The following is a 124,460-nucleotide window of genomic DNA, read 5'->3' as shown; positions in this document are numbered from 1 at the left end:
AAAAAAAGAAAAAAAAAAAGAAAAAGAAAAAAAAGACCACAAGACCAACAAAAGAAGACACTGTATGACAGAATCGTTTTCATCCATTATGGTAACAATTAATTCAAAAGATCTGTTTGTTATCAGCTGTATACTGACACCAAAAATAAACGAACAACAAAAAACATTGGGGGCATGGGGCATTGTTTTTTTTATTTTTCGTTTTATTTAAAACACGACACCCAGTCACTGGAGCAGTAGAAGGTAGTAACACGCGGCTACCCCCCCCTTGCACCCCCAGCAGATTTTGCTGTTCTGGTGTGTATTAGAATTTGTGCCGCTTTATCGCAGCTGCCCGACGCAAACATAACTTTACATCAACCAGTAATCGTATTTACAACTCATTGTGTCACCGCTTTAATGAATGCAAGCCTAACGAAATACTCACCCAGGCACGCCTGGGCCGCTATGAACTGACCTTTTTTAATAATCCAAATTTGACCTTTCAGCATTGTTCTACAATAAATTCATCTGCCTTTTTGACAGAGCCACCTGAGCCTTGCACAGAGCCACCCCACAATTGTGAGATGGCCAATGACTTATGCAGAACTATTTGCCTTAACTAGAGCCTGCATATTAGCAACGGACAAACAAAAAAACATCTATACTGATTCCTGATACGCCTTCAGCATTGCTCATGACTTTGGCGCTCTTTGGCAACACAGAAGATTCCTGACCTCGGCAGGAACACCCATTAAGAATGCCCTTTTTGTGCGTAATTTGCTTACGGCATTGATGCTACCAGAACAGCTGGCCATTATTAAATGTACTGCACACACTGGTGCTGGGAACCCTATACCAAAAGGTAATGAATTTGCCGATAGTGTATCCAAGCAAGCAGCCTGTACATCCAAATGCGTGGTGGTATCTGGTAAACAAATATTAGCAAATAGAACGGTCCTGCCAGATATGAGGGAGGTATGTGCATTACAGAGGGACGCCTCTGATAACCAAAAACAACTATGGAAACAAGAGGGCTGTGCCATTGACTCCACCACAGGTCTTTGGCTCACCCCGCTTGGGCAAGTTTGTGTATCTGATGCATTTTTACCTGTTTTACTAACATATATTCACTCCCTTACCCATGCTGGTAAGGAGGGAATGATAAAGATGACAAAGGAGACGTGGTGGCACCCGAATATTTGGCAAGAGGCACTGAAGCAGGCCCCTGAATGTAAAATTTGCCAACGAAGTAATCCAGGCAAACCAATTAGGATACCCTCAGGGGTGACGCCAATGCCATCACGACCGTTTGAATGCATACAGATTGATTTTATTGAAATGCCAAGGGCCCAGTGTTATAAATATTGCTTAGTGATTTTAGATTTATTTAGCAGGTGGATTGAAGCTCTACCAACCACTAATAATACTGCTGAAACTACGGTAACATTGTTGTTAAGAGAAGTTATTCCCAGGTTTGGCCTACCTACTGTCATAAGCTCGGACAATGGTCCCCATTTTATTGCCACTATTAATAAGGAAATATGTGCACATTTTAATATCCGACAGCAATTTCACTGTGTACACCACCCACAGGCATCCGGGATGGTGGAAAGAGCCAATGGGGCATTAAAAAACAAAATTACCAAGCTGATGGGAGAAATGGGACAGACATGGATTAAAGTATTACCCTTAGCATTATTTGAATTGAGGGTAACTCCCCACAGTGTTACAAAGCTATCCCCAGCAGAAATTATCTACGGTAAACCTCTACGAACCCCCTGGGGAGCAAGCATTACTCATGAAGGAACCTTAGATTTACACGCATTAAACAATGAAATAATTGCCTATGTTCAACGACTCACCCATATTCTGTCAGCATTGCATTTACAGGTAAAGGAGTCCCAGAGGCCGTTACCTGATGCTGACCAGTGCAAAATAGTCCAACCAGGGGACTACGTACTTATCAGAAATTGGAACCGCAAGAAACTCGGCCCCCGTTGGAACGGACCATACCAGGTGCTGCTGACTACACCAACAGCAGTGAAGGTTGAAAACCATCCACGTTGGATACATCTCTCCGACTGCAAAAAGATTGGATACAAGGATGGCACGAGTGATGTTCGCTCTACTGACGATCCTAACAATGGCCAGGGTAACATGGACTAATACCTATCTGGCTATGAGCCATAAGTTTGCCGTACGGGCACATGGGACTGAATGTTGGGTATGCACCGGTGTTCCGACTAGCAGTAAGGAAGGAATTCCCCTGGTCCCCATTCCATTAAACCTTTACCGAGAGACTAGCGATGAGGTGCTTTTGTAACTCCGCTAAAAAAACGTCATGTCTAAAAATCATACGGATAACAAATACCAAAAACGAAACAATAAACATCACCTATGGAGGCCCGAAATACAATAATTTTGAAGGATGGTACACCCCTCCCTTTAAAGGAGATTGGAAATTGAACGTGACAAATGCAGCAGATATACCCCGACTACCAGATAGTAAAAAGATCCGCACAGGCCAGTTAATACTACCTGTTTTTGCCACCACCAAGGCACAGGTGTATTCTTGGGAAACAGTACTTGTATGTCAACTCAGGCAGCCACCATTATCGGCCCACCCCGACCAGTTAATGGCACATATTTTGTATGTGGATCCTGGGCCTACCCATGGTTACCAGGAATGCCACCGGCAGACGGGGCAACTTGGGAACGACTAAAAGGGCCCCATCACTGGACAGGGTGTTGTTATGTTGCATATGTGGTCCCACGTATGAGAAGCATGAGCCAGTTGCACCAGCACATCGGGATTTCCAAGCGAAGCCTAGCGAAGGCTGAGCAATTTTTTATGATACTCTTCCCGTCCTTTGGTAGTATAATAGTGTCACGGGAACTAATTAATATGGCCTCCTTTAGAGACACTTGCTAATGCCACTGCCATCTCCTTGAGTGCAACCTAGGAGGAGGTAGAAGTGATAACAGCTGAGATGGTAGCCATAAGGACTGTAGTATTACAAAACAGAATGGCCTTAGATTTTATCCTAGCAGAAAAAGGAGGAACATGTGCAATAATAGATCGAGAATGTTGCACTTTTATTCCCGATGCTTCCCCCAACATTACCAACTTGGCTGCCTATATCAGAATGGAAGTAGCTAAAATAAGGAAGGTAGGAGCTGAATTCCATGGTTATAGCTCCGGGGTAGGTTGGTGGCCATTTAATATGTTTGGAAGGACTTGGGGAACGATTGTCCACTATGGATTGATTGTATTACTAGTTGTACTAGTAATTTGTCTGATGAGATGCTTGAGTTACCAGGGACTAACTACTGAACATTTTTCCTTCCATTATTTATTATGTAAAAGAATATTGTGTTATGATTGTATTTATAGTTTGTTGGTTGTTTGGTTGTTTGTCTTTTGCACAAAGTCCGCGAGCATTGCCACTTTCATTTCACTGCACATCTCGTATGTGTATGTGACAACTAAACTTGACTTGACTTGACTTGATCCTTCGTATGTACTCGGCAAGGACTGTAGTTATCAAAATTTTGATAAAAGGATGGAATGATGAAGCCGAATTAAGTTACAAAAATAAGAAGATATTAAAATTGGTTTCTGGGCTAGCTTACAGCTTATATTTAGTGTCAAATTAGGCTTGCCTCAGGTTGCGGTGTGTGTGAGATAATAAATACTATAACATTGTCTCCCAAGTGATGAGGTGACAAGAGAGGAACCAGAGAAGTTGCTAGATCTCTTTGCTCTTTGATATATGTGAAAAGTAAAATGCCGCAAAGCAAGTGTCCTATGTTTATGAGGGACGAGGTGACAAGAGAGGAAGCAGAGAAAGAGCTAGCTAGATCTCTTTGATGTGTTGGAAAAGTAAGATGTCGTAATCCAAGTGTCCTTGTTTATGAGGGAGGAGGTGACAAGAGAGAAGCTAGATCGATCTAAGGGATTGTGAGAAAATGCCTTTGATGTGATGCATTCTGTAGAAACTTATATTTTTCCGTACCTCTGACCATGACTAATGTCTGTGGAATGTGCTAAGGTGACCAAAAAACACTATATAATGCAATATAATTCTGTTGTTCAGAGAAGTGGACTGAGGACAGTGAAGTGTCTACATTGGTCACTTGACTGGTGTTCTTCCACCCTTCCATCGGCCGATAATAAGTTTTGAACTGGTCTACCAAACAGTTTGTGTGTTGTCTGTTTATTAAGAAGCGAACCTGTTTAGTTGTTATAAAAAGTAACTTTTGCACTGCCTTCTCATGGCATCCTCCTCACAGTTCATACTGCCATCCAGCTTTGCGTCATCTGCAAATTTGCAAATGTTACTTTGAATCTTTTCATCCAAATCATTGATGTATATTGTAAATAGCTGAGGTCCCAGCAAAGAGCCTTGCGGCATTCTGAAAGGGACCCGTTAATCCCTACTCTTAGTTTCCTGTCTGCCAAACACTTCTCTATCCATGTCAGCACTCTACACCCAATACCTGTACCATGTGCCCTAATGTTGCCCACTAATCTCATATGTGGGACCTTATCAAATGCTTTCTGAAAGTCCAGGTACACTACATCCACTGGCTCTCCCTTGTCCATTTAACTAGTTACATCTTCAAAAAATTTCAGAAGATTAGTCAAGCATGATTTCCCCTTCGTAAATCCATGCCGACTCGGACCGATCCTGTTATTGCTATCCAAATGTTCGGCTATCTCATCTTTTATAATTGACTCCAGAATCCACCCCATCACCGATGTCAGGATAACTGGTCTATAATTCCCTGCTTTCTCTCTCCCGCCTTTCTTAAAAAGTGGGATAACATTAGCTACCCTCCAATACACAGGAACTGATCCTGAGTCTACAGAATATTGGAAAATTATCACCAATGCATCCACGATTTCTAGAGCCACTTCCTTAAGTACCCTGGTATGCAGACCATCAGGCCCTGTGGATTTATCAGCCTTCAGTCCCATCAGTCTATCCAACACTATTAGTATTATACAAGAACGATCAAATGTGCTATGAAACTAATTTAATGATGGTAAACACATCGTTCCACGAATATAATTTCTACCGGAGCCTAATTACAAAGGAATGTATTAATATTTTATAAAAATATATTGCAACATGTCACATTTCCAAATGTCTTCTACAGTCAACAGTCAGAAGCTTCTTTCCAGAATGAAAATGTCAAAGAATAGAAGACATTGCTTTAAAGTAAGTGGGGCAAAGTTTAAATGAGATGTGCAAGACATGTTTTTTTTAACAAAGTTGCTTTGGTCAACGGAATACGGGGTTGGAAGATTAATTCCTCGTGGAACCCCCCTCGTGGCCATCTTCCGGCTTTAGAACTTTTCATCCACAACTACCGTCGCGACATCAACCGCCTCAACTTCTCCACTCCCCTGTCTCACTCCAATTTCTCCCCCCATGAATGTTCTGCCATCGACTCACTCCGCAACAACCCAGATTGGGTTATCAAACCCGCCGACAAGGGAGGTGCCGTGATAGTCTGGCGCGCCGATCTCTACAAAGCTGAGGCCACGCGCCAACTCTTGGACACCTCCTCCTACCTACCCCTGGACCATGACCCCACTGGCGAGCACCAGGCCACCATCTCCAGCACCATCACTGACTTCATCACCTCCCACGCCCTGCCCAACCGAGCCTCCAACATCATCGTTCCCCAGCCCCGCACGGCCCGATTTTACCTTCTCCCCAAAATCCACAAACCTGACTGTCCCGGTAGACCCATTGTCTCTGCCTGTTCGTGCCCCACCAAACTCATTTCCAAATACCTTGATTCCATCCTATCCCCCTTGGTTAAATCCCTCCCTACCTATGTTCAAGACACCTTAGATACTCTCCGTCGTCTCCGCGCATTCTATTCTCTAGGCCCTCACCCCCTCATCTTCACCATGGACGTCCAGTCACTCTACACCTCCATCCCCCACCAGGATGGTCTCAAAGCCCTCCGGTTCTTCCTCAACCAGAAAAGCAACCTATACCCGGCCACTGACACTCTCCTCCACCTAGCGGAGCTGGTCCTTACCCTAAATAACTTCACGTTTGACTCCTCCCATTTCCTCCAAACACAAGGTGTAGCTATGGGCACACGCATGGGCCCCAGCTGTGCCTGCCTCTTTGTCGGTTACATTGAGCAATCCTTGTTCAATACTTACCAGGGCCCCATCCCCGACCTCTACCTCCGCTACATTGATGACTGCTTTGGTGCCACTTCCTGCACCCGCACACAACTGACTGACTTCTTTCACTTCACCACTAACTTCCATCCGGCACTCAAATACACCTGGACCATTTCCGACACTTCCCTACCATTCCTTGACCTCACTATCTCCATCGCAGGTGATAGACTTCTGACCGACATCCACTATAAACCTACTGACTCACATGGTTTTCTGGACTACACTTCTTCCCACCCTACTTCCTGTAAGGACTCCATCCCCTACTCCCAATTCCTCCGTCTACGCCGCATCTGCTCCCAGGATGAGGTATTCCACACCAGGGCATCTGAAATGTCCTAATTCTTTAGGGAACGGGGGTTCCCATCCTCCACCATAGATGAGGCTCGCACCAGGGTCTCTTCCATACCCCGCAACACGGCTCTCTCTACCCATCCCCCCACTAACAACAAGGGCAGAGTCCCCCTAGTCCTCACCTTTCACCCCACCAGCCGTCACATACAAGTAATCCTACGTCAGTTTCACCACCTCCAACGTGACCCCACCACTCGCCACATCTTCCCATCCGCCTTCCGCAAAGACTGCTCCCTCCATAACACCCTTGTCAATTCTTCCCTTCCCTCCCGTGCTACCACCCACTCCGGGCACTTCCCTTGCAACCGCAAGAAATGCAACACTTGCAGACTCCATTCAAGTTAGCAGTCGTTACAGGTGCGACAGAGGTTTACCTGCATCTCCTCCAACCTCATCTATTGCATCCGCTGCTCTAGATGTCAGCAGATCTATATCGGTGAGACCAAGCGGAGGTTGGGCGATCGTTTCGCCGAACACCTCCGCTCGGTCCGCAATAACCAACCTGACCTCCCGGTGGCTCAACACTTCAACTCCCCCTCCCACTCCATATCCGACCTCTCTGTCCTGGGTCTCCTCCATGGCCAGAGCGAGCAACACCGGAAATTGGAGGAACAGCACCTCATATTCTGCCTGGGGAGTCTGCATCCTGGGGGCTTGAACATTGAATTCTCCAAATGTTGTTAGTCCTTGCTGTCTCCTCCCCTTCCTCAGCCCTCCTGCTGTCTCCACCCACCCCTAAGCCTTCGAGCTCCTCCTCCTTTTTCCTTTCTTCTCCCCGCCCCCCATCCCCACCTCCGATCAGTCTGAAGAAGGGTTTAAGCCCGAAACGTTACCTTTTTCCTTCGCTCCATAGATGCTGCTGCACCCGCTGAGTTTCTCCAGCTTTTTTTTTGTGTATCTTGTAAGATTAATGTTCGAAGAAGATGAAAGAGGCAGGGTGACTGTGCGGGAGTGTGGGAGATACTGTGATGGGCTGAGGAAGAACGGGCAAGAGGACAGTCTTAGGGAGTCTTGCTTGAAATTTGAGAATTCATTGTTCATATCAATGGGCTGTAAGCTACCCAAGCAGAGTTATAGGCGCTGCTCCTCAAATTTGCGTGTGCGTTAGTGTACGGGGTGTTTGCTCTGTCCTTGTGAACTCGGTGGGTCGAATGGCCGGTTTTTGCGTTGTATCTCTAAACTAAGCAAAAGTGGTGATTTCCCGGGGCTGTCACCCCTGTTTACGAAGCGGTTCCAAATCAGGTGACATCTGGGGACGTTGGTTAAACGGGGGATGTGACATTGCTAACTGGTAATGATTTGGTGAGTCACGGGCAGCGCTGCAGACAACGTGACTCTGGCATCACCGCGGCGTCGCCTTGTTCTCAATATCCTGCCATTCGACTTTTAGCAGCATTTACATAAATTGACTGTGCTGTGGGAATCATGAGCTCGACGTTACTGGTATTCAGCAGTAACAAGCTATGCTCCAAAGCGGATGCTCGGAGCAATATTTTACCACTTCTACTTGAGATTTTTTTGCCATTGTAGAAGGCGAAACTGCACTGACAGCATTGGTCGGGTTTGTAACAGCTGTTGTTCGTGAATATCCTGAACCTATAGTATTGTCTGCATTTGTTACATTCGATGCCTTGATCTGAATCATTGAGGGTGCAGCGCACTTGACGCGGCTCTAATATGAACTATGGGAGATGAAGTTTGAGCAGTGGACACTGCCCGTGGTGATATGTGACTGTGACTGTGTGGTCCAAAATCGTTAGTGGAGACTTGGCCATTGTTTATACCCTTCCAAAACCGCGGTTCTGGTTATTCGCCTGTCATTACTATTACTAGATTCGAGCAAACATTTCGAACATTGACGGGCCAGCACCATTAAACAATCTACTCTGCACACGCAGCTTGAAACGGCGATCAATCCTCATCAAACATACAAGTTGCAGTTCGGTGCGGACTCGTGGGCCGAAGGTCAGATTCTGCCCTATGTGACTGTAATATCGTGAATGCCGTTCTGGTGCCAAGCAGCGAAGTATCCATCTTCCATCTATCCATCACCGTGACTAAATCATGTCTTGATTTACACAGTACTCTAACCCACCCTGGAGATTCATTTCATTCGGTTTATTCTAACCCAACCCATTTTAATGCTAAAATGATGGACTTCGCCCTGATTATTATTCGCACTGTTCGCTGCCGAACTGCGTGAACTGTGAGCATTGCCCGCGCGTCCAGTCTCCATCTGAACCATCGTCCACGACTCTCTCCACGACCTTCGTCCCTAACGGCGCTTTGCATGAATGAACGTATCTATTATAAACGCAGACTACACGGCCGCACCCTAAAATCACCAGCCTTTGTTTAACTGACAATTGACGATTACCAGTTTTACGTCCAGCAGAAACCAGAACGGATGTCAGGATTGAGAAATACAAATAAATGTACGTCCGACTGAGTTCTTCCAAATCATTGTGAAATAATATAACGTTAACCATGAACGTAATTAATTTATTAGAGTATTGGTGGTACAACACATAACGTGAGATGTGTAGGGTTCGCATTCAGTCGATATACTCTATTGGTTGTTCAATAATTATGAGAAAATGTAACACTGATCCACTAATGAAAGTCCTAAATTGTGCAAAATTAACTTTGATGGCATTACAGGAGCTTGCAATATTTGATTGTGAGGCTGATTTGATAAGGGGAACTTTGGTATATGGGTTTCAAAGTGCGATACGGATACGTTATGGACTCAGTTTACTGGTAGGGCGAATGGTCTGCTCACAAAACCCTGATGGGCGAGGGATATTGAGATTCTGGATATAGAAAACGTGTCAGGTATAAGTCGCTGCTTTCAATCCAATTCATTGAAGAGTACAAAAAAGGATGCATGCCCTTGGTAATGAAATTGGGAGGGTAACGGGGTAATGTGATATCCCTGACAGTTAAGACAAAAGAGAATCCTAACATGAGCAAATTTGCAGATGACACAAAGCAGTGGGTGGGTGGCAGTGTGAACTGTAAGGAGGATGCTATGAAAATGCAGGGTGACTTGGACAGGTTGGGTGAGTGGGCAGGTGCATGGCAGATGCAATTTAATGTGGATACATGTAAGGTTATCCACTTTGGTAGCAAAAACAGGAAAGAAGAGTATTACCTAACTGGTCTCGTTGGAAAAAGGGAAAGTACAACGGGATTGGGGGGTGGTCCTTGTTCATCAGTCAATGAAAGTAAGCATGCAGGTAGAGCAGGCAGTGAAGAAACCGAATGGCATGTTGGCCTTCATAACAAGAGGAGTTGAGTCTAGGAGCAAAGAGGTTTTGCAGGCCCTAGTGAGACCACACCTGGAGTATTGTGCGCAGTTTTGGTCTCTAATTTTGAGGAAGGACAGTCTTGCTATTGAGGGAGCGCAATGTAGGTTCACAAGTTTAACTCCCGCGATAGCGAGCCTGTCATATGCTGAGAGAATGAAACGGCTGGGTTTGTATACTCTGGAATTTAGAAGGATGAGAGGGTATCTTATTGAAAAATATTAGATTGTTAAGGGTTTCTTCACGCCAGAGGTAGGAAACGTGTTCCCGATGTTGGGGGAGTCCAGAACCAGAGGCCACTGTTTGAGAAAGGGGGTAAGCCATCCAGAGCGGAAATGAGGAAACACTTTTTCACACTGAGACTTGTGAGTCTGTGGAACTCTCTGCCTCAGAGGCGGTGGAGGCCGGTTCTCTGGGTACTTTCAAGAGAGAGCTAGATAGGGCTCTTGAAGATAGCGGAGTCAGAGGATACGGGGAGAAGGCAGGGGCGGGGTACTGATTGTGGATGATCAGCCATGATCACATTGAATGGCGGTGCTGGCCTGAAGGGCTGAATGGATTCTATGAATATATTTGAAGCAAACATTAACGTGGGAAAAGGGGGATCGAAGTGATCAACTTTGTGTGGAGCTTGAATCTATTAAGGAGCAGAATTTTCCTGAGCCATCGAGACATTGGGAAGGAAGAGACGTTACCGCTCTTACCGAAGTTGATGAATTGCCGGGCATGAGTGGATGCAAGCTCTGACGTCGTAGAAGGCAAGGGGAATAATTGTTGTGGCCCTGGTAGAGAATTGGAAGTGCCGGGGTCGGGTAACATTCGAACAATTGACATCTAGACAGTTACATGGATAGTAAACATTCTGAAGGGCATGGGGCAAACGAGGACAAGTGGGGTCACCTTATCTCACACATTGCTCAACGTGGGTGAGTTGGACCGAGGGGACAGTTTCTGTGCTGAGTAGATCTGTGACTGTGACCTTATTAGGACCAAAGGTGATATATCTTCCCCAGCATTCCACACACACCACTTCCCCCAATAACCCCAGCTACTGATCCCACACCTTCCCACCTGCTCGCACTTACCACACAGCTTCCTATCAGACCCCTTCCCCTCCAATCACACGCATCCTCACCAGCCCTCATTAAAGCCTCATTTCTGCACGAGCGCCCACTAACTTCACATCTCCCCAGCAGTCCCTCCTGATCCAATAGTTACCCCACGGGGCCGCTCTCACTGATCCCACACTTACTCCACCCGCTCCTACTGATTCCCACTCCCCACACCGGCTCCCACACTTCCCGCAACTGATCCCATACTGTCCCCACTAAACACACGACTTCTCATCCATTCCGATTCTTCACACATTACTCCACCTGCTCCCACTCACACTGTCGTTTTATTACTATCGTCTACTGCTCTAACCCCGCAAGAAACTCCATCGATCACATATCTCCTCCACATGAGCCCACTGGCGTCGCGGCTTTCCCACCGCTTGGACTAAGTCAATCTTTTCGTCTACAGCCCCTTCCTTCCAACCCCGTCCCTACCACAACTCCCTCTGTCTTACACCTCTCCCACCAAGTCGTGCTAACTTACCCTTCTCCGACCACAAGCCCCATTTGTACGTCCACACTTGCCAACGCTGCAGCGCAAGCATCTACAACTGAACCCACAGTGTCCATGAACAGAGCCCATTGTCTCCGAACCCTAGGCCAGACGTATGTTTCTTCCGTGTTCGTCTCTCCGCCTCACTGAGTTCTCTTCAATCTCTCCCTTCGACACCAAAAGTGGACGGTGAGTGGATGGGCGAAGGCCAACGTCACCAGGACGAGAAACCCTAAGTTAAGCTGTCAGATAGAAACATAACAAGGTAGAGATTGGTTGGCAGCCGGAGTTGTCCATTCGGACCTTTTAGACTTCATCAGGGTTAGCGTCATTTTCTTCACTTGTCCGACAAAACTGTATTTCAGATGTTTCCGGGGGTTCTAACAGTACTTCGCTCTTTGAGTGAACATATTTCTGCTCACCTCAGCCTCAGATGCCCATTGGGCCGCTAGTTATTATGTTTCCTACGTTCCCATCAGTCGGTGAAAACATAATCGGCATATCTAAACTACGTTCAAAATCCCTACACGTAATACCTGGAACCAAGTATATCCTAGAATTTAAAAAAAAACTTTTGCAGATTCTGGAAAATGGTGGAATCACTGAAGATCCGGCAACGCCATGGGCAGATAAACGGAATTATGTCATTTGGATTTAAATTGTGGAATGGGCGGTGCGAGATAGCTATGACAAGCGAAACCTGGCTGTGAGGATAAGGCCGAGGGTTACTAAGCCGTCTGATTACTCGGCTCATGAGGGGGAAAAACAAATGGATCGCACAGGAAACTGAGAAAAATCAGAGAATCTTGGAAACGTACAGCGTCAGACAGTGTATCGGAGAGAGAAACAGTGGTCGTTATGGGTCCAGGACACTTCATCGGAAACGCCGAAACATCATCCATTCCTTCTATCCAGAGATGCTGCCTGTCCCGCTGAGTTACTCCAGCAATTTGTGCCTATCTTTGGTGTAAACCTGCATCTGCAGTTCCTTCATATGTTCATCGAAACTGAGAATACAGCTGAAAGAAGTTAGGTTCCAATAGTTTAGTTTAGTTTATTTTAGTTTAATTAGTTTAGTTTCGTTTAGTTTAGAAACAAACCTATTTCAACCGTTTTGATGAAGTGGCCTGGAAAGAACCTGGGAATACAGTTGAAACAAGTTAGTTTCCAACAGTGGGGGCGAGGGGTGAAGTGAGGGAGGAGTATGTTGGGTCGAACAAAGGAAATTTTAGTGAAATTTTAGAGTGCAGGAGTAGGCCATTCGGCCCTTCGAGCCAGCACCGCCATTCACTGTGATCATGGCTGATTATCCACAATCAGAACCCCATTCCTGCCTTCCACCCATATCCCTTGACTTTGCTATCTTTAAGAGTTCCATCTATATCTCTCTTGAAACCATCCAGAAAATTGGCCTCTACTGCCTTCGGCAGAGAATTCCACAGTTTTACAGCTCTCTGGGTGAAAACATTTTTCCTCATCTCCGTTCTAAATGACCTACCTCTTATTATTAAACTGTGGCCCCTGGTTCTGGACCCTCTCAACATCGGGAACATATTTCCTGCCTCTAGCGTGACCAATCTCTTAATAATCTTTTATGTTTCAATAAGATACCCTGTCATCCTTCTAAATGCCAGTGTATACAAGCCCAGTCGCTCCATTCTTTCAACATATTACAGTCCCGGGAATTAAACTGGTGAACCTACACTGCACTCCGTCAATAGCAAGAACGTCCTTCCTCAAATTTGAAGACCAAAACTGCACACTGCACTTCAGGTGTGGTCTCACTAGGGCCCTGTACAACTGTAGAAGGATCTCTTTGCTCATATACTCAACTCCTCTTGTTATGAAGGCCAACATGCCATTAGCTTTCTTCACTGCCTGCTAGACCTCATGCTTATTTGTGTGCGAACGTGGCGAAGACGGACGAGAGGCCGAAGCAAAGAAGTCAAAGCCAAAGAACGGAATGGAAATGAGGCCGAAACGACAATAAACTGAAAGAGTCCGAAGACGAAACGCCTATTAACCGAAAGGATGGGACGCCTAAATGCAAACTAACTGAAAGGGCGGGACACCTGTCGAAAAACCCGAAAGGAACCGACAAAGCTGCGTCGCTCCTAAAAGCAAACTTACCGAGTGATGGACCCCCGCTCTGTCGAAATGTCCAAACCTCCGCTACCCGACCCTCAGCCGAGGGGCCGTGGGAGCGTGGGGGCTGTTCCGAGGGATAGAAACATAGAAAATAGGTGCACTAGTAGGCCATTCGGCCCTTCGAGCCATTCAATATGATCATGGCTGATCATCCCGAACCTGCCTTCTCTCCATACCCCCTGATCCCTTTAGCCACAAGGGCCACATCTAACTCCCTCTGAAATATAGCCAATCAACTGGCCTCAACAACCTTCTGTGGCAGAGAGTTCGGAGATTCTCCTTCTCGGTCCTAAAGAATTTCCCCTCTATCCTTAAGCTGTGATCCCTTGTCCTGGACTTCCCCAATATCGGGAACAATCTTTCCTGCATCTAGCCTGTCCAATCCCTTAAGAATTGTGTAAGTTTCTATAAGAACCCCCCTCAATCTCCTAGATTCTAGCGAGTACAAGCCGAGTCTATCCAGTCTTTCTTCATATGAAAGTCCTGACATTCCAGGAATCAGTCTGGTGATTCTGCACTTCTCTGCACTCCCTCTATGGCAATAATGTCCTTCCTCAGATTTGGAGACCAAAACTGTACGCAGTACTCCAGGTGTGGTCTCACCAAGACCCTGTACGATTGCAGTAGAACCCCCCTGCTCCTATACTCAAATCCTTTTGCTTTGAGCTATCCGCTTTCAACTTGGTGCTTAGGTTCAGATTGCCCAGTCACGCTCCCGTCTCCCCCTTCTCTCTCTCCCCATCCTCTCCCCACCCTCCTCTCCCCCCCCCTCCTCTCCCTCCCCCTCTCCTCCCCCCCTGTCTCCCCCCCCCCTTCTCTTCCCCCCCCTCTCTCCTTCTCCCTCTCCCCCCTTCTCTCTCTCCCCTCTTCTCCCTCTCCCCTCTTCTCTCCTCCTCTCTCTCCACTCTTCTTCTCTCCCCCCCCCCCTTCTCTCTCGGACGCTCCCGCGGGTGGAGACGGAGGAGGGAGAGGGGGAGAGAGAGAAAGGAGAGGGGGTGGTGGGGTGGGAGAGAAGAGGGGAGAGAGAGGAGAGGGGGGAGAGAGAAGAGGGGAGAGAGAGTAGAGGGGAGAGAGAAGGGGGAGACGGGAGCGTGGGGTTCCCACACAAGCCATAGGTGACTGGGGAATCTGAACCCAAGCACCAAGTTGAAAGTGGCTAAAGGTGTGCATTGCTCGGGACAGCAATTTTCAGTGAGCAAACGCGATAATTCCCGATATTTTGGACCTTTAAATCTCCACGGCAAATGTCCGCTGTTCACTTCCGCTGGATTGGCACCTTCAGCTCCCTCTTTAATTTACCTTAGTTTCTATCTTTTGTTTTGACTGTAAATCTAGGAAGCTGTGTCTCACGGTCACCCCGACTGGCACAATAAATTGCAGATCAAAACCTGGCCGTTTTCTATGTTGTTAACGGGTGGGAAAGTGCGTGTTTTCCCATCCACTAACATGTACCGGATGTCTAGCATGTCCTCCACTTGAGATTTTCGGTCACGTGGGTGCGGATCTACGCTCCAGTGACCTTTCGTGAAATCACCCTATATCTATATATCTATCTATCTTTAAAACTGTGGCTGTGTGTGTGTTTCTGCCTGGCTGTCTTGTGGGCCTTTGATTCCACGCTACGCCAGCGTCATTTTTTCCATGTCGCTAGCTCATTAATTTTACATCTGATTTTGCACTCCTACAAACCATTTTTTAATTTTTATCTACCCTTTTTAAAAATAAAATCATACATCCCCCCCCCCCCCCCCCCCCCCCCCCGCCCGCACTCATCTTGTCGCCTCCTGTTGACCAGCGACCATAACGGCTGCTGGCGCCCGCCTCTCGCTTCAAAGACGACATTTAAAAACAGCCAAAAGAATCCGCCCCACGACCGCCAACTGTCTCCCCCTTCTCTCTGTCTCTGCCCTCTCTCCCTCTCCCTCTCCGGAGACTGCCGCCGCGGGCAAAGCCCGGTTCCACGACCGCCCGCCCGCCACCTCGCTCGCCATCCTCAGGACTATCCCCGCCCGTGGCCCCCCTCCAGTCCATGCTGCTGCCTGGGCTCGACCAGAGCCTGGAGCTGGAGTGAGCACCAACTCCAACACCCCCCCCCCCCCCGCCCTCCTTCACCTCTCTCCCCATCCTCTCCTTCCTCTTCACCTCCACTCGCCCTCTCCCCGCAGACACAGCAGAACGCCGGCTGTTGCCAGAACGGCTACAATAGGCGCTGCTGGACTCCAGCCTGTACACTCCAACCACCTCCCCCCAACCCCCATTCTCAAAAAATGCTCTGCAGATCGGGAGGTCACAGCCGGTCACCGGCTTGAACATGGCGGCGGCAGCAGTTAATGTCGTGCGGGGCATTACTCCCTCTGGGAAACCTGTAATTCCTCCGTTGATCGCAGGCCCCGTCGAACCCGCCTGCTCACCGAGTTCAGGTCCGCCCTATCAGGTCCACCCCTATACCTCTCTCTCTCCCTCTCTCTCTCTCTCCCCCTCTCCCTCCCCTTTCTCTCTCTGCCCTCACTCCCCCCCCCCCCCCCCCCTCCCCCCCCTCTCTAGACGCGCCTGCGAGTTGGGGGTTATGCGTCAGTAGATAGGGCGATTATGGGGTAAAAGGAGCAAATTAATAATATTAATATATTAACAAGGGGGGTAGTTACCGTGTGTGCGGTGGGGTAGTTGGTGTGTGTGGGTGGTTAATGTGTGTGACGCCCAATGTTACCCACCCCCCCCCCCCCCTCAACTGCACGTTGGGGGAACAGATCTGCACTTGGTCTAGTGTGTGTGTGTATGTGCATATTTCGATGATATTTCAACTATATATATATCTATATTACTAAAACGCCGATCGTGACCGCTTTTGGCCCACTGTGCTGCGATTTCCGACAGAACACCGCGACCTACGGCCGTCATTTTTGGCCACCTCGCTCAGAGTCCCCCTCCACCTTACGGGTGCGGAGGACGTTTCCCATCGATGCCAAATCAGAGAGATATTAATGTTTTTTTAAAAAAATCACCATTCTCTCTGCTGCCCCTGCTGGAGGGAGGTGGAGGGACTATAAAACCAGGAAGTGGTGTGCCTCACTCAGTCTCTGCAAGATGGATGAAGTCAACGGTCACACCTCTCTGAGCTCTGAATAACACTGAACAAATGTCAACACAACCGTGAGTACCCTTAATGTGGTTTGAAAATGAAAATATGGTTTGTTTGAAGTAAAAAGGCACTGCCTGCAAATGGTTGTTTGGGTGCTTTGGCTTGAAGTTGAAATGCACTACCTACTGCAAAAGGTGGCTTGAGTGCTTTGGCTTGAAGTTGAAAGGCACTACTTACTGCAAATGGTGGCATGTAGTTGAAAGGCACTACTTACTGCAAATGGTGGCTTGGGTGTTTTGCTTGAAGTTGAAAGGCACTACTTAGATATAATATATATAAGCATCAGGATAAACAGGGTCTGATTAGGAACAGTCAACATGGATTTGTGCCTGGAAGGTCATGTTTGACTAATCTTCTTGAATGTTTTGAAGAGGTTACTTGGGAAATTGATGAGGGTAAAGCAGTGGATGTTGTATATATGGACTTCAGTAAGGCCTTTGACAAGGTTCCTCACGGAAGGTTGGTTAAGAAGGTTCAATTGTTGGGTATTAATGGTGGAGTAGCAAGATGGATTCAAGAGTGGCTGAATGGGAGATGCCAGAGAGTAATGGTGGATGGTTGTTTGTCAGGTTGGAGATCAGTGACTAGTGGGGTGCCACAGGGATCTGTGTTGGGTCCACTGTTGTTTGTCATGTACATCAATGATCTGGATGATGGTGTGGTAAATTGGATTAGTAAGTATGCAGATGATACTAAGATAGGTGGGGTTGTGGATAATGAAGTAGATTTTCAAAGTCTACAGAGATTTATGCCAGTTGGAAGAGTGGGCTGAAAGATGGCAGATGGAGTTTAATGCTGATAAGTGTGAGGTGCTACATCTTGGCAGGACAAATCAAAATAGGACATACATGGTAAATGGTAGGGAATTGAAGAATGCAGGTGAACCGAGGGATCTGGGAATAACTGTGCACAGTTCCCTGAAAGTGGAATCTCATGTAGATAGGGTGTAAAGAAAGCTTTTGGTGTGCTGGCCTTTATAAATCAGAGCATAGAGTATAGAAGTTGGGATGTAATGTGAAAATTGTACAAGGCATTGGTGAGGCCAATTCTGGAGTGTGATGTACAATTTTGGTCGCCTAATTATAGGAAGGATGTCAACAAAATAGAGAGAGTACAGAGGAGATTTACGAGAATGTTGCCTGGGTTTCAGCAACTAAGTTACAGAGAAAGGTTGAACAAGTTATGGCTTTATTCTTTGGAGCGCAGAAGGTTAAGGGGGGACTTGATAGAGGTCTTTAAAATGATGAGAGGGATAGACAGAGTTGACGTGGATAAGCTTTTCCCACTGAGAGTAGGGAAGATTCAAACAAGAGGACATGTTCGATTTTATCATTTAAAAATAAATTGGATAGTTATATGGACGGGAAAGGAATGGAGGGTCATGGTCTGAACGCAGGTATATGGGACTAGGGGAGAATACGTGTTCGGCACGGACTAGAAGGGTCGAGATGGCCTGTTTCTGTGCTGTAATTGTTATATGGTTATATGTTTACTGCAAATGGTGGCTTGGGCTTTGGCTTGAAGTTGAAAGGCGCTACAGGTACTTACTACAAATGGTAGCTTGGGTGCTTTGGCTTGAAGTTGAAAGGCACTACTTACTGCAAATGGTGGCTTGGGCGCTTTGGCTTTAAGTTGAAAGGCACTACATACTGCAAATGGTGGCTTGGGTGCTTTGGCTTGAAGTGGAAAGGCACTACTTACTGCAAATTGTGGCTTGCATTTGAAATACACTACTTACTGCAAATGGTGGCTTGGGTGCTTTGGCTTGAAGTTGAAAGGCACTTCTTACTGCAAATGGTGGCTTGGGTGCTTAGGCTTTAAGTTGAAAGGCACTACTTATTGCAAAGGGTGGCTTGGGTGCTTTGGCTTGAAGTTGAAATGCAAATGGTGGCTTGGGAGCTTTGGTTTAAAGTTGAAATGCACTATTTACTGCAAATGGTGGCTTGGGAGCTTTGGCTTGAAGTTTAAAAAAAAAAATCACCATTCTCTCTGCTGCCCCTGCTGGAGGGAGGGGGAGAGACTATAACACCAGGAAATGGTGTGCCTCACCCAGTCTCTCCAAAATGAATGAAACCAAGGGTCATGTATCTCTGAGCTCTGAATAACACTGAACAAATGTCTACACAACTGTGAGTACCCTTAATGTGGTTTGAAAATGAAAATATGGTTTGTTTGGAGTAAAAAGGGACTGCCTGCAAATGGTTGTTTGGGTGCTTTGGCTTGAAGTTGAAAGGCACTACTTACTGCAAATGGTGGCTTGGGTGCTTTGGCTTGAGGTTGAAAGGCACTACTTACTGCAAATGGTGGCTTGGGTGCTTTGGCTTGAGGTTGAAAGGCACTACTTACTGCAAATGGTGGCTTTGGTGCTTCGGCTTGAAGTTGAAAGGCACTGCAAATGATGGCTTGGGTGCTCTGGCTTGAAGTTGAAAGGTACTGCTTGCGGCAAATGGTGGTTTGGGTGTTTTGGCTTGAAGTTGAAAGTTACCACTTCAAATGATGGCTTGGGTGCTTTGGCTTGATGTTGGAAGTCAACTTACTTCCTGTTTGCAAATGGTGGCTTGAGTGATTTGGCTTGAAGTTGAAGGGCACTACTTACTGCAAATGGTGGCTTGGGTGCTTTGGCTTGAAGTTTTAAAAAAATCACCATTCTCTCTGCTGCACCTGCGTGGAGGGAATATAAAACCCGGAAGTGTGGGTGTGGCGCAGTCTCTGCATGATGGGGGAGGGGGAGGTCATAACTCTGTCTGAGCTGTGAATCAACTGAAGGCACACTGAATGTCTACTACTGCAAAGTTTGGTGTGCTGGTGTGCTTCGGTGCTTTGGCTTGAAGCTAAAAGGCACTACTGCAAATGCACTTACTTCCTGTTTGCACTGTATATTGATTTTAGATAAAACTCTACCACTTACGGCTGTGATTTTTGGCCATCTTACTCAGTCCCCCCTCCGTTGAGCAGGTGCAGAGAATTCTTCCCATCAATGAAAAATAAAAGTGTTATTAGTGTTTAAAAAATGTTGAGAATCTCTCTCCTGTCAATCACTCCCTGAAAGCCACACCTTTTACGGGAGGGTAGGGGGAGGGGTTATAAAACCCGGAAGTGTGGGTGTGGCTCAGTCTCTGCATGATGGGGGAGGGGGAGGTCATAACTCTGTCTGAGCTGTGAATCAACTGAACACACTGAATGTCTACTGAACCGAGTTTGGTGTTTTGTGTGGTTTTATGGTGGTTTCACCCTGCATGAAATGGTATGAAGCTGCATTTGAATTTGGTGGCCTTGGACCCTGCTTGAAGTGGAATGAAACTGCACTCGAATTTGGCAACCTTGCATCCTGCTTGAAGTGGTATGAAACTGCACTGACTCTGGTGGCCTTGCACCCTGCTGAAAGTGGTATGAAACTGCACTTGAATTCGGTGGCCTTGCAACCTGTTTGAAGTGGTTGGAAACTGCACTTGAATTCGGTGGCCTTGCACCCTGCTTGAAATGGAATTTCAAGGAATAGTCATGAGTCAACTGCCAGCCCACCAGCCGTGAGTGAGCTGCCAGCAGATCAGGCTTGAGGGACTGAGCTGCCACCCCAAAAACCCATACCAGCACTCCAGAAAGCCCCCCACACTGGCCACTATATTGGAATCGGTGGAGAGGTGGAATATTGCGTTGGGGGACCAGCCCTCCCATGTGAACATGGGACCCAATGGGTCACACTTAGTCTCATTTTTGGCCACCTCGTTCAGAGCCCCCCTCCGCCGTATATGTGCCGAGGATTTTTCCCGTCGATGAAGAATGACGATGAAGATGAAGAATTCCCCATTCTCTCTGCTGCCCCCACTGGCGGCAGGGGGAGGGACTATAAAACCAGGAAGTGGTGTGCCCCAATCAGTCTCTACAACATGGAGGTCTGAGCTCTGAATGACTGAACAAATGTCTACACAGCTGTGAGTAAGTACCCTTAATTTGGTTTGAAAATGAAAATATGGTTATGGTTAGTTTGAGGAAAAAAGCACTGCCTGCAAATGGTTGTTTGGGGGGTTTGGGTTGAGTAAAAAGGCATTCTCTCTCTGTCTCTCTCTCTCCCTATCCCTCTTTCTGTCTCTCTCTCTCCTCCCTCCTGCCTCCCTCTTCCTCCCCTCCCTCTCCTCTCCTTTCTTCCTCCCCCTCCCTCTCCCCTCTCTCCTCTCCTCTCCCCCCACCCCTCTCTCTCTGCCCTCTTTTTCTCCCCCTCCTCCCCTCCCCCACCGTCCCTCCCCTAAACCCCACTCTCCTCCACACACCCCTACCCCCTTCCATCCCCCTCCCCTGCTCCCCCCTCTCACTCCCCCCCTGCTCCCCCCTCTCTCACTCCCCCCCCCCCTCTCCCACCCCCCCCCCCCCTCTCTCTCCCCCTTCTCTCTCTCTCCCCTGCTCTCCTCCATCCTCTCCCCCGTTCCCCTCCATCCCCCTCCATACCCCCTACCCTCTTCCCTCCCCCTCCCTGCTCCCCATCTCTCCCCCTCATCCCCCTCTCAGCACCCCTCTCTCCCCTCCCATCTCTCTCTGTCTCTGCCCCTTCGCTCTGCCCTCAGTCTCTACCCTCCCCCCCCCCCCCAGATGTGACTGCAAGTTGGGGGCTATGCGTCAGTAGATAGGGTCGTTATGGAGTAAAAGCAGCAAATTAATAATATTAATATAATATCAAGGGGGGTAATTAGCGTGTGCGGGGGGGAGGGATAGTAAGTGTGTGTGACGCTGCATGCCGCCCCCCCACCCCCACAACCACACGTTGGGGAACAGACCACTTGGTCTAGTGTATATGTATATTATATATATATATATGTGTGTGTGTGGGAGGGGGGGTTGAAATATCATTACCAATCCAAAGATAAAACAGAACAATTAGAGAAATAATGGTTATGGGACTACAATTGGAGGACACAGTATAAAATGCTGAAGACTGCAATATGCCACACGCAGGATGTTGGTGGGAAGAAAAGAAGCACTGCTTCTTAAAACATAAAAACTTAAAACATGGAAGTACAACAGATCAACAGGTCCATCGACCCATGATGTTACTTGAAACTAATCCTATCTTCCCATACGTAGTCCATAACCCTCTATTCCCGTCTTCACTACGTGTCTGTCATCCCTGGTTTATCAGATCGCAACTCGATGTTCAATTCTTAATCCATGCCAAATCATCGCCAGCAGCAACCCCCCGCCGCAGCATGTCCAAGCACCGTATACTCGTTTGGGAGAATTAATCGGAAGTGTTTTGAATATGTAACTTCGATTGCCTCCACTGACTATTTTCATTCCGTCAGAGGGCGGTACAGTGGCTCAGATAATTGCGCCGTTGACTGACAGCGCCAGAGACCTGGGCTTGAATTTGAGCTCCAGCTCTGTCTGTGACGATTGCACGTTCTATCGTGGGTTTTCCCCACATGCCCCCGTTTCCTCCCAGACACCAACATCATGACTTTCTCACCGCCAGGCCCCAGGTAGTCAAGATGGGAGGGAATACATCGAAGTCCCTCACCCTGAGCACAGGATCGCCCCAGGGTTGCGTCCTCAGCCCCCTATTGTACTCCCTGTACACACATGACTGTGTGGCTAGGTTCAGCTCCAATTCAATAATTAAGTTTGCTGATGACACTGTGGTGGTGGGCCTGATCTCAGACAATGATGAGAGGGCCTACCGGGAGGAGGTGGCTGATCTAGCACTCTGGTGCCAGGAGAACAGCCTCCTCTTGAACATCAAAAAAACGAAGGAGCTGATCATGGACTTTAGGAGGGCACATCATCCGAGGACGTACACTCCACTGAGTATAAATGGGGATCCTGTGGATAGGGTGAACTGTTTTAAATATCTGGGAGTCCACATCTCTGAGGATATGACATGGTCATCACACGCCTCAGCACTGGTGAGTAAGGCAAGGCAGCGCCTTTACCACCTCAGGCAATTGAGGAAATTCAGAGTGTCTCCGAGGATCCTACAGTGCTTCTACGCAGCGGCGGTGGAAAGCATCTTGTCCGGGAACATTACCATCTGGTTCGGGAATTGCTCTGCCAAGGACAAGAAGGCTCTGCAGAGAGTAGTGCGTTCGGCCGAACAAACGCACTATGGGAACTTCACTCACCCCCCTGCAGGAACTATACAACAGGAGGTGCAACTCCAGAGCAAACAAAATCATGAGAGACCTCTTCCACCCCTGCAACGGACTGTTCCAGCCGCTACGGTCAGGCAAACGCCTCCGTTGCCATGCAGTGAGAACGGAGAGGTTGAGAAGGAGTTTCTTCCCAGAGGCAATTCGGACTGTGAACGCCTTTCTCACCAGGGACTAACTCTACAGAACGTTTTTCCTTCTATTATTTATTATGTAAAATAATATGTGTGTTATGATTGTGTTTATAATTGGTTGTTTTGTTGTTCCGCGAGCATTGCCATTTTCATTTCACTGCACATCTCGTATGTGTATGTGACAAATAAACTTGACTTGACTTGACTTGCAAAATGTGTGTTTGGGAGAATCTATGATGGAATCTGAGGAAGATTGATACTCGTTTAGTGTAAATGTTTGTTTGATGGTCGGCACTGACTTGTGGGTTAGTCGGGATCTATCAAATATAGCATGCTAGATTGTCCAAGGTGTATCAATGATGGGATAACGTGACATCACTCGCGTTTTTTTGATTATGGGATTTGGGATAGAGGGTTGCTGGGCACAGAGCTGTCTGGGGAACATTTCTAAGTCCGTTTCTCTACAGATTGCGTAATGTGGATTTTCCGATACTTACGTACAATGGGTCACCCCGCAAGGGTCCGCTGACGAGGATGGCGCACGGATACTGGAGAAGGGAGACGACTCCGGCCAGAGCTTGCGTTACTCCGTAAAGCTTCCCGAAGTGGCACGCGGGAAATCTGATGTGAGAGGAGGAGGGTGAGCAGGGGACAGCGATTAGCCCTCATTGTATCTCTAAACTAAACTGTCTCTAAACTAAAGTAAACTAAGATGATCCGCAGCCCAACATTTCAAAAAAGTCCATTGTTCGTCAACTACCTCAACTGCTCCTCATGCTCCCTTTAAGATATTTGGAGCCCCATTACCCGCGCTCCTTATAAACTCATCATGCCTGCATTTCCTGGTTCCCTTTGAAATCAACTGGGCATTTGAAATGTTAAATAAAGTGTTTCGTACGTAAATTAGCATTATATCCACAAGCTGTGAGCAAATTCAGGCCCCATATCTGAGGAAGGATGTGCTGGCTCTGGAGTGTATACAGAGGAGGTTTACAAGAATTATTCCAGTCAATGAGTGGGTTAGCATATGATGAGCACATGACAGCACTGGGCCTTTACTCGCTGGAGTTTAGAAGGTTGAGGGGGGACCTCATTGAAACTTACAGAATAATGAAAGACATAGAGTGGATATGGAAAGTATGATTCACTTGGGAGAGTCTAGGTCCAGTGGTCATAGCCACAGAATGAAAGGGCGCTTTTAGAAAGTAGGTGAGGAGGAACTTCTTTAGTCAGCGGGTAGTTAATCTATGGAACTCATTGCCACAGTGAACTGTGGAGGCCAAGTCTGTGAATATATTTAAGGCAGAGATAGACAAATTCTTGATTAGAATGGGTGTCAAGGGTTATGGGGGAAGGCAGGAAAATTAGATTAGGAGGTAGAGATCAGGCATGATTGAATTGTGGAGTAGGTTCAATGGGCCAAATGGCCTAATTCTACACCTCTAAGGTGAGACTTGTGAAGCTTGGAAGAATGAGAGGTTTGAGGGGCGGGGTTCCTCCTCTTGTTCCTCTTTTAGTTTTAGATTTATTTTTAGGGATACAGCACAGAAACAGGCCCTTCGGTCCACTGAGTCCGCACCGACCAGCGATCCCCGCACATTAACACACACTAGAGACCATTTACACTTACACCAAGCCAATTAACCTACAAACCTGTAAATCTTTGTAGTGCGGGAGGAAACTGAAGATCTCTGGGAAACCCACGCAGGTTTCGGGGAGAACGTACAAACTCCATATAGACAGCGGCCGTAGTCGGAATCAAAGCCAGGTCTCGGGCGCTGCAAGGTTGCAACTCTACCGCTACTCTAGAACTGTGCCTTAAACTTAAGTTACCAAACTTCTTGGAAGGGCAAGAGTGGCGCTGTAGAAAGAGCCATTGTATCGTAGCTCCAGAGAATCGGTTCGATGCTGACGTCGGAAGCTGGGTCTCTGAGGCTTCTACCTTCTCCGTGTGAATGCGTGGAAATCCCCGAGGGCCCTGGTTTCCTCTCACGTTCTCACATACACACACGAGTAGGTCGTCGAACATGTTATTTTAAATTTCTCCTGGTGGGGTGAGTAGTTCATGTATGACATTAGCGCACGTGCATACGTCTTTAAGTTGCCATGAAATAGATAAGCATGTCCATGACGAAATAAATATGAAATGTCGTCACAAATGAAATGTCCAGCAAAGAAATAGAGTCAACAATATTTGATAGGAACGTGGTAAATAACGAAGTTAGTTTACAGAGTTTACAAAATTTATACAGCACGGTTCTATGCCGACCAATGTGTACTCCTATGTTAATCCTAATGGTCTCCATTTTGCCCCTATCCACTTCCTGATCATGTACTTGTCCAAATGTCTTTTAACGGTTGTAATTGTAAAGGCTTCTACCAATTCATCTCAGTCATAGAGTTATCGAGTGATACAGTGTGGAAACAGGCCCTTCGGCCCAACTCGCCCACAATGTCAACAATGTCCCAGCTACACTAATCCCACTTGCCTGTGCTTGGTCCATATCCCTCCAACCTGTCTTATCCATGTCGCAGTCTAACTGTTTCTTAAATGATGGGATAGTCCCAGCCTCAACTATCTCTTGGCAGCTTGTTCCATACACCCACCACCCTTGGTGTGAAAAGCTTACCCCTCGAATTCCTATTAAATATTATCCCCTTCACCTTGAACCAATGTCCTCTGGACCTCGATTCCCCTTCTCTGTGACTCGGGCAAATGACTCAGTGCATCTTCCCGATCTATTCCTCATAATTTTCCACGCCTCTATAAGATCACCCCTCATCCTCCTGTGCTCCATGCAATAGCGACCCAGCCTACTCAACCTCTCCCTATAGCTCACACCTTCTATTCCTGGCAACATCCTCGTGAATCTCTTCTAAACTCTTTCAAGTTAGACAATATCTTTCCTTTAACATGGTGCCAAGAACTAAACACAATATTCTAAATGTGGTCTCACCAACGTCTTATACAATTGCAACATGACCACCCAACTTCTATACTCAATACTCAGACTGATGAAGGCCAACGTGCCAAAAGCCTTTTTGACCTACCTGCGACTCGACCTTCAAGGAACCATGCACCTGTACTCCTAGATCCCTCTGCTCCACAACACTACCCAGAGGCAGAGCATTCACTGTGTAGGTCCTGCCCTTTGTTCAAAATGCAACCTCACACTTCTCTGTGAACTGTCCATGAACCATTCCTCCGCCCACCTGGCCAATCGATCAAGATTCTGCTGCAATCTTTCACAACCATCTTCAGTATCTGCAGTACCACTAACTTTTGTATCATCAGCAAACTTGCTAATCTTGCCCTGTATGTTCTCATCCAAATCATTGATGTAGATGACAAACAGTAACAGGCCCAGCACCGAACCCCGAGGCAAATCACTAGTCACAGGTCTCCATTTCGAGCAGTAACATTCCACCATCACCCTCTGCTTCCTTTCATGAAGCCAATTTCCTATCCATTCAGCTATCTCTCCTTGGATCCCATACGATCCAACCTTCCAGAGCAGCCTAACATGTGGAACCTTGGGTAGAAGGGTAGTCGGGGGTGTCAGTGTTGCAGTTGAATAAAGGGGACTATGGAACCATGAGGGAGGAGCTGGCCAAAGTTGACTGGAAAGATACACTAGCAGGGATGACAGTGGAATTCAGTCCCTTGCGAGGGAAGACATAGCGACTGACGAGGTAGAGTCACTGTGGATTGAGTTGAGGAATTGTAAAGGCAAGAAGACACTAATTGGCCAAATGGCCTACTCCTGCACCTATTCTCTATGTTTCTATGTTTAATTGGTGTTATTTACAGACCCCCAAATAGTAGCCCGGATGTACGGTGTAAGTTGTAGCAGGAGTTAAAACTGGCATGTAACAAAGGTAATGCCACTGTGGTGATGGGGGATTTCAATATTCAGGTAGACTGGGAAAATCAGGTTGGTTCAGGACCCCAAGAAAGAGAGTTTGTAGAATGCCTCCGAGATGGATTCTTAGAGCAGCTTGTAATGGAGCCGACCAGAGAAAAGGCAATTCTGGATCAAGACATGATATATAGACTTTAAACTAGAATGGTTTGGGGAAGGTACTCAAATAGGGAAAGCTAGCAGTCAGTGTGTGGGGCAGGAGGCAGAGAAGGGTAGAACTCTGACCCAAAATGTTGGGGAGAAAGAAGAAAAATACAATAAACAGAGAATAAGAGGGGGTGGGTTTCTTAAATGTGTATATTTTAATGCTAGGAGCATTGTAAGAAAAGTGGATGAACTTAAAGCCTGGATTGACACCTGGAAGTATGATGTTGTGGCGATCAGTGAAACATGGTTGCAGGAGGGCTGTGATTGGAAACTAAATATTCCAGGATTTCGTTGCTTCAGGTGTGATAGATTTGGAGGGGCAAGAGGTGGAGGTGTTGCATTGCTTGTCAGGGAAGATATTACAGCAGTGCTTTGGCAGGATATATTAGAGGGCTCATCTAGGGAGGCTATTTGGGTGGAACTGAGAAATGGGAAAGGGGTAGCAACACTTATAGGGGTGTATTATAGACCGCCAAATGGGGAGCGAGAATTGGAAGAGCAAATAATTAAGGAGATCGCAGATGTTAGTAGTAAGCACAGGATAGTGATTGTGGGAGATTGCAATTTTCCACACATAGACTGGGAAACACATTCTGTAAATGGGCTGGATGGTTTGGAGTTTGTAAACTGTGTGCAGGATAGTTTTTTGCAGCAATACATAGAGGTACCTACTAGAGAAGGGGCGGTGCTGGACCTCCTGTTAGGGAATGAGACAGGTCAGGTGGCAGAGGTAAGCGTTGGGGAACAGTTCGGGTCCAGTGATCACATTACCATTAGTTTCAATATAATTGTGGAGAGGGTCAGAACTGAACCTAGGGTTGAGATTTTTGATTGGAGAAAGGCTAACTTTGAGGAGATGCGAAAGGATTTAAAAGGAATGAATTGGGACATTTTGTTTTATGGGAAAGATGTGGAAGAAAAATGGAGGACATTTAAAGGTGAAATTTTAAGAGTACAGAATCTTTATGTCCCTGTTAGGTTGAAAGGAAATAGTAAAAATTGGAAAGAGCCATGGTTTTCAAGAGAAATAGGACACTTGGTTCGGAAAAAGAGAGATCTACAATAATTATAGGCAGCATGGAGTAAATGAGGTGCTTGAGGAGTATAAAGAATGTGAAAAGAATTTTAAGAAAGAAATTAGAAAAGCTAAAAGAAGATATGAGGTTGCTTTGGCAAGTAAGGTGAAAGTAAATCCAAAGTGTTTCTACAGCTATATTAATAGCAAAAGGATAACGAGGGATAAAATTGGTCCATTAGAGAGTCAGAGTGGACCGCTATCTGCAGAGCCAAAAGAGATGGGGGAGATATTGAACAATTTCTTTTCTTCGGTATTCACCAAGGAGAAGGATATTGAATTATGTGAGGTAAGGGAAACAAGTAGAGTAGCTATGGAAACTATGCGATTCAAAGAAGAGGAAGTACTGACACTTTTGAAAAATATAAAAGAGGATAAGTCTCCAGGTCCGGACAATATATTCCCTAGGACATTGAGGGAAGTTAGTGTAGAAATAGCAGGGGCTATGACAGAAATATTTCAAATGTCATTAGAAACGGGAATAGTACCGGAGGATTGGCGTACTGCGCATGTTGTTCCATTGTTTGAAAAGGGTTCTAAGAGTAAACATTGCAATTATAGACCAGTTAGTTTGATGTCAGTGGTGGGCAAATTAATGGAAAGGATACTTAGAGATAATATATATAAGCATCTGGATAAACAGGGTCTGATTAGGAACAGTCAACATGGATTTGTGCTTGGAAGGTCATGTTTGACTAATCTTCTTGAATTTTTTGAAGAGGTTACTCGGGTAATTGATGAGGGTAAAGCAGTGGATGTTGTACATATGGACTTCAGTAAGGTCTTTGACAAGGTTCCTCATGGAAGGTTGGTTAAGAAGGTTCAATTGTTGGGTATTAATGCTGGAGTAGCAAGATGGATTCAACAGTGGCTGAATGGGAGATGCCAGAGAGTAATGGTGGATGGCTGTTTGTCAGGTTGGAGGCCAGTGACTAGTGGGGTGGCACAGGGATCTGTGTTGGGTCCACTGTTGTTTGTCATGTACATCAATGATCTGGATGATGGTGTGGTAAATTGGATTAGTAAGTATGCAGATGATACTAAGATTTGTGATGTTGTGGATAATTAAGTAGATTTTCAAAGTCTACAAGAGAGATTTATGCCAGTAGGAAGAGTGGGCTGAAAGATGGCAGATGGAGTTTAATGCTGATAAGTGTGAGGTGCTACATCTTGGCAGGACAAATCAAAATAGGACGTACATGGTAAATGGAAGCAAATTGAGGAATGCAGTTGAACAGAGGGATCCAGATATAACTGTGCACAGCTCCCTGAAGGTGGAATCTCATGTAGATAGGGTGGTAAAGAAAGCTTTTGGTGTGCTGGCCTTTATAAATCAGAGCATTGAGTATAGAAGTTGGGATGTAATGTTAAAATTGTACAAGGCATTGGTGAGGCCAATTTTGGAGTATGGTGTACAATTTTGGTTGCCTAGTTATAGGAAGGATGTCAACAAAATAGAGAGAGTACACAGGAGATTTACTAGAATGTTGCCTGGGTTTCAGCAACTAAGTTACAGAGAAAGGTTGAACAAGTTAGGGCTTTATTCTTTGGAGCGCAGAAGTATATAGCTGTGTGGAATGAGCTTCCAGTGAAGGTGGTGGAGGCAGGTTCGTTTTTATCATTTAAAAATAAATTGGATAGTTATATGGACGGGAAAGGTATGGAGGGTTATGGTCTGAACGCAGGTGTATGGGACTAGGGGAGAATACGTGTTCGGCACGGACTAGAAGGGTCGAGATGGCCTGTTTCCGTGCTGTAATTGTTATATGGTTATATGGTTAATGTTTCACGTGTTCAAAATGTAATTAATCCATCTTTATGGATTAAAACAAATATCATTGGGAATTAAAACATATTTGATTGCATTCCGTTATCAAACATAGTCAATGTTAGCTCTGAAGACATTCCAGCACAACAGGGTCGGGAGGGGGGGGAGAGGGGGGGGGTGGTGTATGAATCAGTGCAGGATGGATAGATGGTGATGGGCGGGACGGGGGGGATTGAGAAGGCAATCAGTGTGGATTGGATGGATTGAGGCAGGGGAATTAGTGAGTGTTGGTTGGAGTAGGTAAAATTATGAGGGGAGAGCGCGGGAGATGTCAGTGGGGTTGAATGGGGGAGGGATCTGTGCAGGGTGGATGAGGGAGCAGTGCAGGATGAAGGGGTGAGCAGTGCAGGATGGATGGGAAGGGGGGTCAGTACAGGATGAATTGGGGGACCAGTGTAGGATTGATGGGGAGTGGCAGGAGAATCAATGCGAGGTGGCTAGGGAGATCAGTGCAGGATGAATAGATGGGGGAGGGGGGAAGAGGCGGAAGGGGGGAGGGGGGAGAGAGGGAGGGGGAGAGAGGGATGGGGGGGGGGAGGGGGGAGGGGGGGGGGGGAGGGGGGGGGGGGGGGGGGGGGGAGGGAGGGGGAGGGGGGGAGAGGGGGGGGGGGAGAGAGGGAGGGGGGGGAGGGAGGGGGGGAGGGAGGGGGGGGGGGAGGGAGGGGGGGAGGGAGAGGGGGAGGGGGAGGGGGGGGGGGGGGGGGAAGAGGGGGGAGGCACAGGGGGGGGGGGAGTGGGGGGGAGGGGGAGGGAGGGGGAGAGGGGGGCGGGGGGGAAGGGAAGTGGGGAGCACAAGGGATGTCAGTGAGGACTGAATAGAGACAGGAATGGCGATCAGTGCGGGATGGAGAAGAGGGGTATCAGAATAAGGGAAGTGGGGGGGGGAAAAGAGAGAGAGAGAGAGAGAGGATTTCTTGGCCGCCGCGCATGCATGTGCACAGACACACGCGCGAGGCTTCGGACGCTTCTGTGAATGGTCATTTCAGCTCACCCCAGCGCTAAATGCAGCTGAACTGCCTGTCTCGCCTACAGCCCGGTCTCAGTTTTTTGTGTATCTTCGTTATAAACCAAGTTGCCAAGCCGGGCAAAATGACTCACCTTTTAGGCAGATGAAGTTTAATGCGGATAAATGTGAGATTATCCACTTTGGTAACAAAAACAGGAAGGCAGATTACTATCTAAATGGCGTCAAATTGGGAAAAGGGGAAGTACAACGGGATCTGGGGGCCCTTGTACATCAGTCTAAGAAAGGAAGCATGCAGGTACAGCAGGCAGTGAAGAAAGCGAATGGCATGTTGGCCTTTATAACAAGAGGAATCGAATATAGGAGCAAAGAAGTCCTTCTGCAGTAGTACAGAGCTCTAGTGAGACCATACCTGGAGTATTGTGTGCAGTTTTGGTCCCCTAATTTGAGGAAGGACATTCTTGCTATTGAGGGTGTGCAGCGTAGGTTTACAAGGTTAATTCCCGGGATGGCGGGACTGTCATATGCTGAGAGAATGGAGCAGTTGGGTTTGTACACTCTGGAGTTTAGAAGGATGAGAGGATATCTCGTTGAAACATAAGATTGTTAAAGGGTTTGGACACACTAGACGCATGAAACGTGTTCCCGATGTTGGCAAAGTACAGAACCAGGGGATATTTCAAATGTCCTTGGGGCTCTTAAAAAAAGCAGAGTCAGGGGATATGGGGAGAAGGCAGGAACAGGGCACTGATTGGGGATGATCAGCCATGATCACATTGAATGGTGGTGCTGGCCCGAAGAGCTGAATGGCCTACTCCTGCACCTATTGCGTATTGTCGAATGCCTTACTGAAGTCCATGTACACAACATCGACAGCTCTGGCCTCATCAACCTTTTTGGTCACATCTTCAAAAAAAACCCCAATCAGATTTGTGAGACACGACCTCCCACGTACAAAACCATGCTGACTATCCCGTATCAGCCCTTGCCCATCCAAATGCCTGTATATCCTATCCCTCAGAATACTCTCCAGTAATTTACTAGAATGTTGCCTGGGTTTCAGCAACTAAGTTACAGAGAAAGGTTGAACAAGTTAGGGCTTTATTCTTTGGAGCGCAGAAGGTTAAGGGGGGGACTTGATAGAGGTTTTTAAAATGATGAGAGGGATAGACAGAGTTGACGTGGAAAAGCTTTTCCCACTGAGAGTAGGGAAGATTCAAACAAGGGGACATGACTTGAGAATTAAGGGACAGACGTTTAGGGGTAACATGAGGGGGAACTTCTTTACTCAGAGAGTGGTAGCTGTGTGGAATGAGCTTCCAGTGAAGGTGGTGGAGGCAGGTTCGTTTTTATCATTTAAAAATAAATTGGATAGTTATATGGACGGGAAGGGAATGGAGGGTTATGGTCTGAGCGCAGGTATATGGGACTAGGGGAGATTATGTGTTCGGCACGGACTAGAAGGGTCGAGATGGCCTGTTTCCGTGCTGTAATTGTTATATGGTTATATGGTTATCAATTACAGATGTTAAACTCACCGGCCTACAGTTCCCAGCATTTTCTCTGCAGCCCTTCTTGAAAAGAGGCACAACATTTGCCACCCTCCAGTCTTCCGGCACCTCTCCTGTATTTATGGATGACTCGTAGGTTTCAACTAGGGCTCCCGCAATTTCCTCTCTACTTTTCCTCAATGTCCTTCGATATATCAGATTAGGCCCTGGAGATTTGTCTAGCTTCAAACACAACAGTACCTACAGTACTTCTTCGACAGTAACCCTGACTGCTCTCAAGACACTTCCAGTGATTGCTCCAATTTCTTGTCCTACTGTCTTTCTCCTCAGTAAATGCAGAGGAGAAATAATAATTTTGGACCTTGACCATCTCCACGCAGAGGTGACCGCTTTGTTTTCTGAGACGTCACACTCTCTCTCTAAGGGCTGTCGCAATCTATCTGATCTTTTAGACTCGAGATTTCATCATCATGATGCTATTCCCCTCAACTTCCTTTATTCTGGGGAGAACCCGTCCCATCTTTCCAGATTCCTTATAACCAAAGCCATTCAGTCCCGGCAACATCCTTATGAATCGTTTCTGCACCATCTAATTTGTGTAAATGCACACTTGATGCACAGATTCAATCAGCAGTAGGGCCCACCTCTGTGCTGTGTGGCTGCACATGGACTTACGCGATGGCGAGAAATGCTGCGTCACTTCCGTACAGGAAAGTTGCATTGGTCACCAGTAGGACGAATGTCACGTACTGCACTTTCAGCACGGGAATGGCGGCGAAGATACTGAAGAGCGTGGAAAGCGTGACGGTAATGGCGAGAGAGAGCACCGATGACTGAATGTCTTCCAGCCTCTGGACTGCAGCCCAGTCTGAAACGGAAGAATACACAAGCAATCTGTTAGTCGGGGCTCCAGCAAAACGCTGTCTACACAGAGGGGCCATCATAGCCACACGATGAAATGTTGGGAACACTCAACTGGTCGGGCAGCATCCGCCGGGAGAGAAACAGCCTGTATTTCACCCTTCATCTGGTCAAAACAAATGAACAAGCCAAATTTTACAAAGGGGAAGGGTAGATAGGGCCTCCTCTATATTAGGATGCCAGCAGCTTTATTTATGGGACTGTACCACTTAGGCGACTGCAGGAGACTTTGCGGTTGCCACATGTTCACCATATGTTGCCAGGGAGTCGTCTTCATGGTTGTGAGGTGTTCCCACATTTTGGGAACAAGCATCTGGATGAACAGGGTCTGATTAGGAACATGGATTTGTGCCTGGAAAGTCATGTTTGACTAATCCTCTTGAATTTTTTGAAGAGGTTACTAGGGAAATTGATTAGGGTAAACATAGAAAATAGGTGCAGGAGTAGGCCATTCGGCCCTTCGAGCCTGCACTGCCATTCGATATGATCATGGCTGATCATCCAACTCAGTATCCCATCCCTGCCTTCTCTCCATACCCCCTGATCCCTTTAGCCACAAGGGCCACATCTAACTCCCTCTTAAATATAGCCAATTAACTGGCTTCAACTACCTTCTGTGGCAGAGAATTCCAGAGATTCACCACTCTCTGTGTGAATTTTTTTTTTCTCATCTTGGTCCTAAAAGATTTCCCCCTTATCCTTAAACTGTGACCCCTTGTTCTGGACTTCCCCAACATCGGGAACAATCTTCCTGCATCTAGCCCGTCCAACCCCTTAAGAATTTTGTAAGTTTCCATAAGATCCCCCCTCAATCTTCTAAATTCTAGCGTGTACCAGCCGAGTCTATCCAGTCTTTCTTCATATGAAAGTCCTGCCATCCCAGGAATCAGTCTGGTGAACCTTCTCTGTACTCCCTCTATGGCAAGAATGTCTTTCGTCAGATTAGGAGACCAAAACTGTACGCAATACTCCAGGTGTGGTCTCACCAAGACTCTGTACAACTGCAGTAGAACCTCCCTGCTCTTATACTCAAATCCTTTTGCTATGAATGCTAACATACCATTTGCTTTCTTCACTGCCTGCTGCACCAGCATTCCTACTTTCAATGACTGGTGTACCATGAAACCCACGTCTCGTTGCATCTCCCCTTTTCCTAATCGGCCACCATTCAGATAACAGTCTACTTTCCTGTTTTTGCCATCAAAGTGGATAACCTCACATTTATCCACATTATACTGCATCTGCCATGCATTTGCCCACTCACCCAACCTATCCAAGTCACCTTGCAGCCTCCTAGCATCTTCCTCACAGCTAACACTGCCCCCCAGCTTCGTGTCATCCGCTAACTTGGAGATGTTGCATTCAATTCCCTCATCCAGATCATTAATATATATTGTAAATAGCTGGGGTCCCAGTACTGAGCCTTGCGGTACCCCACTCGTCACTGCCTGCCATTCTGAAAAGGACCCCATTAGTAGTAAGCACAAGGTAGTGATTGTGGGAGATTTCAATTTTCCACACATAGACTGGGAAACACATTCTGTAAATGGGCTGGATGGTTTGGAGTTTGTAAAATGTGTGCAGGATAATTTTTTGCAGCAATACATGGAGGTACCTACTAGAGAAGGGGCAGTGCTGGACCTCCTGTTAGGAAACGAGACAGGTCGGGTGGCGGAGGTATGCGTTGCGAAGCACTTCGGGTCCAGTGATCACAATACCATTAGTTTCAATATAATTATGGAGAGGGTCAGAACTGGACCTAGGGTTGAGATTTTTGATTGGAGAAAGGCTAACTTTGATGAGATGCGAGATGATTTAAAAGGAGTGAACTGGGACTTTTTTTTATGGGAAAGATGTGGAAGAGAAATGGAGGACATTTAAAGGTGAAATTTTAAGAGTACAGAATCTTTATGTCCCTGTTCGGTTGAAATGAAATAGTAAAAATTGGAAAGAGCCATGGTTTTCCAGGGAAATTGGACACGGTTCGGAAAAAGAGAGAGCTCTACAATACTTATAGGCAGCATGAAGTAAATGAGGTGCTTGAGGAGTATAAAGAATGTAAAAAGAATCCTAAGAAAGAAATTAGAAAAGCTAAAAGATATGAGGTTGCTTTGGCAAGTAAGGTGAAAGTAAATCCAAAGTGTTTCTACAGCTACATTAATAGCAAAAGGATAACGAGGGATAAAATTGGTCCATTAGAGAGACAGAGTGGACAGCTATCTGCAGAGCCAAAAGAGATGGGGGAGATATTGAACAATTTCTTTTCTTTGGTATTCAACAAGGAGAAGGATATTGAATTGCGTGAGGTAAGGGAACCAAGTAGAGTAGCTATGGATACTATGAGATTTTAAAAAAAAGTACTGACACTTTTGAAAAATATAAAAATGGATAAGTCTCCAGGTCCAGGATATTCCCTAGGACATTGAGGGAAGTTAGTGTAGAAATAGCAGGGGCTATGACAGAAATATTTCAAATGTCATTAGAAACGGGAATAGTGCCCGAAGATTGGCATACTGCGCATGTGGTTCCATTGTTTAAAAAGGGTTCTAAGAGTAAATCTAGCAATTATACACCTGTTAGTTTGACTTCAGTGGTGGGCAAATTAATGGAAAAGATACTTAGATATAATATATATAAGCATCTGGATAAACAGGGTCTGATTAGGAATAGTCAACATGGATTTGTGGCTGGAAGGTCATGTTTGACTAATCTTCTTGAATTTTTTGAAGAAGTTACTCGGGAAATTGATGAGGGTAAAGCAGTGGATGTTGTCTATATGGACTTTAGTAAGGCCTTTGACAAGTTTCCTCATGGAAGGTTGGTTAAGAAGGTTCAATTGTTGGGTATAAATGCAGGAGTAGCAAGATGGATTCAACAGTGGCTGAATGGGAGACGCCAGAGAGTAATGGTGGATGGCTGTTTGTCAAGTTGGAGGCAGGCGATTAGTGGGGTGCCTCAGGGATCTGTGTTGGGTCCACTGTTGTTTGTCATGTACATCAATGATCTGGATGATGGTGTGGTAAATTGGATTAGTAAGTATACAGATAATGAAGTAGATTTCTTATGAAGTGGATAATGAAGTAGATTTACAAAGTCTACAGAGAGATTTAGGCCATTTGGAAGAATGGGCTGAAAGATGGCAGATGGAAGTTTTTATGTTCCCTGCCAGTTTTCTTTCATAATCTATTTTCCTTTTCCTAATTAAGCCCTTTGTCCTCCTCTGCTGGACTCTGAATTTCTCCCAGTCCTCTGGTAGGCTGCTTTTTCTGGCTAATGTGTACGCTTCATCTTTTGTTTTGATACTATCCCTGATTTCCCTTGTTATCCACGGATGCATTACCTTCCCTGATTTATTATTTTGCCAAACTGGGATGAACAATTGTTGTAGTTCATCCATGCAGTTTTTAAATGCGTTCCATTGCGTATCCACCGTCAACCCTTTAAGAATCATTTGCCAGTCTATCTTGGCCAATTCAAGTATCATACCCTCAAAGTCACCTTTCTTTAAGTTCAGGACCCTTGTTTCTGAATTAACAATGTCACTCTCCATCCTAATGAAGAACTCAACCATATTATGGTCACTCTTGCCCTAGGGGCCACGCACAACAAGACTGCTAACTAACCCTTCCTCATTACTCAATACCCAGTCTAGAATAGCCTGATCTCTCGTTGGTTCCTCTACATGTTGGTTTAGAAAACTATCCCGCATACATTCCAAGAAATCCTCTTCCTCAGCACCCCTGCCAATTTGATTCACCCAATCTATATGTAGATTGAAGTCGCCCATTATAATTGTTTTACTTTTGTTGCATGCATTTCTAATTTCCTGTTTGATGCCATCCCCAACTCCACTACTACTGTTAGGTGGTCTATACATAACTCCCACTAGCGTTTTCTGCCCCTTAGTGTTTCGCAGCTCTACCCATATCGATTCCACATCCTTCAAGCTAATGTCCTTCTTTTCTATTGCGTTAATCTCCTCTCTAACCAGCAACGCTCCTATGAATGCTCCTTCCATTAAGATACAAAGCCTTCAGGATTGTTTTCACAACACTCTTACCCCTTATACAATTATGTTGAAAAGTGGCCCTTTTTGATTTTTGCCCTGGTTTTTCTGCCTGCCATTTTTCACGCTTCTACTCTCATTTTACACCCCTCTGCCTCTCTGCTCTTGCACCCATCCCCCTGCCACATTAGTTTAAATCCTCCCCGACAGCACTAGCAAACACTCCCCCAAGGACATTGGTTCCATTCCAACCCAGGTGTTTGTACAGGTCCCACATCCCCCAGAATTGGTTCCACTGCACTAGAAATTTGAATCCCTCCACCTTGCACCATTTGTCAAGCCACGTATTCATCTGCAATATCCTCCTATTTCTACTCTGACTAGCCCGTGGCACTGGTAGTAATCCAGAGATTATTATCTTTGAGGTCCTACTTTTAAGTTTATCTCCTAGCTCCCTAAATTCACCTTGGAGGACCTCATCCCTTTTTTTTAACCTATATAGTTGATGCCAATGTGCACGACAACAGGCTGTTCACCCTCCCCCTCCAGAATGTTCTGAAGCCGTAAAGCTGCGGATGTTGTCTATATGGACTTCAGTAAGGCCTTTGACAAGGTTCCACATGGAAGGTTGGTTAAGAAGGTTCAATTGTTGGGTATTAATGGTGGAGTAGCAAGAAGGATTCAACAGTGGCTGAATGTGAGATGCCAGAGAGTAATGGTGGATGGCTGTTTGTCAGGTTGGAGGCCGGCGACTAGTGGGGTGCCTCAAGGATCTGTGTTGGGTCCACTGTTGCTTGTCATATACATCAATGATCTGGATGATGGTGTAGTAAATTGGATTAGTGAGTATGCAGATGATATTAAGATAGGTGGTGTTGTGGTGTTGTGGATAATGAAGTAGATTTTCAAAGTCTACAGAGAGATTTAGGTCATTTGGAAAAGTGGGCTGAAAGATGGCAGATGGAATTTAAAGCTGATAAGTGTGAGGTGCTACATCTTGGCAGGACAAATCAAAATAGGACGTACATGGTAAATGGTAGCAAATTGAGGAATGCAGTTGAACAGAATAACTGTGCATAGTTCCCTGAAGGCGGAATCTCATGTAGATAGGGTGGTAAAGAAAACTTTTCGTGTGCTGGCCTTTATAAATCAGAGCATTGAATATCAAAGTTGGGATGTAATGTTAAAATTGTACAAGGCATTGGTGAGGCCAATTCTGGAGTATGGTGTACAATTTTGGTCGCCAAATTATAGGAAAGATGTCAACAAAATAGAGAGAGTACAGGGGAGATTTACTAGAATGTTGCCTGGGTTTCAGCAACTCAGTTACAGAGAAATGTTGAACAGGTTAGGTCAATATTCTTTGGAGCGCAGAAGGTTAAGGGGAGACTTGATAGAGGTCTTTAAAATTATGAGAGGGATAGACAGAGTTGACGTGGATAAGCTTTTTCCATTGAGAGTAGGGAAGATTCAAACAAGAGGACATGATTTGAGAATTAAGGGACTGAAGTTTAGGGGTAACATGAGGGGGAACGTCTTTACTCAGAGTGTGGTAGCTGTGTGGAATGAGCTTCCAGTGGAAGTGGTGGAGGGAGGTTCGATTTTATCATTTAAAAATAAATTGGATAGGTATATGGACGGGAAAGGAATGGAGGGTTATGGTCTGAGGCAATAGGGGAGAATAAGTGTTCGGCATGGAGTAGAAGGGCCGAGGTGGCCTGTTTCCGTGCTGTAATTGTCATATGGTTATAAGTTGCGGCCTCATTATGGTCGCCAAGAATTTTTCAACATGTTGAAAAATTAGCGGCGAATAAAATGAAGTCGCCATGGAAATTAGCGAGAATTGTCGAGCCGTCGGTGGGTCGCAATGAGGTCCTAGTGGGTTGCCAGGAAGCTGAAGGTTCTCAGAGGCTCTCGTAGGTTGGAGCCGATGCTGACCAATGAATTTCACTGGCTCATTGGGGGAAAAAAAGGTAAGTAGTTTTCTGAACCAAGGAACCAACCGGTCTTCGAAATGTCCGCCGAACTTCACAGCCGTGTATCTCTGCCTTCTTAAAAGTTATTTCTACTCCTTCTCCCCCCTCTTTTAAAGGACTTACCATACACTGTGCTTAAGGGCCTGTCCCACCAGCATGCGATTGCATGCGTCTAGCGCGACCAAATGGAAGTGGAGTTCGGTATGCGCAAAGTTCGTGCGTGACGTAATTTATGTCAGACTCCCCAATCAGCTGGGCAGGAGGCGGGCCGACTGAATTTGGACGTCGCACGGCATTGGACGTTGACGTCATCACGTCACTGTGCAACGCCACGCCCTAGGCGTACGACATGAAGAAGCTGCATACACCGTCAAGATGCTGCGTACGCCCTCAATGCGCCTGCGGGTCGACAGGCCGTTGGCACGCGGAATTTTTGGACAGTGCAAGATTTTTGGAGCCCCACGCGATGTTGGGACCAGCCCCGCACAACTCTATACGCCTCCGCCGATCGAAGTGGGACCGGCCCCGCGAGTCAGCACCGGCTCCAACCTACGAGAGCCTCTGAGAACCTTCAGCTTCCTGGCAACCCACTAGGACCTCATTGCGACCCACGGTTGGTCGCGCTAGACGAGACGCATGCAATTGCATGCTGGTGGGACAGGCCCTTTAATTATAGCGCCAACCTTCCTGTTCATTGCGGTGTGTGTCTGTATCACTTTGGCTTTGCACCGTGGGAATTTTTTAGACAAAGCTCCCCCGCTTGCCCAGGCACCCGCCTTTGCGATGTGTTTGTGTATGTTCCACTCTGTTCCAGTTCCCGGTTTTTTCAAGCGACTGCCGACAACTTGACAGTCGCCGGCAGTCCGCTCAAAAGTCGCCTAAGTGGGACAGGCCCATGAGACAAATGAGCGTCAGACTCATATATTTCTCTCTTTTCAGCGCAGTTAAAGCATTCTCGGTCAAACAATTTGGTGCACTGTTAAAACTTCTTGCAATGACTGCACAGATTTTCCAAGGAAACTCTGCTGCTGTCCTCACCCTCGCACCCAAGGAGTAATTGGCCAGTACAATTTGTGGGTGAGTAGTAGGACGTTGGTGTGAATGTGTATTCAGTAAAATGTGAGTAGTGTAGGTTTTGTCCGGAAAGTTAGTTCACAGGCGGTAAAAGGCTTGAATCACCACACAGTAAAAGCTGTCTGGTGAGATTAACCAGTCATAGTGGATGCTTGTTTTGTTTCTGATTCGAGGCTGTGGTCAGATATCCTTGCTGGGTCCATTGTTGTCTGTTGTATGTGTAAACGATTTGGATGTGATCTCAGTTGGCATCTTTAGTAAATCAATTGCGGTGGGGGAGGGGGGTGGGGGGGCGTGTTGATACTAGATACACCAAAACATACCAAATTGGATGCGACTTTGCGTGTGAAATGTTAATTGTGGTTTGCTGTGATTAGGGAGAATGGTACGATTGTATTTTGTTTTGAGTTTCTGTGAGGGTTGGGGTGCTGGAATAGGTGGAGACTGTAATACAGGTCGGGGTGAAATTCGGATAAATGTGAGGTTATCCACTTTGGTAGCAGAAACTAGAAGGCAGATTATTATCAAAATGGTCTCAAGTCGCGAAAAGGGGAAGTACAATGGGAACTGGGGGTCCTTGTTCATCAGTCAATGAAAGTAAGCATGCAGGTACAGTAAGCAGTGAAGAAAGCGAATGGCATGTTGGCCGTCATAACAAGAAGAGTTGAGTATACGAGCAAAGAGGTCCTTCTGCAGTTGTACAGAGCCCGTGTGAGACCACACCTGGAGTATAGTGTGCAGTTTTGGTCTCCAAGTTTGAGGAAGGACATTCTTGCTATTGAGGGGTGCAGCGCAGGTTCACAAGGTTAATTCCTGGGATGGCAGGACTGTCATATGCTGAGAGGATGGAGCGGCTGGGCTTGAATGCTCTGGAATTTAGAAGGATGAGAGGGGATCTTATTGAAACATGTGAGATTATTAAAGGTTACGACACGCTAGAGGCAGGAAACATGTTCCCGATGTTGGGGGAGTCCTGAACCAGGGGCCACAGTTTAAAAATAATGGGTAAGCCATTTCGAACGGAGATAAGGGAACACTTTTTCTCCCAGAGAGTTGTGAGTGTGGAATTCTCTGCCTCGGTGGAGGCCGGTTCTTTGGAAACTTTCAAGAGAGAACTAGTTAGGGCTCTTAAAGATAGCAGAGTCAGGGGAGAAAGCAGGAACGGGGTACTGATTGTGGATGATCATCCATGATCACATTGAATGGTGATGCTGGCTCGAAGGGCCGAATGGCCTACTATTGTCTATTGGTATGTGTGCCTAGTGAGGAAAGGGAGACCGGAACGGGTGAGGGCTGGTCCACAGGTCTGGGTGAACTTTGGGGTACGGATCCAGCTGATGACGAGGTTGCGAATGTGGATGAGTATTAAGGTCAGATTCTGAATTAGAGAGGAAAGGGAAAAATTAAGAAGTGGGTGAAGGCGGGTGAATACACAAGCAGAAAGGAAGAACATAGGTAGAAAGAGAGCAAGCAGAAAGGGAGGTGACTAGGAAAAACAGGGAATAAATAGTAGGGGAAGAAAAGGGGAGGGAGGGGAAAGGATAGAGGGTGTGGGATGAGTGAAGATAGAGAGTGGAAAAGGGAGAAAGAGTGAGAAAGAGAGGGATAGAGAGGGGAATACAGGGAAGAGGCACAGAGCGATTGAGTGAAAGAAGAGCAATGAACGAGGTGAAAAAGGGAGAGAAATAGTGAGACTGGAGATGGTATTCCGATCTGAGCAGTCATTGCAAAATCTAGAAGGAAAGGCGGTGGGTGCAGTGGGTGCCAGATATCAGTATGAATCTGAGGAGACCATCGGCACTCCATGGATTACCTGTGCCTGATTCTAACGGCCGAGCTCTCAGTTTGTGTCGGTCCAGGATCAGCCCGTTCCATGGGGCGCTCAAAATGGAGCACAACTGGGTGATGGCAAAAGCATTCGTAAATTTGCTCACTGTCAGAGAGTAAATTAGATGTGGAGATAGTTAACCAGACAGACAGACATTGGGTAGCACTGAGAATTTAAACACAGGGAAGGGAGACGGGAAGAGACAAAAATCACAACTATATTAATCATAATCATAATAATCATAATCATACTTTATCAGCCATATATGTTTTGCAACATACGAGGAATTTGATTTGCCATACTGTCTTAACAATAAAAAGTAACAAAACACACAAAATACAGGCTCCGACAGTAAGTCCACGGCCCCGCGGTGGGGCTCAAAGTCAGTCTCGAGGCTGCCATCACCATGATGTTAGGCCGCAGAGTGACCAGAGATATGATCCGGAAAAAATCGTATCTTCCGCAAGGAAAGAAATTAATAAAACAAACCAGAGAACATTAACACATACTTTTTAAAAACACACTAAAAATAACAAAGAAGATGAAAAGACAGACAGACCGTTGGCGAGGATGCCATCGCTGACGGTGCCACCCGGTGGAACAAGATACAATAGAATACGTCGAATTGAACACTACTGTTAGGTATGGGATAATTAGCATAGGTAATTAGTGTCTTGTGATGTCTTGTGCAAGTACGCATGTGCACGGGGAGACTCAAGGTGGCGTCCTGCAGTAAAGAAGCTTGTAAGATTACTCCCGTGTCCGAGCCTTATTCAAGTCTGTTCCAAGCATCCAAATACACAACAATTGGCGACGAGGATAAAAGAACAAAGATAAGAACAAGGCCAGCAAGAAGAATCGAAAACAAGTTTAAAAATAGTAGTATTTGGAAACAAAGTGGAACAGCACCAAGCCAAATGGTTTTGAATTGGCACCAAAAAGAAAAAAGGTAGGAATGGTAAGCAATAGCTCAGGGAAGAGCTAGGAAAACAAGCAGGGCAGTAAGGGTCACCGAGCACAGTGTCAGCTTACCTGTAATGTATCCAGGGCTGTGCAGCCCACAGCCAAGCCCAAGCAGCAGCCACAGACGTCGGGTGAGGGCCTAGTACCGTGAAGGCCACGGACAGATCTGGAAAAGCCACCGACAAAAGAGGACTGTGTAGACCACGGCCAGCCCCAGTAGCAGCCACCAACGTTGGGTGAGGGCCTTGTACCGTGTGGGCCACGGACAGGTCCAGAGAGCCACCGACAGAGGCTGAGTCTTCAGCCTAACAGTCAGCCCGGTGGGGGGGAGAAAGTAAAGAAAGCCCGGTCGGGAACACAGTCAGCCCGACCGTGAGCACAAAAGCGGACAGGCGAGAAAAGCGGAGAGAAGCCGAGAGCTGTGAAAGCCCGGTCGCAAGGGACGGCCGAGGGTCGAGAAAGCTGAGAGGCACAGTCCCGACGCTTGGAGCAGCGTGGACCAGCAGTAGAAACAAGCAGCGACTCACCTTCACCTTCCGCAGGGTGGCCACGGGAGCCAGCAACGAGCCATGCAGCAGGTCCATTAGCAGCCAGGTGGGCTGTGAAGACAGCGGGCAGGCAAGTCGGCGGAGCAGTGGTGGAGAGGAAGGTCAGCAGGCAAGCAGGCCAGCAAAGCAGCAACAGCCAGCCGGTGGAGTCAGCGAGAGCCAGCGGAGGCAACAGCAACAGCTGAGCCAGCAGCAGTATCGGAGGTCCGGAGTGGCCAGCGGTGTTTAAGGGAAGCCCGGGGGGGAGCCAGCTAAAGCAGCAGTGGAGGTCGAGGATGCAACAGAGTCCACAGGCTGCAAGCAGTGAAATCCTTCACAATAAAATCTCTCTGTGAATGTAATGCATTGTCACAGTAGAAGCAGGACTGTTGGATGTGTAATGCATTGGACTATTATGAATAGTAAATGTGTGCATAGGAAGAATAGGTTCAAAATGTTCTAGTTGCTATTAACAGTAAATGTGGGTTAATAGTATAAATCTATTATTATAAGATTAAGTAATAGACAGTGAGCTAGATAATATCTTAGAATGTAAAAGGATTAAGTCCAGGGCAGAAATCAGTGTTTTGGCTGTACAGGAGATATGTGTTTTATTATCTTGAGGTAATCGGTGTTCTGTCTGTACAGGAGCACCTGAATAGTGCACCTTATTAGCAAGAGGTAGCATGGCTTTTCAAAGGATAGGAAACTGGCCCCAGTTAGAATCTGGGTACAATTTTGAGAAATGGACTGAAGTCTTGGAGGCTTTGTTCATTTCTAATGATATCACAACAGAGGAGAAGAAGAGAGCATAGTTCATATTAGGCTTAGGAAGAGAGAATTATCACACCTTCCGTACGTTACTGCTGCCAGCAGCGCCCATGGATAAAATGTACGAGGAGTGTAAGGAGGTATTAATCGCTCATTTTCTCGCCAAAACCTCCAAGGGCATCCAGAGGCAAGGAGCCTGAACTAAAGATGGCAGGGGTTCCCTCAAAGGACAAAGGTCAAGTGCAAAAGGACCCAGGTCAAGTGCAAAAGGACCAAGGTCAAGTGCAAAAGGACCAAGGTCAAGTGCAAAGGGATACAAGTCAAGTGCCAAGTGACGAAGGTCAAGTGCAGAGGGAAAAGGTCGAAGGGAAAAGGCAAAGGAAAAGGAGTCAAAGGCAAAGGGAAATTGCCATCCAAAGAGCAACCCTAGCTATTCAAGCTGCATTCAGGGGTATGAAGGTACGGAAAAAGATCCAGAACAAACTGAAGGCAGCAACGGTAATACAAGCAGCATTTAGAATGCATAGAGTATACCGTCAATACAAGGCAATGAGAAGGGCAGCTATAATAGTGCAAACCCATTATAGGGCACACCTTCAAATGGTAAGTGATCGCAAAACTTACATGAAGGTACGCAGCAGTGTTGTACAACTTCAGGCAGCCTACCGAGGAATGCTTGTTCGAAAGCAATTGCGGTGCATGCACAAATCTGCCAAGGTCATAGACTTATAATCAGATGCATAAACAGCGTCAGTATTTTAAGAAACTACGCTGGTCTGCCATTGCGGTACAGCAACGATACAGAGCTTGCCAGATAAGAAATGTCCAAGTGAGACATTATAATAGTTTGAGAAAAGCAGTAGTTTGTATTCAGGCCTTATACCGCGGGATCAAAGCCAGAGTATTGGTTGAGAAAATCAAGGCAGCACGCTGTATTAAGTCATTCATAAGAATGTGCATTACAAGAAAGCATTTCTTGATGCAAAAGGTGGCTGTAGTCACTCTGCACGCAGCATACCGTGGTTACCGATTACGGGTACACTACAAAGCTGTGCGTCAAGCTGTCATTTCGATCCAGAGATGGTACAAAGCATGCAAAATAGGGCATTCCAAGCTTGTGCAATATCAGTCAATGAGGGATGCAACTATTACCATTCAGACTGCCTACAAGAGTATGGTGGTTAGGCAGTGGGTTAAGCAAAAGAGAGCTACTGTAAAAGTGCAGTAAGTACGCCGTAGGAGTTGGTATAGGAAAGACTTAAAAAGACAAATAAAGGCACAACAGAAAAGGCTGAAATGATACAAAAGGCTTAAACGATATAGGAAAGACTTCCTCAAATGGAAAGATACAACAATTGTAGTGCAGTCTCACTACCGTGCTTATGAAGCAAGAAAACTAAGCAGAGCACAAATCAAAGCCAGTGTTGTAGTGAAAAAACAATACAGATCTTACTTGATGAAGAACCAGAGATGTGACTTAAGTGGACTAGATGAACTACAGAAAAAGCTTAAACTATACAAAAAGCTTAAACGATATAGGAAAGCCAGTGTTGCATTGCAAAGACAATATAGATCCTACTTCTTGATAAAGAACCAGAAAGGTGACTTAAGAAGACGAGTAGATGAACAACAGAAAGGCTTGAACGATGCAAGGAAAGATTGAATAAATGTGTGACAATGAGTAGAAAGCTGCTAATAGAAAAGTCTAAAGAAGAGAGGCTGGTCGGTCAAGAAAAAAGTATGCAGGACCGATTACAATTAGGACACTTCAGTATAGTCCAGCATGGAGCCTCCTTCACTGAGCAATGGACAAAGGATTATGCATTGCAGAATCTCATGAAACAACAAGAGCAGTTAAATAATCAGAGAAGGGAAACTGAACAGCAGAGGAAGCTGCTAGAAAATGGAAACTTGCAGCCATGATCCCACCTACAAAGAGGAAAACAAAACAAATACATGAACCAGAAAATGATAACTCATAAAGCAAGGGTTAATGTATTTGGTTTAAGTATAATACCATTGTGCAACAGTGTTATTTAATGATGGGTAGGAAAAGAGCATATACCGTACAGGTAAAATGGACTTAAAAGGGGAGGAGTGCGGTGTATGTAATAGAAATGGTATTACCTGCCTCCAAGTTAAAGGGGGAGGAGTGTTAGGTATGGGATAATTAGCATAGGTAATTAGTGTCTTGTGCTGTCTTGTGCAAGTACGCATGTGCACGGGGAGACTCAAGGTGGGGTCCTGCAGTAAAGAAGCTTGTAAGATTACTCCTGTGTCCCAGCCTTATTCAAGTCTGTTCCAAGCATCCAAGTACATAACAACTACTTTGAGAGTGTGAATTACAAAATATATCTTGCGCTGATTAGGAATAGGTGCCTGGTCATATTTCCTTATGTGTTAGTGTGAGTTTTGCGATGCTGGTTTAGGGGAAGATTTTGATGCCTGTCTGGGAGAAGATTGATATGCGTGTCTAGGGAGGAATGGCACGCGGGTGTGGGTGAGGACTGGGCCACAGGCTTGTTTGAGGATTGTGGTGAGGTTTGGGATAAGAGTCGGTGTTTGGATTGTAACACGAGTCTGATTGAGGATTGGTGTACGGGTCAGGGTGAATATTGGTGTACGGGTTGGGTGAAGATTAGCATATAGGTTGGAAACTGATTGAGATATGGGTGTGATTTCTGATTGTGAAACTGAAGTGATTGTGGATTTGAATGGGCACCTGTATATGAAATAGATGCTAGACCGGTCAAAGATTGCGGGTCAGAGCGCAATGTTGTCTGCATTTCTTTGCTGAATACGGGTGGCGGCAGATTACTGAGTGATGCACAGAGAGTTTTCGAATTGGAATTGCTCTGAACTTTCAACCGTGAAGCACTAATGGGAAGACTGGATAGACTCGGCTTGTACTCGCTAGAATTAGGAGATTGAGGGGGGATCTTATAGAAACTTACAAAATTCTTAAGGGGTTGGACAGGCTAGATGCAGGAAGATTATTCCCGATGTTGGGGAAGTCCAGGACAAGGGGTCACAGCTTAAGGATAGAGGGGAAATCCTTTAGGACCGAGATGAGAAAAAAAAATTTCACACAGAGAGTGGTGAATCTCTGGAACTCTCTGCCACAGAAGGTAGTTGAGGCCAGTTCATTGGCTATATTTAAGAGGAAGTTAGATGTGGCCCTTGTAGCTAAAGGGATCAGGGGGTATGGAGAGAAGGCAGGTACAGGATACTGAGTTGGATGATCAGCCATGATCATATTGCATGGCGGTGGAGGCTCGAAGGGCCGAATGGCCTACTCCTGCACCTATGTTCTATGTTTCTATGTAAGAGCCTGGAGCGGGAACCTTGCATAAGGCTTATTCACTGTCCCAGTGACAGGAAGGGTCAATCATCGACGTGATGCCCCAGTAATGTAAGCAGCGGTTCTATCTCGAGCACCAAATGTTGCCGACTCAACCTTCAGAGGTCCCAGGCTGAGCTGGTACTGAAGTAAGAGTCTTGGGATGTTATTTGGTAAGGAATCACAACAGAAGTACATGGCCAGAAGACAGTAGAGACTGGTATAAAACCCCGGTCACTGCAGTCCATATTGACTTCTAGTCTCTGTGTGTTTAAAACCAAATGACAGGACTTCCGGTGGCACCATGAAGTGGTGAAGGCGCAGCATTGAGCTCAGCTCACGCTAAAATCACCAAAATCGCGTAAAAAGCCGTTTTTAAAGTCAGGACCGATTTTAAAAACACTCAACGGGGCTGCTTGGGGTCGCGGGAGTGACGTCATCAGAAAGCGTTGAGAAAATCTGAGTTTTAACAAGACCTTTGGATGAGAAAAGGAAAACACTTACGGGGACCCAATAAATCTACTATCAGACTCCAGCTTGAAGAAGACTTGGAAGCTCTTCAAATAACAACTGAAAGCTCAGAAGAAGAGTTTGATCCTCAACAAGCAATATCTGAAATGGCTACAAGAGAGACAAAAGAAAAGGAGAAAGAGATGAAGCAGTGGGAACAAATTGTAAGGTCTAATCTTACTAGAGATCTTACCAAAGATCTCACTAAGGAATTCTCCAAAATGCTTGCTAGTATGAATACTACGCTGGCGAACAATCTCTCCAAACTGGAGGTTAGCTTGTCTAAGAAAATTGATACTGCTTGTGATGAATTAAAGGAACTGTATGCCTCTTTGAAGCAGCAATTCATAGACTTGGACCAGAGGACAACACAAGAATTTGCGAGATTGGAAAATGATTATAATAAGAAATTTGATGAGCTGATTGAAGAGATGAAACATTCTGACAAGTTGACAGAAGAGATGATGGTTGAAATGCGTGAGATGGCTCAGGAAATATCGATCTTGAAAAAAGAACAAGGTGATAATCGGGAGCAATTGAATAAATTGACTGATAAATGTCAAAATTTGGAAGCTAGATCAAGGAGACAGAATTTAAGGATTATAGGAGTAAAGGAGGGACAAGAGTATGGGATTCAAATGACCGAGCTTGTCACTAAAATACTCAAAGATGTCTAAGCTGAAGGAAAACCCGAGGATTGATGTGGCACATCAGGTAGGTCGCTTCCGAAGAGAAACAAATGCTCCCCCAAGGCGCGAAATTCTTAAGACATTTCAACCCTGGAAAAACTCCTGAAGATGATACCGCACGGTGAGAGGCTGACATTCGATGGAGAGACTGTTAGATTCTACAGGGACTACCCACGCAAAATATTGGAGAAAAGGAATCAGTTTAAAAGAGCAAGTAATATCCTGCAAGGGCAACCCAATGTGAGATACGGGGTAGTTTATCCAGCGAAGATGAAGATTACATACAACTCTACTCAACGCTCCTTCACGGATCCTGATCGGGCATTTAATCACGCACAAGATATTGTAAAGAAAATAGAGAAAAGAAAAGAGAAGGACGATGATTAAACTTTTCAATGGAAGGCTGTGCTGTAATTAAGATGGCGGAACTGCTCTAGACACTTAACCAGACAGGCTTATCTGTCAGGAATGTGTTTTCAACGACAGAGCCCTGGTTTCACCTTGAACAGAAAAGTTGAAGAGAAACAAATGGGTAAAGCAGACATGTTGAAGTAAAGAGATAAGATTCGAAAAAAACTCAAAGGAAACTATGGACTTAAGAAAAGTTTTAATTAATACAGTATATACTTAACGTAAAGAATTAACTAACCACATAAACTTTATACAGGTACTACTAATCGTCGTTTAGGCTATTATACTAATATGACTAACTAACGTTATGGAGTTTGGGGATAAGGGGCCTATAGAGGGTCAGATGGTTATTACTAACAGTTAAATAATTTTAATATAGCTGAAAGGAAACAAAATATAATTGAGGATGTATACCAATACATAACAATTAATGAAAATGGGTATAAGAATATTATATAAGCCTGTGGGAAAGAATGAGGCATTAATGATTTGGAAAAGTTCCAGAGGTTTGGGCTGGAAGATGGTTGTACATAAGATAAAGAAATTTAACCCTTGAAACAGGCTGGTAATTAAGGAAAAGATGAACAACCCTGGGTACAAGGACAAGGCCTGTTCCTATGTTTTATGATTCCATGGCTCTATGATACTGAGTAAGCATTATAGAAGGTTTAAAGCCTGGGTACATAAGAGAATATTTGAAATAGTACAGAGGCTGATAACTCTCTAGTGATGAAACTTCTTTTGTTCTATTCGGCCTGACTGTATAATTTTTTTTAAATTTGTTTTTAATGATTTTTTTGATATATTAAGAGGAAACGGTATGTAGTCGTCTATGACATCTTATCTAGGGGGCTGAGCCCAATGTATAACTCCAACTACGGAGGTCAATCAATTTTTGGCCATCATAGATGGCATCTCGAATTTAAGGTATCACCTTTTTGATACCTTAAAGTCACTTTTTTTTAAATTCACTTTTATGTGGTTCACTCAATAATTTTTCTTTTTTTCTTCTCTATCTTTCAATACACTTTTCTTTTTTTCTCATCGAGGTTCAATAGACGGAGATGTAAAATAACGTCAGAAACATGGGACGATCTCCCCACACCCAAAATCCTGAGGTATTTAACTGCACCACATGAATCAAAATCACCAAAACCAATTAAAAATGCAAAACAATAGGAAAAAAATGAATGGAGGAATCATATTCTGTAGTTGAAATATTAGGGGTGCGAATGACCCAATTAAGAGGGACAAGATTCTGGCCCAGTTAAAATCTTTAAATGTGGACATAGCTTTTCTGCAAGAAACTCGTATGAAACCACAAACACAGATGAGACTGAGGGCAAACTGGATAGGTCAAACTTATCACTCGTCATTTACTTCTAAAGCTAGAGGAACGGCTATTATTATTTGGAAAGGTATACCATTTATATTAAAGAATATTATATCTGATAAAGAAGGAAGGTACACTATAGTGGTGGGACAAATCTACTCTACACCATTGACTCTGATAAATATCTATACTCCAAATTTTGATAACCCCCAATTTTTAAAGAAAATTACGGATATAATAGATGAGTATAATTACCAAAATGCAATATTAGGGGGGGACTTTAACTGTGTTATAAATTCGTATTTAGACAAATCAATAAAACTAAGGAAGGGCAGCGTCAAATCCAAGACTAGTGAATTTTTAAACACATATATAAAAATCACTAATATAACAGATGTATGGAGAATAGTTCATCCAAATGGAAGGGAATACTCGTTCTACTCATCGGTACACAAAACCTACTCAAGAATTTATTAATTTTTAGTGGATACAAAATTAATCCCATACACGATTAATCCTAAATATCATAGTAGTATTATTTCTGATCACATTTGTTAACATTTACTTTAAAACTTGAGGGAATGCCAGGTATAAAATCTTTTTGGAGATTTAATACACAAATAGCTAATAACCCACAAGGTTACGAGTATTTAAAACAACAAATTAATTTTTTTTTAGACAAACGAGACACCAGGTATTTCACCATCTTTATTATGGGAAACTTTCAAGGCATTCATCCGTGGAGTTATAATTTCATATCAAAGTTTTCAAAATAAAAATAATACGACAGAACAATGGACGTTAGAAAAGGAAATTAAACTATTAGAATTAGATAATGCAAAAGACCCAACTATAGATAAACATAATAAGATTATATTATTGAAATTTAAACTTAATCGAATACTATCGGCAAGAGTAATAAGATTATTTCAGATTACAAAAGTCAGTTTGATTTTGGCGATAAACCACATAAACATCTAGCGCGACAATTGAAGACGCAAGAAAAGGAAAATACTATTATTAAAATCAAATCAGAGAATGGGGAACTATTAACTCTACCCAAGGACATTAATAAAAGGTTCACTCAATTCTATCAATTCAGTCCTTTTTAATCTATATATTGATGATCTGTCTAAACAATTGAAAGCCTGTAACACTGGGTGCGTGATTGGTAATATTTTAGTGAACCATATTATGTATGCAGATGATCTTGTGGTCTTTAGTCCATCTAGCGCTGGTCTCCAGCAGCTCCTTACTATATGTTCTGTGTATGGTGTGGAACATGACATTAAATATAATGCTAGTAAGAGTGCTGTTATGATCTGTAGAACCAAAGAGGATAAATGCCTAAAATATCCTGATTTTAAATTGTCTGACAACAATCTTAGTGTCTGTAATAAGATAAACTATCTAGGGCATATTATTACAGAACAAATGACAGATGATGAGGATATTTATAGGCAACGATGCATGCTGTATGTACAGGCGAATATCCTCTTGCGTAAATTTGGTGCATGTGCAGATGTGGTGAAGATGTCGCTATTTAGAGCATACTGCACACCACTCTACACTGTGCACCTGTGGTCGAACTATTTAAAGACAAGTATGCAGAGACTAAAGGTGGCATATAACGATGCCATGAGAACACTGCTAAGGCAACCTAGATGGTGTAGTGCCAGTAATATGTTTGTGGCTGCAGGAGTCAGTACTTTACAAGCTATCCTAAGACACCACATGTATAAATTCATTTGCAGGATAAATTACTCTAAAAATGTGCTTATTGTGGCCTTGACAAACATAAGGTTTAGCACTACACGCTACCAATCCCAGCTGTGGAGACACTGGTATCGTTGTAGGACATTGATCATCTTTTAATCTGGATTTTTAACAAGTATTGTGTTTAAAAAATATATAAATTATGATGTTTTTATGAGTGATATACCAAGATTTTATATGTATTTATGATATTTGATATGCAATGCTTTTTTAATGTAATGTTGCCCCTTGTCTGGACCTTGAGTCCGTAATAAAGTTTATTATATTATATGATTATATTATTATTATTATATTATATTATTATATCAAAACTTATATACATCTAATACTAAAATAGAAGACAATAAAATTATAAATGTTTTATATAATTGTAATCTGCCAAAATTGGATAGTTTAGGACAAGAGGAATTAGGAGCTCAGATTACACGTGAAGAAATAAGAGAAACAATAAAATAAGTGAAAAATGGGAAGACGCCAGGACCAGACGGTTTTAATAATGAATTTTATAAAAGATTTCAGGAGTTAATGGTCCCACGATTACATTAAATTATACACGTATGCCTTTACCGAAAATAAATTACCAGAAACACTAGCAGAATCTACAATCACGCTTATACTAAAAAAAGATAAAGATTTAGAAGATCCGGGCTCATATAGAGCCATATCACTTTTAAATACAGATCAGAAATTTTTAGCAAAGACTTTAGCATGAAGATTGAGTAAATATATAAATAAATTGATAAACCCAGATCAAACTGGGTTTATACCTAAAAGACAATCATCTAATCATCTGAGACGACTTAATATAATGTATTCACATAAAACTGAATAGGAAGATTTATCAGTTATATCTTTGGATGCAGAGAAAGCATTTGATCAGGTAGAGTGGCAGTATTTATACTATAGTACTCAAAAAATTTAATATGGGAGATAATTTTATTAGATGGGTAAAATTACTATATGATAAACCAATGGCAAGAATATGCAAATGATATACTTTTATATATTACAAATTATTTTTCTGGATATGGAATAAACTGGAACAAAAGTGAAATTATGTCACTAAAGCCGCAGAAAGCGAATCACCTATTAAAATTTCCATTTAAAATTGCAACGGAAAAATTAAAGTATCTGTGTATTCAAGTTAGTAGACGATATAAATCATTATTTAACGCTAATTTTACTCTATTATTAAATAAATTGAATGCTCCGATTAAACTTTGGAAAATGCTCCCATTATCATTAATTGGCAGAATAAACGCTATAAAAATGATAGTTCTACCACAAATAATAGTAAGATTAAACAAGAACTTACCAGTTTGAAGTTTGATCTTTATTTTATGAGGCGTAACGTTGAGGGATTACGTGAAGACCCCGTCCAGTACGCTTGCGTGTCAATCTACAAAGCAGCGGTGTGAAATCACAGAAAGCAGTTGTTGAACTGAACATAGTAAGATAAGAGAACCATAATACCTGTTGAACTTTATGATAGAGGGCTGGGAGCGGAGGGCACGTAAACCCTCAACGTTACTCCTCATAAAATAAAGATCAAACTTCAAACTGGTAAGCTCGTTTAATCTTACTATTTTACTTCGGAGTCATGTGAGTGACTACGTGAAGATTTTAAAGCTCTGTGATTTCATGCCGTGGAATCGAGTCCAGGCGTCATACACTGCATCAGTAGGCCAATGATGAGTGAACATTAAGAATGCATTCAGACATGACATAGATATAGACATGTTGATGCTATTAATGTATAATAGTGGCAATAGTAACCTCCCTCAACCTGGAGGAAGTATGAACCATACCTAACATAGAGTTGGCAAATACCCTTTATCTGGCAATAGGTTTATTCTGAATATTTGGACAGATCAATAGTTTGACCAACCTGCAACCGCTAGGATGTGGTCCATCCCTGCTGCTGAGATATAGCGGTCCTGGTGGAGTGAGACTCAATGTCAATGTACACTCCTGTATATGCCAGAACCATATAACCATCTGGAGAAGGTTCGTAGTGATTCCTTCTAACAAGATTTTATGTAACTAATAATATTGCTGTCAGTCTATAAAGCTCTTAGGAACCTTGACAAACTGGTGTAAATGCGTGATCACATGCAACCCAAGGTCCATGGGATATGCAACTCTAGTTTGGTCTTGTGTCCCTCTCTAATCTGCTTGATTAATAGAAACATAGAAATTAGGTGCAGGAGTAGGCCATTCGGCCCTTCGAGCCTGCACCGCCATTCAATATGGTCATGGCTGATCATCCAACTCAGTATCCCGTACCTGCCTTCTCTCCATACCCCCTCATCCCCTTAGCCACAAGGGCCACATCTAACTCCCTCTTAAATATAGCCAATGAACTGGCCTCAACTACCCTCTGTGGCAGAGAGTTCCAGAGATTCACCACTCTGTTTCCTTCGCTCCATAGATGCTGCTGCACCCGCTGAGTTTTTCCAGCTTTTTTGTGTACCACCGGATACTTTGATTTGATTGTACCTTTGTGATTAACATATACCTCCACCAAAGTGTATCACCTTGGACTTATGCATGCCGTATATGCATATCTACACAATCTTTAATGCCCAGAATGCACCTGGTGCCCATTGGTAGTTGATACCATGACTGAACACTTGATAACTCATGCTAATCCCATCTGCCTCCGTAACTAGAGATGGTATTAGTAAATTACCCATCTTTGGGCAATAGCATCAGTTTGGAAATGACAGAAGATTTACGGATAAGAGGTTTTAGTGGAGCAAAGCTGTCCATCATTGTAACATTGATTGTTTCAGCTAAAAATAGCAGAGGTCTAATTGTTTGTCTCAGAGCTGATCCCAGACCAATAAATGGATGATTGTATCCCAACAATCAATAGTTTCAGTTGGTATCAACAATTTAAATTTAACTGGACGGTCGAGAACCAATTCCTCAAATATAGCTATGTGGCTGATAAGGCTAATTTAGTAAAATACAGCATGTTCAATATCATCCAGATTGGCCATGCTACTTATTTGTTAGCTCTGTGCAGCCGAAGCACTGTTAGTAGTGATTTGGTAAATAATCTGGAAATTGGAGTCAGCCTATTGTAACGCTACTGAGTGAATCGTTACCTCATCCAGTTAAATTTCAAATATCTTCAACCCTGTGAGCGGAAATGATCACATGGAAGTTATTCAGAAACGTCTATACTGCACATGTGGGTTGAGGCTGTTGACAATGATCAGTCCACATCCCATTCTTGTGAGCCTTGTCATGAAAGGCAACTCCAACCATACCTGTGTGCAGTATAAACTAATCTAGTGTTATCCCAAACCAGTGTAAATATCCAAACCAGTTTAATACCAACTTGTATCCATGACTGGAGACATCATCGATGAGGTTCCATACCTTTAACATGCCTCAAACATGTCTCAAACATGTGTGCATGATTTTACATCTGCTCCTGGAGGTAGAGGAGCTCGCGTACGAGGTTGGCGCATCTTCCAGAAAGGCCGTTCTGGGCTGTGGCCTAAAAAAGACCTTTGTCCTGGTTGTACGGCCTTCAAGCTTTCACCAGCTTCAGTTCATCGTGGTTTGCTGGTGGGTGCGTAGGGGTGCTGCCGTCGAAGATGCGAGGTCTTGCGTGATGATGTGGCCTTCCTGAACCCGACAGCCATTCGTCGAGCTCCTGCTGCTGGTAGTGTTGTTCCTGCACCCCCTGCACACTTGTGGTTTCTTCAGCCAAACCCCTGTCTTCAGAGTCAGCCCAGAAGTGACTACTAATGCACCCCTCTGTCGAGGGAGATGCAATATGCAGCCCTCAATAAGGCTGCTATGGGCGTCCCAGGACCCCGTGGTGACTAGGCTCCATATTCCGGAGCATGTCACATTGGAGCTTCTGATCCATCAACCGCTCTATGCGGGATATGCGATCACAGTTGCTCCCGCCGGCGTCCATTCCTGTAACATATTCTCACAAAATAGCACACAACGACCTTTGAGTTTATCCTGCTTGGGGGGGGGGGGGTGGGGGGGTGGTATATGAAGCCGCTGGTTTAACTGCTAGTGGCACAGTACTTACTGCCGTCAGCTCCTCGCATCCCGCAGTCTACGGAGCGGGTTCGCAAGTCGCTCCCCGTATTCCACGGTCTCCGGAGCGGCTGCCCCGGTGTCCCTGGCACTAATATGAAGCCGCTGGCACCATTGCCAGCGGCTCGAAGGTGAATCCATCGCTATCCGCTCCCCGTTTCTCGCGGTCTCCGGAGCGGCTGTCCAGGTGCCCCCGGCACCAATATGAAGCCGCTGGCTCCACAGCCAGCTGCTCGAGGTCGAATGAGCCGCCGTCCGCTCCCCGTTTCCCGCGGTCTCCGGAGCGGCTGTCCAGGTGCCCCCGGCACCAATATTAAGCTGCTGGCTCCACAGCCAGCGGGTCGAAGGCGAATCCGCCGCCGTCCGCTCCCCGGATTCCATGGTCTCCCGAGCGGGTTCTCCACCAATATGAAGCCGCTGGTTTTACTGCCAGTGGCTCAAAGGTGAATTTACCGCCGCGCGCTACCCGCATTCCGCGGTTCCGAGCGCTTAGGTCCGTGGGCAGGATTCCCCATGACCGGGGTTTCCCCTCCGTCCCGACTTAGCCCAGGACTTTTAGCAGGGCCTCTAAGTAGAGCTTCCTGCAAGAACATTTTAAAAACCTGAAAGTATTTAAAAAAACTTACCTCAGGTCTGTTGTTGGCAGGAGAATAACGTTCACCCTGCCAGTTGTCACGCAATGCGATAGATGATATGGCACGCATGCGTACTGGACGGGGTCTTCACGTAGTCACTCACGTGACTCCGAAGTAAAATATACATTTCAATCCATACCAATATATATATATACACACCAAAACATTTTTTTTTCAATTAGACTAATATTACCAATTTTATCTGGGACTATAAAGCACATAGAATCAAAAGAAACCACTTGTGCAAACCTAAAGAGGTAGGGGGACTTGCACTGCCTAATTTTTTATATTATTATTGGACAGTGCATATTAAGAATATAATTTATTGGTTGGATAGTCCTTCTCAACAGATGGAATGGATAAGAATGGAGAAAGAGGATTGTTCTCCTTATGATGTAGGAGCGATCCTCTTCTCCCGATAAAATTGAATAACACATTATATAAGAAGAATCCAATTATACATAATATAATACAAATTTGGAAACAAATAAAAAAAACTTTAAAATTAAGAAACCTATTACAGGTAGTACTAACACCAATAGTGAATAACCCGGTATTTAAACCATCTCTTACGGATAAAACATATAGACAATGGGAAAGATTGGGAATTAAAAAGGTAGGTGACATGTATGTAATGGGAAATTTATTATCATTTCAACAATTAAAATTAAAATTAAACTGAATAACAACCAATACTTTAAATATTTACGGATAAGCGACTTTATGAAGAAATATATACCAAGATTTCAGAGTATAATGATAGACCCACTGGAAGAAGCAATGAATATTAAGGCGGACTCACAAAAATTAATATCATATCTATATAATAGTATTCTAAGCAGATAATTACCATCAACAGAGGCAATTAGAGAAGACTGGGAAAAAGAATTGATTATAAAAATGTCAAAAGAAACATGGGAAAAGTATTTGCTATATATACATAAATGTTCGATTAATGCTAGACACAATTTAATTCAATTTAAAATATTACATAGATTATATTATTCAAAAACTAGGTTGAATAAATTCTATCCAAATATTTCTCCCATCTGTGACAAAATCTTTCTCAAAATGCCAATATCACACACTCTTTTGTTTCGTGCACAAAACTTCATAAATTTTGGTGTGATTTATTTGATATATTCACTAATCTATTTAAGATAAATATGGAACCTAATCCTGAAATGATTATATTTGGAATAATGGGGGACGGGAACAAATTAAATACACCCCAAAATTCATTTTTTAATTATGGTTTAATAACAGCAAAAAAACATACTTAAATTTTGGAAAAATGCTACTATACCAACATTTAAAATGTGGACCAGTAATATGTTGGACACAGCCCATTTGGAAGAAATGAGACTCCTCCTAATAGACAAACAAGACCAATTCTTAACGACTTGGTCTCCATTTATGATTTCTCGGATTCATGTGTTGCAACAGTATCGTAAAAATTTAGTTTCAGGTATGGGTGAAAGATGGTCAAGAATATAAAAAAGCATCTCCTTGTGGCGATTGGATAACCTCCCTCCTGTTTCACTTTCTAACTTATTTATTTTCTTTACTATTTCCTTTTCTCTTTTTTTCCCACACACACTAGACTTTCCTCCATTCTTTACTATTTCTTTCTTATCTCTCTCTCTTAAAAAAAAAAGGAAGTTGTACAGAGAATGTATTATGTTAACATAATTTTGGGAACCTGTAAAAAGGTACCACTGTATTGTACTTACTTCTAATAAATAAAATATTAAAAGAACCCAAAAAAATGACAGATTGTTCTCAGTAATATACCGACATGCGCCTCCCCTTTTTTCTCTCCACCCCCTCTCCCAGACACCTCTTATCCCTCTCTTACTCCCATTAGTCTTTCACCACCTCCACCCTTTCCCTTTTCGATATTATCTCACCATTCACAAATTATCTCCCCAACCAAAGAATCTGTCTCTCCCTCCATCCCTCGACAACCATCTTTAACCTCCATTACCTCTATTCTTCCCTATATAGAATTCCTTGCTTCTCCTATTTCTCCCCCTCTCCCCTTGACTTTGTTATCCTACCCCTCTCCATACACTCTGTCATCCCTTTACGCAGAATATCTTCCTCCTATCGCCTCCCTGTTTCACATCTCCATTCACTTTATTCCCTCTGACACTCTCCTAGTTCATCCGCTTTCTCACAATCAGCTCTTTGCTCTTTATCTATAATTTTTCCTCCTCTCTCAAATGACTGCTCTCCCCTGATCCACATTCTCTCTATATCCACGTCCTCCCTACCTGTTTCCCATCACCTTGCCTCGTTCCTTATTTTGTCTTTGCTCATTTTATTCTCATTCCCGTCTCATTTCCTCACTGTCCACATCTAATTTTCAACCTCTCCAAGCATACCATCTCCATTGTGGCTCAAATACTTTCCCATTACCGCCACCCCCCCACCCCCACCATTTTCTACCAACGTTGCTTATTCCTTCATCTCTCCCTCTTTTGCCCAATCCTTCTCTGCACCCTTTTTACTCAAACTCTGCTTCTCCTACAGCTCCTCGTCTTCTGTCGACTGCTCTTCTTATCGAGTCATAGAGTGATAGAGTAAGTTTTGAAATCTTCTCGGATGTGGCAGAAATCGCGAACAATGCGACATAACTCCAACATTAGAGGTGGTCATATAAAACAGGAACGTTGCATTCTTTTTACTGAGGGGAAAGAATGTCATAATGCTCTGTCCCCGACGGGACAGTGGTCAGAACATTGGATGTATTCAACATAAACTAAGACATTTTAGAAATATTTACTAATTAAGGGTCATTGGGGATCCTGCAGAGAAAGTTATGGCCAGCGAAAATCATCTGAGATCAGACTGAATGGCGTGGCAGGCCTGAAGGGCACGATGCCCACCACCTGCTCCTATGTTCTGGTGATCTTGCATGTGAATGAGCCCATGCACCTAACTCGTGCTACCTTTCCACCATCTACAAAGCACGTCAGCAGTGTAATGCAACACTCTCCACTTTCCTAAAGCGATGCAGATTCGGCAACTCTCAAGATCGACAATTCCAAGGACAAAGCAGTCAATTTGATTGGCTACCTATCCACAGCCCAAACCAATCCTTCCTTCCACTTCTGAGTCTGAGTATGTATTAACTACGCAGCGCATGACATTTACTGGCCCAGGCTACTCCGACACTTCCTCCGTCCAAAGGAATAATGACATTGGCAAATGGTGCGCCACCACTTGTAGATTGCCCTTTACCGTTGTGGCTGCGAAGATACATTGCCAGTTTCTGTGCTGGCTGTGGCTTTAAATCCTCGGCAGCCTCCTGTGTAACTGGAGCAACAGAAGGACCACAGCAATTAGAGAAGGCGGGACATCTTCACTTTCTTGAGGGGCAGAAGATAAATGCTGACCGCTTTTTGGAAGACGAATCAGTGGAAAGAAACGTGTCAGCCTCTCCCCGTCCGCTTAGCTTGCCGTCTCTCCGTGAACCAGTCACGCTATATGTTATTTCCTTACTTCGTCACTGCCTCGCCGTCTGACTGAGAAATAAGTTTTCCTTCCCAACATCCCCCCACTCTCCCTGCTCATTCTCTCTCCAATCTCCTCCTCTCTCTTCCAAGCTCTTTATCCCATCTGATGCATGATTTGTTTATTAATCCTCGTCCCACCTTATCTGCTGTAGACCAATTTTCCGCTAGGTGCACAGTCTCTTGCCAGAGTAGGTGAATCGAGGACCAGAGGACGTAGGTTTAAGTTGAAGGGGATAAATAGCGTTTTATCGTATCGTTTCTTTCCCACTCCTTTTCCGTATTGTCTCCCTCCTTTCGAACATTCCCCACATCATTCTTATTGCTTCTCCTTCCCACTGTCGCTCCTTTTCAGTGTTCTCCCTTATTATCGCCCTTCTCATTCTCTTGCTTTACCTTTATTTCGCTATTTTCTCTCTCTCTTCCTCAGGCACTATAACCATATAACAAATACAGCACGGAAACAGGTCATCTCGGCCCTACAAGTCCGTGACGAACAACTTTTTACCCTTAGTCCCACCTGCCTGCACTCATACCATAACCCTCCATTCCCCTCTCATCCATATGCCTATTCAATTTATTTTTAAATGATACCAACAAACCTGCCTCCACCACTTCCACTGGAAGCTCATTCCACACCGCTACCACTCTCTGAGTAAAGGTTCCCCCTCATGTTACCCCTAAACTTCTGTCCCTTAATTCTCAAGTCATGTCCTCTTGTTTGAATCTTCCCTATTCTCAAAGGGAAAAGCTTGTCCACATCAACTCTGTCTATTCCTCTCATCATTTTAAAGTCCTCTATCAAGTTCCCCCCTTAACCTTCTGCGCTCCAGAGAATAAAGACCTAACTTATTCAACCTTTCTCTGTAACTTGGTTGTTTAAACCCAGGCAACATTCTAGTAGTCACTATGTCTCTCTCCGTCTCTCACCACTTGTGTATCGGTCTATCTTGGTCCCAATCTCTTTGCCTCTCACACCTTCTGTCCTTCCACTCTCGTTATCACTTTCTGCCTGCCCATCACCTTGGTGAAGTCTACATGCTTCTCCCGATCACTCACACCTTTCCTGTTTATCTGTGTCTATCTCCCTTCTCCCCAAAGGCCTCCTCGTTCTCTCTCATCCCATCTTTCTTTCTCTCTCAGTATTTTCCTCTCATTATCCCCATCATCGTTTTTCTCTCTCTCTCTCCCCCTACCAAATGTCCAACCTTCCCCCCTCCTCCCCTCTCTCTACTTTTCTATATTTTTGCCTCCTTCCCTGGCATCAACCGCGGCTGCTCTCTCTTACCTTTCCGGAGATCTCCATCAGCCAAGAGGTGCAGCATCTGGTTCAAGGTCCCTACAAACAGCAAATGCCGCAGTTGGATAATCGAAACCCAGAGCACGTGTGCGAAAAAGAGCCGGGAGAGAAGGCACTTCTTGAACGATAGAAGCTGTCCCTGGTTATCTCTGGCCACCAAGTCTGCAGCGAGAAACAGAACATATTTGAGACAGCCGGATTTTGATATGGTTTTTTCATGCCATATTTATCGAGACACTTATGCTTGATGCGGTGTAGCATGCCGATAGTTGACCTTGCGGGTATCCCTGCCCTGGGACACATTGTATTCACCGAGGAGAATAACTTGGAGAACAGCGTGATCAGTATGGGGAATACAAATATGCTGGATCAGTTTGAGATCAAGAAAGATATGGTGATAATGCTCGTGAAGAGCATTATGGTTGATAGTCCCCAGTGCCTCACTGCACTTATACCAGGTTATTGGGGAGGCAAGACAGGAGATTGCGGGGCCCTTGACGAGGATTTTGGTTTCTTCGCCAGCAAGAGGTGCTGTCCCAGAAGAGTGGAAAATGGTCAATATACAGCTTTGTTTAAAAAGTGGAGTGGAAAGAATCTAAGGAACTACAGGGTGGTGAGCCTCGTGTCAGTGCTATGGAAGCTATTCAAAATAGGATTTAATTGGTTTGTAAAGTAGGCTAATTGGGGATAGGTCCCGCATGCGAGGTTGATCTAGTAGATGCACTGGATTGATTGTATGGATTCAGAACTGGCATATTCATACGAGACGCATCATATCAGAGCCGGCATAGGTTGTGATGGAAGATAGATATTCTGGTTAGATGTCTGTGATCACTGGAGTTCGACAAGGGGCTTTACTGGGACCTCTGCAGTTCTCCCAGCTGATATTTATAAATAAACTAGACCAAGTGCAGACCCCTTGGGTATGCTCCTCCAACGCACCCGTTCCCTACCCGTAGTCCCCACAGGAAGAGTGGTACTACAACTCAAGCCATTCCCGAACATAAGATTCCAGCACTCCCCTTGCCTTTCTCAGCAGTGATCGCTTAAAAAAATTCCAATTACACTTGTCCTGCATGTTGCAATAGCAATTCGCCCTCTCCCTACTAGTCGAAGCTGGTCCGATTACAATTCAAAGTATTTTGATGTTTTTAAACTTTAATCGGTAATAAGTCGAGAAATAAAGCATAACGTGTTCAGTGAAAGTGATCTCTGCCTTGAGGGGGAAAATATGAATCAGAATATGTAACAATCTTGTGAAGGTTGTCATTTTTAAAGCTTTAATCACGAATAACGTGTCAAATATAGGATGGCATCGTCATTGAGGCTGGTCTCTGCTAGCTGAGCCATTGTGATGTCATCAATTGAAGCTGGTGGTTTTAATTTCAAAGTCTTTTGACTTTTTTAGACTTTTAATCAGTAATGTCGAGAATAAGCCAAGAAATAAAGCATAAAATGTCACCGGAATATATTAAAATGTTATCGTTACCGCATAGTGTTTTTGTGAAGATGTATAGTCAACCACATATACACACTAACAAGATCAGACTTTTAATAAGTACTAGACCAAGTGCAGACCCGTTGGGTCTGTTCCTGCAACGAGCAAGGGTAGGGGGCGGACAGACGTCATCGCGCAACACCACACGCTAGGCGTATGCCGTCAAGACACTGCGTACAACGTCAAGACGCTGCGTACGCCCGTCGAGGCGCTGTGTACGCCCGCTAAGACGCTGTGTACACCCTCAATGCGCCTGCGGGCCCACAGGCCGTTGACGTGCGGGATTTTCGGAGAGTGCAAGCCAGCGAGGACGGCGAAAAGCAGCGGGGGGAGCAGGCGATGTTTGGCTTCGGCCAGCGTGACAGAGCCGGGGCGGGGGGGGAGGGGAAGGGAGTGGAGGAAGTAAAATCGCTAGCGAAATGGGAAAAATGTCGGTTGTTAGCGAAATGGGAAAAATCTCAGCGTTTTTGGAGGAGAGCCGGGTGGCAGCAGCCATTATGGTCGCTGGCCAGCAGGAGACGAAAAAATTTGTGAGTGAGGGAAGGGGGGGGGGGGGGGAGAATGGATTTTATAATTAATGTGTACAGAAAAATGACTAAATTTAATGAGGAGTGGATGAGCGAATGTAAAAGTGAAATGGTAAAAATCTCGGCATGTTAGCGTCTGGTTTTGGCGGAGTAACGAATCAAAGGCCAAAAAGACGACATACACACACAGACACACAGAGTTTTAAAAGTATATAGATACTACACCGTGGGACCCGTTGGGTCCAATGTTCACACGGGAGGGCTGGTCCCCAACGCGATATTCCACCTCCCCACCAATTCCAATATTGGTGGCCAGTGGGAGGGGGGGCTTTCTGGAGCGCAAGTATAGGTGTTGTGGGTTGAAGGGAATGGTTTCCAGAGAGCTAGTATGGACATTGTGGGCAGAATGGACTCTTGGGCTAGCAGCTCAGTCACTGGCGTGCTGACAGCTCACTCACTCACAGCTGGTGGGCTGGCAGTTGACTCATGGCTATTCCTTGAAATTCCATTTCAAGCAGGGTGCAAGGCCACCAAATTCAAATGCAGTTTCATACCATTTCAAGCATGCAACCATATTCAAGTGCAGTTTCATACCATTTAAAGCAGGGTGCAAGACCACCAAATTCAAGTGCAGTTATATACCATTTCAAGCAGGGCGCAAGGCCACCAAATTCAAATGCAGTTTCATATAATTTCAAGCAGGGTGCATGGTCACCAAAGTCAAGTACAGTTTCATCCCATTTCATGCAGGGTGCAAGGCAACCAAATTCAAATGCAGTTTCTTACCATTTCAAGCAGGATGAAACCACCACAAAACCACATAAAACACCACATAAAAACCACACTCACAGTTCAATCGGAATTCAGTATGTCAGTTGGTTCACAGCTCAGACAGAGAGTTGAGACCTCTCTCTTTGCCATCTTGCAGAGACTGAACCACGCCCACATTTCTGGGTTTCATAGTCCCTCCCACCGAAATGGGCATGGCTTTCATGGCATGATTGACAGGATGGAGGATCTCAATTTTTTTTTTAACACGAATAATAATTTTATTTTTCATCGAAGGAAAAAGTCCTCTGCACCTGATGAGCGGAGGGGGACTCTGTAAGTTGGCCAAAAATCACAGCCATAAGTGGTAGCGTTTTTTTCTAAAATCAATATATAGTGCAAAGAGGGTGTGGTCAAGTTTAGACTTAATTATAAACTTTTTCAAACCAACGAACCACCACCACATATGCTTTGCTTTTTCAAACCAACCAACCACTACCATCACATTTGCTTAGCTTTTTTTCAAACCAACCGCCACATTTGCTTCGCTTTTTCAAACCAACCACCCCCACATTTCCTTAGGTTTTTCAAACTAACCACCACCACCACCACCTCATTTCTTCTGCAGTTGTTTTTGGCTCTGGTGAGACCGCATCTGGAGAATTGTGTACAATTTTGGTTTCCTAATTTGAGGAAGGACATCCTTGTGATTGAAGCAAGTTCACGAAATTGATCCCTGGGATGGCGGGACTGTCATACGAGGAAAGATTGAAAAGACTAGGCTTGTATTCACTGGAGTTTAGAAGGATAATGGGGATCTTATAGAAACATATAAAATTATAAAAGGACTGGACAAGCTAGATACAGGAAAAATGTTCCCAATGTTCGGCGAGTCCAGAACCAGGGGCTACAGTCTTATAATAACTTTTTCAAACCAACCATCACCACATTTGCTTAGCTCTTTCAAACCAACCACCACCACCACATGTGCTTAGCTTTTTCAAACCAACCACCACCACACCATATTTCTTCTGCTGTTGTATATGGCTCTGGTGAGACCACATCTGGAGTATTGTGTACAGTTTTGGTTTCCTAATTTGAGGATGGACATCCTTGTGATTGAAGCAGTGCAGCGTAGGTTCACGAGATTGATCCCTGGGATGGCGGGACTGTCTTATGAGGAAAGATTGAAAAGACTAGGCTTGTATTCACTGGAGTTTAGAAGGATGATGGGGTTCTTATAGAAACATATAAAATTATAAAAAGACTGGACAAGCTAGATACAGGAAAAATGTTCCCAATGTTGGGCGAGTCCAGAACCAGGGGCTACAGTCTTAAAATAAAGGGCAGGTCATTTAAGACTGACGTGAACAAAACACTTTTTCACCCAGAGAGTTGTGAATTTATGGAATTCCCTGCCACAGAGGGCAGTGGAGGCCAAGTCACTGGATGGAATTAAGAGAGAGTTAGATAGAGCTCTAGGGGCTAGTGGAGTCAAGGGATATGGGGAGAAGGCAGGCACTGGTTATTGATAGGCGACGATCAGACATGATCACAATGAATGGCAGTGCTGGCTGGAAGGGCCGAATGGCCTCCTCCTGCACCTATTTTCTATGTTTCCATGTTTCTTTAGCATTTTCAAACCAACCACCACCACCGCCACCACATTTGCTTAGTATTTTCAAACCAACCACCACCACATTTACTTAGGTTTTTCAAAGCAACCACCACAACATTTCTTCCGCAGTTGTATTTGGCTCTGGTGAGACCACATCTGGAGTATTGTGTACAGTTTTGGTCTCCTAATTTGGGGAAGGACATCCTTGTGATTGAAGCAATGCAGTGCCGGTTCACGAGATTGATCCCTTGGATGGCGGGACTGTCATATGAGGAAAGATTGAAAAGACTAGGCTTGTATTCACTGGAGTTTAGAAAGGATCTTATAGAAACATATAAAATTATAAAAGGACTGGACAAGCTAGATACAGGAAAAATGATCCGAATGTTGGGCGAATCCAGAACCAGGGGCTACAGTCTTAGAATAAAGGGGAGGTCATTTAAGACTGAGGTGAGAAAAAACTTTTTCACCCAGAGAGTTGTTGATTTATGGAATTCCCAGCCACAGAGGGCAGTGGAGGCCAAGTCACTGGATGGATTTAAGAGAGAGTTAGATAGAGCTCGAGGGGCTAGTGGAGTCAAGTAATATGGGGAGAAGGCAGGCACGGGTTATTGATAGGGGACGATCAGCCATGATCACAATGAATGGCAGTTCTGGCTCAATGGGCCGAATGGCCTCCTTCTGCACCTATTTTCTATGTTTCTATGTTTCTTTAGCTTTTTCAAACCAACTACCACCACATTTACTTTGCTTTTTCAAACAAACCACCACCACCACATTTGCTTAGTATTTTCAAACCAACCACCACCACCACCACATTTGCTTAGCTTTTCCAAACCAACCACTACCACTACCACCACCACATTTGCTTAATATTTTCAAACCAACAACCACATTTGCTTAGCTTTTTCAAACTAACCACTACCACCACCACCACCACATGTGCTTAGCTTTTTCAAACCAACCACCACCACCACTACCACATTTGCTTAGGTTTTTCAAACCAACCACCACCACCACCACATTTCTTCTGCAGTTGTATATGGCTCTGGTGAGACCACATCTGGAGTATTGTGTATAGTTTTGGTTTCCTAATTTGAGGAAGGACATCCTTGCGATTGAAGCAGTGCAGCGTAGGTTCACGAGATTGATCCCTGGGATGGCGGGACTGTCATACGAGGACAGATTGAAAAGACTAGGCTTGTATTCACTGGAGTTTAGAAGGATGAGGGGGATCTTATGGAAACATATCTATATTACTAAAAGTCTTATCTTCACCGCTTTTGGCCCACTGTGGCACGATTTCCGAGAGAACGCCGCCACCTACGGCCGTCATTTTTGGCCACCTCGCTCAGAGCCCCCTCTGCCTTCCGGGAACAGAGGCTTTTTCCCATCGATGAAAAATGAGAGAGATATTAATGTTTTTACAAAATTCCCCATTCTCTCCGCTGCCCCTCCTGGTGGCAGGGTGGGGGCCATAAAACCCGGAAGTGTCGTGCCTCACTCAATCTCTGCCAGACCCAGGAAGCGACACGGTCATGGCTCTCTGAACTGTGAATAACATTGAATGCACGTCTACTCCACGGTGAGTCCCCTCGATGCAGCTGTAAAGTGTATGCAGCCCAATTGTTTGCCTCGCCTTTTTAACAAGTTTGTGTTCTCAAAATTAATTTTGGTTGTTGGGTGGCTGCAGCCCAATTGTTTGCCTCGCCTTTTTTAACAAGTCTGTGTTCACAAAATGAATATTGATAGTCAGGTGGCTGCAGCCCAATTGTTTGCCTCACCTTTTTAAAGTGTTCGGGCCGCAACACCCATACTAGCGCAACGGACAGCCCCCCTACTGGCGAGCAATATTGGAATTGGTGCAGAGGTGGAATATTGCGTTGGTGACCAGCCCTCCCTTGTGATGCTGCAACCCAACGGGTCCCACTTAGTGAAATTATAAAAGGACTGGACAAGCTAGATACAGGAAAAATGTTCACAATGTTGGGCGAGTCTAGAACCAGGGGCTACAGTCTTAAAATAAAGGGGAGGTCATTCAAGACTGAGGTGAGAAAAAAAATTTCACCCAGAGAGTTGTGAATTTATGGAATTCCCTGCCACAGAGGGCAATGGAGGCCAAGACACGGGGTGGATTTAAGAGAGAGTTAGATAGAGCTCTAGGGGCTAGTGGAGTCAAGGGATATGGGGAGAAAGCAGGCACGGGTTATTGATAGGGGACGATCAGCCATGATCACAATGAATGGCAGTGCTGGCTCGTAGGGCCGAATGGCCTCCTCCTGCACCTATTTTCTATGTTTCTATGTATTCTTAGCTTTTTTTAAACCAACCACCACCACCACATTTGCTTAGCTTTTTCAAACAAACCACCACCACCACATGTGCTTAGCTTTTCCAAACCAACCACCACCAGCACATTTGCTCAGCTTTTTCAAATCAACCACCGCCACTTTAACCGTATAACCATATAACAATTACAGCATGGAAACAGGTCATCTCGGCCCTTCTAGTCCGTGCCAAACACGTATTCTCCCCTAGTCCCATCTACCTACACTCAGCCCATAACCCTCCATTCCTTTCCCGTCCATACAACTATCCAATTTATTTTTAAATGATAAAATCGAACCTGCCTCCACCACCTTCACTGGAAGCTCATTCCACACGGCTACCACTCACTGAGTAAAGAAGTTCCCCCTCATGTTACCCCTAAACTTCTGTCCCTTAATTCTCAAGTCATGTCCTCTTGTTTGAATCTTCCCTACTCAGTGGGAAAAGCTTATCCACGTCAACTCCGTCTATCCCTCTCATCATTTTAAAGACCTCTATCAAGTCCCCCCTTAACCTTCTGCGCACCTAACTTGTTCAACCTTTCTCTGTAACTTAGTTGCTGAAATCCAGGCAACATTCTAGTAAATCTCCTCTGTACTCTCTCTATTTTGTTTACATCCTTCCTATAATTAGGCGACCAAAATTGTACAACATACTCGAGAATTGGCCTCACAAATGCCTTATACAATTTTAACATTACATCCCAACTTCTATACTCAATGCTCTGATTTATAAAGGCCAGCACACCAAAAGCTTTCTTTAACACCCTATCTACATGAGATTCAACCTTCAGGGAACTATGCACAGTTATTCCCAGATCCCTCTGTTCAACTGCATTCCTCAATTCGCTACCATTTACCATGTACGTCCTATTTTGATTTGTCCTGCCAAGATGTAGCACCTCACACTTATCAGCATTAAACTCCATCTGCCATCTTTCAGCCCACTCATCCAACTGGCATAAATCTCTCTGTAGACTTTGAAAACCTACTTCATTATCCACAACCCCACCTATCTTAGTATTATCTGCATACTTACTAATCCAATTTACCACACCGTCATCCAGATCATTGATGTACATGACAAACAACAGTGGACCTAACACAGATCCCTGAGGCACCCCACTAGTCACTGGCCTCCGACCTGACAAACAACCATCCACCATTACTCTCTGGCATCTCCCATTCAGCCACTGTTGAATCCATCTTGCTATACCCAACCATTGAACCTTCTTAACTAACCTTCCATGTGGAACCTTGTCAAAGGCCTTACTGAAGTCCATATATATACAATATCCATTGCTTTACCTTCATCAATTTCCCGAGTAACCGCTTCAAAAAATTCAAGGTGATTAGTCAAACATGACCTTCCAGGCACAAATCCATGTTGACTGTTCCTAATCAGACTCTGTTTATCCAGATGCTTATATATATATTATCTCTAAGTATCCTTTCCATTAATTTACCCACCACTTACGGCAAACTAACAGGTGTATAATTGAAAGGTTTACTCTTAGAACCCTTTTTAAACATGGAACAACATGCGCAGTATGCCAATCCTCTGGCACCATTCCCGTTTCTAAAGACTTTTGAAATATTTCTGTCATAGCCAGAAGTCTACACTAACTTCCCTCAATGTCCTAGGGAATATCCTGTCTGGACCTGGAGACTTATCCACTTTTATATTTTTCAAAAGTGTCAGTACTTCCTCTTCTTTGAATCCCATAGTTTCCATAGCTACTCTACTTGTTTCCCTTACCTCACATAATTCAATATCCTTCTCCTTGGTGAATACCGAAGAAAAGAAATTGTTCAATATCTCCCCCATCTCTTTTTGCTCTGCACATAGCTGTCCACTCTGACTCTCTAATGGACCAATTTGATCCCTAGTTATCCTTTTGCTATTAATACAGCTGCAGAAACACTTTGGATTTATTTTCACCTTACTTGCCAAAGCAACCTCATATCTTCTTTTAGCTTTTCTAATTTCTTTCTTAAGATTCTTTTTGCATTCTTTATACTCCTCAAGCACCTAATTTACTCCACGCTACCTATAATTATTGTAGATCTCTCTTTTTCTGAACCGTGTCCAATTTCTCTTTAAAACCATGGCTCTTTCCAATTATTACTCTTTCCTTTCAATCGAACAAGGTCATAAAGATTCTGTACTCTTAAAATTTCACCTTTAAATGTCCTACATCCTTCCCATAAAACAAAATGTCCCAATTCACTCCTTTTAAATCCTTTTGCATCTCCTCAAAGTTAGCCCTTCCCCAATCAAAAATCTCAACCTTTGGTCCATTTCTGACCTTCTCCATAATTATATTGAAACTAATGGTATTGTGATCACTGGACCCGAAGTGCTCCCCAACACATACCTCCGCCACCTGACCTGTCTCATTTCCTAACAGGAGGTCCAGCACTAGCTATCACTAGTAAGTACCTCTATGTATTGCTGCAAAAAACTATCCTGCACACACTTTTACAAACTCCAAACCATCCAGCCCTTTTACAGAATGTGTTTCCTAGTCTATGTGTGGAAAATTGAAATCTCCCACAATCACTACCTTGTGCTTCCTACTAATATCCGCTATCTCCTTACATCTTTGCTCTTCCAATTCTCGCTCCCCATTAGGCGCTCTATAATACACCACTATAAGTGTTGCTACACCTTTCCCATTTCTCAGTTCCACCCAAATAGCCTCCCTCGACAAGCCCTCTAATCTATTCTGCCATAGCACTGCTGTAATATCTTCCCTGATAAGCAATGCAACACCTTCACCTCTTGCCCCTCCAATTCTATCACACCTGAAGCAACGAAATCCTGAAATATATAGTTTCCAATCACAGCCATCCTGCAACCATGTTTCACTAATCGCCACAACATCATACTTCCTGGTTTCAATCCAGGCTCTAAGCTCATACACCTTTCTTACAAAGCTCCTAGCATTAAAATATACACATTTAAGAAACCCACCACCTCTTATTCTCTACTATCTTTTTCTTCTTTCTCCCCTACATGTTGGGTTTGAGTGCTTCCCTTCTCTGCCTCCTGCCTCACACACTGTCTACTAGCTTTCTCTATTTGAGTCCCTCCCCACAACCATTCTAGTTTAAAGTCTCCCCAGTAGCCTTTGCAAACCTCCCCACCAGGATATTGGTCCCCCTCGGGTTCAAGTGCAACCCGTCCTTTTTGTGCAGGTCATACCTTCCCCAAAAGAGGTCCCAATGATCCAGAAACTTGAATCCCTGCCCTCTGCACCAGTCCCTCAGCCACACATTTATCCTCCACCTCACTCCATTCCTACTCTCACTATAACGTGGCACAGGCAATAATCCTGAGATTGTTACTTTTGCGGTCCTTCTCATTAACTCTCTTCCTAACTCCCTAAATTCTCCTTTCAGGACCTCTTCTCTTTTCATTGGTACCTATGGGTACCACAACCTCAGGCTCCTCTCCCTCCCATTTCAGGATATCTTGAACACGTTCAGACACATCCCAGACCCAGGCACCAGGGAGGCAAACTACCATCCGGGTCTCCTGACTGCGTCCACAGAATCGCCTATCTGACCCCCTAACAATAGAGTCCCCTATTACTATTACCCTCCTCTTCTTTTCCCTCCCCTTTTGAGCAACAGGGCCGTTCTCTGTGCCGGAGACCCAGCCGCTGTCGCTACACCCAGGTAGGCTGTCCTCCGCAACAGTACTCAAACAGGAGTACTTATTTCCAAGATGTACAGCCACCGGGGTACTCTCTACTCCCTGCCTCTGCCCCTTGCCCCTCCTTACCGTGACCCATTTGGCTGCCTCCCGTGGTCTTGGAGTGACCACCTCTCTATAACTCCTCTCTATCACCTCCTCACTCTCCCTGACCAGACAGAGGTTATCGAGCTGCTGCCCCAGGTTCCTAATACGGTCCCTTAGGAGCCCCATCTCGACGCACCTGTCGCAGATGTGGACATCAGAATCCATGACTTCCCACATCTGACATCCATAACAGTAAACTGCCCTGGCCCTCATTCTCCCCCCTTACCCAGGATACAATACAAAGTGCTGGAAGAAATCAGCAGGGATCTGACTCCCAATCAGCTGCTTCCTCTAGTCGGTTTCCACCAATCAGCGGCTTCCTCAAGCCCACTTATTTTGAAATGTGATGGAATGTTACAGAGTGGGTGCTCCTCCCGCTCCTGGGCCTCTGTGGAACAAAGCTCCACGCTCGGTTTTTGAACTCACCGCCCGAACGCTGCTCCTCCCGCTCCAACCGCTCCTGGGCCTCTCCACCACATTTGCTTAGCTTTTTCAAATCAACCACCCCCACCACATTTGCTTAAATTTTTCAAACCAACCACTACCACATTTTCTTAGCTTTTAGAACCAACCACCACCACCACCAGCACATTTGCTGAGCTTTATCAAACCAACCAACCACCACCACATTTGCTTTGCTTTTTCAAGCCAACCGAGAAGACAGGCACGGGTTACTGATTGTGGATGATCAGCCATGATCACAATGAATGACCGTGCTGGCTCGAAGGACCGAATGGCCTGCTCCTGCATATATGTTTCTATGTTTGCTGACAGCACCAAAACCCAAGGAGTTGCCGGCAGTAGAGAATGTTGTCAGCAGATATGGTGGGATCATCTGCAGAAATGGGTGGAGAAATTGCAGGTTACGTTTCATCTGAGGAAGTGTGAGGTGTTACATTTTGCATGATTGAATGTAAGAAGAAAGTATTTAGTTAATGGCAAGACCTCTAATAGCATTGATGTGTAGAGGGACTTTAGAGTCCAAGTTTGTGACTCACAGAAGGAGGCAACACAAGTAGATAGGATCGTAAAGAAGTCATATGGTTTGTTTGTCTTCGTTGCAAGGGACATTGAGTAGAAGAGCCATGATGTGGCTCTGTGGGGATTTGGTTAGCACTCATTTTTAATATAGCGCACAGTTCTTGGTGCCATTATACAGTAAGGATGTGAAGGCTTTGGAGAGGGGGCAGGGGAGGGTAACCAGAATGCTACCTGGATTGGGGAAGTTGGAAAAGTTATTTTCTCTGGAATATCGGACATTGAAGGGAGACGATAGAAGTATATAGAATTATGAGAGGCACAAGTAGGATAGAGAGTAACATCCTTTTCCCAGGGTGGAATGTCCAACACTTGAGGGCACAGATGTAAGATAAGACGTGGAATGTTTCATGGAGATGCCCTGAATAGATTGTTTATGTAGAGAGTGGTGGATGCATGGAACGCATTACCCCGAGTGGTAGTGGTGGCTGATACAATAGTGATGTTTAAGTAAGCACATGGAAGTTCAATGAATAGAGAAATATGGGTCATGTGTAGGCAGATGAGATCATGGCATCATGTTCGGTGCAAATATTGTGGGTCGAAAGGCCCGTTCCAGTGATGTGCTGTTCTATGCTCTGTGTTCTATGAAGAGGCATATCAACGGAGGAGGAGCATGGCTCCAATTCAGTTGGAAAGAGCGCATACGCGATTCACCTGCGATTGCGGACTTGCGTTACAGTGAGAGGCTGGACACACCGATACTTTTTTTTGGAGCAGAGGAGGTTGAGGGCTGATCTTATTCAAGATCTTTTGTTATCGAAATAGGAGGAACATGGAGAAAATTAACGTTCACAGTCTTCTTCCCAGGGTACAGGATTTTGAACTGGTGGGAATAGGCTGAGATTTAAGAGGGGCCTCACAGGTAATACACACACAGAAGGTGGTCTGTATCTGGAATGATGTGCCAGAGGAAGCGACAGAAATTGATTCAATTTTTACTTTTAAAGGACATTTAAACCGTTATATGGATAGGATGGGTTCAGAGGGCTCTGGGCCCAAGGCAGACAAATGGAACAAATCTAGTATACCAAGATGTGTGGTATGGACAAGATGGGCTGAAGGCAATGTTTCCGTGCTGTTTTGATCTGTGGTTCTGTGACTCTATGGCATAGGTGTGCTATAATCATGCTCATTTTTTCTCAATCCACAAGTCAAGAAGAAAGGGACATGTTTACTGAGAAAAGGGAGAAGTTTGAATAAAATCAGAGTGAGTGACACATTTTTTCACTGGAGATTGGCGAATTTCTGCATGGAACTACCAGAGGAAGCTGTGGGTGCAATTCCGACATTTCATCCTAACCCCAACCGAACTTGATACCCACACACGGGGATATGAAAGGGTCAAAAGGGGCGACACTGATGGTAGGAAAAGTAGAAGAGAGTGGAGGAAAAGGTCTGGCGGGGTTGGTGGAGGTGGAGGTGGAGGAGACGGGCAGTACACATGAGAAGTGGAAAAGGCAGAGACATAAGTAAAGCAGAGTGAGAGGAAAGCAGAGAGAGTAATGACTGAAGTGAAGAGAAGCAAAGAATTGTACGGGTAGGAAATGGCAAGAGTAGGAATGGTGTCAGAGAGAAATAGAGAGGGGAGGAGGCAGGAAACTGTGCACAAGATATGGAGGGGCAGAGGCAGTAGGAGAGAAACAAGAGGATGACTATGCAAGGAAAGGAGGTGGACAAGAAACTGGAGGAGGTGCAGGGAGGGAAAGCGTGAAGCAACGGGAGTCAAGGAAAAACAGGGAAGATGAGGGAATGGGCCCGGGGAGTCTGACCAGGCAACAAGAATTTTGAAGGCGGGGAACCTATGTGATGGGAGGAAAGACAAATGAATGGGAAGACCAAGGGGTGAAGATTGGATGAGGCTTGGTGGCATGGAATGGAAGGGCATTGAGGGGGTCGGGGGGGGGGGGGGGGGGGGGGGGGGGGGGGGGGGGTGGCGTTAGAAAAGAAAGGAAGGCAGCAGAGTAAGGGTAGGAGTGATACAAGGAGACAGCTAGAACTCATAGAAGGGGCGGAGACTGGATGCGGGATGAAAATTGCTATGAGCTACAAGAAATCTCACCTTCTGTCCCATTGGGCTCAAGGTTCCCATTATTAACCCCGTACCCCTCTCCCATGCTTCCTTGGGGCTCCCAGCTCCCCCCTCGCTCTCCGCCGTCCGTCTCTTCCATTCCTTCTCCGACATCTTCCTCAATCTTTCGTTGCTCATTTTCCCCTGCCTTCCCCGTGTCTCCTTCGGTATTTTGCTGCTTTTCTTCTCTTCTCTCTCCAGTGGCCATTACCACCCCCTCAATCATCTCGCCTCCTGACTCGGCTGCTCCCTGGCTTTGGTGGGTCGCCCCCTCTTCACGGGGGGGCGTATTCCGTGTAAATATCTCACAGGTCATCCTATGGGGGAAAACAATCAATCGTCTCCATGTCATTGGCACAGATCAAATTGCAGCACAAGCTCTCAGTGTATTTGTTGTGTATGGGACGGAGTCCAATGAAACCTAATTGTGAATTCACCCCATATCCAATGAATTTGTGTGTATAACCGGTTAATTATGTTATAACCTCACCCCACTACACAAATCTCAAACCTTGGTGGTACAGTATATGTTACAATTATATGTTTCCCCAGGCTACGCACTCCAGTCATTTGGTATTCTACACGGAAACTTTCCGATTCTCTCCAATATATTCAAGATTGATTATATAAACATTATCTCGAATACACTTAGGCTGTAACTCGTTCCTTGGTATCTGGCATTTGATGTAAGATCCTTCAAATGCATCGAGTAAATTCCAGTCTACTGCTCACATTCAGGGATGTATTACTCAACCTATAACTGCTGCGACCCCAAAATCGTAATTATATTAATTCCCAGAATAATACAATACCAGATGTTGTTATTCCCTATGTAAAAATGTGTTATTCCCCATAAAACACACACACACACACACACGCGTTTATTTTACGATTGGATTCATTGCGAGTAGTTCGCTCGAAGGGGTAACTGCTATGGATATAATCTCTTTGTCAATCTCCCAGCCTGCAATTCATTCCAGTCATCTGTTTTCTGTGTAAAAATCCACTGAATCCCATGATTAGAATCTAATCCAGTCTATGTACAACGTTGTCGCACTGTCCCGCATTTATTCGCCAGCCAAACTCAAAGCTTTCAGCTTACCCGTAGCTATACCCCGGTGGCGGGAAGTAGGGGATGTGTGTCCGGGGCAGCAGGAATATAGTTCGCAGGACATGGATGACGCTCAGGCCACTGATGACCAAGAAGATGGATCTCAGGGAAATATTGATTTCATACAACACCTGTAGACATCAAGGCAGAGGAAAGAGAATAGAGGGACAAAATAAATGTTTGCATATACCTATGTTCTGCCACATCCACCGTCACTGCCATTACGCGTTCCCGAATCTACTAGGCTGTGGGCTGAGGAGCTTTTCCGTTTACTTTTGTGACCCAACTCACAGAACTACCTGAATTTTTAACATATTGTGTAAAAATATTATATAAATCATACCTGAAACTCATCAAGAACAAAACCTGCACATTTTGAAGAAATATGAGAAAAACCTCAAATTTTTTGAGTAGCAATTGCCCAATCAATACAGGTGTGACATTGAGGTCAGACGCATATTGGCCAATCCCGCACTTAGTTTTATGGTTGCTAGGCAGCTAGGACGCCGGGATCATGGCTGCCTCCTCATTACATGAATAGCAATAGAAAGGTTTCCAAGGATAAAGGTAATGCTAACCTTGCTGATAATTTTGTTTTTCCTGGCGGGAGGTGAGGGTTGGGCCGCCGGGAGGTGAGCGATTGCCCTAGGGGGGAGGAAGGGAGGGGAGGAGGAGGGGGGGGGGAGAGGAGGGGGGGGAGAGGAGGGGGGGAGAGGAGGGGGGGGGGGGGGGAGGGGGGGGGGGGGGGGGGGGGGGGGGGGGGAAGGGGGGGAGGGAGGAGGGGGGGGGGGGGAGAGGGGGGGGGGGGGGGAGAGGAGAGGGGGGGGAGGGGGGGAGGGGGGGGGAGGGGGGAAAGGGGGGGGGGAGGGGAGGGGGGGGAGAGGGGGGGGGGGGGCAAGGAGGGGGGGGGAGAGGAGGGGGGGGGGGAGGGGGGGGGGGAGAGAGGGGGGGGAGAGAGGGAGGAAGGGGGGGGGGGAGGGAGGAGGGGGGGAGAGAGAGAGAGAGAGAGAGAGAGAGAGAGAGAGAGGGGGGGGGGGGAGAGGGGGGGGGGGGGGGGGGGAGGGGGGGGGGGGAGGGGGGGGGGGGGAGGGGGGGGGGGGGGGGGGGGGGAGAGGGGGGGGGACGGGGGGGGGGGGGGAGAGGGGAGGGGGGGGGGAGGGGGGGGGGGGGGGGGGGGGGGAGGGGGGGGGGGAGAGGGGGGGGGGGGGGAGGGGGAGGGGGGGGGGGGGAGGGGGGGGGGGGGGAGGGGGGGGGGAGGGGGGGGGGGGGGGGGGGGGGGGGGGGGGGGGGGGGAGGGGGGGGGGGGAGAGGGGGGGGGGGGGAGGGGGGGGGAGGGGGGGGGGGGGGGGGGGGGAGAGGGGGGGAGGGGGGGGGAGGGGGAGGGGGGGGGGGGGGAGGGGGGGGGAGGGGGGGGGGGGGGAGAGAGGGGGGGGGGGTGGGGGGGGGGGGGGGGAGGAGAGGGGGGGGAAAGAGGCGGGGAGGGGGGGGGGAGAGAGGGGGGGAGGGGAGGGGAGGGGGGGGGGGAGAGGAGGGGGGGGGAGAGAGGGGGGGGAGAGAGAGGGGGGGGGAGAGGGGGGGGGGAGAGAGGGGGGGGGAGGAGAGGGGGGGGAGAGGGGGGGGAGAGGGAGGGGGGAGGGGGGGAGCGGGGGGGGAGAGAGGGGGGGGGAGAGAGGGGGGGGGAGAGGGGGGGGAGGAGGGAGGGGGGGGGAGAGAGGGGGGGGGAGAGAGGGGGGGGAGAGAGGGGGGGGGAGAGGGAGGGGGGGGGAGGGGGGGAGGGAGGGGGGGGAGAGAGGGGGGGAGAGAGGGGGGGGAGAGAAGGGAGAGAGAGAGAGAGAGGGGGGGGAGAGAGGGGGGGAGGAGGAAGAGAGAGGGAGAAAGAGAGGGGGCAGGAGAGGAAGGTAAAGAGGGGGGACGGCGGGGAGAGAGGGGGGGGAGGGAGAGGGGGGGAGAGAGGGTTGTGGGGGCAGATGGGAGAGGAGAGGGGGGGGGGAGGGGAGAGAGAGAGAAAGAGAGAGGGGGGGAGAGGGGGGGGGAGAGAGGGGGGGGAGAGGGGGGGAGAGGGGGGGAGAGAGGGGGGGGAGAGGGGGGGGAGAGAGGGGGAGAGAGGGGGAGGAGAGGGAGGGGGAGAGAGGGAGGAGGGAGAGGGAGAGAGAGGGGGGGAGAGAGGGGGGAGAGGAGGGGGAGGGGGGAGGGAGAGGGAGAGGAGAGGAGGGGGAGAGGGGGGGGGAAGAGGGGAGAGAGGAGGGGAGGGGGGGGGAGGGGGGGAGAGAGAGGGGAAAGAGGGGGAGAGAGGAAGAGAGAGAGAGGGGGGGGAGAGAGAGGGGGGGAGAGTGCGTGGGCAGAGAAGGGGAAGAGGGGGGGGACGGGGGGAGAGGGGAGGGGGGGGGAGTGAGGGGAAAGAGGGTCAGAAGGGTAGGGGAAAGGGGGGGGGGGGAGGGGGAGAGAGAGGGAGAGGGAGGGGAAGAGAGAGAGGGGTGGGGAGGGAGAGGGGTGGGGTAAAGGGGAGCGAAGTGGAAGAGTGGGCAGGGAGAGGGGAGTGGAAGTGAGGGGGAAGAGGGGCAGAGAGGGGTAGGGGGCTCGGGTGGGGGGGAAAGAGGAAGGGGAGTGGGGTAGAGAGGGAAGGGGGGTGGGGGAGGGAGGGATGCGGTGGTCGGAGGAGGAGGGGGAGGGGTGGGAGAGGGAGATAGAGAGAGGGGGAGAGGGGTGGGGGAGAGGAGGAGGGAGAGGAGGGGTGGGGGAGAGGGGAGCGAGGCGAGGAGAGGGGATGGGGAAGGGGGAAGAGAGGATTGGGGGGGGAGGAGGAGGGGGAGGAGAGCGAGAGGGGTGAGGAGGGAGAGGGGTGAGGAGGGAGAGGGAGAGGGGGGTGAGGGAGAGGAGAGGGAGAGGGAGAGGGGAGGGGAGAAGGGAGGGGGGGAGGGGGAGGTGGGGGGAGGGGGGAGAGAGGGTGTGGGGGAGGGGGAGAGAGGCAAGGAGAGGAGGAGAGGAGGGAGGCGGGGGAGTGGAGAGGAGGGAGAGGGGGGAGAGAGGGAAAGGCGTGGGGGAGGAAGGGGGGGGGGGCGGGAGAGGGAGAGAGAGGGAAGCGGGGGGGAGAGAGAGGGAAGGGGGGGGGGGAGGGAGGGTGGTGAGGAGGAGAGAGGTGGAGGGAGAGGGGTGGAGATGGAGTGGGGAGGAGAGAGAGGAGGGGAGGGGGTGGGGAGGAGAGGAGAGGGATGGGGAGGGGGAGAGAGGGAGGGGGAGAGGGAGATGGGGAGGGGGAGGAGGGGGGGAGAGGGATGGGAGGGGGAGAGAGGATGTGGATGGGGGGGAGTGAGGGATGGGAGGGGGGAGTGAGGGAGGGGAGGGAGGGGAGGAGGGAGATGGGGTAGGGAAGGGAGGGGAGAGGGATGGGGAGGGGGATGGGGGAATTGTGTGGGGAGGGAGGGAAGGAGTGGGGGGGTAAGGGGGCGGGGTGGGGGCGGGGTGGTGGGACAGGGGAGGGGGGGAGGAGGGAGATGGGGTAGGGGAAGGGAGGGGTAAGAGTGTGGAGGGAGGGGGAGAGGGATGGGGGGAATTGTTGGGGAGAGAGAGGGAAAGGAGTGGGGAGGTAAGGGGGTGGGGTGGTGGGACGGGGAGAGGGGGGGGAGGAGGGAGGGATGGGGTAGGGGAGGGGAGGGGTAAGAGTGTGGAGGGAGGGGGAGAGGGGTGGGGTAGGGACAGTCCATCTGTTCCTCATTCCATTTCAACCCCCAATCCTCTTTCTCTATTCCCACACACGTGATGCCGAGCTTCGACACAGGCTGCGGGGGTGGGGTGGGGGAGGGCCTGGTGCAAAGGCATATGTAGATAGGTCCATTCCGATTGGACTTCCGTGAGCATTGGGCATTGTGACATCACACGATTGAACGTTCACCAACATTCTACGGGTGAGCAGCCGTTTTTTTGTTGACATTTTGGGGGGGAGGGGGGGAGAGAGAAGGACTTTATTAAAAATATGTACATAAACACGACAAAATGTAATCAGGAGTGGATACGTGGAATGAAAAGTGAAATCTCTACCGAAATGGAAAAAATCACGGCGATTCTGCGTCTGGTGTTGGCGTAGCAACGAATCAAAGGCTGCCGGCCACAAGACAGACAGAGAGACAGAGCACCTATTTGTACCTTCCTGTTTCCTGCAACTCTCTCCACACCTCACTCCTGCTCTCTCTCTCTCTCTCTCAATCCCTCTCTTTCTCTTGACGACGGCTCAACGTTGCCACGTACGATGCACCTGTCCCAATAATATTACGGACTAAAGAAAAATACAGACTATAAAGAATGTAGTCTTTATACACCAAACCGTTATATTTTAGACAATCGGATTCCTAAAGTTTCACGAATATGTGCTTCAACATCCTATATGACGTCACCATCAGAAGGGGTCCGCTAGCCCTTATCTGTTTCCCTCTATTCCGTCTGCCTAAACCTGTCATGGCTTTGTCCATATCCTCTATCTTCACCAGTCCCAATGTTTTCCACTTTAATTCAAGGCTAGAGATTCGTCTACCTGGGCTCAGCTCACAGAGTTGGCTTCTTGTCTGGAGTTCTCACCTTGACAATCAGGAACACGGCTGGTGATGAATTGAATGCTCCATAATACAATGTGATAACTGTAGAACGCTTGTTTCCTAATAAGTTTCCAACCTGGGGGGATGTTGAGGCACAAAATAAAATCAGGGGAGTGCAGGCTAGTTGTTGAAACCCTCGCCCGACATTTCATATAACCATATAACAATTACAGCACGGAAACAGGCCATCTCGGCCCTACAAGACCGTGCCGAACAATTATTTTCCCTTGGTCCCACCTGCCTGCACTCATACCATAACCCTCCATTCCCTTCTCATCCATATGCCTATCCAATTTTTAAATGATACCATATAAACCCATATAACAATTACAGCACGGAAAACAGGCCATCTCGACCCTTCTAGTCCGTGCCGAACACATAATCTCCCCTAGTCCCATATACCTGCGCTCAGACCATAACCCTCCATTCCCTTCCCATCCATATAACTATCCAATTTATTTTTAAATGATAAAAAAAACGAACCTGCCTCCACCACCTTCACTGGAAGCTCATTCCACACAGCTACCACTCTCTGAGTAAAGAAGTTCCCCCTCATGTTACCCCTAAACTTCTGTCCCTTAATTCTGAAGTCATGTCCTCTTGCTTGAATCTTCCCTATTCTCAAAGGGAAAAGCTTGACCACATCAACTCTGTTTATCACTCTCATCATTTTAAAGACCTCTACCAAGTCCCCCCTTAACCTTCTGCGCTCCAGAGAATAAAAACCTAACTTATTCTATCTGTCTCTGTAACTTAGTTGTTGAAACCCAGGCAACATTCTAGTAAATCTCCTCTGTACTCTCTCTATTTTGTTGACATCCTTCCTATAATTGGGCGACCAAAATTGTACACCATACTCCAGATTTGGTCTCACCAATGCCTTGTACAATTTTAACATTACATCCCAGCTTCTATACTCAATGCTCTGATTTATAAAGGCTAGCATTCAAAAAGCTTTCTTTAACACCCTATCTATATTAGATTCCACCTTCACGGTTATTCCCAGATCCCTCTGTTCAACTGCATTCTTCAATTCCCTACCATTTACCATGTACGTCCTATTTTGATTTGTCCTGCCAAGGTGTAGCACCTCACATTTATCAGCATTAAACTCCATCTGCCATCTTTCAGCCCATTCTTCCAAATGGCCTAAATCACTCTGTAGACTTTGGAAATCCTCTTCATTATCCACAACACCCCCTATCTTGGTATCATCTGCATACTTACTAATCCTATTTCCCACACCTTCATCCAGATCATTGATGTACATGACAAACAACAAAGGACCCAACACAGATCCCTGAGGCACCCCACTAGTCACCTGCCTCCAACCCGACAAACAGCCATCCACCATTACCCTCTCCTAAAGTCCATATAGACAACATCCACTGCTTTACCCGCGTCAATTTCCCTAGTAACCTCTTCAAAAAATACAAGAAGCTTAGTCAAACATGACCTTCCAGGCACAAATCCATGCTGACTGTTTCTAATCAGACCCTGTTTATCCAGATGCTTATATATATTATCTCTAAGTATCTTTTCCATTAATTTGCCCACCACTGAAATCAATCTAACAGGTCTATAATTGCTAAGTTTACTCTTAGAACCCTTTTTAAACAATGGAACAACATGCGCAGTACGCCAATCCTCGGGGACTATTGCTGCAAAAAACTATCCTGCACACATTTTACAAACTCCAAACCATCCAGCCCATTTACAAAATGTGTTTCCCAGTCTATGTGTGGAATATTGAAATCTCCCACAATCACTACCTTGCGCTTACGACTAATATCTGCTATCTCCTTACAGATTTGCTCTTCCAATTCTCGATCCCCATTTGGCGGTTTATAATACACCCCTATAGGTGTTGCTACACCTTTCCCACTTCCACCCAAATAGCCTCCCTAGATGAGCCCTCCAATCTATCCTGCCAAAGCACTGCTGTAATATCTTCCCTGACTAGCAATGCAACACCTCCACCTCTTGCCCCTCCAATTCTATCACACCTGAAGCAACAAAATCCTGGAATATTTAGTTTCCAATCACAGCCCTCCTGCAACCATGTTTCACTGATCGCCACAACATCATACTTTCAGGTGTCTATCCAGCCTCTAAACTCATCCACCTTTCTTACAATGCTCCTAGCATTAAAATATGCACATTTAAGATACCCCCCGCCTCTTATTCTCTGTTTATTTCCTTTTCTTCTTTCTCCTCGTGTCCGAGTGCTTCCCTTTTCTGCTTCCTGTCTCCCATTCTGTCTACTAGCTTTCTGTATTTGAGTCCCTCGCCCCAACCATTCTAGTTTAAAGTCTCCCCAGTAGCCTTTGCAAATTTCCCCGCCAGGATATTGGTCCACCTCGGGTTCAAGTGCAACCCATCCTTTCTGTACAGGTCCCATCTTCCCCAAAATAAGTCCCAATGATCCAGAAATTTGAATCCCTGCCCTCTGCACCAGTCTTTCAGCCACGCATTTATCCTCCACCTCGCTCCATTCCTACTCTCACTGTCGCGTGGCACAGGCAGTAATCCTGAGATTGTTACCTTTTTGGTCCTTTTCCTTAACTCTCCTCCCAACTCCCTAAATTCTCCCTTCAGGACCTCTTCCCTTTTTTTACCTATGTCATTGGTACCTATATGTACCACAACCTCAGGCTCCTCTCCCTCTGATTTTCTGATATCTTGAACGCATTGAGACATGTCCGAGACCTTGGCACCAGGGAGGCAGACCACCATCCTGGTCTCCCGGCTGCGTCCACAGAATCGCCTATCCGAACCCCTAACAATATGGTCCCCAATTACTATTGCCCTCTTCTTTTTGTCCCTACCTTTCGGAGCAACAGGGCCGGTCTCTGTGCTGGAGGCCCGTCCGCTGTGGCTACCCCCGGGCAGGCTGCCACCCCCATCCATACTCAAACAGGAGTACTTATTTGCAAGGTGTACCGACATTGGAGTACTCACTCGTCCCTGCCTCTGCCCCTTGCCCTTCCTTAGCGTAACCCACATGTCTCTCTCCTGTGGTTTTGGAGTGACCACCTCCCTATTTCACCAAATAACTGGCCTTCAACGCGCAGGGAATAAAGCTTTCCGTGTTATAACCAGAAGCTCGGGTGACCAAAATGAAGGGATATTCCGTCCATGATAATTTGGAGTTTTACTGGCTTTCCATTTGCAGATCAACGTACAATTACCTGCGTTTCAAACTGAGGGAGTGAAGCCACACGCATGTGTTGCGTGACGCTTTCGTGTGTGGGCGGTACTGTGGGAACGCACCACCACAGGACCCCGGGTTGCGAAGGCGTTTCGCATTGTGAACGTTAGTCCCAGAGGTAGCGCAACAAATGGGGGGATGGGGGGGGTTGGGCGAGGGGGAGCCGCAATGTGAAAGGAAGTGTGGTGCTGAGGGGCCATCAAATTGATGCTAATACTGGAGGTATGGGGTAATTTAGTTTAATTTAGTTTATTGTCATGTGTACCGAGGTATAGTGAAAAACATTTTGTTGCGTGCTCTCCAGTCAGCAGAAAGTCAGTACATTATTATAATCAAGCCATGCACCGTACATAGATATAGGATAAAGGGAATGACCTTTAGTACAAGATAAAGTCCAGTAAACTCAATTTAAAAATAGTCCTTGGGTCTCCACTGAGGTAGATGGTAGGTTAGGCCACTCTCTAGTGATTGGATGGTTCAGTTACCTGGTAACAGCTGGGAAGAAACTGTCCATGAATCTGGAGGTTTGCGTTTTCACACTTCTGTACCTCTTGCCTCACGGGATAGGGGAGAAGAGGGAGTGTCCGAGGTGAGGCTCGTCCTTGCTAATGTTAGTGGATTTACTGAGGCAGCGTGGTGTAGATGGTATGACTCGTGAGTGGTTCCTGTAGTCAGTTTCGGTTTCAGAATTATCGCGAGGAAAATTTAATGTACAAAAATGAGGCTACGCTTCATTATAAAGGTGGGAACCGGACTCTTGTGGCCCTCTCCTCTGTGCCTTCCATATCCCATTAAATCATATTAGAGATGATATTCTAGAGAAGGAACTTCCAGTGAGGCGATATGGGTAGAATTTAGATATAAGAAGGGGTTGCTCACTTTGATGGGGTTGCAAAATGAACTCCCAATAGCCAGCGGGACATAGGCAACAAATATAACCATATAATAATTACAGTACGGAAACAGGCCATCTTGGCCCTACAAGTCCGTGCCAAACAACTTTTTACCCTTAGTCCCACCTGCCTGCACTCATACCATAACCCTCCATTCCCTTCTCATCCATATGCCTATCCAATTTATTTTTAAATGTTACCAACGAACCTGCCTAGGGTATGCTAGGGTATATTGGAATTATAGGGTTCCAATAGCAGGTGATTGCTGCTTCCCAATTATTGACGTTGTCTGTCATCGTGCACATTGTGTAACACTTGCTTAAATAAGTCCAGAAAAGTATAATCAAGCAATATGGAAACTGCCACTCTATAGGTGGCTGTGCTCGACTTTCTCTTGCGAAATTACACCAGGGAAGTGTCATTGGGGGAGCATTTTGGAATTAATTGTATTAACCAAAATAGTGATCGAAAACTGCATGGTTGGTCAACAAGTCAAAATCTTAACTTGGAGCAAGGCTCGTTTTGATGGCATTCAACAGGAAATTGTACAGGTTGGCAGAAATAGGTTATTTGGTGGGAAATGGACAACTGGCAAGTCAGATGCTTTTAAAAGTGAGATAGGGAGAATTTGGGGACAGCATGTCATGGTACACTGAAAGGGAAGACTTGCAGATTTAGCAAGCCCTGGTTGATAAAGAATGTTCAGGCTCTCCTCAGAAAAACAAGGCATATGGGAGCCTGGCTCACGTGCCCCAGATTAGGGAGCCTGGCTCGCGTGTCCCTTGAGTACAAAAGGATGTAAGATGTTACATGGACATTAAGATGAAAATCAGAAGGCAAAAGGAGACGCAAGCTTTGACAGGTAAAGGAGGAACAAAAGGATTCTATACACATTTTTAAACTGAAATATTACCAGGGAGAAAGTGAATCCATGTGTGTAGCCAGACGCCATGTGCAAGGTCATGTAATACATATTGACTGTGGAGGGCAGGTCCTGGGTGCTTGGGAGCACAAGGACGAAAACAGTGATGTCCCAAGCCACTTGGACATTATAAAGATGTTGCTGGCCCTGGCCCGTATGAAAGTGGATTAAAAAACCCCAATCCCATGTCCAAGTGTACATGGGAAATTCAGGTTGGTACTAGACCCCAAGAAAGGCAATTTGTAGGGTGCCTCCTAGATGGATTCTCAGAGCCGCTTGTAGTGGAGCCTACCATGGTAAGTGCAATTCTGAATTTAGTGTTGTGTAATCAACCTGATTTGAGAAGGGAACTGAGGGCAAACGAACCACTGGGAGGTACGTTTTTATCTGTAATTTGAAAGCGAGAAGGTGGAATCGAATGTGTCGGTATTGGAGCTGAACAAAGAGGACTGCAGAGGCATGGGGAAGGAACTGGCCAAAGTTTACATGAAAGGAACTCTAGCAGTAATGACGGTGAAACAGCAATGGCAGGAATTTCTGGGAATAATTCGGAAGATGCAGGATCTTTTTATTCCAGAAAGAAAGATTCTAGGAGGAGAAAGAGGCGACTGTGAATGACAAGGGAGATCAAGGACAGTATCAAACTAAAAGGGAAGGCAGAGAACATTGTAAAGATATGTGGGAAGCCAGAGGATTGGGATGCTTTTAAAGAACAACAGAAGGTAACTAAAAAGGCAGCACGGGAAGATAAGATGAAATACAAATGTAAGCTAGCAAATAATATTATATAAAAGCTAATAATATAAAAGAGTTTCTTCAGTTATATAGAGTAAGAAAGAGGCAAAAGAGGAAGTTGGACCACTGGAAATGATATAGGAAAAGTGATAATCAGGATGAAAGAAATGGCAAAGGAGTTGATTAACGCTTTTTTGCATCATTCTTCACAGTGGAAGACATCGGCGACGCACCTGTAATTCAAGCAAGTCAGGGGTGGAAGTTAGCAGAGTGGCTATAACTAGGATGAATGTGCTTGGGAAGCTGAAAGGGCTGAAGGTCAATAAGTTACCTGGACCGGATGGACTGTACCCCATGGTTCTGAAAGAGGTGGCTTTAGTGATTGGGGAGACATTGATAGTGATATTTCAAGAATCCCTGGAATCAGGACTGGTTCCAAATAATTGGAAAATTGCCAATATTACCCCGCTGCACAAGAAGGGAGCAAAGCAGAATAGTGGGAACTATAGGCCAGTTAGTCTGACTTTGGTGGTTAGTAAAATTTTAGTGTCCATTATAAAGGGTGAGGTTACGGAGTACTTAGACGTTCACGACAAAATAGGCCGAAGTCAGCATGCCTTAGTGAAGGTGAGATTTTGCCTGGCAAAATTACTGGAATTCTTTGAAGAAGTAAATAGCAGTTCATACAAAGGAGAGTCAGTAATGTTGTTTACCTTGATTTTCAGAAAGCCTTTGATAAGGTGCCACATGTCTCAGAGGGCAGTGGAGGCCGGTTCTCTGGATACTTTCAAGAGAGAGCTAGATAGGGCTCTTAAAGATAGCGGAGTCAGGGGTTATGGGGAGAAGACAGGAACGGGGTACTGATTGGGGATGATCAGCCATGATCACATTGAATGGCCCGAATGGTCTACTCCTGCACCTATTGTCTATTGTCACATGGGAGGCTACAAGGGAAGATGAGAGAGTCCATGGCATCAAAGAGCAGGTATGAACATGTATAGCATGTTGGTTGGATGGCAGAAGGCAAAGAGTGGCAATAATGGGGGCTTTATATTGTTCACTGTCAGTGACTAGTGGAGATCCACAGGGATTGATGCTGGGGCTCCTGCTCTTCACGTTGTATATTAATGATTTGGACGAGGGAATTTAAGACTTTGTGGCTAAGTTTGCGGATGATATGTAAATAGGTGGAGGGGCTGGTAAGGTAGAGACAGCAAGGAGTCTGCAGAAGGACTTGGACAGGTTTGGATTGGGCAGAGAAGTGGGAGACGGAATATACTGCCGGTTAAACCGAAGAGAGAAACAAAATGCAGCAGTTACTGAGTGGGACAGGCAGCATCTCTGAATGGAAGGAAAGTGTGGTTTTGGGTCAAGACCCTTCAAGAAAGGAGCGAGAGAGAAAACGGGAAATTACAGACCAGTTAGCCTGACTTCGGTGGTGGGAAAGATGCTGGAGTCAATTATTAAAGAGGTAATAATGGGGCATTTGTATAGCAGTAAAATTATTAGTCCAAATCAACATGGATTTATGAAAGGGAAATTATGCTTGACTAATCTTCTGGAATGTTTTGAGGATGCGACAAGTAAAATGGGTGAAGGGGAGCCAGTGGATGTAGTGTACCTAGACTTTTAGAAAGCCTTTGATAAGGTGACGTACGGGAGACTGGTTACTAAAATTAGAGCACATGGTATTGGGGGTAGGGTGTTGACGTGGATAGAAAATTGGTTGGCAGACAGGAAGCAAAGATTAGGGGATGAAGAGGTGAAGCGAAGATGAAGAGAATGGCCTCCGCATGCACATATTTTCTTAGTTTCTATGTTTCAGATTCATATATAGTGGATATAGAGGAATATAGTGTAGCAAAAGGCGGAGCCATGCATTTTGGTAGTAGGAAGAAAGGCGTAGACTATTTTCTAAATGGGGAGAGAATCCAGAAATCGGTGGTGCAAAGGGACATGGGAGTGCTGGTACAGGATTCCCAAAAAGTTAATCTGCAAGTCGAATTGGTAGTAAAGAAAGGAAACGCAATGCTAGCATTTATTTCAAGAGGGCTTATATATAAAAACAGGGATGTAATGCTATAAGGTGCTGGTCCGGCTACATTTGGAATATTGTGAGCAATTTTGGGCACCATATCTGAGGAAGGATGTGTTGGCTCTGGAGAGGGTTCAGGGGAGGTTTACAAGAATGATAGATACAAAATTGTGGAGTAACTCAGCGGGTCAGGCAGCATCTCTGGAGAGAAGGAATCTGTCACATATCGGGTCAAGGAATTTACTACATTTTTCACCAGCAAGGTATAAAACATAAGAACGAATATTTCCCCTCCCACCTGCGACCTGGCTGTCTCATTGGTCTGCTCTTCAAAATTAGATTGTTTCCAACCCGTTACTCTACCCTCCCTTATAAAGCTGATCACCATCATGAAACCTACTACCTGTCCCCTCAACACTGTCCCCTCTGCCCTCCTAAAGGACGTCATTACAACAGCTGGTCCCAGCATCCTCGCCATCTTCAACAGCTCTCTGGCCACTGGCACTGTACCTACCCGCTTCAAGCATGCGGTGGTCCAGCCACTCCTGAAAAAACCTACCCTCGACCCCACCATGCCAAGCAACTACAGACCCATTTCTAAACTGCCTTTCCTCTCAAAAGCCCTTGAAAAGGTAATTTTAAGTCAACTTATGCCTTACCTTCACCAAAACACTATCCTGGAAACTTTCCAGTCAGGTTTCAGGACTCACCACAGCACAGAGTCTGCCTTGTTGAAGGTACATAATGACCTATTGCTCACCGTTGACTCCGGTCACTGTGCAATCCTGCTCCTTCTTAACCTCAGCGCAGCATTTGACACTGTTGACCACACCATCCTAATTGACCGTCTCCGGTATGGGGTTGGTATTGATGGAACTGCCCTGAGCTGGTTCATCTCCTACCTCAAAGGTAGGAGTTTCTCGACTAACATAGGCAACTCATTCTCCTCCCCAGCTAATCTCTGCTGTGGGGTTCCACAAGGTTCCATCCTTGGCCCCATTCTCTTCTCCCTGTATATGCTCCCCTTAGGCCAAGTCATTGAAAGGCACGGCATTTCCTTCCATTGCTACGCAGAAGATACAAAACTCTATCTCCCACTGAAGCCCAAAAACCAATCAAATCTGCTTAACGTTACCCGCTGCCTCGAGGATATAAAGTGCTGGATGGCCCAGAACTTCCTACAACTAAATGAGAGTAAGTCTGAGGTCATCCTTCTCGGCCCCTCGGACTCAATCAAAATGATAGCAGGCAGCCTTGGAAGCCTTACCCCACTACTCAAACCTCACGTCAAAAACCTCGGCGAGATATTTGACTCAGCACTGAAATTTGACAAACAAGTCAATGCCGTGGTAAAAACTAGCTTCGGACGATAGCTAAAATAAAACAATTCCTCCACTTTGATGACCTCGAAAAGATCATCCACACATTTATCTCCTCCCGCCTAGATTACTGCAACTCTCTTTACACTGGCATCAGCCAATCTTCTCTGTCCCGCCTGCAACTGGTCCAAAACGCCGCAGCGAGACTCCTGATGGGCACCCGAAAAAGGGGCCACATCACCCCGATCTTGGCCTCTCTCCACTGGCTCACAGTGCGGTTCCGTATACATTTCAAGACCCTCCTCTATGTTTACAAAACCCTCAATGGGCTTGCCTCCTCCTACATTAAAAGTCTTCTCACCCACCACTCCACCTCCAGGTCGCTCAGATCAGCTGACTTGGGGCTGCTGAATATCCATAAGCTTAGAGGGCGACCGCACCTTTGCGGTTGCAGCTCCTAGACTGTGGAACGGCATCTCCCTTCCCATCAGAACTGCCCCCCTCCATCGGCTCCTTTAAGTCAAGACTAAAAACGTATCTATACTCGCAAGCCTTTCCTGACGTCCACTGAGCGAGGGCTATATGTATATATGTATGTAATTTGTTTGTTTATACTATTCTTACACAAATGTAAAACTAGAGTTGTTTTTTAAATGTGCTATATAAATAAATGCGACTTGACCTGACTTGACTTCTTCAGACTTGAAGAAGTCAGAAGAGTCTGAAGAAGGGTTTCGACCCAAAAAGTCACAGATTCCTACTCTCCAGAGATGCTGCCTGTCCCCCCGAGTTACTCTGGCATTTTGTGTCTTTCGGTTTAAACCAGCATCTGCAGTTCCTTCATTAAATTTACAAGGAATTAGTAAGTGATCAGTTGATGGCACTGGGCCTGTACTAGCTGTAGTTTAGAAGAATGAGGGGGCAACTCAGTGAAATGTATACAATAGTGAAAAGCTTGGATAGAGTGGATGTGGAGAGGGTGTATCCACTTATGGGAGAGTCTAGGACTGGAGGTCATCTCAGAATTCAATTCTTTTTGGAAAGAGATGGGGAGGAATTTATTTACTCAGGTGGTGGTGAATTTTGTCACAGAAGGCTGTGAAGACCATGTCAGTGCATACATTCAAGACAGAGATAGATAGATTCTTGATTAGTATAGGTGTCAGAGGTTATAGAGAGAAGGCAGAGGTTGAGAGGGAGAGATAGATCAGCCTTCATTGAATGGCAGAGGAGTCTTGAAGGGCTGAATGGCCTAATTCTACTATCATTTATGCTTACGATCTTACCTCATTGCTTGAAGCAAGAGGGGTAAAATTGAATGGCCTTCGGCAGTTATTTGTATCTACAGCTCCAAAGACTCGGGTTCAATCCTGAGTATTGGTGCTGTCTGAACTGAGTTTGTACGTTCTCCCTGTGACCTGTGTGGGTTTCTCCAGGAGCTCCGGTTTCCTCCCACATTCCAAAGACATATAGGTTGTAGGCTAATTGGCATGCTAGTATTGTAAATTATCCCTGATGTGTGTCAGATAGTGTATGTGTGTAGAGACTGTTGGTCAGGGCGGACTCGGTGGGCTGAAGGGCCTGTTTTCGCGCTGTATCTCTAAACTAAACATTCGACGAGGCACTGGACGATTGGACAGTGGCCAAACACCATGCCTTTATGTAAAAAGCATTAAAAGGACATGCCAGGGAACTGCAGGCCGTTGAGCCCAATCTCAGTGATGGGAACGATACTGGAGGGCTTCTCGGTGACTGAGTTTATGCACATTTGGAAAGGCAAGAACAGATTAGGAATACTGAGCATAGCTTTCTGCGTGAACAATCGTGTCTCACAATTCAAACTAGTTTGCGACCAAGAGGATTGGCGCGTTCTGGGCGGTAGACGTTATCCACGCTGACCTCAGCAAAACATTTGACAAGGTCTCGCACGGCATCATTTAGATCACCAAATCCACGGTGAGCTAGCCATTGAGTACGGGATTGTGATGATGGAGGACTGTGGCCTCTGATGTGCCTCGGGAATCCGTGCATTACCCCCTCGTATTTGTATTTAGTTTTTCGTTTTAGAGATACAGCGTGGAAACAGGCACTTCGGCCCACTGAGTCCACACCACACATTAACACTAGCACCAATTTACACTAAAAACAAGATACAAGAGATACAAGATACAAGATACATTTAATTGTCATTTGGACCCCTTGAGGTCCAAACGAAATGCCGTTTCTGCAGCCATACATTACAAACAAATAGACCCAAGACACAACATAATTAACATAAACATCCATCACATCGCTGTGATGGAAGCCCAAATAAACTTATCTCTCCACTGCACTCTCCCCCCCCCGATGTCAGAGTCAAAGTCAAAGCCCCCGGCTGGCGATGGCGATTGTCCCGCGGCCATTAAAGCCACGCCGGGTGGTGCAAGGTCACACACCGGGTCTTGGTGTTAGAGCCCCCGGCGTGCGCTCGCAGAGTCCCGCGGCCGTTCCAAGCCGCGCGGGGCGGTGATGTCAGGCCCCGCTCCAGGAGCTCCTCGACCCCGCAACTCGGGCGGGAGAAGTCGCCGCTGAAAAGCGGTCTCCCTCCAGGGACCCGCGGGCACACGGTGCTGCCGTCCGCCAGACCCGCAGTTGAAGCCTCCGAATCTCCGGTCGGGCCGCAGCAGCAGCAGCAGCGCTCCTCCACCGCTCCACCCGCTCCGGACTCGGCCAGCCCCGCGACCGCGACGGTGAGTCGTGGGCACCAGAGTCCCTGGTCTCTTCCTGTTGGAGGCCGCTCCTCGTTGCGGCCCCAACGATAACGGAAACCCGACGAGAAAAGGTCGTGTCTCCCGTGCAGGGAGAGATTTAAAAGGGTTCCCACCCCCCCACACCCCCCCACACACACACCCCAACAAAAAATAACAAAAACTACATAAAAACATAGACAAAAAATAATAAAACGCGGACAGACTGCAGAGGCCGCTGCTGACGAGAGTCGTGCCGCCCACCGGAAAAACCAAGTATACAAACCCAAGCCAATTAACCTGCAAACCTGTAGGTCTTAGGAGTGTGGGAGGAAACCGAAAATCTCTGAGAAAACCCACGCGGTCACGGGGAGAGCGTACAAACTCCGTACAGACAGCACCCGTAGTCGGAATGGAACCCGACAGCGACTCGACAGCAACTCTACCACTGCGCCCCCGTGTGCGCCCCCCCCCCCCCCCCAATTATATATTAACGATTTGGTTGAATAACGTTGTGGATAAATTACACTAAAATTAATCCCACAGTGGGCAGCGAATAGAGTTGTGTGAAGCTACAAGCGGACAGGACATAGAAAATAGAAAGTACAACAGCACACGAACTTCGGCCGACAATATTTGTCCGAACATGAGCCAAGTTAAGCTGATCTCGTCTGCCTGTACATGATCGATATCACTGTAGGGAACAGTATTCCCTACACTTCCATGTGCTTATCCAAAAGCCTCTTAAACACCACTATCGTATCTGCCTCCTCCACTGTCGGCAAAACTTTCCAGCCCCAGCCCCAGCCCCCCCCACCCCCCCACACCACCACCACCACACCGCTCTCTGTGTAAACCACATCCATTACATTTCGCCTAAAAGTTATACCCTCTGGTGATGAACATTTCCATCCTCAGAAAAGGGTTCTGATAGGGTTGGGGTGTGTTATTCCACGCAAGTCTTTGGAACTCCGTTACTAAGATAGGGTTGGGGTGTGTTATTCCACGCAAGTCTTTGGAACTCCGCCCTCAAAGGGCGTTCAGAAGTTCGAAGAACATGTCAACAACTTTGAAGCAGAGAGGCGAAGGATCCAGGGTAAGTGAGGGGGTGGAGATAGCGCTCGGGGTTGCAGTCAAGTTCCAGGGGTTGAGAAGCCCCTTACCATGCGGCTTGCCCTCAGCACAGACACATTCGACAGTCCGCTGCTCCAACACTACAACTGCATTGAAAAGCCCGCGCATTCTCATCTATATTCTACGAATGTGTCTTGTCTACCTGGATGTTTGTTACCAGTAACATCATGCTGGCCACTCCAAGAAGAAGGAGTGCGGGAAACAGTAGTATTGCCGTGGCTGAAACAGAAAACGAGTAAATTAACTGATTTGGTAGACTCTTTCAGAGCAAAATTCACCGCGTATCCAAACTCATCCGACATAGAATGAGCCGTTTATTTCAATCAAACACCCAGCTTAATATAGTGAAGCCTATCACCTTCCATCAAAGAACCGTTGTAACGATAAATGTCGCTGCCTGGACTACAGGACACCTTGTTTCTTCATAATGGCGGCTGTAATATCTTTAGATCCGCGCAGTGAGGCGGCAGAGCCGAGCTTTCAACAGCAGCAGCGCCGTTAGCGTGAGCAACCACCCATTTATTAATGCAATATTTTTCCACACTATCTCTCTGATAATTCGGTGCTACCACGGTAAAACCGCTCCGACAACTCTCCAACCCAACGTATACCCTGCAATGTATCATATGAAGCAATTCATGCAGAGAGCGGCCTCCCATTACCATTACCACGTCGGGAATTCAGCTCGACGTCTACACTAACACTACTGGGGTCCGGCCCTCATTGGCAATATCACCCAAATATTGCCAATATTGCCCAAATGATCGTAATACACTGCCTCCGTAAGATACTTCGGCCTACGCCGTTTTTCTTCCACACTTCTCCTCTATTTGCTTAGCTCTTCCTCTGCACTGTCTCTCTTGGAGTGTCCCAGTTGATCCCAGCAATAGTTCAGCGATCCTGCAATATCGCTGTCAGACAATGAATCTCTCCCTCTGCACTACTCCTCTTAATTCAATGCACCCTTAGCAGGCAGCACCGCTTAAACAACTGCCCCAAACATGATCAAGCGATCTCTCTACAGTGCGGCCAGGCAGCGCGACGCGCCCTGTACACTACACATCCAACAGCGGACTCGACCTTGTCACTGGAACGTTGCCGTTTCGGCTCTCCTTCAGCGCTGGAATTGGGGGCGGGGGGGGTCAGTCGATGAAATCTTCAGAGGCATTGACTATAATGCCCCTCCCTCTGCATGTTTTTTTAATGTGTTTTCTTGAGCTGAATAGCAAGTAGGCCAATTGCAATATTATTCGCCATGACTTGACAAATGTAAAGTAGACGCAGCTGCTTGGGTGTATCTGTATATATCAGGAACAACAGTCACTCACAGATTATATCAGCTTCCTGTGTCAATGTGCACTCTTAGACGCTAAAGGTAAGGCCACTAACCTCAGGGAACCTGGGATGCGAGTTGCCCTCTGAAGCTGGTCGGATGAATTCAAGGATAAAGGGTAGTTTAGTGTGGGTTTATAACACAAAGGACCCTTCAGAGATGCGCGGGGTGCAGTTCACAAATGTAGGAGGGGTCAAGATGGATAGTAAAACAATATTGTTGGTAAAGGTGAAAGACCGCCCCAACCACATCTTATGCACACGATACAAGGGAAGTTTAACCAGCAAATGGAAAGGCCCATTAGTTTCCTTCAGGTTAATCTGCACATGACGTGTGAATTTATTGTGTTATTGTGGGGAATGGACAGTGAAATGTCTGCAGCGTTAAAAAGATGCATTAGCTGTCTCCGTGAGTTTAAACGTGGCAAAATCCCCAGGGTGGGCGTTGAGATGTATTACGTGCTTCCATAGAAGGTTGGGGAAAGATTACTGTGATCCTCAGGGATATTTCCACCGGTAGGGTTCCACTTTCTCTCCGTCTCTCAACTCACCAGCAGTGGAGAAAGCAATCATCAAAGTGGCCGCAGTGTAAACGGATCTGCGAAGATATGAATCCGTACCCGAAAATTGTAATTTCCCCTCATCGCACCCTCCTTACCCATTACCACCCGAAGAATCATGTCCCTTATCTAACATCGTACCCATGTTCAACACTGTTTGATGATTGAAGGACTTAAACTCCAAACTCGGCCTGCGCCGGTTACCAATCTGGAGACTATTTTATTCTTATCTTCTGTGTACTGCCGAACCCCCTCCGCACCCCCACATACTTCTCGCATATTCCCATCGGTTGTCTCTGCTTCCGTTCCATTTATCCCATTCGGGCCCGCGTCTTGATTTCTCCACATTCCCATCCCAGTTTGGCGGCTTCGTGTGAATCTGCGCCTCAGCACTCACTGGCATTTGTCTTGCACCCACTCACCCCCACGACCAGGCACCGCCGTCAATCCTCGCCACCTAACCACGCACACCCAGCATCCCGGGGGGACTTACATGGCCAGGAAGCGAGTCGCCATTGTCCCGCAGTAATCGAAAATATAGCCGTTGGCGATTGTCGCAACGTTCATGGTGGAACTGGCGATGGTGTAGATGAGCGTGAAGCGTTCGCTCTGTAGAGTGCAGTCCACTGTAATATAAAGGTTGATGGGGTGATTATTCCAGAGAGGGTGGGAGAACGAGTGGTGCAGGAACAGAATGCGGGGGAGAAGGTGGGCGAGAGAATGGGAAAGGGTGGAGGTGAGATGGAGAGAGCGGGAGATGGAGTAACTGAGGAAGAGAGAGAGAAAGGAACAATGGATGGGAAGATGTGAAGACGTAGGAAACCTTGAGAGTGAAAAAAGGAGGGGGTGAGTAAGAGGTATAAACGGAAAAGTGAGTGGAAGGGAAACGATGAGAGGGAGAGATGGTCATGGAATTGAGGAAGAGGATAGCCCGGGGGATGTAGGGGCAGGAAATAAGTGGTGGGTGGAAGAAATTCGAGTGAGTGATATAATAATGTAGCGGCAATTAACGGAATGAGGGGTATTTATAGGAGGATAATGGAATTAGTAAAGGAGGGATGAAGACTTGATGGACACAGTGTGATGAAAGTGAGATGAAGTAGGAGAACACGAAAATGGGTGTGAGAAATATTAGACGTGGGGAGAATGGAGAATACCAAGAAGGGCAAACACACGGGGGAAGCAAAATGAAAGACGAGGGACAGAGAGAGAATGAAAAGGGGAAGGCCAGACAGGAAAATAGATAGATAGTGGAAAAATATGATGCGAAAAGAGTGACAAAGAAAGGACATGTGGGGAAAGTATTTTCTCTTTGGGCAACCTCATATCACCCCATCTTTCTATCAATCTTTCCATCAATTTATTCTCTCTGTCCATTTTCCCTTTTATGTGTCTCTGTCTCTTTTTCTGTCTTCATATGCACCAAACTCCCCCCCCCCCCCTTCCCTCCCCTCCCTCTGTTTGTCTCTCTCTCTGTCTCTTTCGCTGCTTTCACCTGACGATCGCCCTCCTGCCCGCGCTCTCCGTCTTCCTCGAAATAACGCCGCAGATTCACTCACCAGTGGTGTTCGGTGCCACAGGACGGCTGATGTTCGGCGCGGTCTCACAGAGCTCAGCGAAGTACTCATCCATCCTCAGCACATACACGAGCGAGGGCCAACCACCAACCACGCCGGCGAAACCAAAGCATTCAATCAGGCCGGTGGTCACTGTCAGACACCGTTTGATTATTTCGTCCCACCGTGCCATTTCTACGACTCGGAGGAAGAGACCTCGCACAATCCCCGAGCAGGGACGACCTCGCAGTCTGCGTGTCCAACACTCAGCCCCGTCGTTCCGCACTGCCCCTGGAAGTGTGGCACTCCCTGTTCTCCTTCCCTGCCCTGCCCGCGGGCCACTGCCAGCTAATTTGTTTAGTAAGTGCTGAGCATGTCAGCAATGTTGAGGTTGGCATGTACTGTTTAAACACATCATTTCTGGGCGCAGAGGAGAGGGAAAGGCGTTGAAGGAGGAGAGAGGAGGAGGTGCAGTGAAGCAGTCCTCCATGTCCCTGGGCCGGTCCTGCCCGCAGCATTCACAGGCAACAACCAGCTCTCGGGAGACAGGCAGGCGGGCGGGCGCTCCGAACACAACAAGATGCAACAGCAACCCCGCCAATCAAGTCCATGTCATGGTGACCTCATGCGGGGCCACGATCTGCACCAGCAACCAGCCGGTTGGGTGCGGTGTGGGCTCCTCCTGTATCTGGCGCCGGGGCGCAAGTAGGCCCGACCCCGCCAAAACGGCCCCGCTGCGACTGGGAGTGCTCCTCCCGTATCCCGATAGGCAGCGCGCGTGGTGCACCGGAGCAATTAGCTCGTCGTCGTGGACCGACGGTCAACAGTTGAAGGAGGTAGGCCCGGTAGGCCCGGTAGGCCCGGCTCGCCCACCACTGGCGTCGACGGACCCGCGCCGCCAAGAGCGAGGTGGATCGTGGAGAGCAATGGGGGTGGGGACTGTCTTATGAAGAAAGACTGGATAGACTTGGTTTATACTCTCTAGAATTTAGGAGATTGAGAGGGGGTCTTATAGAAACTTACAAAATTCTTGGACAGGCTAGATGCAGGAAGATTGTTCCCAATGTTGGGGAAGTCCAGGACAAGGGGTCACAGCTTAAGGATAAGGGGGAAATCCTTTAAAACCGAGATGAGGAGAACTTTTTTCACACAGAGAGTGGTGAATCTCTGGAACTCTCTGCCGCAGAGGGTAGTTGAGGCCAGTTCATTGGCTATATTTAAGAGGGAGTTAGATGTGGCCCTTGTGGCTAAGGCGATCAGAGGGTATGGAGAGAAGGCAGGTACGGGATACTGAGTTGGATGATCAGCCATGATCATATTGAATGGCGGTGCAGGCTCGAAGGGCCGAATGGCCTACTCCTGCATCTAATTTCTATGTTTCTAAGGTGGCAGTGGAGGCCATTTCTCTGGATGCTTTCAATAGAGAGTTAGATACTCTTAAAGATAGCCAAGGGATATGGGGAGAAGGCAGGAACGGGGTACTGATTGTGGATGATTAGCCATGATCACAGTGAATGTGGCCTCGAAGGGCCGAATGGCCTATTACTGCACCCATGTTTCTATGTTTGGGAAGTTGAAAGTTTTGAAGATGGATAAATCACCTGGACCAGATGGACTGCACCCTGAGATTCTGAAAGAGGTGGCTTTGGAGCTTGTGGTGCGAGTGAGGAAATATATAAATAGAACTGCTTGGATAGTGACTTTTATATGGGCTGGGTAATTTGCAAAAGAGAAGCTTAAGGTTTTCCTGAACTGAAGTGGAGTGCAAACAGAGACATGCACGCAGGCAGGGTTGAATCGGAGCATGGAGGCCTGAAACTGAATCTGCTAAGCTTAGGTTTATTGCTGAGGCACTGGAGGAAATTGTATTTGATATGACTTTGTGTTGAAGAATAGATAACTGAAAAGGGGCCTCTTCTTAGGCCAGAGGTCAGTTCTTTCCTTTGTGGACATTCTTGGACTGTGAGGTTTGTGCTGAGAGATAATAGACTGTAGTTAGCCTTGGCTATGTTGAATTAGGATGGATGCGAAGGGAGTAGTTGTAAAATACCTTGTAAGATTGGAAATGCAGCTTCCAGAGATAGTAGGAAAAGGGGAGGGTGTAAGTTAAGCTGTATGAAGTATGTAAGTTAAGTGAATGAAGCTGTGAAGTTAAGTGAAGTGAATCATGTGACTGATGTTGTAAATCACCAGAAGGACTCAGATGATTGGTTACTAGCTTGTCATACCCTCTGTAACTGAAATGACTAATACCTATATAAATGCCATGAGTTTGTATCAAAGTTACTCCTCTCTGGACCCGCCCCAGAGCATCAGCTCTGTGTTGGAAGGTTCAAGAGACTAGTCTCAGCTGAATAAAGAATTAATTTTAACAGCAGCGGGTGTTTGAGTCAAGTTGATTTTAGATAACTCAAGGAACGAAAATAAGAGTCAAATTGCGCACTGATCAGACCAGAGGAATTGGCCAAGCAGAAGTGAGTAGTTAATCACCACTCTGTTTTCCTCTTCTCCGTATTTCTCTGCGTAGTCGACCCTTCGTTCTTGTGTTGAACGGGATCCTGACAGAATCAAGTCAATCTAACAAACCTTGTTGAGTGGTCAGATAGACTTTTAAACAGATTTGTCCATTGGGAATGGGGAGGCTCAAGTCATTGGGAATCATAACTCGGTCATTGGGAATGATAACTTGTAACTGGTAACTGACGGTTGAACTGGATCCTGTCAGCTAAACACTGACAATGCTAAATTCCTCTTGGTAATTTGAAATGGCAAGAGGTTTGAACTGGATCCTTCCTCTTGTCATTTGGAATGGCAGAGGGGGGTTAAAGATTTGGAAAAGGATCGACTAAACACTGACAATGCAAAATTAATCTTGAATCATTTGGAATGGTGGGAAACAATTGAATTCAGATCCAGTGATGTAACGGTTGCTAAATAAGTAATAGTAAAACGTTAATGTCATTATTATATTGTTGTAAGAATAAAGCATAAGAATATTAATGCTGTGTATGGAATAAGTGGTTGGGAATATAGTAGTAATGTGATAAATTTAATGTGGAGGTATTGAAACGAGCGCGTGTACATTAGAGGAATAAGCAACAGGAGAGAGAGAGAGAGAGAGAGATATAAGACTGAAAACAAGCAGGCTGGAAATTCTGGAAGATAAGAAAGTTCAAATGGTTGGCCTTCAATTAGCAGAGGGAGACGAAGGGGAGGTATAGGAAAATAATTGGAATTTGTTCCCTTCAGCCCCCGGGTCACAGTCCGAGCCCTAGTCAGTGGTGACAGGAATTTACCCAAGTTTACCAAAGGCAGAGTCAGGAAGCGACGGTGCATCCACCTCAGGCGTCTGACCCAAGAAGAAGGAGAAGCCCCAGTTTAGTAGCAAGGCATACTAGGTCCCAGTGTAGAGAAGGTGCTGAAATAGACGGAATAAGAAAGCATCCTCCAGGTGCCAATATCCTGTCAGAACAGTCCCTAACCCCAGAGCCCTAATACCTCCTCCATTACAATCAACAAGACAACGACAAAACAGCCATGAATAATGTGTGGCTGCTGTGGAAACCACATGAGATGATGGCAATTTTAAGAATCAGAATCCTTTAATTGAATTTTTAAATACAACGATATCTGTATATCACGCCGATTCCAGAGATTTATGGGCACTATGTCAGCAAGTATTAACAGCGATTGAATATATCAGGCTCTTGGTTCACTTAACCTGTGACAACCACGCAGCCCTAGAGGCGGTGCAACCAGGGGCAGGTAACAATGAAGATTGATTACAGCTTATGTTGGTAGCTCCAGCAGCCAATCGATATATCAAAGGTTTTGGATATGAAACCAGAGGAAGGAGAGGCTGCAGAAGATTTGCTGGGAAGGTTTAAAAAATCATCTATGGCAACCAGTCAGATGACACTCAGTATCAGCAAGGAAATGACTGGCCACAGTTTTGTGCTATGCCTGTGAACTGTTTGCCTTGGGTATTTAAATCAATAATATGGACAGGTCAGAGTCTTCATCGGCCCGCATGTCAAGAGCTGTGAGAGCCTTTTGGAAAGACTGTCCTATTGGAGACCGGGAAGCCCAGGTAAAGGTAAAAACGAATATGTGATGAGAGAAACGAGAGAAGTTCCACCATTGGCTGTCCCTGACTGAATGGGCTAACAAATCCGGATGTTACCCTGTTTACGGATGGCAGCTCATCCATTGTTGAAAAGGGAGAATGGTTGTCAGGCTATGTGATTGTTAATCAGGAGGGAACGACCATTGAAGCAGCGTCTTTTGAGGCTCCCTTCTAGGCCCAGCTAGCCAAACTATTTGCGTTGACTAGAGCCTGCACCCTGGCCAAAGAACTATCTGCAAATATTTACACGGACTGCCAATATGCTTTTGGAGTGGTTCATGATATGGACAATTATGGAAGAATCGAGGATTTCTAACCTCTTCAGGGACAGTGATATCTCACAAAAATTGGTTTCTAATTTGCTACAGGCCATTCAGTTACCTAGTCAGCATGCTGTTATCAAAGTTAGAGCCCATAGTATAGGGCCAAGCCCCATAGAAATAGAAAATTGCCTTGCCAACGAGTTAGCTAAGAAAGCTTCTAGGAGTTAACAAATTGTTGGGTCCCACATGATGTGGCAGATTAAAATTTTTACTAGGAATAAGTCTCCCTTGAAAAAAGGAATGTCAACCATCCAGGAAGTACTTCAAATACAGGAGGACACTCCTGCACAGGTAGAACAGCTGTGGCAGGACCAGGGTTGTCTGTACGATCCTGTCACTAGCTTATGGGCTACGCCGGCCGCCCAGACTTGCAGGTCTGACAAGCTTGCGTTGTGGGTTATTGAATGTGTACACTTTGCAACTCATTGTGGGGCCAAGGCCGTAAGTGATATGATTTTATAGATCTGGTGGCATCGGGAATCTTCTGGACTTGTCCCAGCGTATCAGCCAGTGATGTCTGATTTGCCAGCAGCATAATCCAGGTAAGGGCTTGCCTGTGAACCAGGTAAGACCCCTTTACCAGCAGGTCCCTTTGAGACCTTGCAAATGGACTACATTGAGTTGAAAAGATGTCAGTGTTATAAGTATGTTCTTGTAATTGTCGATGTTTTCAGTAAATGGATTGAAGCATGGCTCCGGTGGCGTCATGGAGAATTAAGGCGCGGCATTGAGCTTCTCCCCCGTAAAAAATTGTAAAAGCCGTTTTAAGTCAGCACCGATTTTAAAAAAACTCACCGAAGTTGCCTGGTGTGTATAAGGGTGATATCATCAGAAGAAGACGTGAAAACCGGGGAGATTAATGGTGAAATCGAGTGTTTAAATGAGTTTAAATGAGCAGAGATAATCGTTCAAGGGCGCCAAAGAAAAACACTATCAGCCTTCAGCTCGAGAAAGTATTGGATACTCTGCAAACGACAGAAGAAGGTTCAGAAGAAGAAGATTCATACAGACAAGGGTCTCTGTTTGAAATGGCAACAAAAGGAGACAAGAAGGAGAAAGAAGTGAAGCAATTGCTTTTAGATATGAATGCTACAATTAACATTACACTGGAGAAGATGCAAAGTATGGAGTCTCACATGGAAACTAGCATGGAGAAACTTTCTCAAAAAATTGATAATACTTGCAGTGAGTTAAAAGAACTGAAAAAGCAGAATAAGGAATTTGATAAGAGATTAAAATCAGAGTGTGTCAGAATTGAAAATGATTACAACAAGAAATTTAAAGGTGTAAAGGATGATTTCGGAAAGCTGGATGAGATAATGGAAGAGATGGAGAATGAGATAAAAGAGATTGTCTCGGAAATAAAGAGTTTGAAACAATCACAGAAAACTGAAGAGGAAAAACTTGGTAGAATGACTGATAAATGTCTGGACCTGGAATCAAGAACTCGGAGATATAACTTGAGAATTCTTGGGGTAAAGGAAGGACGTGAAGGGCATGAATCTCAAGCATGTACTTTCGTTACTGATTTGCTCAAAGATGTCTTTGAACTGTCAGAAGAACCAAGAATAGACGTCGCTAACCGAGTTGGGTATGTTGCAAAAGGAAAAAATTATTCAAGACAGATAATCGTGAAATTCCGTGACATCTCTTCAGTGGAATTTATATTGAAAAAGATCATTCATGGCAAGAAGCTAACATACCGTGGGGATAATTTGCGAATATTTCGCGATTACTCTCCTGAGGTAGTCCAGAAAATGAGATTGTTTACACCGGCAAGACACACTTTGAGGGATGTCCCGGGAGTAAGATATGGAATTTACTTTCCCGGAAAAATGAAGATATCTTATAATGGCGTTGAACGCTCATTTGCAGTGCCCGGAAAAGCTTTAAAGTATGCAGAGGACATCGTTAAGAAAACATCGGGGCAAGCTGCCGACAAAGAAGAAGATTGAACTTTTTACAGAGCTTTGAACTGATTAAAATGGCCGAGCTAACCAGACAATTAAAAAGCTTATCTCGTTGGAATGTGTTATTCAGAGAGCTTGGTTATATTCAACCTTGGATGAAAAGCTCAAAGTTTAACCCCTTGGCACCTGCCTGTACGGTAGTTAACCCTTTGGTACCGGCCTGTATGATGTATGGTAGTTATAGAATGGGATATTATGTAAGAATCCTGGGGGGATATATATTGGAAAGTTTAGATTAGACTAAGATTGGATAATTGGAAGGACATATATACTTATACAAAATCGTGTATATGTTGTGTTCTATATTTGTTTTGGGGTTTTTTTTTACTCTTTATGTCTCTTCCTGGTAACTTTTTTTTTTTTAATTTTTTTTATTTTTTCTCTCGGCTGTCACGCACTGGTTTGATAAACTCATATAAGAAAAGACAAAATATGAAACGGTATGTAACTTTTTATGAGGATTCACCAAGGGGGAGGAGCTCAATGTATAACAACATCACGGAGGTCGATACATTTTTTGCCATCATTGATGGCTATTCGTCCTTAAGGTATCTTCCCTTAGATACCTTAATAGCACCTTTTTTTTTAAAGCACAATTTTTATCTGTTTAATTTTTTTGAAAGTAATTGTATATCACATTCTTTTTTTCTTTTTCTAAGGCACTTTACAAGAAGGAGATGCAATATAAATCTAATGAACCGGGATGACCACCCAAGTCCTAAAATTCTGAGGTATTTGGTTGCACCATATGATTCAGGAATATTACCCTGATTACAATGCAAGACGATAGACAAATAAAGAATGGAGGAATTACATTTTGTAGTTGGAATATAAGGGGTGCCAACGAACCAATTAAGAGGGGTAAAATTTTTGCCCAACTAAAATCGTTGAAAAGCGACATAATGTTTTTGCAGGAGACCCACATGAAAAACAAAAAACACAAATAAGATTAAAGGCGAATTGGATAGGCCAAACATACTACTCCTCATTTACTTCTAAATCTAGGGGTACAGCTATTCTTATTAGGAAAGGTATTCCTTTTAAATTAAAGAATACTATATCAGATAAAGAGGGAAGGTATACTATAGTCTCGGGTGAAATTTATGCAACCCCACTAACTTTGATAAATATTTATGCTCCGAATTTTGATAACCCCCAATTTTTTGATAAAATTATTGATATAATATCAGAGTTTAATTACCAAAATGTGATAATAGGGGGGGACTTTAACTGTGTTTTAGATTCATATCTAGATAAGTCATCAAAACAAAAGAAGAGTAATTTAAAATCTAAAACTAGCGAACTTCTAAATACATATATAAAAAATACTAATATAATAGATGTATGGAGATCTGCTAATCCAGTTGGAAGGGAATACTCGTTTTACTCTCCGGTGCATAAAACTTATTCAAGAATTGATTATTTTTTAGTGGACATGAAATTAATGCCTTATACAAACAACCCAACATACCACATTAGTAGTATCTCAGATCACTCTCCGTTGACATTCTCAGTAAAATTTGAGGGAATGCCGGGTAAAAATTTTTTTTGGAGGTTTAATACACATATTTTAAATGACGTGCAAGGATATCAATATTTAAAACAACAAATGAAACTTTTTTTTTCGATACAAATGATATACCAGGTACTTCGCCTTCTTTATTATGGGAAACTTTTAAGGCATTTATGAGAGGAATTATAATTTCATACCAAAGTTTTCAAAATAAAAAGAATAAGACAGAACAATTGTTGTTAGAACAAGAAATCAGACAGTTAGAGTTGGATAATGCCAAAGATTCCACGATAGATAAACACAATAAGATAGTATTACTGAAATTTAAACTTAATCGAATTTTATCGGCAAGAGTAATAAGACTATTCCAAATTACAAAACAGGAACATTTTGAGTTTGGTGACAAGCCACATAAACTTTTAGCTCGCCAATTGAAAAAACAAGAAAGGGAAAATACTATAACCAAAATTAAATCAGAGAAAGGCGAATTACTAATATTACCTAAAGATATTAATAATAGATTTGCCCAATTTTACCAAAACTTATATACATCTAAAATTAAAATAGAAGATAGTAAAATAAAAACATTTCTAGATAACTGTAATCTTCCAATACTGGACCCTTTGGAACAAGAGGAACTAGGAGCTCAAATTACAATCAAAGAAATAAGTGAAACAATAAAATCGTTGAAAAATGGTAAGACACCGGGACCAGATGGTTTTAATAATGAATTTTATAAAAAATTTCAGGAGATAACGGCCCCTTATTTATTTAATTTATACTCCCATGCTTTTAAAGAAAACAAACTACCTGAAACACTAACAGAATCAACTATTACGCTTATTTCAAAAAAAGATAAAGATTTAGAAGATCCGGGCTCGTACAGAGCTATATCACTTTTAAATACAGATCAGAAAATTTTAGCAAAGATTTTAGCAAGTAGATTAAGCAAATATATTAGTAAACTGATAAACCCTGATCAAACGGGGTTTATACCTAAAAGATACTCATTTAATAATCTGAGACGCCTGTTTAATATAATGTACTCGCATAAAGTAGAGGAAGAAGATATATCAATTATTTCTTTGGATGCAGAGAAAGCATTTTGATCAGGTAGAGTGGCAATACTTATATAAAGTACTACAAAAATTTAACATGGGAGAGAATTTTATAACATGGGTAAAATTATTATATGATAAACCGATGGCAAGAATTTTAACTAATAACATGTTATCTCAAAAATTTCAACTATCAAGGGGTAATAGGCAGGGATGTGCACTATCACCCCTGCTATTTGCCCTTATGATAGAACCCCTGGCTGAAAGTATAAGAATTCATCCGAATATTCAGGGCTATAATACCAGGGACTCAAAGAATAAAATCTCATTATATGCAGACGATATACTTTTATATATTACAAAGTCACAAACGAGCATACCAAATTTATTAAACTTAATAGAGGAATTTGGGTCTTTTTCTGGATATAGAATAAACTGGAACAAAAGCGAAATCATGACATTAAAACCTCAAGAACCTACACACTTACTGAAGTTCCCCTTTAAAATCGCAACAGAAAAATTTAAATATTTGGGTATTCAGATTACTAGAAAATATAAAGCATTATTCAATGCTAATTTCATACCTTTATTAAATAAACTTAATACACGGATTAAATTTTGGAAAACACTTCCCTTATCATTATTAGGTAGAATAAATGCAATAAAAATGATCTTCTTACCACAATTACTATACCTATTTCAGTCTATACCGGTATATATACCAAAATATTTTTTTTAAAAATTAGACTCTAACATTACAAATTATATTTGGGACTATAAATCACATAGAATCACAAAAAAACACTTATGTAAACCAAAAGAGGTCGGGGGACTTTCACTTCCGAATTTTATGTATTATTACTGGGCAGTGCATATTAAGAATATGATTTATTGGTTGGATAGTTCTACACAACAGACAGAATGGATAAAAATGGAGAAGGAGGATTGTCATCCTTGTAATATAGGAACGATCCTCTTTTCCCCCAAAAAACTGAATAACACAATATATAAGAAGAACCCAATTATATATGGTACAATAAGAATTTGGAAACAAATAAAATTATCTTTAAAATTAAGAAATCTATCACTGTTAATGCCAATTGCGAATAACCCTTTATTTAAACCATCTCTTATTGATAAGACATATAACCAATGGGAAAGTCTCGGAATTAGAAGGATCAGGGATATGTACGAAACAGGAAACCTACTATCATTCCAACAACTACAATTAAAATTTAAATTGAAAAAACAACCAATATTTTAAATATCTTCAGATTTGCGACTTTGTGAAAAAATATATACAAGGATATCAAAAAGTAACTCCTGACTTATTGGAAGAAGCAATGAATATTGAAGCTGACTCACAAAAATTAATATCCTATTTATATAATAGTATTCTAAATATAGACCTACCATCGACAGAGGTACTTAGAGAAGAGTGGGAACGGGAATTAATGATAAAAATTACGAAGGTTAAATGGGAAAAATACCTGATATATATTCACAAATGTTCAATTAATGTAAGAAATAATCTAATACAATTTAAAATTGTACATAGATTATATTATTCAAAAACAAGATTGAACAAATTTTATCCAAATATATCCGCCACTTGTGATAAATGTCTAGCCCAAAAGGCAACTATAACACACTCCTTAGTTTCCTGCATAAAACTTTATAGATTTTGGAATGATATTTTTGAAATACTTACAAAATTATTCAAGACAAGAATGGAACCTAATACTGAAATGATTATATTTGGTGTAATGGAAGATGGGAATAAATTGAACACATCTCAAAATCTATTCCTTAATTATGGTTTAATAATAGCAAAAAAATTAATACTTAAATTTTGGAAGGGTACATCAATACCAACGCTTAAAATGTGGATTGCAAGTATGTTGGACACCGCTCATCTTGAGGAAATGCGATTCCTCCTAATGGATAAATCAGACCAATTCATAACGAGTTGGTCTCCATTCGTCGTTTTTTTGGAATCATATGGTGCAACACAATTGTAAAAAATAACTGTTTCAGGACTGGACGAGGGTTGGTCAAGATTATAAATAATGATCTCCTTTTCTTTTCACTATTTTCTCTCTCAACTTTCTTCATTTACTCGTTTTCTTTCTTCACACACTATATATTTCACATTTTTCTATCCTTTACTATCTAACCTCTTTTTCTTATTCTCATCTTTTTTCAATGTAACAAAAAAAAAAAGAAGTTGTACATAAAATGTATTATGAAAATATATATTAGGCACTTTGGTGCCATATGACTGTGCTTACTTCTAATAAAATAAAATATTTAAAAAAAATACACTTTCTGGTATGGCACGAGTAACGCCTGCGCAAATCATATATGGTCGACCTTTATGGAAGCCATGGAATGACCATGACCTCGCAGTGGTCCATTTCCACCAGATGACTGAGGAAATGACATCCTATGTATTAACCCGTGCTTTGCAAACTTCTCATTCACAGGTCAGGGCTGCATATGGTGAGTAGCCAGCAGTCAAAGTTCCATCTAATATTGAGCCATGTTGCTATGTGCTGGTCAGGAACTGGATGGGTAAGCACTTGGACCCAAGTAGGGATGGTCCCTTCCAGGTCATCCTCACCACTTCGACCGCTGCCAAGTTCGAGGGTTGTGCTGCATGGGTTCACCTGCACCACTGCAAATTGATTGGGGAGCCAAACAAAAAGGGGGGAGAAGAGTAATTTTTATTATTTTTTATAGTTCTGCTTTCCTTGGGGGTGCATCATTATAATTTTAGTTGTATCATTATGTTTAGTTGTATTATAAGTTTAATTTTGAATCCTTATTTTGCTATATGGTTAAGAATATGTGACTGATTACTGGGCTGACTGACTGAAGGACGTTTAAATTGAGTGAATAGTTGTTTAAGCTAATTAAGTAAGAAATGAGCTTTTTGTGAGCCTTTGCATATTTCAGATAAATTAAAATGAGGCGATTCATCCTGCTATGCATCCTGATGCTATTACAGATGGAGGTAGTCTTAGATAACCGACACCTATGGGAATTACCCTGTTGATCTCTGGAGTGCAAATTTGACTTTTTCTGCAGACAGTATTCTTTGGAAGACAACTCGGCAAAGGAACATTTGTATGATGGACTATGCTATCGAGAAGCATTAGAGGTCTACTTTTAGTTACAAGAGAAAGAACATAAGAAAAATATGAGAAAATGGGCATTGGAAGAAACAGACTCTAACATGTTTACACAAGCCCATAATGAACTATTTGGTAAAGGACAAATTGTGTGTTACCTTGCTACTATCAGAAATACGTCTAGTCTCTACAGGATAGATATGCCTTATACTGTCTGTTGGCACATGAGGGAGGGACGTGCTATTGTGAAAGACAGATGTATGATGGGAATTCAGGACAGAATAGTAACATCACAAACATCAAAATGGCATTATTACACTGCTCGATGGGATACAGGAGGGTATAGAATGGGGAGACGGGATTTGGGGGATTTTATAATTGGATCATTAGTACTACTTTGGTTCTGTCTTCACCAGGGAAGACATAAATAATCTGCCGGAAATAGCAGGGGTCCGGGGGTCAAATGAGATGGAGGAACTGAGTGAAATCCAGGTTAGCAGGGAAGTGGTGTTAGGTAAATTGAATAGATTATCTGAATGGTGCCCGATTAGGAACAGAGGAGATGCAACGAGACCTGGGTGTCATGGTACACCAGTCATTGAAAGTAGGCATGCAGGTGCAGCAGGCAGTGAAGAAAGTGAATGGTATGTTAGCGTTCATAGCAAAATGATTTGAGTATAGGAGCAGGGAGGTTCTACTGCAGTTGTACAGGGTCTTGGTGAGACCACACCTGGAGTATTGCGTATAGTTTTGGTCTCCTAATCTGAGGAAATACATTCTTGACATAGAGAGAGTACAGAGAAGGTTCGCCTGACTGATTCCTGGGATGTCAGGACTTTCATATGAAGAAAGACTGGATAGACTCGGCTTGTACTCGCTAGAATTTAGAAGATTGAGGGGGGATCTTATAGAAACTTACAAAATTCTTAAGGGGTTGGACAGGCTAGATGCAGGAAGATTGTTCCCGATGTTGGGGAAGTCCAGAACAAGGGATCACAGTTTAAGGATAAGGGGGAAACCTTTTAGGACCGAGATGAGGAAAACATTTTTCACACAGAGAGTGGTGAATCTCTGGAATTCTCTGCCACAGAAGGTAGTTGAAGTCAGTTCATTGGCTATATTTAAGAGGGAGTTAGATGTGGCCCTTGTGGCTAAAGGGATCAGGGGGTATGGGGAGAAGGCAGGTACAGGATACTGAGCTGGATGATCAGCCATGATCATATTGAATGGCGGTGCAGGCTCGAAGGGCTGAATGGCCTACTCCACCTATTTTCTATGTTTCTATATATGCAGCAATAGTGGTTTTGTGTTTGTTCGTGGGAATTGCTTTTGTTAAATGTATTATTTCTAGACTAACGACAGCCTTGGGTAATGTGGAAACTGGTGAGAAGATATTATTGCAACATCTAGAAAAAGGCATTCTAATGTTGAATGATGAGGTAGTTGAAAGGATGGTAAATGCGTAGGTTGAGAAAGAATTATTAGAAGATGAATGTATTAGAATGAATAAAATGGAGATAGATCAGTAGTATGGAACCCAGAATAGCTGAGCACCCTAAGGGCTAGGGTGTGAAGCACAGCAGAGACGTAGGGAACAGCATTGGTGTCAACAAGCCAGCCTGCTGACCTACGTGGTCCAGGTTTTGGGGGCTATAAAGCATCTCGAGGTTAGGTATAAACTTGGATGACTAATAAGCCAATGCTGATGAATCTCTGCCTTGTGTTATTATTCTATTAGTGGTTATAAATGACCAGAGTGGGGAATGAGGAAATATTATATAAATAGAACCGCTTGGATAGTGACTTTTATATGGGCTGGGTAATTTGCAAAACAAAAGCTTGAGGTTTTCCTGAACTGAAATGGAGTGCAAACAGACACATGCACGCAGGCAGGGTTGAATCGGAGCATGGAGGCCTGAACCTGAGTCTGCTTAGCTTAGGTTTATTGTTGAGGCACTGGAGGAAATTGTATTTGATATGACTTTGTGTTGAAGAATAGATGACTGAAAAGGGGCCTCTTCTTAGGCCAGAGGTCAGTTCTTTCCTTTGTGGACATTCATGGACTGTGAGGTTTGTGCTGAGAGATAATAGACTGTAGTTAGCCTTGGCTATGTTGAATCAGGATGGATGCGAGGGGAGTAGTTGTAAAAGACCTTGTAAGATTGGAAATGCAGCTTCCAGAGGTAGTAGGAAAAGGGGAGGCTGTAAGTTAAGCTGTATGAAGTATGTAAGTTAAATGAATGAAGCTGTATCCTGGAACCAAACACTAATTAATTAAATTGACAGATTTATGACCCATGTATCCTTGGATGGGAGATGGAAATGTGCGTTTTGAACTTAGAAACTGTAATTCAGCAAACTTATATAATGAATGTTTTAAAGACAAAGGTAAAAGTATTTAAAACTGTGAAATTAAAGTGAAACAAATTATGAAATGTATTGTCTTAGTAGAAAGGTACACTTTAGACATAGAAATTGTTTAGATTTATAGAAATATCTTTCTTCTTGGTATGGGAAATGTGTATGACTTGTGTGATCATTGTATGTATTTTCATAAGAGCCTACTGGGGTTTTGCTGTGTTGAAATAAAATAATTCTAAAACAAAGTTATAAAGCACAGGCAAACGAAAGCTGCAATGAGGCCAGGGAAGTAAGCTGGAACAGGTTCATGTGACCGATGTTGTAAATCACCAGAAGGACTCAGATGATTGGTTACTAGCTTGTCATACCCTCTAACTGAAATGACTAATACCTATATAAATGCCAGGAGTTTGTATCAAAGTTGCTCCTCTCTGGACCCGCCCCAGAGCATCAGCTCTGTGTTGGAAGGTTCAAGAGACTAGTCTCAGCTGAATAAGGAATTGATTTTAACAGCAACAGGTGTTTGAGTCAAGTTGACTTCAGATTAAAAGAACTCAGTTTAACACGATTAGTAATGGTCTTTGAAAAATTACTAGAGTCGGGAGTGTTTGAGTGTTAAAGATGGGATTGTCAAGCAAGCTGGTTCAGTGTGATGGTTGTAGTATGTGGGAGGTCAAGGACACTGCTGGTGCCTCTGGCTGTGACAAATGTGAGCAGTGCATCCAGGTACAGCTGAAGGACCGTGTTGGGGAACTGGAGAAGCTAGTGGATGACCTCAGGTTCGTCCGAGAAACTGAGCCGTTCCTCAACAAGTCCTACAGTAAGATTATTACACCTAAGGTACTGGAAGAGAGAAGGTGGGTGACGGTGAGAAATGGAAGGAAACATGGAATGCAAAGGTCTCCGGGTGTTGTACCTCTTGTGAACAGGTTCACCCAATTAGAAGCTGTCGGGACAGAAGACGTTATCACGCTGAGCGGCGGACTGGCTTGCGAACCAAAAAGGGCTGTTGAGCCAAAACCAAAGAGGCCAATGTCGGGCTACGCCATACTCCGTTGTGAGAGGTACGGACAGGGGTTTCTGTAGGAACAGACAGGATTCGAGGATGGTGTGCTGCCTTCCTGGTGCCAGGATCCAGAATGTCACGGACAGAGTGCAGAAAATCCTCAAGGGCGAAGGTGAACAGCCGGAAATGGTAGTGCATGTCGGCACAAATGATGTTGGAAAGAAGGGGATGAATATTCTGCAGCGTGACTTTAGAGAGCTCGGAAAAATACTGAAAAGCAGGACCTTCAGGGTTGTTATCTCTGGTTTGCTTCCATTACTCGTGCTGGCGAGAGCAGGAACAGGGAGATACGGGACCTGAATGTGTGGCTGAGGATCTGTTGCAGGGGGCAGGGATTTAGATTCTTAGATCACTGGGATCTGTTTTGGAGTAAGGGGGAACTGTACAAAAGGGGCGGATTGCATCTGAACAGGTGGGGGACCAGCATTCTGGCAGGCAGGTTTGCCACTGCTACACGGGTGGTTTTAAACTGAATAAAGGGGGGTGGGGTGTCAAATTGGATAGTCGAGGACGGAGTTAAAGGGAAAGAGAGTAAAGGAATGGTTAATGACCCCAGAATTAACGGGAAAGGAAGCTCACAAAGGGCTAGGAGAGTATGACCAAGTGTAATAGGGATTGATGTGAAATGTGAGATGCGTAAGGAAATAAAAGTATTGTATATGAATGCGCGAAGTATAAGAAGTAAAGTAGATGAGCTTGAGGCTCAGTTAGAGGTTGGTAGATATGACATTGTGGGGATTACTGAGACTTGGCTGCAGGAGGATCGGGCCTGGGAACTTAATATTCAGGGTTATACATCCTATAGAAAAGACAGGTAGGTGGGCAGAGGAGGGGGGGGGGTAGCTCTGCTGGTGAGGGATGAAATGCAGTCCCTTGCGAGGGAAGGCACAGGGACTGACGAGGTAGAGTCACTGTGGATTGAGTTGAGGAATTGCAAAGGCATGAAGACACTAATTGGTGTTATCTACAGACGCCCAAATAGTAGCTCGGATGTTGGGTGTAAGTTGCAGCAGGAGTTAAAACTGCCATGTAACAAAGGTAATGGGGGATTTCAATATGCAGGTAGACGGAGAAAATCAGGTTGGTTCAGGACCCCAAGAAAGAGAGTTTGTAGAATGCCTCCAAGATGGGTTCTTAGAGCAGCTTGTAATGGAGCCGACCAGAGAAAAGTCAATTCTGGATTTAGTGTTGTCCAATGAACCAGATATGATATGAGAACTCGAGGTAAAGGAACTGCCTGGAGGTAGTGATCATAATATGATTTGTTTTTATCTGCAATTTGAGAAGGAGAACGTTAAATCGGAAGTGTCAGTGATGCTGTTGAACAAAGGGGACTATGAAGGCATGAGAGGGAAGCTGGCCAAGGTAGACTGGAAAGAAATCCTAGCAGGAATGACAGTGGAACTGGAATGGCAGGAATTTCTGGGCATAATCCGGAAGACGCCGGATCATTCCAAAAAGGAAGAAAGATTCTAAGGGGAGTAGGAGACTATGTAGATATATTGAGGAAAAAGAGTAGCAAAGTCAAATGTGGGTCCCTTGAAGGCAGACGCCTGTGAAATTGTTATGGGCAACAAGGAAATGGCAGAAGAGTTGAATAGATACTTCGAATCTGTCTTCGCTAAGGAAGACACAAACAATCTCCCAGATGTACTGGAGGACAGAGTATCTAAGGGGGTCGAGGAACTGAAATAAATTTTCATTAGGTGAGAAATAGTATTGGGTAGGCTAATGGGACTGAAGGATGATAAATCTGGACCTGATGATCTGCATCCTAGGGTCCTCAGGGAGGTGGCTCTAGAAATAGTGGACGCATTGGTGATCATTTTCCAATGTTCAATAGATTCAGGATCCGTTCCTGTGGATTGGAGGATAGCTAATGTTATCCCACTTTTCAAGAAAGGAGCGAGAGAGAAAATGGGGAATTACAGACCAGATAGCCTGACCGGTGGTGGGAAAGATGCTGGAGTCAATTATTAAAGAGGTAATAATGGGGCATTTGGATAGCAGTAAAAGGATTAGTCCAAGTCAACATGGATTTATGAAAGGGAAATCAAGCTTGACTAATCTTCTGGAATTTTTTGAGGATGTGATAAGTAAAATGGATGAAGGGGTGCCAGTGGATGTAGTGTATCTAGACTTTCAGAAAGCCTTTGATAAGGTCCCGCACGGGAGACTGGTGAGTAAAATTAGAGCACATGGTCTTGGGGGTAGGGTGTTGACATGGATAGAAAATTGGTTAGCAGACCCAATAGGATAGGAGTGAACGGGTCATTTTCAGAATGGCAGGCGTTGGCGAGTGGAGTGCCGCAAGGCTCGGTGTTGGGGCCGCTACTGTTTGTAGTGGTCAATTGGCCTGTTTTAAATGTCATTGTGGATGGCATGTGCCTTTAAATTTTAGACTGCCCGTTATAATGTGGGTGGGATTTATGACGTGTCTTTGGGCGTGTTTGCAGCTTAACTGCTTGCGCAGAAGTTTAGTTTTTAGATTAGTTTGGAGAGACGATGGAGAAGGTTAATCCTTCGATCATGTCATTGTTACGAAGACATGAGGAGCTTTCTAATATCTGAAGTAATGAGCTGGAGTTCGAAGAAGATTGCCGTAACAAGTCGGAAGAACCGTGGATGTATCTTACTGTTTTCTATCTACAATAAAGAAAATATTCATCAAAAGACTGGGTGTTGAAGCTTTATGAATGGAGAAGCTCTGAAGGTCTCTGCGGCAGCTTGCATGCGTACCGAAGAGATTCCCCTTATCCGTTCTCATCCAATTAGCGGCTAGGGTGCTAATTACCTGAAAGATATGAAAAATCTGCCACTACATTAAGTCGAAGGATACCTCCGGCAGGGGAGGTTAAATACCAGTCCCAGAGAGTGGGACAGAAGATTTAATTGAAGATCAAGAAGAAGGCTAAGACCTCAGAGAGGCACAGCCAGAGCAGGACGACCTGGCTAAGACCTCGGAGAGGCGCAGCCAGAGAAGGACGTCAAGGCTATGACCTCGGAGAGACATAGCCAAAGAAGATTGGTTAAAGTCGTGGAACAGAAGATAAAGATCTCGGCTAGATAAAGCCTTGAGGTCTATTAACAGCAACGGAACGTATCTGAAGACGTATCACTGGATTTGTGAGTACGAATCGTTTATTACTCTTTGAATTAAAATCACAACTTTAATTAAAAGACTTCTGTAACAGAACTCAGAGATGTTTTCTCCAGCGTGTCTGGGGAAAGCAGAACGACCTTGGATTGTTTGGAGATATAACCATATAACAATTACAGCACGGAAACAGGCCATCTCGACCCTTCTACTCCGTGCCGAACACGTATTCTCCCCTAGTCCTAGTCCCTAGACATGCTCCTGATAAGTGCATTCCATTGAATTAGAACATCATTTTGCATCTGGCATTAGAGAGATGTTCTCTACATTATCAGTATGTTTTTGTTCAGAAAAGAAATTGTTGACAAAACGTTGAGCCACAACTAGCAGAGACTTATTCGATTAATTTTAAGACTTGGCAATCTGCCAAGACCTCTTTTAAATCATGAATTTAGAAGAAGATGACGGCAGAGCTATGCCAGAAGAACTACGTGGTGGTGGAGAAAAACCCAGACAACTTGAAGAAACAGATATTTCACATGCTGCCTGTTTGAGGGAAACCGAGAAAGAGAGAAATGAATGATGGTTGCAGGTTGCCAGATCAAGGTGAAATCTAATATGAGCCAACTATGGAACCTCTACCTGGAGGTTGGCAAGAAACAGAATGTACTGCTGTGTTCATTGCTGTCTTGGGAAGAACGCAGAAGACATACCCAATGGGATGAATACACAAAGAAGATATTCAATGGTTTCAAGAAAAAGGCAGAGAAGTGGTTATCTGAAATTCTGTCACAAGTTATGAGCGAAGGAGCTAGAAGCTTGGTGCTTGAAGGAACACATGGTGGAGAAAGACCAGCCAAACAAGTTAAACTCACTGAGAAAGGTCGAATTCATGTTCTCAAGGAGACTGAATTGGATAGGACCAAGTTGTGGAAGTGGATTAGAAGGCTATTTGAAAGTGTGAAGATACTCATGGAATCAGAAGCTAATCAGAAGAAGGTGATGATATAGAACCGGGAGATAGTATCTCAATTGTATCTTCACGAAGATCAGGCAGTAGATCTGGTTGCTCAGCCAGTTCAGTTTCGAGGGCTTCTGCTCAATTGGGAGCAAAAGCTGATTTAGCTGCGCTCTCAATAGAAGCAAAAACATGAGATGGCCCGACAGCAAGAAGAGATGATGCAACAGATGGCCCGACAGCAAGAAGAGATGATGCAACAGATGGCCCGACAGTAAGAAGAGATGATGCGACAGTGAGAAGAGATGATGCGACAGTGAGAAGAGATGATGCAACAGTAAGAAGAGATGATGCGACAGTAAGAAGAGATGATGCGACAGTGAGAAGAGATGATGCGACAGTGAGAAGAGATGATGCGACAGTAAGAAGAGATGATGCGACAGTAAGAAGAGATGATGCGACAGATAAAGCGACAGCAAGAAGAGATGGCACGATGTCAGGAACAACTGGAATTAGATACAAAGATGGCGGTGGCCAAAGCCAGGAAGGACATACTCGAGAGTGAAGGGTCAAGATGCAGCTCTAGATCGTCGAGGACGATGAGCTCTGGACCAAGAAGAAAAACTGAGCCAAATGAATTGGCAGTTGGATCAATTCCACAATCGAGGTCCACCGGATTTCTATGCTTTGAAAACCCATTGGAACAGAGGAAGATGGGTAAAACTTCATCTCAGCAAATGAGTTCTAGAACGAAACTAGCTACTATGGGAGCATCCGTACAAATTCGAGATGGACCAGTGGATCACGCTTTTATAAGGCCTAGGGCACGGGCTCGAACATGTCTGTTTGAGCCAAGACCTATTTATGAACAGGTGGAGCCAAGACAGAGTTTTCAGGCTGGATTATTGGCACTGTTGAATAGGCAATCTGAATTCAACGAGATTATAACTCGACAAAATACCTCTCTCATTCTGCCACCAGTTGAAATTCCTACTTATGGTGGAGATCCTTTGGAGTATGAACCTTTCGTAAGGGTACTAGAGGAGGTATTAGAGATGAAAGTTAAGGATGAAAAAGAGCACTTACGATTTCTGGTGAAGTACACAAAAGGAAGTGTGAAGGTGCTTGTAGAAAGTTGTCAGATGGAGCCAGGCAACCAGGGCTATAAAAAGGCGAGAAGATTACTAAAGGAACGTTTTGGTGATGAACAGAGGATTGTGAATGCACACATTGAAAAGGCCCATGCTTGGAAAGAAATCAAACCAGGAGATGTGGAAAGATTGAGTGAATATGCAATATTTCTGAGAAGATGTTGCAGTTTGTTGAAAAATCTTGGCTACATGGAGGAAATGAATCTTGCAAGTAATATGAGAATCATCATTAACAAGTTGCCCAGATGAATGAGAGAAAAGTGGAGAGATAGGGAAGGTGAAATACGAGATAAGAGCAAACAAGTAGCCAGGCTACCAGACCTGGTGGAATTTTTAGAGTGAGACTCATACAACGGAACTATTGAAGATCGCAAACCACTTACAACTTATAACGGTTCTACTTTTCCCAAAACCTAAGAAAGATCTCAACCTAAGAAAAGTAGTTTTGCTACCACGACCATGTCTGTGGAAAAGACAGATGAAAGAAAAAGAAAGGTGTCTACTAGCAAGCAAATAGTATTTTGTTTGTTATGTGATGAAGTTGGTCACACCATAAGATGGTGTCGTAGATTCAAGATGAAAGAATATGAAGACAAGAATGATTTCTTGAAATAGAAGGGAATCTGTTTTGGATGTTTGAAAAAGGAACATATGGTAAGAGACTGTAAGAGTCCTATAATTTGTTATGAATGCAATCAATATCATCCTGAAGCACTTCACATTGAAGAAGAGCTGTCAGAGCACCGGGAAGAAGAAGAAGAAGAAGAACTGGAACAAACAGAAGAGGGCCAGAAGCCAACTACTAGAAATGCTATCACCTCGCCTCAAGTATCTGCTCATATTGGGGCCGGGGTTGAAACTCGTAATTTTTCTATCTTACCAGTGCAAGTAAGGAACAGCAAGACGAATGCAGTGTTGCAAACATATGCTTTTCTGGATCATGGAAGTTTGACTACCTTTTGCACAGAAAGCCTGACGAGAAGGCTGAATATCAGAGGAGAAGAGACTAAAATTTGATTACGTACTATGAATAAAGATGAAGAGAGCATGAGTCATTGCATTACGAGCATGGAGATATCCAGTTTGGATAAAGATAATTTTATTCCAATTTCAGAAGTTTTTACACATGAAACAATGCCTGTTGGTCGTCAAAATGTACCCAGATGTGAAAACTTACAGCAATGGCCTTACCTGAAGGATGTCAAAATATCAAAGATAAATTCTGATATTGACTTATTGGAACGAATGCTCTGAGAGCATTAGAACCTGTACAGATTATTAGGAGCCAAGGGGATGGACCGTATGCTACGAAAACCCGACTTGGATGGGTTATCTATGGCTCCTTGAAAAGGAACTACAAAATCGGAAATCAGAAGAACTGTGATGCCATTGCTATTAATCAAATGTCCAATGATGAATTAGAAAAGCCGGTGATGAAGCCATACAATCATGACTCTAATGAAAGTACTAGCAAACCATCTGAAGAGATGTCGAAAGAAGAATTGAAGTTCATGGATGTTATGAACTATTCAGTGAAAGCTGATGGACACTGTTGTGTGGACTTGCCTTTCAGGCAAGAACGTGTTTTTGATCTGCCAAAGGAGAGAGCATTGGGAGTTACTAACGTGGTGCAACTGAAATATATTGACACAGAAGAAAATTCTGCGAATGAAGTTTCCAGAGAACTGACAGTGAACTGTTTCTTAAGCGAAAAGAAATGGATCAATGAATTAAAATCTCTCTGCAAGCCAGACAGAGAATGGCCAAAGCTTGAGCTGGGATTTGAAATCTCTGCTAAAGATTCGGACGTTAAATCAAACTTAATGGTGAACTTTATTGTTAAAGATCCTGTTATTCTTTTGAAGGATTTTCATATTTCAACTGTTACAACACACCAATGAGTTGATCGGACATGGAGGAAAACGTTTCATGCTCTCAAAGCTTTCGACTATTATCTTTTGGACTATATACTGGGTACCATGCCTTATTTTAAGGGATTAGTATGCACGATATGACTTTGAATTAAACCACTGTTGTAATAAGATTAATAACTAAGTTGTGCTTACTTCTAGAAGGCGAAAGTGAAGATGGAAGAGCCAGAAGAATTGTGATTGCAGATTTATAGTGCATGCTATTTTTTCCTCGATAGTATATTGGTTAGTATCCCCGCCTGTCATGTGGGAGACCGGGGTTTTATTTCTGAGGAGCTACATATATATATATATACATATTATATACCTTTTGCTTTTGATATATGTTAAGCTTTTATGGCCACTTTTTTGATGTTTATTAGTAATTGCCTCATTATGTATTTGGAACAATTAGGGGCCAGTATGTAGTGGCCATTTGGCCTGTTTTGCATGTCATTGTGGATGGCATGTGCCTTTAAATTTTAGACTGCCCGTTATAATGTGGCCGTTATAATGTGGGTGGGATTTATGACGTTTCTTTGGGCGTATTTGCAGCTTAACTGCTTGCGCAGAAGTTTAGTTTTTAGATTGGTTTGATGAGATGATGGAGAAGGTTAATCCTTCGATCATGTCATTGTCACGGAGACATGAGGAGCTTTCTAATATCTGAAGTAATGAGCTGGAATTCGAAGAAGATTGCCGTAACAAGTCGGAAAAACCTTGGACGTATCTTACTGTTTTCTATCTACAATAAAGAAAATATTCATCAAAAGACTGTGTGTTGAAGCTTTATGAATGCAGAAGCTCTGAAGGTCTCTGCGGCAGCTTGCATGCGTACCGAAGATATTCCCCTTATCCATTCTCATCCAATTAGCGGCTAGGATGCTAATTACCTGAAAGATATGAAAAATCTGCCGCTACACTGTTTACTATATATATTAATGATTTTGAAGAGGGAATTAGGAGCAAGTTTGTAGATGACACAAAGCTGGGTGGCAGTGTGAACTGTGAAGAGGATGTTAGGAGGTTGTAGGGCGACCTGAACAGGTTGAGTGAGTGGGCAGATGCGTGGCAGATGCAGTATAATATAGATAAATGTGAGGTTATCCACTTGGGCGGCATAAACAAGGGGGCCGATTATTATCTCAATGGGGTTAGGTAAGGGGGAGGTGCAGCGAGACCTGGGTGTCCTTGTACACCGGTCACTGAATGTTGACTTACAGGTACAGCAGGCAGTGAAGAAAGCAAATGGAATGTTGGCCTTCATAACAAGAGGATTTCAGTGTAGGAGTAAAGAGGTTCTTCTGCGGTTCTATATGGCTCTGGTGAGACCACATCTAGAGTATTGTGTACAGTTTTGGTCTCCTAATTTGAGGAAGCGACAGCTTAGTGTCATCCGCAAACTTGGCAATATCTCCAAGTTTGCGGATGACACTAAGCTGGGGGGCAGTGTTAGCTGTGAGGAGGATGCTAGGAGACTGCAAGGTGACTTGGATAGGCTGGGTGAGTGGGCAAATGTTTGGCAGATGCAGTATAATGTGGATAAATGTGAGGTTATCCATTTTGGTGGCAAAAACAGGAAAGCAGACTTATCTAAATGGTGGCCGACTAAGAAAAGGGGAGATGCAGCGAGACCTGGGTGTCATGGTACACCAGTCATTGAAAGGAGGCATGCAGGTGCAGCAGGCAGTGAAGAAAGCGAATGGTATGTTAGCTTTCATAACAAAAGGATTTGAGTATAGGAGCAGGGAGGTTCTACTGCAGTTGTACAGGGTCTTGGTGAGACCACACCTGGAGTATTGCGTACAGTTTTCGTCTCCAAATCTGAGGAAGGACAGTATTGCCATAGAGGGAGTGCAGAGAAGGTTCACCAGACTGATTCCTGGGATGTCAGGACTGTCTTATGAAGAAAGACTGGATAGATTTGGTTTATACTCTCTAGAATTTAGAAGATTGAGAGGGGATCTTATAGAAACTTACAAAATTCTTAAGGGGTTGGACAGGCTAGATGCAGGAAGATTGCTCCCGATGTTGGGGAAGTCCAGGACAAGGGGTCACAGCTTAAGGATAAGGAGGAAATCCTTTAAAACCGAGATGAGAATAACTTTTTTCACACAGAGAGTGGTGAATCTCTGGAACTCTCTGCCGCAGAGAGTAGTCGAGGCCAGTTCATTGGCTATATTTAAGAGGGAGTTAGATGTGGCCCTTGTGGCTAAGGGGATCAGAGGGTATGCAGAGAAGGCAGGTACGGGATACTGAGTTGGATGATCAGCCATGATCATATTGAATGGCGGTGCAGGCTCGAAGGGCCGAATGGCCTACTCCTGCACCTAATTTCTATGTTTCTATCCTTGTGATGGAGGCAGTGCAGTGTAGGTTCACGAGATTGATCCCTGGGATGGCGGGACTGTCATATGAGGAAAGATTGAAAAGACTAGACTTGTATTCACTGGAATTTAGAAGGATGACGGCGGATCTTATAGAAACATATAAAAGGACTGGACAAGTTAGATGCAGGAAAAATGTTCTCAATGTTGGGCGAGTCCAGAACCAGGGGCCGCTGTCTTAGAATAAAGGGGAGGTCATTTAAGACTGAGGTGAGCAAAAACATTTTCACCCAGAGAGTTGGGAATTAATGGAATTCCCTGCCACAGAGGGCAGTGGAGGCCAAGTCACTGGATGGATTTAAGAGAGAGTTAGATAGAGCTCTAGGGGCTAGTGGAGTCAAGGGATATGGGGAGAAGGCAGGCACGGGTTATTGATAGGGGACGATCAACCATAATCACGATGAATGGCGGTGCTGGCTTGGAGGGCCGAATGGTCTCCTCCAGCACCTATTTTCTATGTTTCTATGAAGTGGAAACTATGGATAGACACAAAAAGCTGGAGTAACTCATCGGGACAGGCAGCATCACTGAAGAGAAGGAATGGGTGACGTTTCAGCTTGAGACCCTTCTTCAGACTGGTTAGGGATAAGGGAAACGAGAGATATAGATGGTGATATGGAGAGATAAAGAACAATGAATGAAAGATATGCAAAACAGTAACGATGATAAAGGAAACAGGCTGTTTGTAGGGTGAAAATTAGAAGCTTGTGCGACGGGTGGGGGGTTGGGGGGGAATAGAGAGAGAGGGAATGCCGGAGCTACCTGAAGTGAGAGAAATCATATTCATACCACTGGGCTGTAAGCTGCCTATGTGAAATATGAGATGCTGTTCCTCCAATTTGTGTTCAGCCTCACTCTGACAATGGAGGAGACCAAGGACAGAAAGGTCTGTGTAGGAAAGGGAAAGAGAATTAAGGTGTCCAACAACCGGGAGATCACGTTGGTTGAAGAAGATTGAGCGAAGGTGTTCCATGAAATGATCGCCCAGTCTGCGTTTGGTCTCACTGATGTATAAGAGTCCACATCTTGAACAACGGATACAGTAGATGAGGTTGGTGCAAATGAAAGCCTAATCTGAAAGGACCGTCGGGGTCCCTGGAGTCAGAGTTGAGGGAGGAGGTATAGCGACAGGTTGTTACATCTTCTGCGGTTGCAGGGGAAAGTACCGGTGGGGGGTGGGGGGGGGGGGTTAGTTTGGGTGGGAAGTGATGAGGTAACCAATAAGTTGTGGAGGGAACGGTCTCTGTGGAAGGTGGAAAGAGGTGGAGATGGGTAGATGTGGCCAGTAGTGGGGTCCCGTTGGAGGTGGAGGAAGGTTCGGAGGATTATCTGTTGTATGCGACGGCTGATGAGGTGGACGGTGGACGGTAAGGTCTAGGGGGACTCTGTCTCTGTTGCAACTGGGGGGAAGGGGAACAAGGGCAGAGCTGTGGGGTACTGAGGAGACAGGAGTGAGGGCCTCATCTATGCTGGGAGAGGGAAACCCCCATTCCCTAAAGAATGAGGACATCTC

The 124,460-nt window shown here is 45.1% G+C and overlaps 1 protein-coding gene across 1 annotated transcript; it reads right to left on the bottom strand.

Moving 5' to 3' along the window:
* Window positions 1-23,386: 23,386 nt before the first annotated feature.
* LOC129715746 (equilibrative nucleobase transporter 1-like) lies at window positions 23,387-98,149 on the bottom strand. Its single transcript, XM_055665602.1, has 11 exons — window positions 97,893-98,149; window positions 96,831-97,103; window positions 96,329-96,375; window positions 94,588-94,664; window positions 81,454-81,546; window positions 76,876-77,015; window positions 75,765-76,090; window positions 62,107-62,343; window positions 42,194-42,379; window positions 33,145-33,439; window positions 23,387-23,642 (listed from the first exon to the last, which is right to left on the bottom strand). The coding sequence occupies exons 1-11, from the start codon at window positions 98,084-98,086 to the stop codon at window positions 23,483-23,485; spliced, it is 2,028 nt and encodes a 675-aa protein (XP_055521577.1). The 5' UTR covers window positions 98,087-98,149; the 3' UTR covers window positions 23,387-23,482.
* Window positions 98,150-124,460: the final 26,311 nt, after the last annotated feature.

The sequence above is a fragment of the Leucoraja erinacea genome, unplaced genomic scaffold (assembly GCF_028641065.1).
Source record: "Leucoraja erinacea ecotype New England unplaced genomic scaffold, Leri_hhj_1 Leri_136S, whole genome shotgun sequence".
In the NCBI taxonomy this organism is placed as follows: domain Eukaryota; kingdom Metazoa; phylum Chordata; class Chondrichthyes; order Rajiformes; family Rajidae; genus Leucoraja; species Leucoraja erinaceus.
Note: the sequence above shows the minus strand (reverse complement) of the source record. Positions and strands in the feature narration are given on the sequence as shown.

Excerpts from the sequence above, each read along its gene's own strand:
- LOC129715746 (XM_055665602.1), bottom strand. The coding sequence starts at position 98,086 with ATGGCACGGTGGGACGAAATAATCAAACGGTGTCTGACAGTGACCACC. Across the intron at positions 97,104-97,892 it reads GCACCGAACACCACTGGTGA|TTACTCCATCTCCCGCTCTC; the intron begins GTGAATCTGCGG and ends TCTCTTCCTCAG. Across the intron at positions 42,380-62,106 it reads TGATGGAGATCTCCGGAAAG|TGAGCAAATTTACGAATGCT; the intron begins GTAAGAGAGAGC and ends ACTCTCTGACAG.